This window comes from Lepisosteus platostomus, chromosome 20, assembly GCF_059453375.1.
Source record: "Lepisosteus platostomus isolate fLepPlt1 chromosome 20, fLepPlt1.hap1, whole genome shotgun sequence".
NCBI classification, from domain to species: Eukaryota; Metazoa; Chordata; class Actinopteri; order Semionotiformes; family Lepisosteidae; genus Lepisosteus; species Lepisosteus platostomus.
This window is the reverse complement of record NC_142630.1, coordinates 17,750,543-17,894,721: the sequence shown is the minus strand read 5'-3', so window position 1 is coordinate 17,894,721 and position 144,179 is coordinate 17,750,543. Positions and strand designations below refer to the sequence as shown.

General features: G+C 41.1%; 2 protein-coding genes and 1 long non-coding RNA gene across 8 annotated transcripts; 2 read left to right on the top strand and 1 right to left on the bottom strand.

Moving 5' to 3' along the window:
• Window positions 1–57,717: 57,717 nt before the first annotated feature.
• Window positions 57,718–60,368, bottom strand: LOC148644710 (uncharacterized). The gene is made up of 2 exons (XR_015928666.1): window positions 60,250–60,368; window positions 57,718–58,846 (listed from the first exon to the last, which is right to left on the bottom strand). It is a non-coding gene; the product is annotated as an uncharacterized LOC148644710 (long non-coding RNA).
• Window positions 60,369–60,467: 99 nt separating this feature from the next.
• On the top strand, window positions 60,468–104,003 carry fhod1 (formin homology 2 domain containing 1). 6 transcript variants are annotated; one of them, XM_088613797.1, is made up of 26 exons: window positions 60,468–60,673; window positions 63,546–63,652; window positions 64,807–64,871; window positions 74,167–74,234; window positions 75,531–75,636; window positions 76,012–76,106; window positions 76,682–76,793; window positions 79,957–80,051; window positions 80,520–80,663; window positions 81,578–81,975; window positions 87,996–88,103; window positions 89,631–89,720; window positions 90,259–90,282; window positions 91,894–91,947; window positions 93,290–93,468; window positions 94,700–94,801; window positions 96,311–97,260; window positions 97,622–97,777; window positions 98,805–98,987; window positions 100,320–100,439; window positions 100,645–100,806; window positions 101,009–101,199; window positions 101,465–101,657; window positions 102,082–102,241; window positions 102,550–102,726; window positions 103,746–104,003. In XM_088613797.1, exons 1-26 carry the CDS (start codon window positions 60,509–60,511, stop codon window positions 103,823–103,825), a joined length of 4,284 nt encoding a protein of 1,427 aa, XP_088469923.1. In that variant the 5' UTR covers window positions 60,468–60,508; the 3' UTR covers window positions 103,826–104,003. The 6 variants fall into 6 exon arrangements, with proteins under 6 accessions (XP_088469923.1, XP_088469926.1, XP_088469924.1 ...); XM_088613800.1 differs by lacking the exon at window positions 87,996–88,103; XM_088613798.1 differs by lacking the exon at window positions 90,259–90,282.
• Window positions 104,004–104,159: 156 nt separating this feature from the next.
• Window positions 104,160–137,367, top strand: slc9a5 (solute carrier family 9 member A5). Its single transcript, XM_088613804.1, has 16 exons — window positions 104,160–106,608; window positions 112,185–112,487; window positions 112,608–112,771; window positions 117,846–117,924; window positions 118,449–118,626; window positions 119,876–120,096; window positions 120,627–120,829; window positions 121,340–121,429; window positions 122,330–122,400; window positions 122,670–122,799; window positions 126,601–126,689; window positions 127,035–127,161; window positions 127,476–127,652; window positions 129,009–129,081; window positions 129,256–129,375; window positions 129,514–137,367. Exons 1-16 carry the CDS (start codon window positions 106,287–106,289, stop codon window positions 130,038–130,040), a joined length of 2,874 nt encoding a protein of 957 aa, XP_088469930.1. The 5' UTR covers window positions 104,160–106,286; the 3' UTR covers window positions 130,041–137,367.
• The last annotated feature ends 6,812 nt before the right edge of the window (window positions 137,368–144,179 follow it).

Sequence of the window (144,179 nt, the reverse complement as noted above, 5' to 3'; positions counted from 1 at the left end):
TTTCGGGCTGAAAAACACGTTTTGAAAAGTGTGCTGTTCCTGACCTATAAGTTACATGGGGTTGACCAAAGTTGCAGAAACATGTTTATTTCTGCTGAAAAACACGTTTTGACACTTTTTGCACACTGGGGTTAAGGGCTGACTCAGTGGGCTCTTCTGAACCAGGCAGTTACATTGGGATTCAACAGTCTCAAAAAACGCGTTTATTTCGGGCTGAAAAACACGTTTTGAAAAGTGTGCTGTTCCTGACCCATAAGTTACATGGGGATGACCAAAGTTGCAGAAACATGTTTATTTCTGCTGAAAAACACGTTTTGACTATTTCTGCACACTGGGGTTAAGGGCTGACTCAGTGGGCTCTTCTGAGCCAGGCAGTTACATTGGGATTCAACACTCTGAAAAAACGTGTTTATTTCGTGATGAAAAACACGTTTTGAAAAGTGTGCTGTTCCTGACCCATAAGTTAAATGGGGTTTACGAAAGTTGCAGAAACATGTTTATTTCTGCTGAAAAACACGTTTTGACACTTTTTGCACACTGGGGTAAAAGGCTGACTCAGTGGGCTCTTCTGAGCCAGACAGTTACATAGGGATTCAACAGTCTGAAAAAAGACGTTTATTTCGGGCTGAAAAACACGTTTTGAAAAGTGTGCTGTTCCTGACCTATAAGTTACATGGGGTTGACCAAAGTTGCAGAAACATGTTTATTTCTGCTGAAAAACACGTTTTGACACTTTTTGCACACTGGGATAAAAGGCTGACTCAGTGGGCTCTTCTGAGCCAGCCAGTTACATAGGCATTCAACAGTCTGAAAAAACGTGTTTATTTCAGGCTGAAAAACACGTTTTGAAAAGTGTGCAGTTCCTGACCCATAAGTTACATGGGGTTGACCAAAGTTGCAGAAACATGTTTATTTCTGCTGAAAAACACGTTTTGACTATTTCTGCACACTGGGGTTAAGGGCTGACTCAGTGGGCTCTTCTGAGCCAGGCAGTTACATTGGGATTCAACAGACTGAAAAAACACGTTTATTTCGGGCTGAAAAACACGTTTTGAAAAGTGTGCTGTTCCTGACCTATAAGTTACATGGGGTTGACCAAAGTTGCAGAAACATGTTTATTTCTGCTGAAAAACACGTTTTGACACTTTTTGCACAGTGGGGTAAAAGGCTGACTCAGTGGGCTCTTCTGAGCCAGGCAGTTACATACGGATTCAACAGTCTGAAAAAACGTGTTTATTTCGTGATGAAAAACACGTTTTGAAAAGTGTGCTGTTCCTGACCCATAAGTTACATGGGGTTGACCAAAGTTGCAGAAACATGTTTATTTCTGCTGAAAAACACGTTTTGACACTTTCTGCACACTGGGGTTAAGGGCTGACTCAGTGGGCTCTTCTGAGCCAGGCAGTTACATTGGGATTCAACAGTCTCAAAAAACGCGTTTATTTCGGGCTGAAAAACACGTTTTGAAAAGTGTGCTGTTCCTGACCCATAAGTTACATGGGGTTGACCAAAGTTGCAGAAACATGTTTATTTCTGCTGAAAAACACGTTTTGACTATTTCTGCACACTGGGGTTAAGGGCTGACTCAGTGGGCTCTTCTGAGCCAGGCAGTTACATTGGGATTCAACAGACTGAAAAAACACGTTTATTTCGGGCTGAAAAACACGTTTTGAAAAGTGTGCTGTTCCTGACCTATAAGTTACATGGGGTTGACCAAAGTTGCAGAAACATGTTTATTTCTGCTGAAAAACACGTTTTGACACTTTTTGCACAGTGGGGTAAAAGGCTGACTCAGTGGGCTCTTCTGAGCCAGGCAGTTACATACGGATTCAACAGTCTGAAAAAACGTGTTTATTTCGTGATGAAAAACACGTTTTGAAAAGTGTGCTGTTCCTGACCCATAAGTTACATGGGGTTGACCAAAGTTGCAGAAACATGTTTATTTCTGCTGAAAAACACGTTTTGACACTTTCTGCACACTGGGGTTAAGGGCTGACTCAGTGGGCTCTTCTGAGCCAGGCAGTTACATTGGGATTCAACAGTCTCAAAAAACGCGTTTATTTCGGGCTGAAAAACACGTTTTGAAAAGTGTGCTGTTCCTGACCTATAAGTTACATGAGGTTGACCAAAGTTGCAGAAACATGTTTATTTCTGCTGAAAAACACGTTTTGACACTTTTTGCACAGTGGGGTAAAAGGCTGACTCAGTGGGCTCTTCTGAGTAGGCAGTTACATACGGATTCAACAGTCTGAAAAAACGTGTTTATTTCGTGATGAAAAACACGTTTTGAAAAGTGTGCTGTTCCTGACCCATAAGTTACATGGGGTTGACCAAAGTTGCAGAAAAATGTTTATTTCTGCTGAAAAACACGTTTTGACACTTTCTGCACACTGGGGTTAAGGGCTGACTCAGTGGGCTCTTCTGAGCCAGGCAGTTACATTGGGATTCAACAGTCTCAAAAAACGCGTTTATTTCGGGCTGAAAAACACGTTTTGAAAAGTGTGCTGTTCCTGACCCATAAGTTACATGGGGTTGACCAAAGTTGCAGAAACATGTTTATTTCTGCTGAAAAACACGTTTTGACTATTTCTGCACACTGGGGTTAAGGGCTGACTCAGTGGGCTCTTCTGAGCCAGGCAGTTACATTGGGATTCAACAGTCTGAAAAAACACGTTTATTTCGGGCTGAAAAACACGTTTTGAAAAGTGTGCTGTTCCTGACCTATAAGTTACATGGGGTTGACCAAAGTTGCAGAAACATGTCTATTTCTGCTGAAAAACACGTTTTGACACTTTTTGCACACTGGGGTAAAAGGCTGACTCAGTGGGCTCTTCTGAGCCAGCCAGTTACATAGGGATTCAACAGTATGAAAAAACACGTTTATTTCGGGCTGAAAAACACGTTTTGAAAAGTGTGCTGTTCCTGACCTATAAGTTACATGGGGTTGACCAAAGTTGCAGAAACATGTTTATTTCTGCTGAAAAACACGTTTTGACACTTTTTGCACACTGGGGTAAAAGGCTGACTCAGTGGGCTGTACTGAGCCAGCCAGTTACATAGGGATTCAACAGTCTGAAAAAAGACGTTTATTTCGGGCTGAAAAACACGTTTTGAAAAGTGTGCTGCTCCTGACCTATAAGTTACATGGGGTTTACCAAAGTTGCAGAAACATGTTTATTTCTGCTGAAAAACACGTTTTGACACTTTTTGCACACTGGGGTAAAAGGCTGACTCAGTGGGCTCTTCTGAGCCAGCCAGTTACATAGGGATTCAACAGTCTGAAAAAACGTGTTTATTTGGGGCTGAAAAACACGTTTTGAAAAGTGTGCTGTTCCTGACCCATAAGTTACATGGGGTTGACCAAAGTTGCAGAAACATGTTTATTTCTGCTGAAAAACACGTATTGACTATTTCTGCACACTGGGGTTAAGGGCTGACTCAGTGGGCTCTTCTGAGCCAGGCAGTTACATTGGGATTCAACAGTCTGAAAAAACACGTTTATTTCGGGCTGAAAAACACTTTTTGAAAAGTGTGCTGTTCCTGACCTATAAGTTACATGGGGTTGACCAAAGTTGCAGAAACATGTTTATTTCTGCTGAAAAACACGTTTTGACAATTTCTGCTCACTGGGGTTAAGGGCTGACTCAGTGGGCTCTTCTGAGCCAGCCAGTTACATAGGGATTCAACAGTCTGAGAAAACGTGTTTATTTCGGGCTGAAAAACACGTTTTGAAAAGTGTGCTGTTCCTGACCCATAAGTTACATTGGGTTGACCAAAGTTGCAGAAACATGTTTATTTCTGCTGAAAAACACGTTTTGACTATTTCTGCACACTGGGGTTAAGGGCTGACTCAGTGGGCTCTTCTGAGCCAGGCAGTTACATTGGGATTCAACAGTCTGAAAAAACACGTTTATATCGGGCTGAAAAACACGTTTTGAAAAGTGTGCTGTTCCTGACCTATAAGTTACATGGGGTTGACCAAAGTTGCAGAAACATGTTTATTTCTGCTGAAAAACACGTTTTGACACTTTTTGCACACTGGGGTAAAAGGCTGACTCAGTGGGCTGTACTGAGCCAGCCAGTTACATAGGGATTCAACAGTCTGAAAAAAGACGTTTATTTCGGGCTGAAAAACACGTTTTGACTATTTCTGCACACTGGGGTTAAGGGCTGACTCAGTGGGCTCTTCTGAGCCAGGCAGTTACATTGGGATTCAACAGTCTGAAAAAACACGTTTATTTCGGGCTGAAAAACACGTTTTGAAAAGTGTGCTGTTCCTGACCTATAAGTTACATGGGGTTGACCAAAGTTGCAGAAACATGTTTATTTCTGCTGAAAAACACGTTTTGACACTTTTTGCACACTGGGATAAAAGGCTGACTCAGTGGGCTCTTCTGAGCCAGCCAGTTACATAGGGATTCAACAGTCTGAAAAAACGTGTTTATTTCGGGCTGAAAAACACGTTTTGAAAAGTGTGCTGTTCCTGACCCATAAGTTACATGGGGTTGACCAAAGTTGCAGAAACATGTTTATTTCTGCTGAAAAACACGTTTTGACTATTTCTGCACACTGGGGTTAAGGGCTGACTCAGTGGGCTCTTCTGAGCCAGGCAGTTATATTGGGATTCAACAGTCTGAAAAAACACGTTTATTTCGGGCTGAAAAACACGTTTTGAAAAGTGTGCTGTTCCTGACCTATAAGTTACATGGGGTTGACCAAAGTTGCAGAAACATGTTTATTTCTGCTGAAAAACACGTTTTGACACTTTTTGCACAGTGGGGTAAAAGGCTGACTCAGTGGGCTCTTCTGAGCCAGGCAGTTACATACGGATTCAACAGTCTGAAAAAACGTGTTTATTTCGTGATGAAAAACACATTTTGAAAAGTGTGCTGTTCCTGACCCATAAGTTACATGGGGTTGACCAAAGTTGCAGAAACATGTTTATTTCTGCTGAAAAACACGTTTTGACACTTTCTGCACACTGGGGTTAAGGGCTGACTCAGTGGGCTCTTCTGAGCCAGGCAGTTACATTGGGATTCAACAGTCTCAAAAAACGCGTTTATTTCGGTCTGAAAAACACGTTTTGAAAAGTGTGCTGTTCCTGACCCATAAGTTACATGGGGTTGACCAAAGTTGCAGAAACATGTTTATTTCTGCTGAAAAACACGTTTTGACTATTTCTGCACACTGGGGTTAAGGGCTGACTCAGTGGGCTCTTCTAAGCCAGGCAGTTACATTGGGATTCAACACTCTGAAAAAACACGTTTATTTCGGGCTGAAAAACACGTTTTGAAAAGTGTGCTGTTCCTGACCTATAAGTTACATGGGGTTGACCAAAGTTGCAGAAACATGTTTATTTCTGCTGAAAAACACGTTTTGACACTTTTTGCACACTGGGGTTAAGGGCTGACTCAGTGGGCTCTTCTGAACCAGGCAGTTACATTGGGATTCAACAGTCTCAAAAAACGCGTTTATTTCGGGCTGAAAAACACGTTTTGAAAAGTGTGCTGTTCCTGACCCATAAGTTACATGGGGATGACCAAAGTTGCAGAAACATGTTTATTTCTGCTGAAAAACACGTTTTGACTATTTCTGCACACTGGGGTTAAGGGCTGACTCAGTGGGCTCTTCTGAGCCAGGCAGTTACATTGGGATTCAACACTCTGAAAAAACGTGTTTATTTCGTGATGAAAAACACGTTTTGAAAAGTGTGCTGTTCCTGACCCATAAGTTAAATGGGGTTTACGAAAGTTGCAGAAACATGTTTATTTCTGCTGAAAAACACGTTTTGACACTTTTTGCACACTGGGGTAAAAGGCTGACTCAGTGGGCTCTTCTGAGCCAGACAGTTACATAGGGATTCAACAGTCTGAAAAAAGACGTTTATTTCGGGCTGAAAAACACGTTTTGAAAAGTGTGCTGTTCCTGACCTATAAGTTACATGGGGTTGACCAAAGTTGCAGAAACATGTTTATTTCTGCTGAAAAACACGTTTTGACACTTTTTGCACACTGGGATAAAAGGCTGACTCAGTGGGCTCTTCTGAGCCAGCCAGTTACATAGGCATTCAACAGTCTGAAAAAACGTGTTTATTTCAGGCTGAAAAACACGTTTTGAAAAGTGTGCAGTTCCTGACCCATAAGTTACATGGGGTTGACCAAAGTTGCAGAAACATGTTTATTTCTGCTGAAAAACACGTTTTGACTATTTCTGCACACTGGGGTTAAGGGCTGACTCAGTGGGCTCTTCTGAGCCAGGCAGTTACATTGGGATTCAACAGACTGAAAAAACACGTTTATTTCGGGCTGAAAAACACGTTTTGAAAAGTGTGCTGTTCCTGACCTATAAGTTACATGGGGTTGACCAAAGTTGCAGAAACATGTTTATTTCTGCTGAAAAACACGTTTTGACACTTTTTGCACAGTGGGGTAAAAGGCTGACTCAGTGGGCTCTTCTGAGCCAGGCAGTTACATACGGATTCAACAGTCTGAAAAAACGTGTTTATTTCGTGATGAAAAACACGTTTTGAAAAGTGTGCTGTTCCTGACCCATAAGTTACATGGGGTTGACCAAAGTTGCAGAAACATGTTTATTTCTGCTGAAAAACACGTTTTGACACTTTCTGCACACTGGGGTTAAGGGCTGACTCAGTGGGCTCTTCTGAGCCAGGCAGTTACATTGGGATTCAACAGTCTCAAAAAACGCGTTTATTTCGGGCTGAAAAACACGTTTTGAAAAGTGTGCTGTTCCTGACCCATAAGTTACATGGGGTTGACCAAAGTTGCAGAAACATGTTTATTTCTGCTGAAAAACACGTTTTGACTATTTCTGCACACTGGGGTTAAGGGCTGACTCAGTGGGCTCTTCTGAGCCAGGCAGTTACATTGGGATTCAACAGACTGAAAAAACACGTTTATTTCGGGCTGAAAAACACGTTTTGAAAAGTGTGCTGTTCCTGACCTATAAGTTACATGGGGTTGACCAAAGTTGCAGAAACATGTTTATTTCTGCTGAAAAACACGTTTTGACACTTTTTGCACAGTGGGGTAAAAGGCTGACTCAGTGGGCTCTTCTGAGCCAGGCAGTTACATACGGATTCAACAGTCTGAAAAAACGTGTTTATTTCGTGATGAAAAACACGTTTTGAAAAGTGTGCTGTTCCTGACCCATAAGTTACATGGGGTTGACCAAAGTTGCAGAAACATGTTTATTTCTGCTGAAAAACACGTTTTGACACTTTCTGCACACTGGGGTTAAGGGCTGACTCAGTGGGCTCTTCTGAGCCAGGCAGTTACATTGGGATTCAACAGTCTCAAAAAACGCGTTTATTTCGGGCTGAAAAACACGTTTTGAAAAGTGTGCTGTTCCTGACCTATAAGTTACATGAGGTTGACCAAAGTTGCAGAAACATGTTTATTTCTGCTGAAAAACACGTTTTGACACTTTTTGCACAGTGGGGTAAAAGGCTGACTCAGTGGGCTCTTCTGAGTAGGCAGTTACATACGGATTCAACAGTCTGAAAAAACGTGTTTATTTCGTGATGAAAAACACGTTTTGAAAAGTGTGCTGTTCCTGACCCATAAGTTACATGGGGTTGACCAAAGTTGCAGAAAAATGTTTATTTCTGCTGAAAAACACGTTTTGACACTTTCTGCACACTGGGGTTAAGGGCTGACTCAGTGGGCTCTTCTGAGCCAGGCAGTTACATTGGGATTCAACAGTCTCAAAAAACGCGTTTATTTCGGGCTGAAAAACACGTTTTGAAAAGTGTGCTGTTCCTGACCCATAAGTTACATGGGGTTGACCAAAGTTGCAGAAACATGTTTATTTCTGCTGAAAAACACGTTTTGACTATTTCTGCACACTGGGGTTAAGGGCTGACTCAGTGGGCTCTTCTGAGCCAGGCAGTTACATTGGGATTCAACAGTCTGAAAAAACACGTTTATTTCGGGCTGAAAAACACGTTTTGAAAAGTGTGCTGTTCCTGACCTATAAGTTACATGGGGTTGACCAAAGTTGCAGAAACATGTTTATTTCTGCTGAAAAACACGTTTTGACACTTTTTGCACAGTGGGGTAAAAGGCTGACTCAGTGGGCTCTTCTGAGCCAGGCAGTTACATACGGATTCAACAGTCTGAAAAAACGTGTTTATTTCGTGATGAAAAACACGTTTTGAAAAGTGTGCTGTTCCTGACCCATAAGTTACATGGGGTTGACCAAAGTTGCAGAAACATGTTTATTTCTGCTGAAAAACACGTTTTGACACTTTCTGCACACTGGGGTTAAGGGCTGACTCAGTGGGCTCTTCTGAGCCAGGCAGTTACATTGGGATTCAACAGTCTCAAAAAACGCGTTTATTTCGGTCTGAAAAACACGTTTTGAAAGTGTGCTGTTCCTAACCCATAAGTTACATGGGGTTGACCAAAGTTGCAGAAACATGTTTATTTCTGCTGAAAAACACGTTTTGACTATTTCTGCACACTGGGGTTAAGGGCTGACTCAGTGGGCTCTTCTGAGCCAAGCAGTTACATTGGGATTCAACACTCTGAAAAAACGTGTTTATTTCGTGATGAAAAACACGTTTTGAAAAGTGTGCTGTTCCTGACCCATAAGTTACATGGGGTTTACGAAAGTTGCAGAAACATGTTTATTTCTGCTGAAAAACACGTTTTGACACTTTTTGCACACTGGGGTAAAAGGCTGACTCAGTGGGCTCTTCTGAGCCAGCCAGTTACATAGGGATTCAACAGTCTGAAAAAAGACGTTTATTTCGGGCTGAAAAACACGTTTTGAAAAGTGTGCTGTTCCTGACCCATAAGTTACATGGGGTTGACCAAAGTTGCAGAAACATGTTTATTTCTGCTGAAAAACACGTTTTGACACTTTTTGCACACTGGGGTAAAAGGCTGACTCAGTGGGCTCTTCTGAGCCAGCCAGTTACATAGGCATTCAACAGTCTGAAAAAAGAAGTTTATTTCGGGCTGAAAAACACGTTTTGAAAAGTGTGCTGTTCCTGACCCATAAGTTACATGGGGTTGACCAAAGTTGCAGAAACATGTTTATTTCTGCTGAAAAACACGTTTTGACACTTTTTGCACACTGGGGTAAAAGGCTGACTCAGTGGGCTCTTCTGAGCCAGCCAGTTACATAGGGATTCAACAGTCTGAAAAAAGACGTTTATTTCGGGCTGAAAAACACGTTTTGAAAAGTGTGCTGTTCCTGACCCATAAGTTACATGGGGTTGACCAAAGTTGCAGAAACATATTTATTTCTGCTGAAAAACACGTTTTGACACTTTTTGCACACTGGGGTAAAAGGCTGACTCAGTGGGCTCTTCTGAGCCAGCCAGTTACATAGGCATTCAACAGTCTGAAAAAAGAAGTTTATTTCGGGCTGAAAAACACGTTTTGAAAAGTGTGCTGTTCCTGACCCATAAGTTACATGGGGTTGACCAAAGTTGCAGAAACATGTTTATTTCTGCTGAAAAACACGTTTTGACACTTTTTGCACACTGGGGTAAAAGGCTGACTCAGTGGGCTCTTCAGAGCAGGCCAGTTACATAGGGATTCAACAGTCTCAAAAAACGCGTTTATTTCGGGCTGAAAAACACGTTTTGAAAAGTGTGCTGTTCCTGACCCATAAGTTACATGGGGTTGATCAAAGTTGCAGAAACATGTTTATTTCTGCTGAAAAACACGTTTTGACACTTTCTGCACACTGGGGTTAAGGGCTGACTCAGTGGGCTCTTCTGAGCCAGGCAGTTACATTGGGATTCAACAGTCTCAAAAAACGCGTTTATTTCGGGCTGAAAAACATTTTTGAAAAGTGTGCTGTTCCTGACCCGTAAGTTATATGGGGTTGACCAAAGTTGCAGAAACATGTTTATTTCTGCTGAAAAACACGTTTTGACAATTTCTGCTCACTGGGGTTAAGGGCTGACTCAGTGGGCTCTTCTGAGCCAGCCAGTTACATAGGGATTCAACACTCTGAAAAAACACGTTTATTTCGGGCTGAAAAACACGTTTTGAAAAGTGTGCTGTTTCTGACCTATAAGTTACATGGGGTTGACCAAAGTTGCAGAAACATGTTTATTTCTGCTGAAAAACACGTTTTGACACTTTTTGCACACTGGGGTAAAAGGCTGACTCAGTGGGCTGTACTGAGCCAGCCAGTTACATAGGGATTCAACAGTCTGAAAAAAGACGTTTATTTCGGGCTGAAAAACACGTTTTGAAAAGTGTGCTGCTCCTGACCTATAAGTTACATGGGGTTTACCAACGTTGCAGAAACATGTTTATTTCTGCTGAAAAACACGTTTTGACACTTTTTGCACACTGGGGTAAAAGGCTGACTCAGTGGGCTCTTCTGAGCCAGCCAGTTACATAGGGATTCAACAGTCTGAAAAAAGACGTTTATTTCGGGCTGAAAAACACGTTTTGAAAAGTGTGCTGTTCCTGACCTATAAGTTACATGGGGTTGACCAAAGTTGCAGAAACATGTTTATTTCTGCTGAAAAACACGTTTTGACACTTTTTGCACACTGGGATAAAAGGCTGACTCAGTGGGCTCTTCTGAGCCAGCCAGTTACATAGGGATTCAACAGTCTGAAAAAACGTGTTTATTTCGGGCTGAAAAACACGTTTTGAAAGGTGTGCTGTTCCTGACCCATAAGTTACATGGGGTTGACCAAAGTTGCAGAAACATGTTTATTTCTGCTGAAAAACACGTTTTGACTATTTCTGCACACTGGGGTTAATGGCTGACTCAGTGGGCTCTTCTGAGCCAGGCAGTTACATTGGGATTCAACAGTCTGAAAAAACACGTTTATTTCGGGCTGAAAAACACGTTTTGAAAAGTGTGCTGTTCCTGACCTATAAGTTACATGGGGTTGACCAAAGTTGCAGAAGCATGTTTATTTCTGCTGAAAAACACGTTTTGACAATTTCTGCTCACTGGGGTTAAGGGCTGACTCAGTGGGCTCTTCTGAGCCAGCCAGTTACATAGGGATTCAACAGTCTGAGAAAACGTGTTTATTTCGGGCTGAAAAACACGTTTTGAAAAGTGTGCTGTTCCTGAACCATAAGTTACATTGGGTTGACCAAAGTTGCAGAAACATGTTTATTTCTGCTGAAAAACACGTTTTGACTATTTCTGCACACTGGGGTTAAGGGCTGACTCAGTGGGCTCTTCTGAGCCAGGCAGTTACATTGGGATTCAACAGTCTGAAAAAACACGTTTATTTCGGGCTGAAAAACACGTTTTGAAAAGTGTGCTGTTCCTGACCTATAAGTTACATGGGGTTGACCAAAGTTGCAGAAACATGTTTATTTCTGCTGAAAAACACGTTTTGACTCTTTTTGCACACTGGGGTAAAAGGCTGACTCAGTGGGCTCTTCTGAGCCAGCCAGTTACATAGGGATTCAACAGTCTGAAAAAAGACGTTTATTTCGGGCTGAAAAACACGTTTTGAAAAGTGTGCTGTTCCTGACCCATAAGTTACATGGGGTTGACCAAAGTTGCAGAAACATGTTTATTTCTGCTGAAAAACACGTTTTGACACTTTCTGCACACTGGGGTTAAGGGCTGACTCAGTGGGCTCTTCTGAGCCAGGCAGTTACATTGGGATTCAACAGTCTCAAAAAACGCGTTTATTTCGGGCTGAAAAACACGTTTTGAAAAGTGTGCTGTTCCTGACCCATAAGTTACATGGGGTTGACCAAAGTTGCAGAAACATGTTTATTTCTGCTGAAAAACACGTTTTGACTATTTCTGCACACTGGGGTTAAGGGCTGACTCAGTGGGCTCTTCTGAGCCAGGCAGTTACATTGGGATTCAACACTCTGAAAAAACGTGTTTATTTCGTGATGAAAAACACGTTTTGAAAAGTGTGCTGTTCCTGACCCATAAGTTACATGGGGTTTACGAAAGTTGCAGAAACATGTTTATTTCTGCTGAAAAAGACGTTTTGACACTTTTTGCACACTGGGGTAAAAGGCTGACTCAGTGGGCTCTTCTGAGCCAGCCAGTTACATAGGGATTCAACAGTCTCAAAAAACGCGTTTATTTCGGGCTGAAAAACACGTTTTGAAAAGTGTGCTGTTCCTGACCCATAAGTTACATGGGGTTGACCAAAGTTGCAGAAACATGTTTATTTCTGCTGAAAAACGCGTTTTGACACTTTCTGCACACTGGGGTTAAGGGCTGACTCAGTGGGCTCTTCTGAGCCAGGCAGTTACATTGGGATTCAACAGTCTCAAAAAACGCGTTTATTTCGGGCTGAAAAACACGTTTTGAAAAGTGTGCTGTTCCTGACCCGTAAGTTATATGGGGTTGACCAAAGTTGCAGAAACATGTTTATTTCTGCTGAAAAACACGTTTTGACAATTTCTGCTCACTGGGGTTAAGGGCTGACTCAGTGGGCTCTTCTGAGCCAGCCAGTTACATAGGGATTCAACAGTCTGAGAAAACGTGTTTATTTCGGGCTGAAAAACACGTTTTGAAAAGTGTGCTTTTCCTGACCCATAAGTTACATGGGGTTGACCAAAGTTGCAGAAACATGTTTATTTCTGCTGAAAAACACGTTTTGACACTTTTTGCACACTGGGGTAAAAGGCTGACTCAGTGGGCTCTTCAGAGCCAGCCAGTTACATAGGGATTCAACAGTCTCAAAAAACGCGTTTATTTCGGGCTGAAAAACACGTTTTGAAAAGTGTGCTGTTCCTCACACATAAGTTACATGGGGTTGACCAAAGTTGCAGAAACATGTTTATTTCTGCTGAAAAACACGTTTTGACACTTTCTGCACACTGGGGTTAAGGGCTGACTCAGTGGGCTCTTCTGAGCCAGGCAGTTACATTGGGATTCAACAGTCTCAAAAAACGCGTTTATTTCGGGCTGAAAAACATTTTTGAAAAGTGTGCTGTTCCTGACCCGTAAGTTATATGGGGTTGACCAAAGTTGCAGAAACATGTTTATTTCTGCTGAAAAACACGTTTTGACAATTTCTGCTCACTGGGGTTAAGGGCTGACTCAGTGGGCTCTTCTGAGCCAGACAGTTACATTGGGATTCAACAGTCTCAAAAAACGCGTTTATTTCGGGCTGAAAAACACGTTTTGAAAAGTGTGCTGTTCCTGACCCATAAGTTACATGGGGTTGACCAAAGTTGCAGAAACATGTTTATTTCTGCTGAAAAACACGTTTTGACTATTTCTGCACACTGGGGTTAAGGGCTGACTCAGTGGGCTCTTCTGAGCCAGGCAGTTACATTGGGATTCAACACTCTGAAAAAACGTGTTTATTTCGTGATGAAAAACACGTTTTGAAAAGTGTGCTGTTCCTGACCCATAAGTTACATGGGGTTTACGAAAGTTGCAGAAACATGTTTATTTCTGCTGAAAAACACGTTTTGACACTTTTTGCACACTGGGGTAAAAGGCTGACTCAGTGGGCTCTTCTGAGCCAGCCAGTTACATAGGGATTCAACAGTCTGAAAAAAGACGTTTATTTCGGGCTGAAAAACACGTTTTGAAAAGTGTGCTGTTCCTGACCCATAAGTTACATGGGGTTGACCAAAGTTGCAGAAACATGTTTATTTCTGCTGAAAAACACGTTTTGACACTTTTTGCACACTGGGATAAAAGGCTGACTCAGTGGGCTGTTCTGAGCCAGCCTGTTACATAGGGATTCAACACTCTGAAAAAACGTGTTTATTTCGGGCTGAAAAACACGTTTTGAAAAGTGTGCTGTTCCTGACCCATAAGTTACATGGGGTTGACCAAAGTTGCAGAAACATGTTTATTTCTGCTGAAAAACACGTTTTGACACTTTTTGCACACTGGGGTAAAAGGCTGACTCAGTGGGCTCTTCAGAGCCAGCCAGTTACATAGGGATTCAACAGTCTCAAAAAACGCGTTTATTTCGGGCTGAAAAACACGTTTTGAAAAGTGTGCTGTTCCTGACCCATAAGTTACATGGGGTTGACCAAAGTTGCAGAAACATGTTTATTTCTGCTGAAAAACACGTTTTGACACTTTCTGCACACTGGGGTAAAAGGCTGACTCAGTGGGCTCTTCTGAGCCAGGCAGTTACATTGGGATTCAACAGTCTCAAAAAACGCGTTTATTTCGGGCTGAAAAACACGTTTTGAAAAGTGTGCTGTTCCTGACCCATAAGTTACATGGGGTTGACCAAAGTTGCAGAAACATGTTTATTTCTGCTGAAAAACACGTTTTGACTATTTCTGCACACTGGGGTTAAGGGCTGACTCAGTGGGCTCTTCTGAGCCAGGCAGTTACATTGGGATTCAACACTCTGAAAAAACACGTTTATTTCGGGCTGAAAAACACGTTTTGAAAAGTGTGCTGTTCCTGACCCATAAGTTACATGGGGTTGACCAAAGTTGCAGAAACATGTTTATTTCTGCTGAAAAACGCGTTTTGACACTTTCTGCACACTGGGGTTAAGGGCTGACTCAGTGGGCTCTTCTGAGCCAGGCAGTTACATTGGGATTCAACAGTCTCAAAAAACGCGTTTATTTCGGGCTGAAAAACACGTTTTGAAAAGTGTGCTGTTCCTGACCCGTAAGTTATATGGGGTTGACCAAAGTTGCAGAAACATGTTTATTTCTGCTGAAAAACACGTTTTGACAATTTCTGCTCACTGGGGTTAAGGGCTGACTCAGTGGGCTCTTCTGAGCCAGCCAGTTACATAGGGATTCAACAGTCTGAGAAAACGTGTTTATTTCGGGCTGAAAAACACGTTTTGAAAAGTGTGCTTTTCCTGACCCATAAGTTACATGGGGTTGACCAAAGTTGCAGAAACATGTTTATTTCTGCTGAAAAACACGTTTTGACACTTTTTGCACACTGGGGTAAAAGGCTGACTCAGTGGGCTCTTCAGAGCCAGCCAGTTACATAGGGATTCAACAGTCTCAAAAAACGCGTTTATTTCGGGCTGAAAAACACGTTTTGAAAAGTGTGCTGTTCCTCACACATAAGTTACATGGGGTTGACCAAAGTTGCAGAAACATGTTTATTTCTGCTGAAAAACACGTTTTGACACTTTCTGCACACTGGGGTTAAGGGCTGACTCAGTGGGCTCTTCTGAGCCAGGCAGTTACATTGGGATTCAACAGTCTCAAAAAACGCGTTTATTTCGGGCTGAAAAACATTTTTGAAAAGTGTGCTGTTCCTGACCCGTAAGTTATATGGGGTTGACCAAAGTTGCAGAAACATGTTTATTTCTGCTGAAAAACACGTTTTGACAATTTCTGCTCACTGGGGTTAAGGGCTGACTCAGTGGGCTCTTCTGAGCCAGACAGTTACATTGGGATTCAACAGTCTCAAAAAACGCGTTTATTTCGGGCTGAAAAACACGTTTTGAAAAGTGTGCTGTTCCTGACCCATAAGTTACATGGGGTTGACCAAAGTTGCAGAAACATGTTTATTTCTGCTGAAAAACACGTTTTGACTATTTCTGCACACTGGGGTTAAGGGCTGACTCAGTGGGCTCTTCTGAGCCAGGCAGTTACATTGGGATTCAACACTCTGAAAAAACGTGTTTATTTCGTGATGAAAAACACGTTTTGAAAAGTGTGCTGTTCCTGACCCATAAGTTACATGGGGTTTACGAAAGTTGCAGAAACATGTTTATTTCTGCTGAAAAACACGTTTTGACACTTTTTGCACACTGGGGTAAAAGGCTGACTCAGTGGGCTCTTCTGAGCCAGCCAGTTACATAGGGATTCAACAGTCTGAAAAAAGACGTTTATTTCGGGCTGAAAAACACGTTTTGAAAAGTGTGCTGTTCCTGACCCATAAGTTACATGGGGTTGACCAAAGTTGCAGAAACATGTTTATTTCTGCTGAAAAACACGTTTTGACACTTTTTGCACACTGGGATAAAAGGCTGACTCAGTGGGCTGTTCTGAGCCAGCCTGTTACATAGGGATTCAACACTCTGAAAAAACGTGTTTATTTCGGGCTGAAAAACACGTTTTGAAAAGTGTGCTGTTCCTGACCCATAAGTTACATGGGGTTGACCAAAGTTGCAGAAACATGTTTATTTCTGCTGAAAAACACGTTTTGACACTTTTTGCACACTGGGGTAAAAGGCTGACTCAGTGGGCTCTTCAGAGCCAGCCAGTTACATAGGGATTCAACAGTCTCAAAAAACGCGTTTATTTCGGGCTGAAAAACACGTTTTGAAAAGTGTGCTGTTCCTGACCCATAAGTTACATGGGGTTGACCAAAGTTGCAGAAACATGTTTATTTCTGCTGAAAAACACGTTTTGACACTTTCTGCACACTGGGGTAAAAGGCTGACTCAGTGGGCTCTTCTGAGCCAGGCAGTTACATTGGGATTCAACAGTCTCAAAAAACGCGTTTATTTCGGGCTGAAAAACACGTTTTGAAAAGTGTGCTGTTCCTGACCCATAAGTTACATGGGGTTGACCAAAGTTGCAGAAACATGTTTATTTCTGCTGAAAAACACGTTTTGACTATTTCTGCACACTGGGGTTAAGGGCTGACTCAGTGGGCTCTTCTGAGCCAGGCAGTTACATTGGGATTCAACACTCTGAAAAAACACGTTTATTTCGGGCTGAAAAACACGTTTTGAAAAGTGTGCTGTTCCTGACCTATAAGTTACATGGGGTTGACCAAAGTTGCAGAAACATGTTTATTTCTGCTGAAAAACACGTTTTGACACTTTTTGCACACTGGGGTTAAGGGCTGACTCAGTGGGCTCTTCTGAGCCAGGCAGTTACATTGGGATTCAACAGTCTCAAAAAACGCGTTTATTTCGGGCTGAAAAACACGTTTTGAAAAGTGTGCTGTTCCTGACCCATAAGTTACATGGGGTTGACCAAAGTTGCAGAAACATGTTTATTTCTGCTGAAAAACACGTTTTGACTATTTCTGCACACTGGGGTTAAGGGCTGACTCAGTGGGCTCTTCTGAGCCAGGCAGTTACATTGGGATTCAACACTCTGAAAAAACGTGTTTATTTCGTGATGAAAAACACGTTTTGAAAAGTGTGCTGTTCCTGACCCATAAGTTACATGGGGTTGACCAAAGTTGCAGAAACATGTTTATTTCTGCTGAAAAACACGTTTTGACACTTTTTGCACACTGGGGTAAAAGGCTGACTCAGTGGGCTCTTCTGAGCCAGCCAGTTACATAGGGATTCAACAGTATGAAAAAACACGTTTATTTCGGGCTGAAAAACACGTTTTGAAAAGTGTGCTGTTCCTGACCTATAAGTTACATGGGGTTGACCAAAGTTGCAGAAACATGTTTATTTCTGCTGAAAAACACGTTTTGACACTTTTTGCACACTGGGATAAAAGGCTGACTCAGTGGGCTCTTCTGAGCCAGCCAGTTACATAGGGATTCAACAGTCTGAAAAAACGTGTTTATTTCGGGCTGAAAAACACGTTTTGAAAAGTGTGCTGTTCCTGACCCATAAGTTACATGGGGTTGACCAAAGTTGCAGAAACATGTTTATTTCTGCTGAAAAACACGTTTTGACTATTTCTGCACACTGGGGTTAAGGGCTGACTCAGTGGGCTCTTCTGAGCCAGGCAGTTACATTGGGATTCAACAGTCTGAAAAAACACGTTTATTTCGGGCTGAAAAACACGTTTTGAAAAGTGTGCTGTTCCTGACCTATAAGTTACATGGGGTTGACCAAAGTTGCAGAAACATGTTTATTTCTGCTGAAAAACACGTTTTGACAATTTCTGCTCACTGGGGTTAAGGGCTGACTCAGTGGGCTCTTCTGAGCCAGCCAGTTACATAGGGATTCAACAGTCTGAGAAAACGTGTTTATTTCGGGCTGAAAAACACGTTTTGAAAAGTGTGCTGTTCCTGACCCATAAGTTACATTGGGTTGACCAAAGTTGCAGAAACATGTTTATTTCTGCTGAAAAACACGTTTTGACTATTTCTGCACACTGGGGTTAAGGGCTGACTCAGTGGGCTCTTCTGAGCCAGGCAGTTACATTGGGATTCAACAGTCTGAATAAACACGTTTATTTCGGGCTGAAAAACACGTTTTGAAAAGTGTGCTGTTCCTGACCTATAAGTTACATGGGGTTGACCAAAGTTGCAGAAACATGTTTATTTCTGCTGAAAAACACGTTTTGACACTTTTTGCACACTGGGGTAAAAGGCTGACTCAGTGGGCTCTTCTGAGCCAGCCAGTTACATAGGGATTCAACAGTCTGAAAAAAGACGTTTATTTCGGGCAGAAAAACACGTTTTGAAAAGTGTGCTGTTCCTCACCCATAAGTTACATGGGGTTGACCAAAGTTGCAGAAACATGTTTATTTCTGCTGAAAAACACGTTTTGACACTTTTTGCACAGTGGGGTAAAAGGCTGACTCAGTGGGCTCTTCTGAGCCAGGCAGTTACATACGGATTCAACAGTCTGAAAAAACGTGTTTATTTCGTGATGAAAAACACGTTTTGAAAAGTGTGCTGTTCCTGACCCATAAGTTACATGGGGTTGACCAAAGTTGCAGAAACATGTTTATTTCTGCTGAAAAACACGTTTTGACACTTTCTGCACACTGGGGTTAAGGGCTGACTCAGTGGGCTCTTCTGAGCCAGGCAGTTACATTGGGATTCAACAGTCTCAAAAAACGCGTTTATTTCGGGCTGAAAAACACGTTTTGAAAAGTGTGCTGTTCCTGACCCATAAGTTACATGGGGTTGACCAAAGTTGCAGAAACATGTTTATTTCTGCTGAAAAACACGTTTTGACTATTTCTGCACACTGGGGTTAAGGGCTGACTCAGTGGGCTCTTCTGAGCCAGGCAGTTACATTGGGATTCAACACTCTGAAAAAACACGTTTATTTCGGGCTGAAAAACACGTTTTGAAAAGTGTGCTGTTCCTGACCTATAAGTTACATGGGGTTGACCAAAGTTGCAGAAACATGTTTATTTCTGCTGAAAAACACGTTTTGACACTTTTTGCACACTGGGGTTAAGGGCTGACTCAGTGGGCTCTTCTGAGCCAGGCAGTTACATTGGGATTCAACAGTCTCAAAAAACGCGTTTATTTCGGGCTGAAAAACACGTTTTGAAAAGTGTGCTGTTCCTGACCCATAAGTTACATGGGGTTGACCAAAGTTGCAGAAACATGTTTATTTCTGCTGAAAAACACGTTTTGACTATTTCTGCACACTGGGGTTAAGGGCTGACTCAGTGGGCTCTTCTGAGCCAGGCAGTTACATTGGGATTCAACACTCTGAAAAAACGTGTTTATTTCGTGATGAAAAACACGTTTTGAAAAGTGTGCTGTTCCTGACCCATAAGTTACATGGGGTTGACCAAAGTTGCAGAAACATGTTTATTTCTGCTGAAAAACACGTTTTGACACTTTTTGCACACTGGGGTAAAAGGCTGACTCAGTGGGCTCTTCTGAGCCAGCCAGTTACATAGGGATTCAACAGTATGAAAAAACACGTTTATTTCGGGCTGAAAAACACGTTTTGAAAAGTGTGCTGTTCCTGACCTATAAGTTACATGGGGTTGACCAAAGTTGCAGAAACATGTTTATTTCTGCTGAAAAACACGTTTTGACACTTTTTGCACACTGGGATAAAAGGCTGACTCAGTGGGCTCTTCTGAGCCAGCCAGTTACATAGGGATTCAACAGTCTGAAAAAACGTGTTTATTTCGGGCTGAAAAACACGTTTTGAAAAGTGTGCTGTTCCTGACCCATAAGTTACATGGGGTTGACCAAAGTTGCAGAAACATGTTTATTTCTGCTGAAAAACACGTTTTGACTATTTCTGCACACTGGGGTTAAGGGCTGACTCAGTGGGCTCTTCTGAGCCAGGCAGTTACATTGGGATTCAACAGTCTGAAAAAACACGTTTATTTCGGGCTGAAAAACACGTTTTGAAAAGTGTGCTGTTCCTGACCTATAAGTTACATGGGGTTGACCAAAGTTGCAGAAACATGTTTATTTCTGCTGAAAAACACGTTTTGACAATTTCTGCTCACTGGGGTTAAGGGCTGACTCAGTGGGCTCTTCTGAGCCAGCCAGTTACATAGGGATTCAACAGTCTGAGAAAACGTGTTTATTTCGGGCTGAAAAACACGTTTTGAAAAGTGTGCTGTTCCTGACCCATAAGTTACATTGGGTTGACCAAAGTTGCAGAAACATGTTTATTTCTGCTGAAAAACACGTTTTGACTATTTCTGCACACTGGGGTTAAGGGCTGACTCAGTGGGCTCTTCTGAGCCAGGCAGTTACATTGGGATTCAACAGTCTGAAAAAACACGTTTATTTCGGGCTGAAAAACACGTTTTGAAAAGTGTGCTGTTCCTGACCTATAAGTTACATGGGGTTGACCAAAGTTGCAGAAACATGTTTATTTCTGCTGAAAAACACGTTTTGACACTTTTTGCACACTGGGGTAAAAGGCTGACTCAGTGGGCTCTTCTGAGCCAGCCAGTTACATAGGGATTCAACAGTCTGAAAAAAGACGTTTATTTCGGGCAGAAAAACACGTTTTGAAAAGTGTGCTGTTCCTCACCCATAAGTTACATGGGGTTGACCAAAGTTGCAGAAACATGTTTATTTCTGCTGAAAAACACGTTTTGACACTTTTTGCACACTGGGGTTAAGGGCTGACTCAGTGGGCTCTTCTGAGCCAGGCAGTTACATTGGGATTCAACAGTCTCAAAAAACGCGTTTATTTCGGGCTGAAAAACACGTTTTGAAAAGTGTGCTGTTCCTGACCCATAAGTTACATGGGGTTGACCAAAGTTGCAGAAACATGTTTATTTCTGCTGAAAAACACGTTTTGACTATTTCTGCACACTGGGGTTAAGGGCTGACTCAGTGGGCTCTTCTGAGCCAGGCAGTTACATTGGGATTCAACACTCTGAAAAAACGTGTTTATTTCGTGATGAAAAACACGTTTTGAAAAGTGTGCTGTTCCTGACCCATAAGTTACATGGGGTTGACCAAAGTTGCAGAAACATGTTTATTTCTGCTGAAAAACACGTTTTGACACTTTTTGCACACTGGGGTAAAAGGCTGACTCAGTGGGCTCTTCTGAGCCAGCCAGTTACATAGGGATTCAACAGTATGAAAAAACACGTTTATTTCGGGCTGAAAAACACGTTTTGAAAAGTGTGCTGTTCCTGACCTATAAGTTACATGGGGTTGACCAAAGTTGCAGAAACATGTTTATTTCTGCTGAAAAACACGTTTTGACACTTTTTGCACACTGGGATAAAAGGCTGACTCAGTGGGCTCTTCTGAGCCAGCCAGTTACATAGGGATTCAACAGTCTGAAAAAACGTGTTTATTTCGGGCTGAAAAACACGTTTTGAAAAGTGTGCTGTTCCTGACCCATAAGTTACATGGGGTTGACCAAAGTTGCAGAAACATGTTTATTTCTGCTGAAAAACACGTTTTGACTATTTCTGCACACTGGGGTTAAGGGCTGACTCAGTGGGCTCTTCTGAGCCAGGCAGTTACATTGGGATTCAACAGTCTGAAAAAACACGTTTATTTCGGGCTGAAAAACACGTTTTGAAAAGTGTGCTGTTCCTGACCTATAAGTTACATGGGGTTGACCAAAGTTGCAGAAACATGTTTATTTCTGCTGAAAAACACGTTTTGACAATTTCTGCTCACTGGGGTTAAGGGCTGACTCAGTGGGCTCTTCTGAGCCAGCCAGTTACATAGGGATTCAACAGTCTGAGAAAACGTGTTTATTTCGGGCTGAAAAACACGTTTTGAAAAGTGTGCTGTTCCTGACCCATAAGTTACATTGGGTTGACCAAAGTTGCAGAAACATGTTTATTTCTGCTGAAAAACACGTTTTGACTATATCTGCACACTGGGGTTAAGGGCTGACTCAGTGGGCTCTTCTGAGCCAGGCAGTTACATTGGGATTCAACAGTCTGAAAAAACACGTTTATTTCGGGCTGAAAAACACGTTTTGAAAAGTGTGCTGTTCCTGACCTATAAGTTACATGGGGTTGACCAAAGTTGCAGAAACATGTTTATTTCTGCTGAAAAACACGTTTTGACACTTTTTGCACACTGGGGTAAAAGGCTGACTCAGTGGGCTCGTCTGAGCCAGGCAGTTACATAGGGATTCAACAGTCTGAAAAAAGACGTTTATTTCGGGCTGAAAAACACGTTTTGAAAAGTGTGCTGTTCCTGACCCATAAGTTACATGGGGTTGACCAAAGCTGCAGAAACATGTTTATTTCTGCTGAAAAACACGTTTTGACACTTTTTGCACACTGGGGTAAAAGGCTGACTCAGTGGGCTCTTCTGAGCCAGCCAGTTACATAGGGATTCAACAGTCTGAAAAAAGACGTCTATTTCGGGCTGAAAAACACGTTTTGAAAAGTGTGCTGTTCCTTACCTATAAGTTACATGGGGTTTACCAAAGTTGCAGAAACATGTTTATTTCTGCTGAAAAACACGTTTTGACACTGTTTGCACACTGGGATAAAAGGCTGACTCAATGGGCTGTTCTGAGCCAGCCTGTTACATAGGGATTGAACACTCTCAAAAAACGTGTTTATTTCGGGCTGAAAAACACGTTTTGAAAAGTGTGCTGTTCCTGACCCATAAGTTACATGGGGTTGACCAAAGTTGCAGAAACATGTTTATTTCTGCTGAAAAACACGTTTTGACACTTTCTGCACACTGGGGTTAAGGGCTGACTCAGTGGGCTCTTCTGAGCCAGGCAGTTACATTGGGATTCAACAGTCTCAAAAAACGCGTTTATTTCGGGCTGAAAAACACGTTTTGAAAAGTGTGCTGTTCCTGACCCATAAGTTACATGGGGTTGACCAAAGTTGCAGAAACATGTTTATTTCTGCTGAAAAACACGTTTTGACACTTTTTGCACACTGGGGTAAAAGGCTGACTCAGTGGGCTCTTCTGAGCCAGCCAGTTACATAGGGATTCAACAGTCTGAAAAAAGACGTTTATTTCGGGCTGAAAAACACGTTTTGAAAAGTGTGCTGTTCCTGACCTATAAGTTACATGGGGTTGACCAAAGTTGCAGAAACATGTTTATTTCTGCTGAAAAACACGTTTTGACACTTTTTGCACACTGGGATAAAAGGCTGACTCAGTGGGCTCTTCTGAGCCAGCCAGTTACATAGGGATTCAACAGTCTGAAAAAACGTGTTTATTTCAGGCTGAAAAACACGTTTTGAAAAGTGTGCAGTTCCTGACCCATAAGTTACATGGGGTTGACCAAAGCTGCAGAAACATGTTTATTTCTGCTGAAAAACACGTTTTGACTATTTCTGCACACTGGGGTTAAGGGCTGACTCAGTGGGCTCTTCTGAGCCAGGCAGTTACATTGGGATTCAACAGTCTGAAAAAACACGTTTATTTCGGGCTGAAAAACACGTTTTGAAAAGTGTGCTGTTCCTGACCTATAAGTTACATGGGGTTGACCAAAGTTGCAGAAACATGTTTATTTCTGCTGAAAAACACGTTTTGACAATTTCTGCTCACTGGGGTTAAGGGCTGACTCAGTGGGCTCTTCTGAGCCAGCCAGTTACATAGGGATTCAACAGTCTGAGAAAACGTGTTTATTTCGGGCTGAAAAACACGTTTTGAAAAGTGTGCTGTTCCTGACCCATAAGTTACATTGGGTTGACCAAAGTTGCAGAAACATGTTTATTTCTGCTGAAAAACACGTTTTGACTATATCTGCACACTGGGGTTAAGGGCTGACTCAGTGGGCTCTTCTGAGCCAGGCAGTTACATTGGGATTCAACAGTCTGAAAAAACACGTTTATTTCGGGCTGAAAAACACGTTTTGAAAAGTGTGCTGTTCCTGACCTATAAGTTACATGGGGTTGACCAAAGTTGCAGAAACATGTTTATTTCTGCTGAAAAACACGTTTTGACACTTTTTGCACACTGGGGTAAAAGGCTGACTCAGTGGGCTCGTCTGAGCCAGGCAGTTACATAGGGATTCAACAGTCTGAAAAAAGACGTTTATTTCGGGCTGAAAAACACGTTTTGAAAAGTGTGCTGTTCCTGACCCATAAGTTACATGGGGTTGACCAAAGCTGCAGAAACATGTTTATTTCTGCTGAAAAACACGTTTTGACACTTTTTGCACACTGGGGTAAAAGGCTGACTCAGTGGGCTCTTCTGAGCCAGCCAGTTACATAGGGATTCAACAGTCTGAAAAAAGACGTCTATTTCGGGCTGAAAAACACGTTTTGAAAAGTGTGCTGTTCCTTACCTATAAGTTACATGGGGTTTACCAAAGTTGCAGAAACATGTTTATTTCTGCTGAAAAACACGTTTTGACACTGTTTGCACACTGGGATAAAAGGCTGACTCAATGGGCTGTTCTGAGCCAGCCTGTTACATAGGGATTGAACACTCTCAAAAAACGTGTTTATTTCGGGCTGAAAAACACGTTTTGAAAAGTGTGCTGTTCCTGACCCATAAGTTACATGGGGTTGACCAAAGTTGCAGAAACATGTTTATTTCTGCTGAAAAACACGTTTTGACAATTTCTGCTCACTGGGGTTAAGGGCTGACTCAGTGGGCTCTTCTGAGCCAGGCAGTTACATTGGGATTCAACAGTCTCAAAAAACACGTTTATTTCGGGCTGAAAAACACGTTTTGAAAAGTGTGCTATTCCTGACCCATAAGTTACATGGGGTTGACCAAAGTTGCAGAAACATGTTTATTTCTGCTGAAAAACACGTTTTGACACTTTTTGCACACTGGGGTAAAAGGCTGACTCAGTGGGCTCTTCTGAGCCAGCCAGTTACATAGGGATTCAACAGTCTGAAAAAAGACGTTTATTTCGGGCTGAAAAACACGTTTTGAAAAGTGTGCTGTTCCTGACCTATAAGTTACATGGGGTTGACCAAAGTTGCAGAAACATGTTTATTTCTGCTGAAAAACACGTTTTGACACTTTTTGCACACTGGGATAAAAGGCTGACTCAGTGGGCTCTTCTGAGCCAGCCAGTTACATAGGGATTCAACAGTCTGAAAAAACGTGTTTATTTCAGGCTGAAAAACACGTTTTGAAAAGTGTGCAGTTCCTGACCCATAAGTTACATGGGGTTGACCAAAGCTGCAGAAACATGTTTATTTCTGCTGAAAAACACGTTTTGACACTTTTTGCACACTGGGGTAAAAGGCTGACTCAGTGGGCTCTTCTGAGCCAGCCAGTTACATAGGGATTCAACACTCTCAAAAAACGTGTTTATTTCGGGCTGAAAAACACGTTTTGAAAAGTGTGCTGTTCCTGACCCATAAGTTACATGGGGTTGACCAAAGTTGCAGAAACATGTTTATTTCTGCTGAAAAACACGTTTTGACACTTTCTGCACACTGGGGTTAAGGGCTGACTCAGTGGGCTCTTCTGAGCCAGGCAGTTACATTGGGATTCAACAGTCTCAAAAAACGCGTTTATTTCGGGCTGAAAAACACGTTTTGAAAAGTGTGCTGTTCCTGACCCATAAGTTACATGGGGTTGACCAAAGTTGCAGAAACATGTTTATTTCTGCTGAAAAACACGTTTTGACACTTTTTGCACACTGGGGTAAAAGGCTGACTCAGTGGGCTCTTCTGAGCCAGCCAGTTACATAGGGATTCAACACTCTGAAAAAACACGTTTATTTCGGGCTGAAAAACACGTTTTGAAAAGTGTGCTGTTCCTGACCTATAAGTTACATGGGGTTGACCAAAGTTGCAGAAACATGTTTATTTCTGCTGAAAAACACGTTTTGACAATTTCTGCTCACTGGGGTTAAGGGCTGACTCAGTGGGCTCTTCTGAGCCAGGCAGTTACATTGGGATTCAACAGTCTGAAAAAACACGTTTATTTCGGGCTGAAAAACACGTTTTGAAAAGTGTGCTGTTCCTGACCTATAAGTTACATGGGGTTGACCAAAGTTGCAGAAACATGTTTATTTCTGCTGAAAAACACGTTTTGACACTTTTTGCACACTGGGGTAAAAGGCTGACTCAGTGGGCTCTTCTGAGCCAGCCAGTTACATAGGGATTCAACAGTCTGAAAAAAGACGTTTATTTCGGGCTGAAAAACACGTTTTGAAAAGTGTGATGTTCCTGTCCCATAAGTTACATGGGGTTGACCAAAGTTGCAGAAACATGTTTATTTCTGCTGAAAAACACGTTTTGACACTTTTTGCACACTGGGGTAAAAGGCTGACTCAGTGGGCTCTTCTGAGCCAGGCAGTTACATACGGATTCAACAGTCTGAAAAAACGTGTTTATTTCGTGATGAAAAACACGTTTTGAAAAGTGTGCTTTTCCTGACCCATAAGTTACATGGGGTTGACCAAAGTTGCAGAAACATGTTTATTTCTGCTGAAAAACACGTTTTGACACTTTCTGCACACTGGGGTTAAGGGCTGACTCAGTGGGCTCTTCTGAGCCAGGCAATTACATTGGGATTCAACAGTCTCAAAAAACGCGTTTATTTCGGGCTGAAAAACACGTTTTGAAAAGTGTGCTCTTCCTGACCCATAAGTTACATGGGGTTGACCAAAGTTGCAGAAACATGTTTATTTCTGCTGAAAAACACGTTTTGACTATTTCTGCACACTGGGGTTAAGGGCTGACTCAGTGGGCTCTTCTGAGCCAGGCAGTTACATTGGGATTCAACACTCTGAAAAAACACGTTTATTTCGGGCTGAAAAACACGTTTTGAAAAGTGTGCTGTTCCTGACTTATAAGTTACATGGGGTTGACCAAAGTTGCAGAAACATGTTTATTTCTGCTGAAAAACACGTTTTGACACTTTTTGCACACTGGGGTAAAAGGCTGACTCAGTGGGCTCGTCTGAGCCAGGCAGTTACATACGGATTCAACAGTCTGAAAAAACGTGTTTATTTCGTGATGAAAAACACGTTTTGAAAAGTGTGCTGTTCCTGACCCATAAGTTACATGGGGTTGACCAAAGTTGCAGAAACATGTTTATTTCTGCTGAAAAACACGTTTTGACACTTTCTGCACACTGGGGTTAAGGGCTGACTCAGTGGGCTCTTCTGAGCCAGGCAGTTACATTGGGATTCAACAGTCTCAAAAAACGCGTTTATTTCGGGCTGAAAAACACGTTTTGAAAAGTGTGCTGTTCCTGACCCGTAAGTTACATGGGGTTGACCAAAGTTGCAGAAACATGTTTATTTCTGCTGAAAAACACGTTTTGACAATTTCTGCTCACTGGGGTTAAGGGCTGACTCAGTGGGCTCTTCTGAGCCAGCCAGTTACATAGGGATTCAACAGTCTCAAAAAACGCGTTTATTTCGGGCTGAAAAACACGTTTTGAAAAGTGTGCTGTTCCTGCCCCATAAGTTACATGGGGGTGACCAAAGTTGCAGAAACTGTAACGCTGCTCTGTAGAGGTGAAAAGGATCTGATGCAGATGCAGGAGTCGCAGGGTGGTAAGTAATCGTACTGAGCAAATCCAGGAGCTGAGTCATAGTCCGAAGGCGAAGGTAGGTCGAAATCCGGTAAATGCACTGGTGGCGAACAATCCAAAATGTGAGACAGAATCGTGGTCGAAACGAGGGCTGCAGGGTCAAATCCAAAACAGGCAAAGATAGCAAACAATCCATGGGGCGAGACGAGATCCGAAGTCCGAAGGCAAAAGGTGTAGGCAGAATTCCAGGAAGGCAAAAGGGGGGTAAGAACGCTAGGCAGAGCAACAAGTAGTGAACTCAATACCGAGCAACGGGAATCAGGTAAGAATGGTATAAATAACCCGGCGTGCCGCACGGTAGAGCAGTTGCAGGTGTGTTAACTTGTGCGGCGGCGCTTGTAAATAGTAATCCGATGCTGGTGCTGATTAGCTCGCTTACGTGTTGATCTCTGCTGGTTGGTGGTCGTGACAGTACCCCTCCCTTCACGGGCGGCTCCCCGAGACGGCCGATCAGGAGAGTCCCTGTGAAAGTCGGCGATTAGTGTAGGGTCCAAAATATCCTCCTCTGGAACCCAAGATCTCTCCTCGGCGCCAAAACCCTCCCAGTCGACTAAATACTGAAGGGTACCGCGGTTCCTTCTGGAGTCGATGATCTTGTGGACCGTATAAGCTGGGCGCCCCTGAATGCGACGAGGAGGTGGCGGGCAAAGTTGGGGAGCCGCAAGGGGCGAGCGGTAAACGGGTTTCAGGAGGGAGACATGGAAAGAGGGGTGGATTCTGAGGGTAGGGGGGAGAGCAAGGCGGAAGGTAACCGGGGTGATCCGGGAGAGAATCCGGAAGGGACCGATATATCTAGGCCCAAGCTTTTTGGAAGGCTGATGTAGAGGTAGGTTCCGTGTAGATAACCAAACAAACTGTCCTTTCCGAAAACGAGGGGCTGGTCTGCGGTGTCGGTTGGCGAATTTGGCGTGGCGCTGGGTTGACTTAATAAGAGCTGTCCTCGCCATTCTCCAGGTCCTTCGCAGTTTGGCAATATATTGTTGCACGGACGGCACTGCCGTGACTGGAGGTGTGACAGGGATGAGAGTGGGCTGATAACCTAATGAACAAAGGAAGGGATAGAGACCTGTGGAGGAGGAGGTAAGAGAATTGTGGGCATATTCTGCCCAGGGAACTAGTGATGACCAATCATCCTGTGAGCTGGAGGTGAAGGCTCTCAAAAAGGTCAGGAGGCTTTGGTTGGTCCTTTCCACCTGACCATTGGCCTCAGGATGATAACCAGAAGTCAAAGATACATGGGTCCCTAGAGTTTGACAGAAAGCCTTCCAAAAGGCCGAGATAAATTGAGGTCCCCTGTCCGAGACAACATCATCAGGCAAACCATGTATCCTAAAGACCTGTTGTACAAACAAAGATGCCATTTCCTGGGCTGTGGGCAATGCTGGGAGGGGGACAAAATGGGCTGCTTTGGAAAAGCGATCGGAGACCACCATGATTACCGTATGACCCTGACTGTTAGGAAGGTCCGTAATGAAGTCAACAGTTATGTGGGACCAAGGGCAGTGTGGGATTGGAAGGGGGTGAAGGAGGCCAGCCTTCCTAGAGTGCAGAGTCTTGCTCCTGGCACAGACCGGGCAAGCCCGGACGTACTCTGCTGCATCAGATCGCATGGAAGGCCACCAAAAGTCCCTGGTGAGGAGGTCCATAGTGCGTCTGCATCCAGGGTGGCCGGTGAACCGGGAATCATGTCCCCACTGCAAAACAGCAGAACGCAAGTTGTTCGGGACGAAAAAGCTTATCCGGGGGGCAGCACAGAGGAACTGTAGTTCCGTTGAGGGCACGCCTGACCTGATCTTCAATGGAGCAATGAATAGCTGCCACAATTCTGTTGGGAGAGATGATTGGTTCAGGCATGTAGTCCAGGTCTGGGGGGTCATGGAGCCGAGAGAGTGCATCAGCCCTCCCATTCTTGGAGCCAGGAGTGTAAGTGATAACAAAATTGAAACGAGAGAAGAAAAGTGACCAACGGGCCTGACGCGAGTTGAGGCACTTGGCAGATTGAATATAGGACAGGTTCTTATTCAATTCAATTCAATTCAATTCAACTTTATTGTCATTAAACTTACACAGGTGCATAGTATAATGAAAAGTGTTTCTCATTAGTCACTCAGGTGCAGTATATAAATAGGACAGAAGATAAGACAATAGACAGTTACACAATAGCAATAATAGTAACATGTAATAACATAACATAAATAACATGTAATCAAGTAATCGAAAACTGTGCAAAATTCCGCAAACAGAGAAAATTTAACAGGACAAAAACAGTGCAAGGTAATTCTTGGAACAGTGCAAAAAAAATAGTGTGGTTAAAAGTAGTATGGTTAATTAATATTAAATATTATTATGCCTGTTACAATTTTACTGGGCTATCGAGGGGACAGTACAATTTTGGCTTACGTGTGTGTGGTGGTGTAGGAGTACAGTGGTTGTGGGTACAGGAGGATGTTAGAAAAGATCATAATAAGGTGGAAGGGAGTGGGGGCATCACCAACTTGACAGCTCTGGGGAAGAAGCTATTTTGGAGTCTAGTTGTGTGCGACTGGAGTGACCGGAACCTTCTGCCAGATGGTATGGGAACAAACAAGTTATGACCGGGGTGAGTGGGGTCAGACATAATTTTGGTGGCTTTTTTCAGACTCCTGGTGTGGTATATTTCCTGGATGGATGGTAAGGCACTGCCGATGATGTGTTGGGCAGTTTTGACCACCCGCTGTAGTGCCTTACGGTCGGATGCGGTGCAGTTGCCGTACCAGACTGTGATGCAGCTGGTCAGTATGCTCTCCACCGTACATCTGTAGAAGTTGGTGAGGATCAGTGGGTGTAGGTGTATTTTCTTCAGCCTTCTCAGGAAGTACAGCCGCTGTTGTGCCTTCTTGATGAGACTGGAGGTGTTCAGTGTCCATGTAAGGTCCTTAGAGATGTGAACGCCTAGGAATTTGAAGTTATTCACCATCTCCACCGCAGACCCTTCTATGTAGATGGGGGAGTGAACTTTTCCTTGTCTTCTGAAGTCAACAATCAGCTCTTTGGTTTTGCTGATGTTGAGACATAGGTTGTTGGTTCGGCACCAGTCTGCGAGTTGTTTTATCTCCTCCCTGTAGGCAGTCTCATCGTTGTCAGTGATCAGGCCCACGACTGTGGTATCGTCAGCATACTTGGTGATGGTGTTTGTGCTGAACTTAGCAGTACAGTCGTGGGTGAACAGGGAGTAAAGCAGTGGGCTGAGCACACAGCCTTGAGGGGCACCGGTGTTAAGGGTGAGTGTGTTGGAGGTGAGGTTGCCAATCCTGACAGTCTGGGGTCTGCTGGTGAGGAAGTCTAGGATCCAGCTGCAGAGGGTTGTATCTAAACCTAGAGCCCTGAGTTTGGTAGAAAGTTTTATGGGTATGATGGTGTTAAATGCTGAGCTAAAGTCAATGAACAGCATTCTTGTATAGGTGTTCCTTTTATCCAGGTGGGTTAGTGTGGTGTGTAAAGCTATAGAGATTGCATCCTCTGTGGAGCGGTTTGTGCAATAGGCAAACTGGAGAGGATCCAGTGTTTTTGGAATACTGGCTTTAATGTGCGGAATAAGTAGTTTTTCAAAGCACTTCATTATGATGGGGGTGAGTGCAATAGGGCGGTAGTCGTTTAGGCATGTGGGGACTGATTTTTTCGGTACTGGCACGGTGGTGGTTGTCTTGAAGCAGCTAGGTACAGTGGCCTGGGCCAAGGACATGTTGAAGATGTCGGTACAGACATCAGCTATCTGCCAGGCACATGTTCTGAGTACCAGGCCAGGGATACCATCAGGTCCAGCAGCTTTATGTGTGTTCACTCTACTTAGTGATTTCCACACATCTAGCTTCGATAGTGTGGGGGGTGGGGTGGTAGGGGAGTCAGTGGTCCAGGTGGTTGGTTCAGGGTTTTGAGCTTCGAAGCGTGCATAGAAGGTGTTAAGCTTGTTTGGGAGAGAGGGGTCAGTAGCGCTTACAGGGCTTGTTTTGCTTTTGTAGTTTGTGATTGTATTTATGTCTTGCCACATGCGTCGTGGGTTAGTGTTGGTGTTGTAGTGGTGTTCTATCTGGGATTTGTACTGTTTTTTGGCAGATTTTATGCCAGCTCTTAATTCTTTCCTAGCCCCTCTCAGTTCTTCCTCATTACCAGATTTGAAGGCTGCATCACGGGCTTTGAGAAGGGAGTCTCATTGGTCTTCACGGACCATATCTCTTATGGTCCGTGATAATGACAAAGGGGTGATGAGCCCCCTCCAGCCAGTGTCTCCATTCCTCGAGGGCCAGCTTGATAGCTAGGAGTTCACGATTGCCCACATCATAGTTAACCTCGGCAGGAGAGAGCTTCTTGGAAAAGAAGGCACATGGATGAGGAAGGCGATCCTCTTCGAGGCGCTGGGAGAGGACTGCACCAACCCCATGAGCAGAGGCGTCAACTTCAACAATGAAAGGCCGGGAGGGATCCGGATGCCGTAAGAGAGGAGCGGAGCTGAAGAGTCGTTTCAAGCGCAGGAATGCCTGGTTAGCTTCCGGATTCCATTTACCCCGACTAGGTCGGTTGCGGGTCAGAACCGAGATGGGTGCCACAACGGAGCTAAAGTTCCGGATGAATCGCCTGTAGAAGTTGGCAAAACCTAGAAAGCGTTGGATTTGCTTTAAATTGCGAGGCACAGGCCAATCATTGATAGACGCGACCTTAGCTGAGTCCATCTCGACTCTAAGGGGAGAAATAATGTAGCCCAAAAAGTGAATCTTAGAAGCATGAAAAATGCATTTCTCAAGCTTGGCGTAGAGCTGGTTGTCGATGAGTCTGGACAAGACCTCCTGGACGTGATGGACATGTTCCTGAGGGTCGGAGGAAAAAATGAGGATGTCGTCCAAGTATACCAAAACGAATTTTCCAATAATGTCCCTAAAGATGTCATTTATGAAGGATTGGAAGACCGCCGGGGCATTAGCGAGTCCAAAAGGCATCACTTGATATTCATAGTGGCCGTGCGTGGTCATAAAGGCCGTCTTCCACTCATCCCCTTCACGGATCCTGATTAAATTATAAGCCCCCCGTAGATCTAGTTTTGAAAAGATGGACGCTCCACGTAGGGACTCCAGAGCGGCTGGGATTAAAGGCAAGGGGTAGGGATGTTTGACTGTAATGGAGTTCAGGCCTCTGTAGTCAATACACGGCCTCAAGGAGCCGTCCTTCTTCCCTATGAAGAAAAACCCAGCACAGGCTGGGGACGAGGAGGGACGAATAAAACCAGAATTCAGGGCCTCCTTGATATAATCCTGCAGGGCTTCATTCTCTGTCTGAGTGAGAGGGTAGATCCATCCTTTGGGTGGGAGTGTTCCTGGAAGCAAATCTATTGCACAGTCGTAAGTGCGGTGAGGGGGGAGCGATAGAGCTTTCTGTTTGTCAAAGGCTTGCTTCAAATGTGCATATTGGGGGGGGATAATAGAGTGCTCTTCCAAGGGGTTTACTGCAGCAGCAACCTTGAGTGGAGGATGACAACAGTTGTCACGACAGGCATGGCTCCAGGCAATGATCTCATTCTTGGCCCAGGAGATGTGGGGATCATGCTTCTTGAGCCAGGGAAGGCCCAGGATCACAGGGTAAGCAGGGGAGTCCAGGAGAAGGAGTGAAATGTCCTCCACGTGAGTGGCACCAACAGTAAGGGATAGGGGAATGGTCTGCCAGGAAATGCGTCCAGGAGCGATCGGTGACCCATCCAACGTTTGAATGCAGATAGGGGGTGAAAGCGGAGCAAGAGGAATATCCCACTTCTTAGCAAAAGAGGCATCCATAAAATTCCCAGCTGCCCCTGAATCCACCAAAACCGAAAGGGGAAGGTGCGTGTCCATCCAAGAAATCTCAGCTGGGAATAAAGGCCCTGAAGAGGATTGTGAAAAGACAGCACTACTGACTCTAACAGTAGGCAGTGGGGGAGCTCGAGGTGGATGTGGGGGTCAAGTAGCGAGTAGCGAGCAGGTGACCCGACGCAGAGCAGTACAGACACAGCCCCTCCAGACGGCGCCTTTCCTTTTCCTCCAAGGACAGGGGTGCATGTGGCAGGGTGGGCGCCAAGAGGGGAGGACCCATGGGGCGTACAGGTCTGCTTTCTGGGTGTCTCTCTGCTCTCCGCAGCCGGATGCGAGTGTCCAATTCAACTACCGCAGCGATAGCCGCTTCTAGAGACCAGGTGGGTAAAGGCGTGAGCACCAGGTGGTCCTTTAGATCCTCCGAGAGATCCTTAGAGAAGAGGCAAACCAAAGCTTCAGGGTTCCAGGCAGACTCCGTGGCGAGGTCTTGGAATTCAGCCACATAATCTTGCAGTGGTCTGTCGCCCTGACGAAGAGAGGAAAGCCGAAGGCAAGTCAAATCCGGGTTGCTTTGAGAAAAACGCGCCTGGAGACGGTTAGCAAAAAGCTGAAAGTCAGAGAACAGCTGATCTCCTCTAGCAAGCAATACTGCTGCCCAATCCAATGCTTTGCCTGTGAGCAAGGAAAGTGCGAATCCCATCTGCTCTCGAGAAGTAGAAAAACGCTCAGGCTGCAGCTGAAAAGCCAGGGAGCACTGGGCAATAAAGCCCCTGCAGCCTGCAGGATTGTCATCATACTTCTCCGGGAGGACAAATGGTAAGGTTGAGGAAGTGGTGGGCGGGGCCGCGGGGGTTGGAGCAGGTGTTTGTAAAAAAGGCAGCAGGAATCGGTACGGGAGCCGGCGAAACAGGGGAAGAAAAAAGCCAGGCGACCTGGTTAGTGAGCAGTTGGAGAGAAGATTGAAGCTGGGCTCGGTATTCTGTAACGCTGCTCTGTAGAGGTGAAAAGGATCCGATGCAGATGCAGGAGTCGCAGGGAGGTAAGTAAGCGTACTGAGCAAATCCAGGAGCTGAGTCGCAGTCCGAAGGCGAAGGTAGGTCGAAATCCGGTAAAGGCACTGGTGGCGAACAATCCAAAATGTGAGACAGAATCGTGGTCGAAAAGAGGGCTGCAGGGTCAAATCCAAAACAGGCAAAGATAGCAAACAATCCAAGGGGTGAGACGAGATCCGAAGTCCAAAGGCAAAGGGTGTAGGCAGAATTCCAGGAAGGCAAAAGGGGGGTAAGAACGCTAGGCAGAGCAACAAGTAGTGAACTCAATACCGAGCAACGGGAATCAGGTAAGAATGGTATAAATAACCCGGCATGCCGCACGGTAGAGCAGTTGCAGGTGTGTTAACTCGTGCGGCGGCGCTTGTTAATAGTAATCCGCTGCTGGTGCTGATTAACTCGCTTACGTGTTGATCTCTGCTGGCTGGTGGTCGTGACAGAAACATGTTTATTTCTGCTGAAAAACACGTTTTGACACTTTCTGCACACTGGGGTTAAGAGGTGAGTCAGTGAGCTCTTCTGAGCCTAGCAGATACATTGGGATTCAACAGTCTGAAAAAACGCGTTTATTTCGGGCTGAAAAACACGTTTTGAAAAGTCTGCTGTTCCTGCCCCATAAGTTACATGGGGGTGACCAAAGTTGCCAAAACGTGTTTATTTCTGCTGGAAAACACGTTTTGACAACTTCTGCACACTGGGGTTAAGGGCTGACTCAGTGGGCTCTTCTGAGCCAGGCAGTTACTTTGGGATTCCAAAGTTTGAAAAAGCGCGTTTATTTCGGCTGAAAACCACGTTTTGAAAAGTGTGCTGTTCCTGCCCCAAAAGTTACATGGGGGTGACCAACGTTGCCAAAACGTGTTTATTTCTGCTGAAAAACACGTTTTGACAACGTCTGCACACTGGGGTTAAGGGCTTACTCAGTGGGCTCTTCTGAGCCAGGCAGTTACTGTTACGCATTCCACTCGCGCCGCTCTTCCTTCTTGCATTCCCACGCGCACACCCTGTAAGACAAGCTCACGCCGCAAGTAAACGCCAATCACCTTTCTCTCCCGTCTCTATTTTAGTTCTCCCTTTTCCTCACTTCCCCGCTCACTATTACGGATTCTCTTCGAGCTCCCTAGTGCGCGGTTAACTCTTGCTTCCCTCTGGTTTTCGATCTCCTAGTCTGCCTTTCGTTTTCGGTTTCGTCTTGTGATTTGGATTGCTGCTTCCTCGTTTGTGCTTCCGTGTTCCGATCTTCTCGCCTGCTTCCTGGATTCGATTTTGCCTAGTGTTTTGGATTGTTGCTTCCTGCTTGTCTCTCTGTGTGCCGACTTACTCACCTGCCTCCTGGTTTTCGTTTTTGCCTAGCGTATCTGCTCAGTGTCATTCTCTAGTTTTGAGTCCTGCATAGGATCCTATTGCCCTAGCAGCCCTACCTAACAGTTACATTGGGATTCCAAAGTTTGAAAAAGCGCATTTATTTCGGCTGAAAAACACGTTTTGAAATGTGTGCTGTTCCTGCCCCATAAGTTACATGGGGGTGACCAAAGTTGCCAAAACGTGTTTATTTCTGCTGAAAAACACGTTTTGACAACGTCTGCACACTGGGGTTAAGGCTGACTCAGTGGGCTCTTCTGAGCCAGGCAGTTACATTGTGTAGCCAGGATTTGCAAAAACGTGTTTATCACGGCTGAAAACATGTTTTGACAACTTCTGCACAGTGGGGCTAATACTTTAAAGACTTTTAAGCACGTGGTGCGTGGAAATTTATTTCAAACTTTTGAAAAAGCTGTCGCGAATGTGTTATTAAAAATAAGCTGTGTCTTTTTACATTATTTTAAAACTTTAAGGCCAACACCGCGTGTTTAAAAATTTCTTTTCTGAGCAAACACATCATTTGTGTTTGTGTTGTGTGTTAATACTTTTAAAGTTTAAAACTTATAAGCTGATAAGTGAATACTTTTCGCTCTCGATAAAACACATGAGGCTTTGGGGAGTGGGGAGTATCAGATGTGATACCACAACCAATTGAAAAATGTCTTGTGTTATGTAGGCGTGGTTACACCCTTGGTTCATATTCTTAAATGCTCCGGCTTGACACTGGCGCAGCGTGTCCCTGGATCTCTCAGACATCACCCCGGTGTTGGTAGCTACAAAGATGACTTCTTTGTGTGGAGAAACATCAGGGTCCACTGCTCTACAAAGTGAAGAGGTAGGCTGCTAAAATATTTTTTCTAATCATGAAATTGTTGTTTCAATCGGCGCTTAGTGTATGTCATTTTAATATTTGGTCTTCTTTTTAGCAAAACCCGACCCCGCCCTCTGCAATGTGTGACAGCAGCTGTCGTGTGAGTTCAGATGGGGAACCTGGTAATGAAGAACTGCCTGGTGGTGGTGACGATACCTCACTTCAAATGGTAAATATTAACGAAAAACCCTAACACAAAAGAGGCGTTAAATGATAGATATTTTAGGTACAAAGCATGTCTATTTATTTTGTTAAGCCTTCCTTTTCTTTTTCCTTTAATAGAATAACGAAGAGGTCGACGCATCAATCTTCAAACTACCATCACGCCTGAATGTTTCGTGTCTATGCTTGTGTGTTCGTCCAAATGTTAATAAAGCTGATGCCCAACCAGGTTTAGCTAACGATGTCCCTAATGAGCCCGATGTTATGGCCCAGATTGTGAAAGCAGTAGTGTATTGCATCTTCAAACACTGTTTAAAGGGGGTTCTGATTGATGAATGCCCGGCCTGTTTGATTGACCATCCCGGCCAGTGGGGTCACACATGCCTGGCTGTCGGCTACCCAGATGGGTTTGAAGATGTGACGTTTGCCACATTAGAAATTTATAAGTCTCTCAGTTTAGCCCGAATTTTATCAGCTGTTCTGTATATCGCCAGGTGTCTGGGTTCATACACCATTACAAATGACACTGAGCGGGGCATAAAACGCTTGCTGAAAAACATAATGGACGACCGCTCGCCATACGAGCATGTACACACCATACTTGAACAGCTGGATGAAGAATTAGTAGATGTGAATTTTGATGAGTTGCAAAAGAAACAATATTCTTATTTTTACAGACGCAAAAAAAAAGATCTATGTAAAATGTGAATTACACGGTGTGTGAATACAGCTTTCACTATGTTTTACAGACCCGGGTGTGCCATCGTCCGAAGAATGAAGAATTTCGAATGTGTTACGTCTGAATTCTTACAAAGAGTGCTTTACACATTTCTCTCTACAAAGCTTGATATGAAAAACAAAGAGTCGAATGCTAATGTCCTTAAATTTGTTAAAGAGATAGATGCGTATGTCAAGAACATAAGTGAAATTATTGCGGATCTGATGTTTTCAGATCAGAAACAGAAGCCTGGGGGATTCTGCAGTGTGTATTCCAAAATACAGTGTGTTTTGCACAGAACCTGTTGTAACACCATCCCCCTGAGTACTCAGGCAAATTTTGCTCTGCTAGATTGGATCGCCCAGTGTTGTTTGTATGGTTTTAGACATGGGGAGCTGAAGGGGATTTTGAATGCTTTTTCAGATGCCTCAAAGTTTCTGAGCAATGTTGGGGTGGTGGTTAAGTGTACCAAACTAATTTTCCACACCAACATTTAATTGTTGATTGCAAACAGGAGCCGGTAACGCGTGCATACTGCGATGTTTCTGTGTTTGAAAACCTACTGTTGAAATAAAGCGGTTCACATTTCACATACTTGCAAACAGGAGTCTGTAACTTGTGTGAAAAGTGTGTACTGTGATGTTTCTGTGTTTGAAAACGTACTGCGGAAATAAAGTGGTACACATTTCACATGCTTGCAAACAGGAGTCTGTAACATTTGTGAAAAGTGTGTACTACAATGTTTCTGTGTTTGAAAACCTATTGATGAAATAAAGTGGTTCACATTTAACATGCTGTTTGTCCTACAAGTTCTTTCCGTGAGACTTTACGCAGTCAGTGTGTCTGTGTGCATAAAACCCATGATGTTTTTGAGACACGGCATGTGCATCGTATAAGCCGCCTGGCCGGACAACCACTCGGCCACCTGGGCGCAGCTGGCGCTGCTCACCCCCCGGGATCTTGCGGCCCTCACCAGACACCCCACGCCGCCTTAACACCCCGATTCCCAAGGTTTATAATAGAGCGCACTCAACCCCGCAGAAGACATGCTCCCCTTCCAAACCAATACACGCTTTCACACACATAAATTGAGGGATGTGGCAGCTGGGGCTTTTGGACCCTGAGGCTCCAGCCCGACCGGCAGGGGGAAGGCGGGAGTTCCGACCCTTAACGACACACCATTGGCTCCTGAGGGGGCGGGACATGCACCCATAACAACCCACCATTGGCTGGCATGGGGGCGGGACATCCACACACCGCGGACACCCATTGGCTGAAAAAGGGGGCGTGGTACCTGTCCCAAAAAAAATTATGAAAAGTGTCGCTTTATACTACTCATGTGCTAGCAAGAGTACTTGTATTGTATGTAAAGCAGATAAAAATGCAACAAATAAGATTCTTAGAAATATTTTACTGGATCAAGGTGCTGACAGACCATAGTTAACAAAGTGAGTATTATCATATGCTCTATGTACAGTATGCAAGTAAGGACCCCTGTGTTCTTTTGATGTGTTGCTTCACGATTATCTTCAGACTTTTCACTGTGAGAGGAACTGGCCTGTATTTGTTAAGCTCATTTGGCCTGACAGTTTTTAGGATGGCTATAACAGATTTCATCCATGGAGAAGGGTGGTTGTACTTTAATTTTATACTTTTATTCAAATAGTTTTCTAGAAGGAAACTTTTACTTAAAAACATATTTTTCACAAAGAAGTGTGGCTCAACTAACACATTTGAATACTTTCTACACCTGGGTTCTGGGTTCAGAAATTCCTTCTGTGGGTGATGTTCTAAGAGCTTTTGGCAGAGGTGAGCATCCTGTCAATTAAAAAAGATCATTTTAATGTCTTAATTATGGAGGAAATTAACATTCTAAGAGTTTGGAATAGAAGGAGATGTAAAGGAATGATAAATGAATAGAACGGAATGGTTTGTAATGAACAGACGTTTTCATCCTGGGTAGATGATGGGCTTACAGTATGTCCAGAAAAGGAAGAGCAGTGGAGAATGCACTGACAGGGAATTGTAGAGATGGGTGGATATTGGTAAAGTTACTGTATGCATACTGCTACTAAAAGGCTGAACAAGCTCATCAGGAGAGCAAGCTCTGTCATTGGGTCTGACCTGGACCCCTTGGAGGTAGTGGCTGAGAGGAGAATGATGTCCAAACTAGAGGCCATCATGGACAACTTCTCCCACCCCCTCTATGACAGGCTTGCAGAAATGAAGAGCACGTTCAGCAATAGACTGATTCATCCAGGGAGCGCTACAGGAGGTCATTCTTGCCTTCTGCTATAAGACTGTACAACGCATCCACCTTGCGTCTGGGCAGAGGCAACATCGACAGTGACCTGTTTCTGGACTGAACGCATCTACACATCTACTGCTACATCTGTTCTCTTTCTTTTTCTTTTTCTTTTTCCCGTTTACAACCGTTTTTGTGCAATATATGCCAGGGACCTGTGCAATACATTTATATCTATATTTATATCTATATCTATATTTACATTCATATGTGTGATACGATTTTTCTGTGTACTGTTCTGTTCTAGTTTGTTCTTTGTGTGTCCATTGTGAGTAACTCTTGTATTGTATTGTATGTATTGTACTATTATTATATAATTCGTTACACTGTGGCTGTGTTGTCTGTGTTAAGCTGCTGTTGCCTGCAATTTCCCTCACGGGATCAATAAAGTATCTATCTATCTAAATGTTTTCCATGTGGTACTTCCTTCTATACCCCAGGGAAACAACAAAAACTTTGTAGACCTCTATATAGTCTTTAAGACTACCATTGAACATCCAGATACCCAAATGGTATTGTAGATTTTCTTTTGTTGGGCATTATTTAAATTAATATTTAGAAGTATGAATAAATGTATTTGTTTTATTTAGAATTATGAATAAGTGTAACGCCTGTGCATCCATCTACTGTATTTTCTAACCACTTTATCCAATATAGGGTCATGGGGGAGCTGAAATCTGTCCTGGCAAGCAACAGGATCAATACAGGATTACTGGTCTGCATTCCAGTTCGTCACAGAGCACACACAGACACAAAAATACATGTGCAGTTTTCCCAGGAACCAATTAATCTACCAGTAGGTCTTGGGACTGTGGGAAGAAACCAGAGCTCCCAAGGGAAACTCATGCTTTACTTTACTCTTCTCCACTTCTACATCACCTAGTGTATCTGCAATGCCTGTATAAACCACAAGATGGAAGCAGGAAAACAGTAAAAGCAGATTATACAGTGTACAGTACGTTATACTACATGTTTTGTTTGTTTATAATGTAAAAATCAAGAGGTTCACATTGTAGTGTGCTCTCTGAAGGCACCAGTTCTGTAGGGTTTGGGCATTTACTGGGACAATTATTAATTGTAGCAGTAAATCACAAAATGATTCTTTTGATGTCCTTAGAATCCAACCATGCGATATAACTCAAACAACGCACACACACAGGTACTAATACACGAGGATACATTTATTAATACATAGAATATGCATATAAACCTAACAGATCTTATCGAGAGGGTTATCAGAATACAAAAGGTATATATTCAGTCAGTTACAAAGAGTTACATATATCAAGAGGACATACGTTCAGTATATCATTCATTTAGACCGTTTCGTAAATGAACTTGGTTACAACTTCTACATTAGATACTCAAAACAAGTACATAACTCTTAGGAATTAAATTGATATCAACTGGTTGGGATAACAATTGAATTCTCGAGCAGTAATGCAGTGAAGTTGAATACTCATCCAATCTCTGGGGATTCAGATCTCCTGCGGGCTCTCTGGCTCCGTGCCAGGCTGTGCTGTGCGGCTTGCGACGGTGTGCTGCTGATGCTCACTGACCGGCTAGTTAGTGTTGGCTTTAACTAGCAAAGTTTGCGCACAGGAGAAAAGATGACTGTGGGTCCCAGCAAGTCAGGAAGAGGACCGGTTCGTTCCTGATGAAGAGCTAGTTCTGAATAGTGATTCAGCTGTCCACAGTTCTGACCTGTTCACGAGGCCTGATGCTGATGCTAACCTCGGGTGGATCCTCTGGTTACTCTCTGGCAACCTCCGCTCTAGACTCTTAGAACAAATGAAAGTTCTGGCACTCGGACACACTGGCCGTTCCGTGGTTGTCCGGGCTGAGTCTCAGGATGGTCAGGAGGCGCGCTGCGAGAATGTCCTGCCCTTGGGAGCCTTCTGCTCCTGGGCCGTCCTGCCCTGGAATTCTCCTTTGAATTCCCATTAGAAAAGTCCACAGAATTCCACTGGAGCTCTGTGTTGCCTGTTTTTACCTGGAGGAACTTCAGCTCATTCATTGGCTGAAAGTTCCATGGGCATCAGAGTCCCACATGGGTTACTCGGCCCTACCAGTCCCTGATTGGTTGATCAAGGTGAGATATGAGTCACTTACTCCTGACACTTAGGAATGCAGTCCAGATGTCCATCTGGCACTCCCTAGACAGATAGGCACCAATGGATGACCATTGATCATGATAGCCAGGCTTAGCTAAGTGCATCCCCATTTGGGAGCTGTCCCTTATCAAAAGAAAACATCTTTAAATCAGCCTGCATGAATAGCTTCTCTGTGGCTGCACCACAGAGATGAAGGGAGAGATGAGGCCTCATCTGGGAAAGCACAGCAACACTTAATTCTGCCTTATTAATAAGCCTCACCGCTACAACATAAAAAATGAATCTTAGTTCCTGAAAGTGTGATATAAGAAAGAAAAAACAATACCCAGAACATTTCTTTAAAACAATTTTAAAAATTCCCTTAACTTTGAGCATCATGTTAAAGAGGTAAGCCGTACACACCTTCATCCCCAGCCTAATCTCTTATCATAAAAATCTTTGCAATCCTTGCTGTTCAAGGATTTTAAACATTTCCGTCAGATCACAACGTTTCGGCCGTGGAGCCTTCTTTAGGTGTGAGAGAGACAGGGCAGTAGGCAAAGGTAAAGTAGCGGGAGAACAAAGGTTGGGAGGGAGGAGGAGTGAGAGGCTGGAGCAGGGGACAGAAAGAGAGGCCAATCAAGAGGTGTGAAGTCAGAATGGGTGCAGAGAGGTGTGAAATGAAACTTCCAATGAATGGAGAAAATTTAAAAGAACAGTAGTCTGTCGTTAAGAGAAGGGAGAATGTATGATCCTAGCTGCAGAATTATTTTAGTTTCGGTGGTCTTTCTGATGTATGAGTTCGGAAAACCGTCTTTGAGAACACAGATGGAGAGATTAGAGTGGTGGTGGCCGACAGAGGTGAAATGAGAAACAATGGGCTTGGAGAGATCTTTAATCTTCACAGCCCTGACGTGTTCTCTGAAGCGGTCTCCGAGTCTCCTTCCTGTTTCTCCAATGTAGATGGCTGGGCATTTACTGCAAGAGATACAGTAAATAAGGTTGCTGGAGGTACAAGATGCTGTCTGGGTGATCCAGAATTGTCCTGAGGGGCCTTGAATGAGTGTGGTGGTGGATGTGTATTTGCAGGTGATACAGCAAGCTCTGTTGCAAGGGAAAGTGCCCGGTGTGGACATGCCTGGTGTGGATGGTTGTTGAGGGCGGTCAAGGAAGCTGTGAACAAGGAGGTTACGCAGATTAGGTGGTCAGCGACATGAGATGATAGGGCAATCAGAAAAGAGGGCCCCAATGGAGGGATCATCCTGTAGGATGGAAAAGTTGTGGTTAATGGTCCTGGGGATAGGGTGGTGTGTTAGGGTGGTAAGGAAGCACCAAAGGAATGCGGTTGTTACGGCAGGAGTTCCTGATCGGGTTGATGGTCCGGGGGGTGTTTTTGGCTCGGGCAAGGGCCCTGTCAATCACACTGCTGGGGTATCCTCTGTTGATGAAAAAGGAGTACATTTCGAGGGCTTGGTTCTCGAAGTCGATGTCGTCGCTGCATAATTGTCGTAGCCTAAGGAACTGTGAAAAAGGAAGAGAGTTTTTAGTGTGGTTGGGGTGAAATGAGCTGTACAGGAGGTAGCTGTGTGAATCTGTGGGTTTGTAATAAACTGAAGTGGACAGTCGGGGTTAGTTGATAGAGAAGTTGATGTCTAGAAACGGAAGAGTAGTTGAAGATATGGTAACCGTATATTTGAGGGACGGGTGGAAGTTGGTGAAATGGTGCAGGAAGAACTCAAGCTGATCGTTGGAGCATGTGGCGGCACAGACGCAGTCATCAATATATCGTTTGTAGAGGTCAGGGACATAGCCAGTGTAGGAAGCGAAGAAGCGTTCTTCTACCCAGCTGACAAAAATATTGGCATAGCTAGGTCCCATTCTGGTGCCCATGGCAACTCCACTGACCTGTTGGTAAAAAAGATTATTGAAAGAGAATGCGTTCAGTGTGAGGACCTATTCTCCAAGGCGTACCAGGGTGTGGGTGGGTGGATCAAGAACTGTGCGTTTGTCCAGTGTGTGCTTGAGGGCTGTAAGGCCGTCATTATGGGGAATGACGGTGTACAGAGATGTGATGTCCATGGAAAAATGTAGCATTCGGTACCCTGAAATTGGAAATCATTCAAAAGTTGGAGCTCGTGGTTGGTGTCTTTGATGTATGAGGGAAGATCTTCAACCAGCAGTCTCATGAGGCTGTCGAGAAAGGCTGAGATGTAAGTAGTTGGACAGTTACATGCTGATACGATGGGGCGTCCAGGGGTGTCCGGTTTGTGGATTTTGGGGAGGAGGTAAAATTTGAGATACCTGCGGATGTTCCATGATGAGCCGGTTCGCCTCCTGGGGGAGCTCATTACTGCTGATAAGAGAAATGGTGGATACCATTTCCTTTTGGTAGTCAGTGGTAGGGTCCTGTTGGAGAGGGAGGTAGGCAGAAGTGTCAGTTAGTTGTCTAGAGGCTTCAAAGAAATATAGATCCTTACGCCACACCACAACAGCGCCTCCTTTGTCCGCTGGTTTGATGACAATATCATCCCTGTTGCGGAGAGACTGGAGCGCCTGATTTTCTCCTTGGGTGAGGTTAGACCTATGTTTACTGGGTATAGAGAGTGCCTTGGGAGCTTGATTAGTGCATTGGTTGATGAAATAATCAACTGGTGGAAAACGGCCAGAGGTGGGAGTCCAACAGCTCTGTTTCGGATCCTTGTTCACAGCTCCCTTGACCACCCTCAACAACCATCCACACCGGGCACTTTCCCTTGCAACAGAGCTCGCTGTATCACCTGCAAGTACACATCCACCACCACACTCATTCAAGGCCCCTCAGGACAATTCCGGATCACCCAGACAGCATCTTGTACCTCCAGCAACCTTATTTACTGTATCTCTTGCAGTAAATGCCCAGCCATCTACATTGGAGAAACAGGAAGGAGACTCTGAGACCGTTTCAGAGAACACGTCAGGGCTGTGAAGATTAAAGATCTCTCCAAGCCCATTGTTTCTCATTTCACCGCTGTCGGCCACCACCACTCTAATCTCTCCATCTGTGTTCTCAAAGACGGTTTTCCGAACTCATACATCAGAAAGACCACCGAAACTAAAATAATTCTGCAGCTAGGATCACACATTCTCCCTTCTCTTAACGACAGACTACTGTTCTTTTAAATTTTCTCCATTCATTGGAAGTTTCATTTCCCACCTCTCTGCACCCATTCTGACTTCACACCTCTTGATTGGCCTCTCTTTCTGTCCCCTGCTCCCGCCTCTCACTCCTCCTCCCTCCCAACCTTTGTTCTCCCGCTACTTTACCTTTGCCTACTGCCCTGTCTCTCTCACACCTGAAGAAGGCTCCACGGCCAAAACATTGTGTTCTCTTTCTTCTTTTTTTCAGCATGGAATAAACCTATTACTTGTTCCTTTGCAGCCTATGCATGCTGACGCAGCTACCCACCTGAACTACTATTTCTGTCAGATATTGCACTGATTGGCATAAGATTAGAAAAGGAAGCAGATCCTAAAAAGAATTTGAATCTGAGTGAAACAAAAATAGAAAAAAATAATAGGAAAATAGAAAAAATAGAAAAGCATTTCAAAAATACATGTAATATGTGTTGGTTCTGAAATCATTTAAACCTACTGAAGTATACAATCTGTTTCATAAGAATCAAATCCTCCTGAAATGTGAGAACCATGAAAGACTATGAAATTTAAGCTCCACACTTGAGATACAGTCAATATTTCAACTGGACCCGTCATCACTCTTTCCTTTTAAACTCCATGATCCCTTTAGTTAATGTCAAACAAAGCAAGGTGCTCAAAGACTTGCCAGGGAACAGATGCTTGGTGGATAGATAGATACTTTATTGATCCCGTGAGGGAAATTGCAGTGCAACAGCAGCTTAACACAGACAACACAGCCACAGTGTAACAAATTATATAATAATAGTACAATACATACAATACAATACAAGAGTTACTCACAGTCCGGACACACAAAGAACAAACTAGAACAGAACAGTACACAGAAAAATCGTATCACACATATGAATATAAATATAGATATAAATATAGATATAAATGTATTGCACAGGTCCCTGGCATATATTGCACAAAAAACGGTTGTAAACGGGAAAAAGAAAAAGAAAGAGAACTGATGTAGCAGTAGATGTGTAGATGCGTTCAGTCCAGAAACAGGTCACTGTCGATGTTGCCTCTGCCCAGACGCAAGGTGGATGCGTTGTACAGTCTTATGGCAGAAGGCAAGAATGACCTCCTGTAGGATTCTTGCCTTCAGGGGGATTCATCTCCCTGTCGCACCGTGGATGAATCAGTCTATTGCTGAACGTGCTCTTCATTTCTGCAAGCCTGTCATAGAGGGGGTGGGAGATGTTGTCCATAATGGCCTCTAGTTTGGACATCATTCTCCTCTCATCCACTACCTCCAAGGGGTCCAGGTCAGACCCAATGACAGAGCTTGCTCTCCTGATGAGCTTGTTCAGCCTTTTAGAATCCACTGCTCTAATCCCAGAGCCCCAGCACACCACTGCGTAGAAAATGGCACTCGCTACCACCGACTGATAGAACATATGTAGCATCTTACTACACACATTGAAGGACCTGAGCCTCCTCAAGAAGTAAAGTCGGCTCTGTCCCTTCTTATAGATGGCCTCGATGTTCTTAGACCATTCCAATCTATCGTCGATGTGCACTCCAAGGTACTTGTATGAGTCCACCATCTCCACACCACTCCCATGGATGTAGACAGGAGTAGGTTTGACCTTTTTCCTCCTGAAATCTACCACCAGTTCCTTTGTCTTTGATAACAGGTTGCTGAGATGTCATCTGTCCTAGATGATCATTTTTCATGAGAACACCTAGATTAAGTGGGTCTTATTGGGGGCCAAGACCAGGAATCCACACAGCTGATTATGTCAAACAAGGAGACATGTTGGTCTTCTTTGTATCAATTACTTTTAATTACTAGCATGCATTTAGTCAAATTATATTCACTTCTCATGTTAGTTCTATTTTATGGTTTTCAAATGACAGTTGGTAACTCAACTTGCCAGCAGCCATGTCACCCTGAAACTCACAGCTGGCAACCCACTGAAGCTAAGCAGGTGTGAGCCTGTTCAGTACCTGGATATCAGACCTGCTAGGAAAAATTAAGGTTACTGCTGGAAGAGCTGTTAGTGGGGCCAGCAGGGGGTGCTCACCCTGAAGCCTGTGTGGGTCCTAATGCCTCACTATAGTGATCAATCGCATGAGACATAAAACCGAGGTCCTGACTCTCTGTGGACTTTAAAAATCCCAGGGCGTTGCTTGAAAAGAGTAGGGTTGTTACCCTGGCCAAAGTTCCCATTGACCTTTACCAATCTTGGCCTCTTAATAGTCCCCATCTATGAATTGGCTTTATCATTCTGTCCTCCCCACTGATAGCTGGTGTATGGGGAGCATTCTGGCACACTGTGGCTACCATTGCATCTTTCAGGCGGATGCTGCACATTGGTGGAGGGGAGTCCCCATTACCTATATAAGTGAAAGGAATTATTATTTGTTTATTACTATGTTGTGATCTGTCAAGAGAGGCTGTAGTTCCCTTTCTGTTCAATATAAAAGTGGTGAGCTAGTGAGTGTATAAGAGTACAAGTTTGAAATTTCATAGATTGAAGCTCCATCAACTAAAAAATACTTAACTAAGTCTCCTTCTTCATGACAAAGTTAAATTATTAATCTAAATTCAATTCAATTTATTTTTATATAGCGCCTTTCACAACAAGGTTGCTCCGAGGCACTTAACAATGCAAGTGACCATACATGGTGTGAATACAGAACAGAAAAGACCAGAAGACAATGGAGGAGAGGAACCAAAAACTCCTTAGTAAGGAGAATGATAACACTAGGGGTCCAAGGTCAACTGGCTGCCCAACCCCTGTGGGAATGCTAACAATACACAATTAAAAAATAATTAAATGAATGAGGGTATTAATCCATCCATCATGTCTTCTGTATGTCAGTACTCCATGCAGATCTCTGTAGACCAGCAAAATCCTCCTAAAAGATAGCTATATCTACAATGTCCCTCTTGGATCCATGGCAGTGATTCAGCATCCAACTCAGATAGTGCCCAGCCTGACATATGGGGAGGAGAATAGGATAGTTTGGTCAGAACAGATGTATCTACCTGGTGGGCCAACACAGAGACAAACAATGGCATGTACAGCAGCACCAGCAGCCCTGGGTACAGCAGGCTATAACGTAAGATGTGAAGTAATAGGTTTTCAATCTGGATTTGAATACTGAGACTTGGCATCCCAAACATGGGGTGGGGGAGTGTTCCATAAGCTAGAGGGCCCTTAACTAAAGGCTTTACCGTCAACTGTTTTTTATTAATGCACGGAATATGAAGAAGACCTGCATTCTGTAATCTAAGCGGGCAAAATGGATGGTTTAAATTAATAAGCTCCATTAGAGAGACAGGTGCCTGACCTCTTAGAGCATTCGATTTTGAAGTCCACCCTGTACCTGACAGGACGCTAATGAAGAGAGCTAAGTATGGGGGTTATATGGTCATACTTTCTGCTCCTATCAACAATTCTAGCTGTTGCATTCTGAATTCACTGTAAGGTGTTGAAAGAGTGGTAGGTGCTCCCTGATAGTAAGGCATCGCTGTAGTCTAAGCTGCTGTATACAAGAGCATGTATTAAATTCTGTGTGTCTTGAGTGGAGAGAAACTGCCTTAGTTTTGCAATATTTCTTAACAGTAGGAAGCATGTTTTTGGTACTGTTTTAACATGAGAGTTAAATGAGACCCTTGTGTCTAATATGATGCCTAGGTTACATGCTGAGTCTCTGAGGCACATTTTTAAATCCTCTGTTAAGTGCTGAAGTTATAGTAGTCCTATCAGTATTGTTGACTCCAAACAACAGAACCTCAGTTTTATCTGAGTTGAGTAACAAAAAGTTTTCACACATCCAAGTCTTTACATCATTAATGCAATTAACTAAAGCGATAATAGAAGAGTTGATGCTAGGTGTAAACGAAATGTATATTTGAGTGTCATCAGCATATGAATGAAATATTATGTTTTCGTATTATCTTACCTAGCAGCAGCATGTCCCAGCACTGATCCCTGTGGTACCCCAAATTGAACTGGTGACATTGACGAAGCAGTACAATTATTAGATATTTGAACATAATGAAAACAATTAGTTAAATATGAAGTAAACCACTTAAGAACATTTCCACATAAGCCAACCTCAAACTCAAGCCTGTGTAACAAAACAGAGTGGTCAACCATGTCAAAAGCAGCACTAAGATCTAGAAGCACAAGCACTGTTGCATTCCCCACGTCAGTAGCTAACAGAATACCGTTTACGACTCTTGTCTATGTAGTTTCAGTGCTGTGGCCTGGGCGAAAACCAAACTGGAATTTCTCAAGTATAATATTTGAATCCAGATACGATTGAAGTTGGGCCACAACTATTCTTTCAAGACAGATAGAAATGGGACATTTGAGACAGGCCTGTATTGTTCAGAACTTGTGGATCCAAATTTGGCTTCTTAAGGAGCGGTCTAACAACCGCTACCTTAAATTGATCAGGCACAATGCCTGATGCAAGGGATGTGTTAATTATACTAATTATAGTTCCTGCCAGTACTTTGAGGGAATCTTTGACTTGCTGAGTGGGGATGGGATCTAGGGGACAGGTGGTTGACTTTGTCTTAATAAGTAATTTCTTGAGTTCTTGTTCATTTATTAATTGGAAAAAAACTAAAGAGGTGCTCATATTGTTTCTGTATCAGACTGCAGCTTATTTGATTGTGTTTGAAGTCTGATGGTGTTAATTTTATCATTAAAGACGTTCATGAAATCGTCACTACTGAAGTTAGATGGTGCTATAGAATTGGTCTTATTTGTAAGATTAGCTATTGTCTTAAATAGGTTATTTTTATTGCTTTCTATAAGTTCAGAGTATTAAGCTGAATGAGCTCTATATAGGGCTTTCTTATATTGTTGTAGGCTATCAGTCCATGCCGACTTGAATACTTGCAAACCAGTAGACCTCCATTTTGCACTCTACTTTGTGGAACTCCTGTTTAAGGGATCATGTGTGATCATTATACCATGGAGAGTGTCTAGTGGTTTTGACTACCCTAGTCTTTAATGGGGCAATCATCAAGGGCCTGTCTGACCACTGTATTATACTGTAGTTATGTGTCATTTCGTCAACATTATTATGGAGAACCGACGTTGATGTGTTGTAATAGTCTTCTCATTGGCAGCTATCAAGGGCAGTCAAATCTCAAAAGTAAATAAAGAGTGGTAGGAAAAAGAGTTATTGATGGGATGGCCTAGTGCATGATGAATATCAGCTCTATGAGTGATAACTAAGTCTAGTGTTTGTGTGTTGGTCCTGTTATATGCTGATTACAACCTACAGAATCAAGAACAGACAATACATTTTTACTGAAGGTGTCTCTCTGTATATCCGTATGTATGTATGTCGCCTAATATTACAACTTGTCTAAATTAATAACTAAATCAGAGAGCAGTTCACCAAATTCGGCAAGAAACAATCCATATGGTCCTGGGGTCCTCACACTAAAAGAATGTATGTAGATGATTCAGGTGCTATTTTAAGAAGTATTGCTAATTTTTAATTAACTTCTCAGAGACTCACTGATGATGGTTGCTAGACCACATCCACACCCTGAGCAACGAGCGTTCTGTAAAAAAGCACAGCCATTAGGTGAGGCTTCAACTAAAGGATAGTATCAGTGGGTCTAAGCCAGGTTTCTGTTAGAAGGCACAGGTCAGAATTGGTGTCAAGCACCATATCATTAACCAGAACTGATTTTTTGCCTAGTGAGCGAATACTTAACAGTGAGCATTTTATGGTAGTTTCATGTTTTAACTGATTTAGGTTTACCAGTGGAATGAAGATTAATTGTCAACACAAGAGCCCCTAAAGGAACGTCTGAATTCTAATCTAGGTCTAGTGATAGTTGCAATACTCTTTCTATTTACACTCAAATCTGGTTCTGAATGTGATTGATGGGAGGTCTTGTGGTAGAGAACCTGGGTTGGTACAGGAGGTGAAATAGAGGTGGGAGTACAGACGGCACGCAATTTAAGATCACATGGCTGAGGCCTGGGTGGTGCTCTTAGCAGTCAAGCAAGCAATTTATCTGCTATATTTTGGGATAGAATTAATGATCCCCTCTTGTTAAGGTGGAGACCATACCATTTATAAAAGCCAGACCATTCCCCAAAAATGTCCCAATTATTAATAAATGTTATTCTATTAGATGTACACTAACTCTCTAACCAGCAATTTAGGGAGTATAGCCTAGTATAGGGTACGTCCCCTCTGTATAGGATTGGTAAGGGACCAGACACAATTAAATTCCGACATTTTCTTTGTGCTCTTTTGCAGATAGAAATGAAGTTGCTCTTTAAGACCTCGGATTGTTGGTACTTTATATCATTAGTTCCAGCGTGAACAACCAAGGTGGAGACTTCATTACTGGAAAATGTGTCTAGTTTCGCCTCAATGTCAGACAGAGACTGCTGCTTTGTGATGGTTATGAATTCTAACATTCCTGATTTTCGAGTCACCAATTATCTTATCCGCGCTGCCTAAAGCAGAGAACCTGTTGCTGAGTCGGATTGGTGACTGGTGTGCAGGGGTCTAGTCTTTGAGCTCTTAGACCTCTATCTGACTGTGACCCAGGGCTTGCATGTGGTCGCTGCTGGTGCCGGCGCTGGGAGGGACTGCAGCCAATTCTGAATTGCTCCGACTGGGCTGAATCTATCCATCCTCAATCTGTTTAATATCTAATAGTGTGGTAATGCGCCCCTACAAAACTTGAATTCTGTCCTCCAACTGTACTATAATTAAACATTTCTGGCATTTAAAATTATCTATATTGTTGATGGAACAGTCTACGCTGTACATGCTGCAGGACTCACAAAACACAGGAGTGCTGTTGGTGGGAGACATAATCACCACTCACCCTTTGTAAGATGTACTGTCGGAGATTGTCCTTATCCTGCCTAAGCCAGGTGGTTAGTCGTCTGGTTTTGTAGTTTGTTTTGCAGGGAGTAGCCGAATGCTTCATCTGAAATAAATCAATGACCTAGCCAAGGATAATATCTGCTTCAATTAATTTTAATACTGTTGCTTGCATTTAAAATGACAGCCTACAGAATTAATGTATATCTCTTAGTGTCACACCCTCTGCAGCCAGAGGGCGCCTCTACTCTGTCCTGTCCCTAGTTTCCGGTGCTTTGCTGTCCTTCTGGTGTCTCTCTCTCTGGGGCTATATATTTCTGGGTCACTGATTCTCCTTTGCTCTTCATTGACGTTCAGATGTCCTGAGACCCGCCTATCAGCAGGTCGCCCCACGTCCGCTGCCTGAGGTCATTGGTTTCTATGCGACCCCTGAACTGCTGAGCCCGGGCTAATCCCCGTTCTGCCGCTACGCATATGGGTCTTTTTCCGCTCTGCAGCCTCTCCACGGTTCGTCCCTTACGACATCCGTGACACTTAGAATGAGTCATTGCTTTGCTTAAAAAAAACACTAGAATATGGGTTCACTTAGTCAAAAAATGCACTTTAATATTAGGTCTGCACTGTGTTGGTTGAGGTTGCTGAAGGCAGGACAACTGGAAGCAGTTTTTTCCATTTTTTGTAATTGGACTTAACATGAGTTAGTACAACATTGGAAATCAGTAAGCTTTTGATTTTTTTTTCTAAGTGGAAAATGTTTTACTTACTTTATTAAAGGAACTGCACCAAAATGTCGACAGACAGAACTGAAGGGCTTAGTCCAGGGGTAAGTGCTTTTCATTTGGCCATATTACTGAAAATTTTTCACTGACTACGGGAACCCAGCAGGACCAAAGTAAAATCTAGGCCTTTTCTTTTTCCCAAACTGGAACATCTACCTGTCAAGGGTGACGTTAAGAGTACCTGGTTGGACCCTATGCAGCGCTGAGACTGTAGGCAGCTAGTATTTGGTATCCAAATCCCAAGGGCAAAAGGTGAACGTAGTAGTCGAGGTAGGAAAGCTAGGTCAGGTATCAAAAGAGTCAGGTCGTGAGTATCCAAATCCAAAACGCAAGAGAAAGTCAAAGCCGGAGAAAAAACAAGGTCGGTTAGCCAGAAATCAGGTCGATAATCGTAAAAGCGCACAAGAGAAAGCCAAAGGTTATTCTCAATAGTGAGTGGGGAGTGAGTGGAGTGAGAGGGTATAAATAGGGAAGAGCGTGAGGAATGACAATTGATTAATTAGTGCGCGGGTGTTGGCAGCGAGAGGTGCTCGTAGCAATGCGGTTCGTGACACTAACTCTTTTTAACAGTCTCTATTTGTTTTAGAACTAATATTTCTAATTCTTGGGAAGTTTTCATGATTTGTCTTTGACCTGTGTAGTGATGTAGAAACCTGAGCTTTATGTTTTGGAACTGATTTGACTGGCTAGCATGCCTAATTCTTCAGAAACTACTTTTAGATGAGCTGTCAAGTAAGGATTTTGGCAGTTTGTCAGGCAGGTTCACTGTAGGAATGTTAACGGGAACTGTGGAGCACAGCTGATCACGGTCTTCAGTATACTGTATGTTGGTGTCATTTTCACTCCTGACTTTGTAAGATCCAGGTCTAGTGTACTTACTCACAGGCCTTGGAATCCACACTATTGTGAACCCTGTGATGTTTCTGAAGTACAAAGCAGCATCGATTTCAAAAGACGTTTGCAGATCGTATATCATAGTAGTATTTGTGTTGGTATTGCTTCTTCCAAACTGCTCTGGTATCTGGTTTCTGAAGATCCAGCCTGATACGCAATGATTCTAAGAACAAATTGGCTGGTGTTTGTCAAGTTGTACAGTTTGAGCACAATACTGGAACAAGAACAGTGAAATTCTGTGTAATGTACCCCAACAATAGGAAGAGGAAAGTGGGTGTCAGAAGCGGGGACCGTCAAAATAGAACCCCAAAAACAACAACAGTCAGGGAGGAAGGAAGGAGAAAAACAAATCTCAGCTCAGTTCCACCAGACATGGTCCTTGGGAAAGGGAAGGGACAGAAGGAAACCACCGAAAAGCGGAGGCAGGTGCAAGCACAGACAGGAGAAGGGAAGAAAAGATCAGACTGCCACAGAGAGCAGTACTAGGAGGCACACAATAGCACAAGACATGCAACCAGTCTGAATCTTTCCCAGGGGAGATGTAAAAAAGGACAGAAGAAGCAACAAGCTACCACTGACTGTACTCTCCACACCTTTCCTCCAAGGCACCCTCCTCCATACTGAGCTCTACAGTCCCTTTTATAGCCCCTCCTCTTCTAAGGACCATCCCCTTTAAGGGACTCACTCACATTTTTGTTAACAGAGATGGGCAGATTGATCAAAATAAAGTATTTAGCCATCCCAAAATAACTTATAAATTTTAACAGAGTCATGCAACTGTGATATATTCACTTAAACAAAACAACTAACCTTACATCGGTTATTTATAGATGGCTCACCAGTAACCTTTCCCTTTAAGATCATTTGTGTGATACTACAAATAGGAAAGGTGACTGGTGGCCATCTTGATCAACACAAAACAATACAATACTCCAACGCTGGGGAAAAACACTGCAGTGATTTTTGGGAAACAACAAAAGGGTAAGTATCATTCACACTTCATTCGTATCACATACACTCTCTCAAACATACCAGAAGGGTAGGGGAAGTATTGGAGTATTTCACATTTCACAAATAATGAGCACTCTGTCACATGGCCCCTGCCCTTTATTCCCCATGGGCCTCCATGGCCTGAAAAGGGACCTACCTACCTCATCCTGGGAGACTCAAACCGGAGTAGAAACCTAGAGCACATGCAGCACAACATCCAGATTTACAGCTACCCAGGAGCAACATTCAGCAATGCAGCAGTGCTATTAGAAAGAATAGAATAGGAGAATAAGGAGGTGCAATAGGTCATCTTGTCATTCGGCATGAACAACATGGCCCAGAAGGTCAAGGAAACAGCCATCAAGCAACCAAAGGCCACATACAGGGAAGACAGGAGAACCTTTCCAGAGGTAGGGATTCATATCCCACTTAACTCCATGGAAAACCTCATTGCAGTCAGGAAGGACAATCTACACCAGATCAACACATTTATCAAATAAAACACACCCTGAATAGCAGTGTTTAAACTTCTGAGAACCAACAGCCCTAAACAACAAACCACTGACGGGAAATCAAGTACAGTAAACCTGTCAAAACCAGTAATTCCCAGAGCATAAGAAGACAGCCTATTAAACAGAGTGCTCTCCTTCATCCCAACAACCAGACACCAACAAAACCGGAATGCCAACCTGCTGGCAGATGTACAAGTATACCACAGGAGGGTGAAGCTTGCAGCCTTTCGAACACCATAAGGAAAAGGAATTTATTCCTCTTCTTGTGAAATCCATCTTGGAATCTAGAAAGTGGCAAATCCCAGAAAAAATACAAGAGCTCATACAAACGGATAATCTCCACGATACAAAACCTCCACACAGACCAGGTAGAAAAATAAGTCAACCTGAGAGCACTGGAATGAAGGGTCTTACAGAAAATCACAAACAATGACGGTCAACAAGCAAATCACAGATAAACAAAAGTAACTACCTTGCGGGAGCAGACAATCTGAGATCACATCTTCTACATCCTGCCAAAAATACAAAAGAACCCAGAGAGCTAGACAATACCACATGAAGTCCTGAGTGGACGACCCATTGTTTCAGACTGCAACAGTGAGACTTACAGGATAGCGGAATTCATTGACTTACACCTTAATTCAAATTCCACAAAGCACAGCAGCTACATCAGCGATAACTATGACTTTGTGGAGATAATCAAATCCATCACAATACAACCAACAACCACTCTAGACAATAGACAATCAACACCCTAAACACCAACATAGATACACAACAGGGTATACAATGACGAAGGTTAGGAGTTGAGTCGGTAGGCGAAGGCGTGGTCAAGTACAAGTGCTGGGGTCCAAAATCCGGGAAGGAGTCGAGAGTTCGTAACTACCAAATCGGGAGGCAAAGACGTAGTCGAAGCGAGGCGTTGAGTCGGAATACCGGTGCTCTAACAACTAGTAAAGCAGGGTAGGAAATGTACGACTACGCAGCTCAGGGAGGAGACCTCAATCGTGAGCGAGGAAGGGAAGACTAGTGAGGGTTTAAACAGCGCTGAGTAGATTGGTGTGTGGACGTTTAGGGAGAGAAGAGCTCGTGGGAATGTGGGAGCGCTTACATGCCCGTGTGCGATTAGTGACACAACCCAGGTCCTGAAATGAACCCAGGGGTCCAGTGCCATGAGGCAGCAATTCTTACACTGTGCCACCGAAGCACCCTTCTCAGGAAACACCTGAGAAAAACTATATCATTCCCATAACTCTGAATGCAGAAACATTTTAGCAGTCACTTCACAGCACATTCTTTCTTAACGTGTGATTATTACCAACACTTATCCTACACTAACGATTTTTTCACACTTTCATATGTATTCAAACCTTCAACAAAGTATTTTAAAAATTGCTTCAAACATGGCCACTGAAATTAGTCTGCAGCACAATAATAAACCTGTTCTCAATGGCAATGAACCCAAACTAACAGCAGCTGCTGTCTTGAGGTTAATTAAGCGTGGGACTAACTGAAACCACCTCTTCACATGGTTTTAAGAAACTTTAGTAGCATATTAAGTGCAACACTGGGTTACATTAGAATGTCCTGAATATAGTGGTAATTATATCCTCACTATGTCTTGAATTTATGCATCCACACTTTGAAAAATTATTTAAATTAAAATTTCTTCTCAATCACACCACATTTTTGTTGTAAGGATATACAGTAAAACTCACATAACAAGCATTTTCGTTGTAAGGATAGTAAGAAGTGTGTGTATTGTTGATTGTGGTCATTTTATTAAATTATTTTAGAAATAGGCGTTAAGAAAATGAGACAGAATAATAGAAGCAGATTAGGCCTTTATTCTCTGGTGGAGCTCTGGCTAAAACATAATAAGTGAGGATAGCTGAATATTTAGCAATAGCCAAAACTAAAGGACCCAGTTACACAACCTAAAATGATCACTACTGACGGAACAAGGCATCTCAGAGAGAAGAAGCTGACTCACAGACCTACTCCAACAAAAATCAAAAACCTAAACTCATTATAATAATAATTAATAATTGCTTACACTTATATAGCGCTTTTCTGGACACTCCACTCAAAGCGCTTTACAGGTAATGGGGACTCCCCTCCACCACCACCAATGTGCAGCATCCACCTGGATGATGCGACGGCAGCCATAGTGCGCCAGAACGCTCACCACACATCAGCTATCAGTGGGGGAGGAGAGCAGAGTAATGTAGCCAATTCACAGAGGGGGATTATTAGGAGGCCATGATTAGTAAGGGCCAATTGGAAATTTGGCCAGGACACCGGGGTTACACCCCTACTCTTTTCGAGAAGCGCCCTGGGATTTTTAATGACCACAGAGAGTCAGGACCTCGGTTTTACGTCTCATCTGAAGGACGGCGCCTGTTTACAGTATAGTGTCCCCGTCACTATACTGGGGCATTAGGACCCACATGGACCGCAGGGTGAGCGCCCCCCACTGGCCCCACTAACACCTCTTCCAGCAGCAACCTTAGTTTTTCCCAGGAGGTCTCCCATCCAGGTACTGACCAGGCTCACACCTGCTTAGCTTCAGTGGGTTGCCAGTTGTGAGTTGCAGGGTGATATGGCTGTTATATGGTATATTTTATACCATATAATATACCATTATATGGTATAAAAGAGCGTAGTAGAAATAATGCAATTAAAAACAATCTCAACTTTAGTGATTTCAATTTCAGTAGCTAACACAATCATCAAACACAAACTAACCACACAAGTACTACTCTTAGCATGCAGGAACCCTCCAGACCTGCAGAAATGTAGAACTTTGTTCACTATGGGCTACAAGACTTGAGCTTCTTGGGAGTGCAGAGAAATCAACACTGGAAAGACAGGAAGAGGAAAGAAGTGGATTTTAAAATTCCAAGCAGGACTGAAACGTTTGGACTTCTGTGTAGTGAGCTGAATTAGGAGCTCCAGTTTCCCAGTTTTGCAAGAAATACCACTTGTAGCAAGAAGACCAGTGCATCTTCACTTCCCTGCAGGCCCACCCGTTATAGAGAAAACAGGAGGAAATTAAGCCCCTAACATAACTGTGGTACTACAACAACTGCTCGTTATATTCTTACAAGGGCCTATACTGGAAATGTTTCTGTTTTGCACAGAATATCATCTGAAAAGGTCTGTTTTCTACGCACATTTACGATAAGTGAACACTAGGTGGCAGTGCAGGATAAAATGAGCAGGAAGAGCACTGAAACACGCTATATAAAAATAATAACAATTATTATTATTATAATTGCTTACACTTATATAGCGCTTTTCTGGACACTCCACTCAAATCGCTTTACAGGTAATGGGGAATCCCCTCTACCACCACCAATGTGCAGCATCCACCTGGATGATGCTACAGCAGCCGTAGTGCGCCAGAATGCTCACCACACATCAGCTATTAGTGGGGAGGAGAGCAGAGTGATGAAGCCAATTCATAGATGGGGATTATTAGGAGGCCATGATTGGTAAGGGCCAATGGGAAATTTGGCCAGGATGCCAGGGTTACACCCCTACTCTTTTCGAGAAATGCCGTGGGATTTTTTAATAACCACAGAGAGTCAGGACCTCGGTTTTACGTCTCATCCGAAGGACAGCGCCTGTTTACAGTATAGTGTCCCCGTCACTATACTGGGGCAGTAGGACCCACACCTCTTCCAGAAGCAACCTTAGTTTTTCCCAGGAGGTCTTCTATCCAGGTACTGACAAGGCTCACAACTGCTTAGCTTCAGTGGGTTGCCAGTTGTGAGTTGCAGGGTGATATGGCTGCTTGTCCTGTAAAATAATTATTGGGTTTCTGAATAATGACAATCAATTTACTGTTCTAATAACTTGTTCATTCAAGATTTTAAAATATAATTCAGTGTTTATCCTAGTCTTTTTAATAGCAGCTCATTTTTTTAAACAGAATCTGTCCCCTCTCTGAATAACAGGGTCGCTTCAGGTCATTCTTGCCTTCTACCATAAGACTGTACAACTCATCCATTGTGTGTCTGGGCAGGGGCAACATTGATATTGACCTGTTTTTGGACTAAACATTAAACTCTCTGCTTACATCTGTTTTTCTGTTTACAACTGTTTTTTGTGCAATATATGCTAGGGACTTGTGCAATACATTTTTTATATTTATAATGTGCAATACAACTTTTTGTGTACTGTTCTGTTTTTTGTATATTCTGTACTGTGAGAAACGTTTTTTAGTGCACTTCTCACTGACTGTACTGACAGTATTGTATGTATTGTATTTTTGTATTATTTCGTTACACTGTGCTGTGTTGACTGTGCTAAGCTGCTGTTGCACTGCAATTTCCCTCACGGGATCAATAAAGTTTCTATCTATTTAGAGAGTCATGGAATGCGGACAGGGAAAGAATACAAAAAGATAAAGACCAGATCAATAGAAATGCAGACAAATCTGTAAAATAAGCCAGCATCTTCCTTCCCCTGAAACTCCCATTTCATTTACAGGAAAGTCAGGGGAAAGAAATCCTACACTTAAGTAGCATTCTGGTCAAGAACTTAATCTGGATAAATCAGGTCTCAATCTACAGTGCTCTCCTTAAATGATCAAAGTGCATAGTGTTAGCAGTCCATCAGAATTATTCAGATTTCCAAAATTAATGCAGTCTTATACCATTAAATTAGTAATGTATGTGTGAAGTAGATTTTAACTTTCCTCAAAGCTAAATTTGGCGAACTTTTTACTTCGTTTGTTACAACACGCACTTGACTAGTAATGTTTATATTAATAAAATATTTTCGAGCAATCAGGTTAGAGTGAAAGAAACAGAAAACATCTACTTCAATTCACGTAAAGGACTTACAATAAACTACAAACATACTTTAAAAAGGATAACAGACCTCGAGAGAGTGAAAGGTATTTAACATGCTAGAAATTTAAACACCTTTCCGCGCCCTGATGGTATTCTACCAATTGTATTTCAGGAAACGAGATCACATTTATTGGTAATTAACGAAACACCTTCGGCAGTCTCTCGAAATGCTAGAAAAGCACGAAGTACTTTCTTTCTCGGTAAAACCCGAAGGATTACTGTCTATGGTCATGGACGATTAATGTTACAGTACGTGTAAATTAAGCACACCTTGGGAGATCGATAACAGGGTCCTCTTATATCTCACATATTCAATTTTATTTTCTACAGAGAAGAAATCACAACCTGAAGAAGATCACCAATTGCTTAGGAGGTGGCGCCGCCGGCTGCGAGGAAGCAGTTGCTGCTCTGCTCTCGGTGCAGCTTCCTGGAACGTCACACATGGGTGGGAGCTGCCTTTCCAGTTGTGTCACTCTCGTCCGGGGAATTCTTGTCCTGCCTGATCGCTGCTTGGACAGTCTCTCCTGCTTTACCAATGGATGTGTAATACAGTATATTACCGCAGAAGCATTTACACTCAGTTTCAACTGATTTGGACCAAACTATGGCGACAGTAATTTGCCGAGTCCAGTACCTGGACGACATAGACCCCTTCGTTAGCACAAACTTCCCTGAGCCAAGGAGACCGCCGCCTTACACTTTTTACGAAAATATATCTTTGATTGAGCAAGTTGCCGGGGTGCATAAACTGTTAGAAGCTCCTCAAAAAGTAAGTTTTTCTTTATTTTTTATGTCTTTTGCAGCATGTTGTTCTATATCCTGAATTACTGTTTTTGCATATAAGAATGTAAGACGCAGTTTAGTAAAAGTTATTTTTTTCTATGAGAAAGTAGACCGGCTCCTTGTGCCCAACCTCAGTCCATGTCATTTGGAGCTGAGCTCTAAATCTCCATTGCTAAACGAGAATTGTTTTGCTTTTGTTTTAATTATTTCAGTGCTCAGGTATTGAATTTTAGAAATACTGTATCCTTGTTTAAGAATACTGTTTCCGATAATGTCAGTGTACCGAACTTTAAGGAGCATTTCCTAAACGCGTACACGTATTTTTTATTGATTTAATAAATAACGAATTTGTGAAAGATATGTGAGAATGACTTTACCAAACACTTTTTTTTAGTTTTGGAGTGGCCTAACGGTTAGATTTCAGCTAAGACAAACTAAGGCAATTCTGAAACTCAGGAATTGGCAAAGATTTGATACCAATTGCAAAACTTATTTGACCTTTTTAGAGCTGACCTCAAATTTGAAAATAGACTTTAAATAGAAAACAGAAGTCTGTCGGCACGTGATTAAACATTTGTCTACGAAATAAGACACTGGGAGGTGTGTACCAGGATCAGGGTTTGGAACCACTGCTATAGGATTTACTGTAACCTTACATTTTTCACTTTTAAAAGCTTTTTTTTAATGTTTTGTTACACATTATCGCATTTTTCCATTCAATTACTAAAAAAAGTGACGATTCCTGAAGAAGAAATATTAAGTGTTGGGGGTGTCCTGCATATACTGTATGCAGTCGGTCCCTCCCAGTTCAACTGTGTTGTAATCAGCTGTGTTAAATTACCTGACAGCAGTGGTTCCTAACCCTCTCCTAGTACAAACCTAATTAAAGTGTCCATTGCTTTTTATTTCTTTTTATTGTCATTTTTTTTCCCGAGAAGGAAACAATGTAAATGAAGGTGGTAAGAACTGTGGTGCATGATGCACTTTGCAAAGAATGTTTCAGCACATGAAAGGCACAGTCGTTTTTTCTGGCTTTAATGACATTTAACGATGCATCTGCTCAACGAAAACCAGAGGGGACATGTTGTAAGAATGTTATAACAATGTCATAATGTAAAGGAACAGGAAGAGGTAAATTCCAGGCTTTATATCCCCAGACTTTCTCTCTCCCTCACACCTGACAGCTCAACAGCAAAATGTGTTGTTTCTTTTTACTTTTCAGCCTGATATAAACTATTACCTGTTCTTTCACAGCCCACATTCTCAAGCAGCTCCCAGCTCAAACCTTGTCATAATGTAGGGTTGTTAAAATATTCAGTCCATTAGTCTAGCCATCTCTTACCATTTCCAGATTAACTGTCAGTTTGCATTACCAATTAAAACTCACTTTAGTGTAATGAGTAGTTGGGGACCACCTGTTGCTTTCACACTTTAATAGCTATGGCTGCTTACGCAATGGGACATTTAAAGCCCTTCAAATGATTCAGAGCTGCTGGCATTTAACGGACAAATCCCTGATGTGGTAAAAATACACCAGAATGTATTTTGTGCATCAGTATTGCTAATTGTAAGGTGGTGAAATTCTGAGGCCATCAAATTGTGAATATTAATAATCTGTGCCACCTGACAGGTACTTTAGAGCTGGAGAGCAAGAACTCATAAGATTTATAATTTGATCTAGTGGCGATCGACATTTGCACATTAGGTTAAGGGGGGAAAATATTAATAATGAAATATTAAAAATGTTAAGGGTGATAATTTTATTAAGATTGTAGGTTACGTGATATGGTAAATGGATAGCACTGAGGTTTATCTGAGATTTAGGTAGCAGTTAGATAACTGTTAGATAATTGTTTTAGTTCAGACATCATATCGTAAGAAATGTTACAAATATAGCATAAGTCACTATTGTTATTAGATCAAGTTTCATTTTGATTTAAGGTGGGTGGTGTAAACACCAGATAAGGCTGGTTCTACAACTCTTCACTGGGGAGGAGGAGAATAGTGACATTTTTAAAATAGGTCCTAATATTTATGTGGTAAAGACAAATTAAATTCAATGAGTTAATACATACAGCACAGCATTCTTTCAGCTCATAAAGGAATTCATCATGTTCACAAATAGAACTTTTCAGTAGCACGCCAAATTGTTAATAACCTCTGGATTTTTATATGCAGGCAGGACATGCATTGTATTGTTTTTTTATGCTCAAGGCAGGTGAATGTGTAACAATTGGAATGACTCATTACATTGTGTAAAAGTCTCCACAGAACAGTTTTGTACAATGCTTTTCAATAGTATATTATTATGCAAATGAGCAAGTAAAGGTTTATTCCACGCTGAAAAGTGAAGAAAGGTTTCGGCTGTGTTGCTTTTCTTCGTGTTTTTCATTCAACATGTTCTTCACACAGGTCACACCTGAAGAAGGCTACACAGCTGAAATGTTGATTCTTTTCTTCTCTTTTCAGCATGTAATTAAAACCTTTACTTGTTCCTTTGCAGCCTATGCATGCTGACACAGCTCCCTACTTGAACTACTTCAACATATTATTATAAACAATAATCCAATTGATTGTACATACAATAAATACAAATGTGATGTGTTTGTGAGTGCCGTTGCACTCTGATCTTTTACCAAGTGCCAAAATAAATTTGACCCTGACAAGTATTCTGTTTATTGCATATTACACAATTTTATTTTTTGGTCAGTTTTTATTCTGTATATTTCATGTTCTTGTTTTGTTTGCTAATTGGCGAACCACACATTATTCCTCACAGTAGCATGTCAAGAGTGTTGGAGTTACATTGTTGAAAACACATTGTTTAATATTAATTGATGATTTGTTTTTTACCACAGTTGGAAGACTGCGCCCTGCAGTTGGCTCCAAGTGGGAACTATCTGGACCTGGAGTTATCCCTGGCAGAGCAGCGTGATGATCTGCAGCAGTTTTATGAAGACATCAGGTAAGTTGCTAAGGCGACTGACATTTTTTGTTTGTGTTCCGTAAGTGGATAGTGAACTAAAATAACATTTAAAAATATTTTAAGTTGGACAAAAGCTTGCAGAAAATTTCTTATTTTCTTGCTTTATCTCAAACAAATTGGATTCTGGAATATGTCATTTCCACTCTGCTGGGTTTTCCTCCCAATCTTTGCAACATTTTAGCACACAACAAAATTACCTTATAGTGTTCTATACAAGCACTGATGTTTTATCACTTCTAGCTATAGCACCCTATGGAACAGCAGTGATTCAGATGCACCAAATTTCTCTGTCCATGTATTGACTTTTAAAATTGCATGAGTTTGCTGATATAGTGAGCGTCAAATGCATATGTAAAGAGCCTTCCTGAAACAGTTCTAGATTGTTTGATGAATAATGAGAGGAAAGATGCCTGTGGTCTTTTACTTGGCCCAACAATGCCAGTCCTTGTAAATATGAATGATTCTATTATGATTTACAAAGATCTACTGAACAACTAAGGCTTTTTTCACCATGTATGTTTTCTCTGTACATTTCCATAGCATACAGTATTTCTATCTTGCTTAGCAAATCATATGCAAAGCAGGCAGTTTCCATATGAATTGGTCAGTTTTTTGGCAACAGAGAATTAACGCTTCCAATCTGGAAAGGGCAGCAACAGCTTGGCTGCATTACATACTGTAACTTTCACGTGATTTTGAGTGCCTTTCTGAAGATGAGTTCTTACAGTTGGGATAAAGTTCTGTTAACACTGTGCTCATTGCTTAGAGGAGAAAGAAAATCACTCACTAACTGTCAGGTCATATTGAGTTTTCGGTTCTGGTAGTGCTTGCAATGTTGATATTTTTGCAGACCTCTAGAACCCAATTAATAAAACAGATTTTTTCTTATGCAAAATTCACAATTGCTGAATTACTGATTTATTAGAATTATATTTAATAGCATGGTTGATGTTTTATGCTGATGTTATCAGATGAGATGAGCACAACATCATGGTTAAAAAAATTATATTATTGACTTGTGAATTTTTAGTTTTTAATTACATATTTGTATGTTTCCAAATAAAATCAGACTTATTTCTGATCTGCAAGTATTTTTTTTTTCAAATTAATGGTATTTTTCTCTGTTTTTACAGCAAAGGGAAAAAGCCAATTCTTATTCTGAGGACCCAGTTGTCTGTTCGGGTTCACTCCATACTAGGTAAATGCTTTGAATTTTAGCTTCTTATATACAGAATAATTAATTACAGAATCAATTAATATAATAAAATCTTAAGCCTTCCAAAATGCAATGATTTTTTTTTTTATTTTGTAACTATCTGTTACAGCATTAACAGGAAAAATATCTGTCCTATGCAGATTAAGCCTCATTTAATAATAGCTCTTTTTTTTATTTAAATCAATCATGTACAAGAAAGCTCCTTTTTCAGTGTGGGCAATAAGCATTAAGTTTGTTGAATTATTCAGTTTCTTCTAACATTCCAAACATCATCTAGAGAAGTGAAACCTATATAAGAACTGTAAATAAAATGCTGAAATTTAAGTGTTGTAACCATGTTGGAATTTTGAAATGCATTCACATGCTTTTATTATTCATTTATGATATTCAAATGTCATTAAGGTGAAGATAATGAAATGTGTCATGTTTTTTATCCAAGGGTTGTATTGTCTCCTTTTGGGGAAAAAAAAACAGATTGACATCAACTACAATAAAGCAAAGTCCAGCAGCAGTAAGAATAGAGCTCACTTATCACCTGAATGTCAGAAGGAAACTTTACGTCAGTTTGTGTTTAAAGCTCTGATTGGTCTTTCCAATATTGGTAATCAGCAACCTCTATTAAATAACCCAGTTTTGAAAATGTGAACGTCACCATATGTTTTTTTATGTTTATAATACAAAAAGCTTAAGCTTTAAGTCAACAATGTAATTGAAATGATTAAAATACATGGCTCTTGTACAACTCATTCTAATGTTTACTTTTTGTTTATATCTTAGATTTTATAAAAGCGGATATATAAAAAATAGAAACTCACAAAAAAAGGAAACCTAGGGCAAATCCTGTCACAGTTTTTGTACTAGGGAAATGTGATCTAGCAGTGATAAGGAACTGTTTCGGTAAGTGAATGCAGCAGCTCAGTGTGGAGGAAGAATTTTGTCAGGAAACAGATATTGGCTGCAGTTAGACTTGCAAAAATATCTATACTTTAATCAGTTCACCACAGTACTGTCCAGTTTACTTACAGTGCCGTGTACAATGTGGGAGTAACAAGCTGTGAAAATATTAAGATATTTCACATGGCAAATTCCCATCTGAAATCACTGTTAGCATAGATAATCTACACTTTGGATTAAGACACCTCAATCAATTCTAGTGTACTTACTCCAAGCAAACAAAGCTCATAATATATTTTTGTCCATTTGTTATATTTGAAATCAGTTCCTGTACAAAACAGTTACAGTATGTAACATTTACAGTTTAACTTTCAGAATTCTGGTTAATTGTCAGACTAGCTTGAGTTTTTCCCATAACACCAGTTTGTTCTGAAGATGTAAACAGACTCGCACTAGTGGCAAACTTCCAGGGCACATGCTACTGCCTGAGTAGACTTGGAGAAGGAGATGCAGGAAGGAGATGATTCAGATGTAGTAGCCTGGAGTGCTTTCCGACTTGCAGGAGGCAGGGCTGCATTACTTTGTTCTTTTAACGTCTTGATTAGTGACACAGTATCCTGTTTTTCTTTTGCTTACAAAAGTGTTATGTCAGGATCTGCTTTTTGGAATTTGATATACTTCCATTTTGGAATCTACTTTATCTACAGCTGCACGTTACTGTACCAAGTAGAAAATTTGTGTTTGTTTGACTTTGGAAAATATCTCATATCTGTTTTAAATGCCTTTTATACCCAGATTTATTTGGTTTTGTTTTATTACTTAGTATACCAACTGATTAGTTTAAAATACCTTTTTTAAATCAGTGTTTTTTTAACTGTTGCCACAATTAAGATGTGACCAGTTTGTGTATGTGTTCTTTAATTTGCATTCTCCGCATTACCTTTAGAGTCCCTTAGTCACCTTAGTTCTGGGAGTTTTATACAAAGTTTTGTTAAAGCTGTTTTTACTTTAGGAAACATTTGGATGAGACCTTTCTCAGCGAGCAACCAAGCCAAGCTAGATCTGAAAATGTGAAAAGTCAAAAATGTCTTTCTCTCATTTATAACATTTACTTTGGTCATCAAGGGTTTAGGAAGCACTTTGTGAGTACTGAGTTTGAGTATTAACTCTAATTTGTGACTTTTACATTAATCATATAGTCATGTATTCTCTTAGCATACCCGCTGTTTACAAACATTAAAGCAGAAATCTAGAGTTTTTTTAATCATGCTTACAGTATACCATTTATAACGGTAGTAGTAAATCTGTTTTTTTTTTTTTTTGCTCTTGGTTGCAGTATTGTATCATGTTTATAAGCTTTCTATTACTCTTCCAACATAAGCTCAGGTTCATGAGAGCTGAAGGGTTCCTGTCACAGACTTTGTTTATCACAAAATGATTTCACTTTTTCACTTTTGTTTGTACTGAGCACTACTGCTGTTAATAATCCATCTCGGACTAAAAATATTCCTTGCTTCTCTCAGCGCGTTGCTCTTGTAATCCAGTTGTTCAGAGCCACATTTCTCTTCCCATTTAATGTAATATGGATGTTTGTTTCTATGAAGTATCTTGGTGTGCTGTTATTTAATTTTCTGTCTCAATAGTGAAAACCCAGTGGTAACCTATTAATTATTTGCAGAACACTCTCCTCTCATTTTTTTTGTAATCACACATTTCAAGTCCTTTATTGAAGATCTTTGCAGTCAGCCAACATGGAAAACATCCCCTCTGCTGCTCTTGCCTGCTCATTAGATTTGCCACTGTTATTTCAGGATTGGACCAGTTATGGAAAATAGCTTCTTTTTCACCAGCATAATGCAGTCTTTCCATTTTCTTTCTACAATGTTGGGGAAAAAATGTTTCATGATATAAACGGTCTTAAAAGGAAACATGAATTGCTTGTGAGTATGGGATCATTACATACTTGAAACTACACCCAAACAGAGACCTGCATACAAGTGTACCATAGAGTACAAACAAGATCTAGAGCGAGTTATAGGAATCTGACACATCTAAAAGTTATTCAGTATATATTTTTTAATTTTCACAGCTGTCAGTATTTCTGTTCCCAGTGTTAAGTAGAAGACCTCTTAGCAAGTGTTGGCAGGCTTTCATTAATGGATTTTTTTTATACATAGTTTAACCAATGGTGAAGTGTGACTATTACATAACTTTCCTTATGTTCGCTTTTACTTACATTTTTAAATTGAGCAGAACATATTAAAATGATCATTTTTATACCATATATATACTATTTAATAATATTTGTATTTATTATACACATGTATTAATTGTTTTTATAAATTGTAAAAGTATATTTAGAAACCACTCATCAGGAAAATTTGTCATTTCATGACAATTACAGTGCAAGTTCAAAAATTACTCAGTACAGAACAAAAGGGGACAAATGTTTAAATATTCTTAGATTTTGGGAACAAAGGAAAACTAAAAAAATAGCAGGTAAGCCATCATCTATAAGCTACATCCCTTCCAGTTTAGCTCTAAATACTAATGAGACAGTCTTGTCTTTATAGCAGCCTTTGCAGATGGAAGCAGCAGTCTTGAATCTTCTACATTTCCACAGCACAACAATTGTCCTCAAAACCCTTAGAATCTATATTATTTCTTCAGTGTTTATGTAAATATAAAATACATTTTTGAGCATAGAAACGTGATTGTTCAGCAATTTTGACTTTCGCCATATTTTTTAAAAAGTGACATTTTCTCCTGTCCTGATGGATGTTTTAATATTAAAGTAGCTGTGTAATATTAAAATTACTGCAGAGGGCTAATGGGCAGTTTCACATCCTCAGACATCACTGCTGTTGTGTTAGATTTCTGGTGTCCTGCACTGGTGTTGCATAATATTTATAGAACAGTAATGATTAAAATAGTACTTTTCAACATCTGCTGAAAGTACTTGTGAGTACTGTATAGATTATCCACATGTGATGACTTTCCATGCTGTGGTTTATGACAGTTGGCTGTTGTTTAACCTTGTGTGGCAGGTACATTCTTATTGTACTCCATTAATAGTCCTGCTTTTCATATCCTCTCATTTTAACCCCATGGTATACATTTTGAAAGCACACTCCTAATGTCATGCAATATCTCTCTGCTGAAAGTCACAATCCAAGCTTAGCCCTGTGAAACTGATCTTCATTCCTGACCGCGTGTGCAGCAGTACTTCATCTATCTGTGGGCAATGACTCACAGCCCTCAGCACATGGGGTTAAGTGGTTTCACTCTGGACATTCAAGATTGTTATATAGGAGTTTTCCGATTAATTATAGAGTGGGCATTGGATGTTAAAGTTGAGCTCATCACAAGGGTTTGGAATGAAAATTACTGTCAATTGCTTGTCTTCTGAGCGCTGTAAATACTGGTATCTAGACAGCCTTCTCAGACCTTCTCCACACCCTCTGTGCACAGCTGTGCCCCCCATGTTGCAGCCTTTTGGTTTCTCACAGTGTCCAGGATTCCACATCTACTGTACATGGCCTGGCGGTCCTTTCTCCAAGTTCTGTTTTTGTCAGTAATATCTAAGTAATCTGTAGTCTGTCTAGTACATAGGTTAAAAGTGGTTATTATTGAAGTTCAAGCTTTGTAATAGTTTGTGAAAAGAATGTACTGTACTTGCCATCATAGATTATATTTTTTTAGAGTGCTATAAAGGTTATAAATAGAGAAACCCTATCATTAGGACTTTTACCTGTGAAAGAAACAGCAGGCTTCAAGTTTAAGTTATTAGCATTCTGGACTCAAGCATATAAAATTTGATGCTCTCAAAATAGGTGATTTCACAGACTCTAGTTAGTGACAGGCCTAGACTTCCTACCTTAATTCAAATGAATACCAAGTATAGTACCTATGGCCCCGGCTAGCTCTGTTGGTAGAGCATGAGACTCTAATCTCAGGGTAGTGGGTTCGTGTCTCACGTCGGGCACCAGGTCCTCCATGCTGGAGCTTGGACACAAGGCTGACAACCCTGTCCCGTAAAAAACTGATACCCCTACATGCCGGAAAGCATAAGGGGCAAACATCCATAGTACCCATGACGACACTAGTTAAGTATTTTTTTGTGTGAAAACACTTGCCTGTTTAGAGGACTTTAGATACCAAAGGTCATGAGAACTTTTTAGGAATAATTGTTTAAAGATCTTTTCAAAGCTAATAATGTTACGTTGTTGAGTACACAGTGTTGCGTTGGAGTGATAGTCAATAAGCTGTGCATGGTGTTGACTTTCTAACAATTACATCTTATGAAACATTTGTCTCATTTATGACATTATTATATAATTGTGTAAGGAGTCACATTTATCACAAGAAGACACAGAAGCAGATGCTTTTATTTTACTGTAAAGGTTTTGTGTATGCTTTTGCCTACAAAATAAGCAGCCAAGGTGGGGAAGCTGGGGCTATGAACTGTAAGATACAGCAAAGTCATGAACTGATAATCCTAGGGAGTCTGTACATTTTTAGGATCAGACTGTAGCTGTTCTGGTGCTCCTGGGAGTAATTAAGATTACTGGCAGCATGTGCAAGAATGTGTTCTGCAGTACCAACTACGTTAATGGTGCAATTCAGTGTATTTTGTAGATGACCTTATATGGACCTGGAGATTTTGGTTTCCCTGGGTAAGAGCAGTTATTAACTAAATCTCCAAAGCAGACCATGTGAAGGATACTGTACCTGATTTAATCACCTCCAGTACTGCACTCCTATTTTCCCTGTATTCTACTTCCTGAAAGCCCATCCCCCTGTCTTGCCCTGGGAATTGAATTATTTTAGTTTGGTTGTTTGTTGCATTGCCTGAGGGTCCCACCCACTGAACTTTTACAAGCAGCTTTAGTGAATGTTCTCTGTAAGAGATAATTGAAAATTGGTTAACTTTAGACGTTAGGTGGTAGTTAGGATTTAAATTCACAATATATTGGTGACGAAAGTGTGATTAAACATGAAAGCTAATAAGAATGTTGGGAAACTCCAATCATCCTGTCTTTTGTTAACTAAGAAAATATGGTTCCCATTGTTTTAATAACTTCAGAAATAATGTCCTGCTCAGTATTAGCCTTTCGTCCTCTGTACAAGTACAGTAGTGCTGCTTTAGAAATACAATATAGCTCTGGGTGTTATAGGGTTTCATAAAGAACATAAAGTGTGTTTCATAAGTATGTGTTATACAATGGCACATGTCTTCATATTTAATCAAATTTGTTCTGTATTCTGAAATGAGGCTTAGAAAAAAGCATGTTAATGTTAGAACCAGTCTTTCTTGTTTGTACTTCTATCCCCTTATCACCAGTCCTGAGCCAGTGCAGGGGATTAACTTTAATCTTTAATTGCTGGCCTGAAGCAATCAGTATTATCTAGCATGTAGGTCTTTCTCTCAAACTAGTCTAAGATAATTGGTCATACTTTTCTGTGTCAACATTGGATTTTAGAGTTACAATACAAATCTAGTCCGCATTTATGAAGTGGTTCAAGTCAGAGGTGTATATAAAGTCTTTTTATAAATTAGCATACAAACTTGTTTTTAAACTGAAAATCAACTGACAAATTCCCATTTACAGTGACAATCTGGAAAGTGCCCATTACATAATAGGGTGTTTTTTACTGGCGCACATTGCCCATTGGTACAACAGCAGTACTGCTCTCTGTTTGAAAATACAACCAGATCCATCACTACAACTCCACTACTATGGTTTATGAGGATGATTTGTAGAATGTGGATTACGAACAGTAAATCCTGTGCTTCTTGTGTTTACACTTGAGAAGGCTCTTAAGCAACATTTTACTTCTGACTTTTAACCTTTGTACTATGCTCTGTGATATAATTAAGCCTTTAATTAAGAAGTTGTTTTCAGCAAATTAAGTGGCTTTGTGTTACCCTCACACTTTTTGAGACCCATGTAACTCTAGCTTCAAATGATGGTAATCATTTGGATTTTATTTAGAACACCTCAGGAGTAACTAATGGTGATTATCATCTGTTTCAGAAAAGTAACTTTTTTATTCTATATAGAGTAATTGTACAACCTCAGAAGTTATGGGAAGCCATGTTTTCAAAGGAACTGCAAAGAAAAGTTGGATATGAGTGTAGATTTACACTTTTTTTTGCATTCTTTGACTAATGTAATAATACAGTTAAAAGTTTGAGATTATGCCACCTAAAATCTGCTTTGTTAGACAATGGTGATTTATAACTGGCAACTTTTAAGAAATAGTTGGACAAAACTCTAGTTTTGTTTAGCTACTAAATTGCTAAATGATCAAGATGAGCTGAATGGACTCCACTCATTTACAATTTTTATCTTCTTTTTAATACTTTTGGATTTCATACTATTTCTTCATTTAGAAACCCAATTTCAAAATACTTTAAATTGGCAAGTTGGGGAGATGAGTCTACAGAACTTTTAAAACATAGTTGAATATGGTGCTGTCCCATCATTTTGTTTTGCACTCTGGGAATATGTGTCATAGCATATCTTGTATTGCTGAGTTGTGATAAAATCCAGATAAAATTGTAAAATTAGAGTCAGAGGGGTGTACTCTGGAACGAGAGAATAAAGTCAAGTGCAAATACTAAGTCATTACAGCCATTAACTGTTTAGGACAGAGGCTGCATGAGTGCTGAGGGCAGAACCTGAGTTGACTTCACAGAGAGTTTACTGGAGAATTGTTGCCCCAATATAGCCCTTCATGTTCAAGCTCACTGGCTCACCATCATGTTTAAACATGATTTCAGAACTTTAAAGGGTTTCTTTCTTCCCCATCACCTACCATTAACCTGTAATGCCAGAAAAATAAAAACTGTACACAGATATTTAAAATACACAGTACTACTACAGTATAATATACAATGATATACTTGAACTAATCCAATTAGAGTTTTTTGTTTGTTATTTAGGAAGTTAAGCTCTGTGCTAAAGTCAGTGTGTGTACTGTGAGAAATACACGTAAAATATAAATTAAGTCTGTACAGTGGCAGGAACCAAAGATAGCAATGTCTTTGTTCTATCAGCATGAGGCAGCTTCTACAGCAGACTTGCCCACATGGCTGTCGCTGACTCTCACAGGCTTCCTTCCTCTTGCAAGAGCTCACGATGAAAGGGAAAGGAGCACAGGACTTGCATGAGGAAAAGAGGGACACTGGTCACGCTTAAAGGAGGCTTTTTCAAGACATTCAATTCAGCAATTCAGTTTTTAAAATGTTTCAGATAAATTCATATTGTCATATAATAAAGGGCTGGGTGTGGTATGCATTTTTATAACTTCAATTTATACATTATAGATGCTGTATAAGAAGTAAATGTGTAAACTGAGAATTAAAAGGTTGATTAAAAAATATAGATGTGATGAAAATCCATTTTGTGTGAAATGGAATGCATCTAAGTACAGTGTTGCTAAAGTTATGCAAAGCAGTCAAAAAGCTCTGTAAACTAGAAAAGACTATAATAACGATAATGTAAAAGTATCTGCAATGATACCACTTTAGTGTGGTAAATACTGGAAAGGTAATACCTTAAGACAAGTATGAAGATCAAGTCTCAGCTAGTCAAATATAATTCATGTTTCAGTGGGAGTAGACGCAAAACTGACAGAGATCCACAATACAGGTACTATTTGTAATTAAGGTGGTCAAGACAGAAAGCCCAGACTATCCAGAAGTGGCATTGAGTTGTTCCAGGTATGTTCTGTACATGATAGGACAATGAATTAAAGCACTTGATGACTCTTCAGCCAGTATTTCTGGGCTGCTACACATCCATTGACATCTTTTATCAGTACTGTATCCTGTTCTAAAAGTACTGTAACACTAATATCTGTACTTCCAGTGAAGCAGATACCAACCACACTGATGGATTATTGTATATTGCTAAGAAAACCAGCATTGAGATAACTGACATCACTGTAACCCTCTTCAAGTAAAAATGTTTGCATGTGAGATGCAAATTTTAAGTACAGCAAACACTTTTGTGTGTGAGAAAAGTACAATTATTTATGAACAGTACTGTTTAATTCTAAATTTATTTTACTTTAACCATTCAAGCTTAACATTTGTAGGGATTTTCATAAAACTCAGGCATTTCAGCAGTTATTTTCAGTAGAGTTTTAATCCATTCCAAACATCTGACAACATTAACAAATCGGAGCTTCAATCAACAAGTTTTTCCATTCAGTTTTGTGTATATATGTACATATAGTTATATGTACATATGTACATATGTACATCTTGGGTTCATTAGAAATAAAAGGAAGTGGTCTTTCTGCCATTTCATTCCTGTGCTGCTTTGTGAGGCTTTCTAGCAATTAAACATTTTTCCTTCTTTTTTTTTTTTAGAAAAATTATACAACTCTCAAGGACCAGAGCTGAGGAGGTCCCTCTTCTCTCTGAAACAGTTATTTCAGGTAAGAAAATGAGTTCTATAAAACAATTCTCTTCTGTATAAAATGTCTCGAACAAGCTATTATCTGGGAATTTGGTTACCTACATTTCACACTACATACAACTCTACAACATAGATTTAGATACCCACCACGATATGCAAGATATATAATTATCTCTCTTGGATTTTTAATGTCTCAATTTTCTTTTATTAACCTATACCTTATATTCATAGTCAAGCATAGGAAGTGAAGTGATATATGATCTATTAATTGATAATTTAATGCACCCTAGCTTTTTTCATAAACTGACCTATCAGAATTATTTAATCATGCCGGGTGTTGTATCTGAGGTGGGTTGTGGTACAGCTTCTGAATTGAAAAACCTTAATGATAGAGAATTTGTCACTCACAAATTCTGAACATTTTAGTTATACCCTCTCTTAAAAATGCTCAGGATATGTAACATTTAACATTTAACATTCAGTACAAAATTATAAATTAATGGATAAAATCCTTAGCAATGAATAATTTGCTAATAATTTGTTGAAGTTAATACCTTTCTAATAGCTCTACACAACAAAATAAATATATCGCTTTATTTTGGGGCCCTCTTGTTGGTACTAGTGATGGGCTGTCTCGTTCCTGTGCATTGCGGTGTTTGTGTGCGGTAATCTTTTGGATAAATCTTTGTCAGTGTCAATCTGCTCAGTGGAGGTGAAAGCTTTGATACGAAATACGAAATTTTCATCTTTGGTTTGATTTTGAGAAAGGGACTTCTTTAAAGGCAAACAAAAGTGTTGATTTCGAACATCTTAAACTGTACCACAATAATCCTAAATACTGTTTTGTTCTATCAAAGTACTGATAATAAGTTAGTGAAAATACTGTTGAGTTCTACTGTAACTACCGATCGTATGCCAATAGTGTTTTCTCTTCCTATTGAATAATGTTCTTTGATTTAACAATGTTTTGTAGTGCTGCCTCAACTGACTTGAACTTTGTTGTAATAACCTCAGATGGCTACAGAAGGAGTAAATTAAAAAGTAATTCTATGCTGCAAATGTCTCACTGTAGTCAACATTGAGACTGGTTTTGTCAGCCTTGGCAGGGAGGGTGAATAGCAGCAAATAGTACAGCCTTGCAGGTGTGGGCTTTTGAGAACAGTGCCAACAGGAAGGGCTGCTTCTCGTGCTCAGTTGAGCCCTAGTTGGAAACTATGAAACACATTTATGCTTGTCTGTGGATATTGTTTTCTGATGTCATATGAAAAACAAAACAAAATGTTTTATTAAACACTAATGACAGTCTCTCTTCTAGGATGACAAAGACTTGGTGCCAGAGTTTGTCAGCTCTGAGGGGTTAACCTGCTTCATTAAAGTTGGTACTGAGGCAGACCACAACTACCAAAACTACATTCTGAGAGGTATGGGCTTCCAAGGACTCTGTGCAGGTGTGGGACAATCCAGGACAGTGTCCCTGGAGAATAAACTGATTTTTTTGTTATATTATTTCAATATCCCCTTGTTAGCATAAATAAGGGAACATCTTGAGATAAAGCCTGTGCTTTGTTTTCTCTATGTGCTTTACAGAGGAAACTAATCCATAGTGGAAATGTTGCTTATCATTCAAATTCCACACATTTATTGAAGCATTTACAATAAAGAGAGTGTAATGCTTGATTAAAAGATTGTTGGTCATTAAGTAAAGAAAGCTGCTGATTAATAAGTCTTCAACAGACTAAATAAAATAAGCCTTTTTATGTATCTTGTGTATTTTTAAGTATTTTGTGTCTCGACAGCTCTCAGTCAGATAATGCTCTTCGTTGATGGAATGAATGGAATTATAAACCATAATGAAACTGTCCAGTGGCTTTACACACTTACGGGTAGTGTGGTGAGTATACTGAAGCCACTGACCATGCACAGTGGCACTAAAGTTACTGCATACACGGTTTCATCCCCTGAAATCAGAAGGGAATCGAGTGGAATGACATTAGAGCTGTGCAGGGGTAGACCTGTATTAAAAATGAAAAACTAGGACAATGGTGGCAGTGAATGAGGGTTTGTACTGGGTCATGTTATGATTGTGATATATTGTGATTTCCTGGTAGATACATAGAAGATGGCAATGTAGTTTCATGTTTTTCTTATGTTTTGCTTTTGATTGAAAGTAATCTGATGGATAAAAAAAACAACTATTTTTGTTTGTTCTTTGATATCCTACAATGTGCAAACATTTATTAAGACTACGCTATTCAATTGTACAGAGGGGGTCCCTTGGGTGTGCAAATAATGTTTTAGAAATTGCCAAAGTCTGTCTATTTTTAGCTTGGCACTAAGTTGATGTGGTTTGTGTTGAGTGTTTAATGACCCCTGCTGGAAAGCGAGTGTTATTGTCTTTCCATTTATACTGGAAGTCTTGAAAACACTGGATTATTCAGATATTGCGCTATTTCTCTCTTTTATCAGTCTCGCCTGGTGGTGAAAACTGCTCTCAAGCTTCTGATTGTATTTGTGGAATACAAAGAGTCCAATGCCCAGCTTTTCATTCAGGCTGTCAATACTGCAGACAGCAGTGGAGGTAAGCCCCACTCAATGCTGTGTGATACCAGCTGATAGAGGATCAGCCAAACAGAAATCCTTCTCTTAGGGTCTTTCATGTTGGGAAAATACTTTAGATTTAAAATATTCTGCATCCTATAATGTATGGTTTTGACGTTACCTAAAAAATGTTGCTTTATAAGGACTATACAGCTATGCTATACTGGCAGTTGAAGAAGGCTAAGATATGTCCCCAGATCCTCACTAACTTTTACAGATGCACTACAGAAAGCATACTGACAGGTTACATCACTGTGTGGTATTGCAAATGCAGTATTGCTGACTGCAAAGCCCTATAGCGGGTGGTGAAAACTGCCCAGTCCATTACTGGGGTTGCTCTCCCATCCATCCAGGACATTTAGAGTATGACAGATGGTGCTTGAGAAAAGCTCTAAGCATCATCAAAGACTTCCCACACCCCAGTTACAGACTGTTTGACCCTCTATCATCTGGAAAATGGTACCGGAGCATCTGGGCCCAGACTGCCAGACTCGGTGACAGTTTTTACCCTCGCACTATCAAACTATTAAACTCCCAGCCTCTCTCGTCCACAATCTGAACCCTTGCTGTGCCTTCTCTCTTTATCAAAACTCAAACACACATTCAAATCTACCTCTACCTCACGTCAAGAAGTTCACTCCCCATAATTTTCAATCCTTTATTTCAATCTGTTGATGTACAGTATGATTTTGCAGAACTGATGTTGGTTTAATAATAATAAAAATAATTGCTTACATAGCGCTTTTCTGGACACTCCACTCAAAGCGCTTTACAGGTAATGGGGATTTCCTTCTACCACTAATGTGCAGCATCCACCTGGATGATGCGACGGCAGCCATAGTGTGCCAGAATGCTCACCACACACCAGCTATCAGGGGGGAGGAGAGCAGAGTAATGAAGCCAATTCATGGATGGGGATTATTAGGAGGCCATGATTGGTAAGGGCCAATGGGAAATTTTTGGCCAGGACGCCAGGATTACACCCATACTCTTTTCGAGAAACACCTTGGGATTTTTAATGACCACAGAGAGTCAGGACCTCGGTTTTACGTCTCATCCGAAGGACGGCGCCTGTTTACAGTATAGTGTCCCTATCACTATACTGGGGCATTAGGACCCACATGGAATGCAGGGTGAGCGCCCCCTGCTGGCCCCACTTACACCTCTTCCAGCAGCAACCTTAGTTTTTCCCAGGAGGTCTCCCATCCAGGTACTGACCAGGCTCACACCTGCTTAGCTTCAGTGGGTTGCCAGTCGTGAGTTGCACGGTGATATGGCTGCTAACATATGGTATAACTAAATGCTATTTAGCTAGCTCTCAGACGGTAAGTAGTACAAAAAACAACAATACAATTGTATAAGAAAGAAAGACAGACAGAGACAACAATGTGCAAAACAACAACAGAGTAGGGGTGTAACCCCGGCGTCCTGGCCAAAAATTTCCCATTGGCCCTTACCAATCATGGCCTCCTAATAATCCCCATCTATGAATTTACTCTGCTCTCCTCCCCACTGATAGCTGATGTGCCTGACCTCTGAGAGCCTAGTAAGTAAGTACAATGATTTTGAAGTCTGCCCTGTACCTGTCAGGAAGCCGGTGAAGAGAGCTAAATATGGGTGTTATATGGTCGTACTTTCTGCTCCTAGTAACAATTCTAGCTGCTGCATTCTGAATTCTCTGATAGTAGGGCATTGCAGTAGTCTAACCTGCTGTATACAAGAGTATGTATTAATTTCTCTGTGTCTTGAGTGGAGAGAAACAGCCTTAGTTTTGCAATATTTCTTAACTGTAGAAAGTATGTTTTCGATATTGTTTTAACATGAGAGTTAAACAAGAGCCTTGTGTATAATATGATGCCTAGGTTACATGCTGAGTCTTTGAGGCAAATTTTTAAATCCTCTGAGTTAAGTGCTGAAGTTATAGTAGTCCTATCAGTATTGTTGCCTCCAAACAACAGAACCAACAGAGTTGAGAGACAAAGTTTTCACACATCCAAGTCTTTACATCATTAATGCAATTAACTAAAGTGATAATAGAAGAGTTTGTCACTAGGTGTAAACAAAATGTATATTTGAGTGTCATCAGCATATGAATGAAAGTTAATATTATGTTTTTGTATTATCCTACCTAGCGGCAGCATGTAGAGAGAGAACAATATTGGTCAAGCACTGATCCCTGTGGTACCCCAAACTGAACTGGTGACATTGACGAAGTGGTACAATTATTAGATATTTGAGCATAATGAAAATGATTTAGTTAAATATAGTAGAAGTAAACCGCTTAAGGATGGTTCCACATAAGCATACCTCAAACTCAGCTATTGTCTTAAATAGGTAGAGAGGGTTATTTGTATTGATTTCTATAAGTTCAGAATAGTAAGCTGAATGAGCTCTATATAGGGCTTTCTTATGTTGTTGTAGGCTATCAGTCCATGCCGACTTGAATACTTGCAAACCAGTAGACCTCCATTTTGCACTCTACTTTGTGGAACTCCTGTTTAAGGGATCATGCTTGATCATTATACCATGGAGAGTATCTAGTGGTTTTGACTATCTTAGTCTTTAATGGGGCAATTTCATCAACGGCCTGTCTGACCACTGTATTATAGTTATGTGTGATTTCGTGAACATTATTACTGGAGATGAAGCTAGCATTGTTCATATCCACATAATGCATTCCTTTTTTTTACATAAGCACAGAGAATTCTTTCCAATAAATTAAAATGGATTTCTGCTACCAGGCAGAAATTGTGTTCTTGTTGAACAGCTTCACACCTCACTTAATCTAATATCTGTTTGTGCATATACAGTTTTAAGAATCTGAATAACTTGGTTATTTTAACTCAAATGTATGTACAGTTAATACCACTTCCCTAAATGTTTTGTTGGAGATCTTGCATATGAAGTGTATGATGTTTTGATGCTTATTTTAACAGTATTGTATTTTTGAGATTGCTTCTATCTAAAATCTATATATACTAAAAATCTTAAAACACAAAGTGTTATTCTGTAACGTGAAATCCAAGAGCAAGCTGGAGTCTGCAAAAAGATGAATTCCTAATGCAAGAAATTGTATATGGCTAATAAAGTGATCTTATCTTATTCTGTACCTCACTTGATATAAGATCATATGTGTTTTCCAGATGCCAAGCCTTGGTCCTACTTGATGGAGATCTTGGAGGAGAAGAATGGAGCAGACAGCGAGCTTCTTGTGTTCACAATGTCCCTCATCAACAAGGTGCTCTCAGTGTTTAGTTTTAGTTGTTGTCTTTACAAGAGGGCAAACAACACACATTTTCTCCTGTTGAGAAATCCTGCAGTTAAAAACAATTGTTTACTGTATTGAAGAATGCGGTGCAGTGATGTAACTTGCTTCTTCCCAGTGATTTCCTGGTCCACAGATTGGCCTGACCCTTACTTTCTATCCATTGTTTTTTAAATGTTTTAACTAGGGTTTGGATAGTGTCACTTACTGTCACTTTTACTAAAACAGTTTATTATAAGCATGGTACTGTAATTGATCTTATAACGCAAAAATGTACGTTTTCATCAGTGGTTATAGGATAGGTTTTTGAAAATTTGAATGTTTAACCAGTTTTTCCAGCTTTACAAAAATCATGTGTAGTTTTAAATTAGACATTGATCATTGACCACAAATGACTCTACACAACTCTTATTATCCCTCTCTCCTGTGGTCTTGTGTTAGATCTTAGCAGCCCTCCCAGATCAAGACTCTTTCTATGATGTTACGGACTGTCTGGAACAGCAGGGCATGGAGAGAATCATGCAGAAGCACATCAACAGCAAAGGCACAGACCCAGACTTAAAAAACCAATTTGCTATATATGAGGTAGGACTCAGTGTCTGCTCTAATTTGACTGTTATACTTTTACAACCAACTGAGTTACTGAGGTTTTAGACAGTATACATACATAATTATGTGTATGATAACATACAGTTTAATTGGCGCTATTCCATACACACTATTTGCCATAATCCTATTAGATATTTTTGTAAATGAGGTTGACAGATTTTGTAACAGATCTCATTCTTTTATTCATGAGGGCTGATTGGCATTAATGTTGTTGATTTTGCATTAAAACTGATGTCAGCAGTTTTTTACAAATAATGTTTAGACACCTGAATTCCTCTGCTAGTTGATGTTTGTTTCAAAGTATTTATCATACTTTCATTTTATGAAGTATATGGAATGGTAGTCTGTTCTCTTGTGTGATTAGATGAATGGAAAAGAGATTTCCTTGGTTGTTGGTGTCAGGTTGTTCACTATGGGTAAGTCAGCGGTTTGCTGTGTGACCATGGCCGTGAGTCAGAGCAGGGTACTGTGCATAACCATGGTGATGAGTTGGAAAAATTTGCTTTGTCACCATGGTGATGCATCACAGCAGTTTTTTCAGACACAAATAAGCTCATTATAATAATGTCTAATATATTTTAGTTTGTCATTTTAGGGCACTGTACAGTATGTATGTGATCATATAGTAACTGAAGCACGCATTACTGTGTGGTACACTGATACATGAAAGAGTGCTGTTTTTTTTAGAAACGTCCTTTCTCAGAGTGTTAATATTGCAGAGACATTATTATTAATTTCCATTGATTCATTATTTTAAGCCATCCTTTTTGTGTAGTTAATGTTTATTTTCTTTTTGGTGAACAACTGACTTGTTAGGCAGAGTCTCCTGAATTCAAAGTGTCTACAAACTGATGTGCTTGTCTGAAAGTGTGTGTGTTCTGGGTGCTCAGAATGCCCTGCGGTATGAGGACGGCGAGCTGGATGAAGCTTCTCCACACATACGAAAGGACCGGCGGAAACTGGCCCCAAGTGCGGAGGAGGGCCGGAAGAGCCGAAGGGCATCTGGCCAGAACTTGCCAGAGCTGTTGGCAGCTCCCAGCAGCCCCACCTCCTCTGATTTTTGCAGCCCAGCCACCAAGAGGCCAAGCCCTGACCAGACATGTGCCCTGATTGTGCCTCCGTCCTTCAAACACCCCAAGCACACAACCACCACAGAGGGGACCCACAGTCCTAACAGTGCCTTAGACTCTGAATCCCAGAGCTTTTCCCCTGTGCTGTGCCCAGTGTCTGGCAATGGGATTGCAACATCTTCCCCAGACACAGAACAGCTGAGTCCACACCCTGGCCCGTAAGTACTTACACTTCAATGCTGCATTCACTGCAGAAAAATCCTCTTCTTTAATCACAGAAAGGCCAAACATATGCAATAGTGTTTAATTCTTATTTATATATTTTTATTAATATATTTACTTTTTTTCACTTAAGCAAAATGTTTTCTCAGAGTATTCCAAAAGGCTTTTGTCATTTTTGTTTTAATAGTTGAAGCAGTGGAACAAATTACATTTTCCTTCCTTAAACTTTTACACAATGGCATGAAGATGTAGAATAGCTGTCACTTCTTGTTAAACTATCACATTCATCACAATAACGTCACAATAGTCACAATCAGATATTTTTGGCATTTTAAAGCTGAAACTTCCAACACCAAAATAAACCACTTTCATGCCATTAAAACTTATAAAGTCAAGTTTTAAAAGAGCAATATTACAAACATCTCTTTGTGTATTATTTCATAGATCTCTAAGGTACTTCATTCTTTGATTGTTCTACTGCTGTTTGTCTTCTGTGTTTTTTACTGTTGATATAGATATTCGTCAATGAGCAGAAAAAAAAGACATTTCAGAACAATGTGAAGAAAGCACTAAGAAGTCCTAGGAATATTCTTCTCTTTTAAAATTGAAAGTTGATTTATCTTCAACTATTTAAATATATTAATTTTGGAAAATATTTTTGATAAAGGACACTTTCTCAGTTTCCTGAATCTGCTGAACTGGGAGACTGAGCTTAAAGAATGACCCAGGATAGAACTGAACCCTCTGAGATGGCATTTTCAGAAAAAAAGCAGAGAGAGGAAGAGTGTGTGTAGTAATGTCTGATATCGAGGAGTACTCTTTGGATGAGCATTTAAGATAGCAGGCAAAATTGATTTCCTCGATGTGTACTGCTTAAAAACATTTACTGTAGCTGATTGTGGTTCACACAAATTTGTATTTATTATTAGCGTTACTATTTAACATTGCATTGCAGGGTTGAGCCTATTTGCACAAAGTTTGCACTTTGTAAGATGTTTATTGGCTCAGTGTGTGAGAAAGTGCAGTGCACCTCTTGATAAATATAAAGAAAAAAAACAGTATAAAACCAATGATGAGTTCATTAAGCAATGAAATATATTTCCAACATAAGGAATTAATTATCCTGAATTAATAATTCAATAGGATCAACCAAGATGAAAAATCTATTATATTATAATAGATTATATTTCCTCAAATTAAAAGAAACAATTATTGACACCCCTGTTTTTAGTACTTGGTGGAGCCTCCCTTGGCAAGGATAATGGCAGTAAGTCTTTACCTGTAATGCTTTATCAGGTTGTTGAACACATTGGGAGGGATCCTAGACCATTCCTCAATGCAGAACCTTTCCAGATCCTTGAGGTTTGTTGTTGTGCTCTTAAGGACAGCCCTCATTAGCTCAGACCACAGGCTTTCAATAGGGTTCAAGTCAGGGCACAGACGGCCATGGCAAAAAAGAATTCATGATGCCATCGATCTTAACAAGGCAGCAAAACAGCCCCAGAGCAGATACCACACCATATTTTACAGTAGGTGATTCTCTTTTTGGTATATTCATCCCTCTTCTTACGCCAAGCATACCTGTGATGACTGTGGCCAAAATGTTCAATTTTAGTCTCATCTGACCACAGCGGCAGCTGCCAGTCAAAGTGCCAATAGTGTTTGGCAAACTTCAGGCTCTTCAATTTGTTCCTCCACAACAGTAGTGGCTTTCTTTTGGCAACCCTTCCAAATAAATTGTTTCCATGGAGGTGTCATCTAATAGTCGTTTTTGAGATGGGATGACCCCATGATGCGACAAATCCTTGTATTTCTTTAACTGAAACCTGTGGATTTTGTTTGCCATGCTCACCATCCTTCTCACTTTGCGTGGGGACAAGATGGGCTTGCATCCTCTTCCTGGAAAATTATTTTTAATTATTGTTCTGACAGCTGATATTGTTATTTTTAAGGTTTTACTTATTTCATGTACCCATTATTTGCTTTGTAAAGATCACCAGTGGTCTGCCTAATTTCTGTTAGTTTTTTTACCTTCCCCATGCTGATGGATGACAAAAGATTTTTCTGTTTGTGTTTAGTCATTTTTAAACCCTAGGGAAACAGGAAGTTGCTAAATTAGGTAATAGAACCCATATCTCCCTGCAATTCACAACTGGCAGCCTACAGAAGCTAAGCAGGTGTGAGTCCGATCAGTACCTGGATGCGAGACCTCCTGGGAAAAACTGAGGTTGTTGCTGGAAGAGGTGTTAGTGGGGCCAGTTGGAGGCGCTCACCCTGTGGTGTGTGTGGGTCCTAATGCTCCAGTATAGTGACGGGGGACGCTATGCTGTAAAAAGGCTCTGTCTCGAAAAGATTTGAGGTGTTAGCCCGGCATCCTAGTCAAAATCCCCATTGTCCATTACCAATCATGACCTCCTAATAATCCGCATCTATGAATTGGCTCCATCACTCTGCTCTCCTCCCCACTGAGAGCTGGTGTGTGGTGAGCATCCTGGCGCACTATGGCTGCCGTTGCATCATCCAGGTGGGGCTCCACACTGGTGGTGGTGGAGGGGAGTCACCATTACCTGTAAAGTGCTTTGAGTGGAGTGTCCAGAAAAGCACTATATAAGTGTAAGCAATTATTATTATTAATTGTTGAGGTACACACATTAGTTCCTTAAGACAAAATTGAACTCAAACAAGTATAAATGTATTATGATTTCAGATGTGTTTGTCTTTGAATGGATATTGAAGGGTGCCAATAATTTAGGCACATATGTTTTTTTAGATAAAACAGCATTACTTGTTTACAATTGAACAGTGAAATTAAAAAGATTTAGAAAAAAGGGACACATATTCCCCTAACACATGAGTATTAAATATCTGTCATTATCGATTGTGGTTTATTTTATTATGACTTTTTTCTTTATATTTACCAAGGGGTGCCAAGTCCTCTGTAGGATAATTGCAGGTGTTTGTAATCTAAACCATGTTCCTGTTGAGATCAGAGTAAGGTTCTGGGCTGTTTAAGCTTTTAATACAGTCCTCACTTTGCTCTGAAAAGTATTTACTGTGAAAATCTTTTTCTGCACATTACACTTGGACAGAATGTTAATATTTTATCAGCATCTCTGCCTCTGTCATATTTATATTTTTTTGTTTTGATAAAGGAGAGTTCTGAATTATTTTGTTTTGCTACTGATTTACATAGCAGCAGCATTACAGAAGTCGCTAAGTATAGTCTCTAGGTTTATCGACAAGACTACTTTCAGTAAGTGTTTGGTAATGTTTTCAATGCCTGGAACAACAGAAGCCCTTGTATTTCTGCCTATGACTAATATGACTAATGTTGATATTCTGCTGAACACCCGAAAATGCTCACTAAGGCACAAAAGTATACATCAAAGACTGTGGGCAGGCAGAACCACTGCTGTGTGCACGTATGAGAGAAACAAATCAAGAAGGACAAGGGTATTTTATGTCATTTTCCATATGTGGTAAAAATCTGTCTACAGTTGCATTTGTTTTATTACATAAAAACCGGCTGTGTACACAGCTGGACCCAGGGTTTTAAAGTCAATGAATTACTGTATAAAGTCCAATAATACAATACAAAATTGTTAAATGTGTTTAATTTACTATTAAAATAATGAGATTTTACATAATTTACATTGCATAATTTATTTATTACATAATTTATAAGACTGAAGTAGAACCGTAGTACAGTATATTAAACTTCACATCACATTCTGGAAGAATATTTCAAGTAAATCTCGTTGCAACGCTTTTTAAAAAAGTAAACATTTTCTTACTTAATAAACGTACAGTATACAGTTTGTACAAAGAAATTTGTGCATCATATGTTGCATAGTTGTATTTTACTGAGCATTACAAAGAGCTACAATTTGTAAATGTAACTCTTTGTAGATTGTTCTCAAATTTTAGATGATCCACTTCTTAATGACGATGAATAAGGGTCATACTAGTCATGTTCTATGTAACGCTGTGACACTTTAAAGCTGTGGTCCCTGAGGCATCAGTGTTTCCATGAGTAAGTTAGTGACACTCCTTTGGACTCTGCTTCATTTGGGATCAAAAACCAAGGGCTTGTTCTTGGTGACTCAGCAGGGAAAGTTACTGATGCTTAGTTTAAATCTTAGTCTTGCATGACTAAAAGTGTCTGCTGTTTAACGTATTTTGCTTTACTCATCTAGAATGCTTTGTCGTATATGAAGCCAAGTCCTGCCCTTGGGCTGAGATGAGCGGCATACAGTTGAGGTATAATCGACCTCATTGTGTAAGGTTAGAGTCTCAGTGGTGAGTCTGTCTTCAGCTAGAAATCAGTGTGTCATGCACAGTGCAATTTCCCAGATGTTTCCTATGTCTTATAATGACATTAGAGGTAAGAATAGGTGTCTTCGTGTAGAGATAAACTCAACATTGCTCTATACTCCTCTGCATAGTGTGGAAAATGCTATAAGTGCTACAGTATCTCTGCCCAGGGGCCCTTCTTTACTGTTTTTGCTACGTTTCTGGGGATTTTCTTTTATGCAAAAACAGTCATTCTGACCGTCATGTTAAAATCTTGTACAACTCTTGGATCCTTAGTTCTTCAGCCCACCCACAGTATCATAAACTACATAACGTAAATGGATGAAACTTACAAAGTGTTTTTCCACTAACTTCTTTTTCAAATACTTTGTAGCACTTTAAAAGATATGTCAGAGTGGTTTTATTTCAAATTTGTTTAATGGAAAATAAGCCTTGAAAAATGAATTACTGTGCTAAATGAGTCTACTGTATGTAGCACTTGTCCTACGTAATTTACACATCAATGTAGCACATTTTTGTATAAATCGTGTCAAACTTCTCCATGTCCCCTTGATCAATGTCTGAACTGGCAAAAGGGGCTCAAGTTAATCTTAGAGTAAAACACAATTCCAGTTACATTTCGGCCCAGTTTTTGGGAGACCAGTAGCTTGCAGAGGAAGTCAAATGTCTTTAGTGTGACTGTTAGGTCAGCGTGATATTTTACCCTTTTTATATACTTGTGTGCTTTCATCAAATTTTGTATTTTTTTATTCATTCAAAATTGGTATATTAATTTATTTTACTTATTATTTATAGTTGAAATGCCAAATTATTTGAACCTGGATATTCTATTTATTATAAGATTGAAACTATTCTGACTCATAATTATGAAAGTGCAGATTTATCTGTGTGTTTGCCTCTTTGACTAGTACATACCTTTCTAAGAATAGCTTGTGAAAATTAAAACATTTTATTCTTTTGACAGACCTGTGGTATTCCATGAGGAAAAATTGTTCTTGGAAGCCTCACTTTATTCTCTATTTAAACTGACAAAAAATGTCTCCAAAACGGTTGTGCACACGTATCTGAGTTGCCCAGAATCTGGGCTCCAGCAATCAAAACATATTTCTGCTCAGGCTCATTTTCTGTAGTGTGGGCTGGCATCAACAGTATAAAAAAAAACAAAAGCTACCATAAAATAATTCATCAATGACCAAAAATGAAAAACACTGCATAATTTCTTTATTTGGCCTTGAATCTCTGCCTGTTGCTTTGCTTGCTTTTTGTTGTTCTCTGCTTTGTGATTTTACACCTGAATATTCAGGAATGGATTAAAGATAGCTTGTTGTAGTCTATAACTGAATTCAATGCCTTGTTCTATTCAGGCCACCTTATAATAGTGCTGGATCTTCACTTAGATTATAGATCTGAGGCCCACTATAGTTCTATCGGAAAGTGCTCTGATGCTTATGTCTACCAATGAAGGTTTTATGTTCCATAATCTGCCATTTCTGGTAACAGTGCTATCCTTGTGTACTTCTTGTTTAAGGTTTCCTTATTTCTGGGTCTGGGTGTATTTCTAACCTTATTTTTACAGTCATGCACTAAAGGGCGTTGAATTCTCCTATTTGCTAACTTTCTCTCACTAACAGCCATCCCCCTTCACTGACATCACTGCTTCATCATGCAGATAATTTTTTCACACTCCTGGTCCTTTCACTAGGGGGCGCTCTTTCGTCAGTCATTATGTGTCACCTGTGGGAATTTCTAGAAGGTCAAAGTTTTCTAGCAGTGGGTCCATAGCAGAAGAGCCTTCTCCATCATCCTCAAGGTGTGTATGGATGTCTTTCCATCTCCATTCCCCTGTAACGTCAACTGGGTGAGCTTCTCATTTCTATTAGGAGTACACAAGGGTAAAACAAGGTACATGAATAAAATCTTGTAATGAGAAAATTTACTTAAGCCAGGCCTTTAGCAAAAAGACTTTTGTTAAATAATTGACTATGCCTAAAACAGGACTTGGGATATGGGCTCCTTATGTAATGTTAGATGTCCCTTTTGTGAGCAAGCTACTGGAGTTGCAGAAGCAGACCATAGGAACAGACACATTCTTCCCAGTTTGATGTAAAGGTTGTTATTTGACAAGTTTAAGCTATTGCATTTACTTCAGTTTCCATTTGTAATTGTAGCAGTGTATTTGAAATAACCTTGCTGAATGTTAGATGTTTGGAAAAACATTAATTTTCCATTATGTAAATCAGGACAAAGAATTGAAAGAATATAGTGAAATCTAGAAGACAATTTGAGAGAGAAACTGATTAATGTTGCTACCACAATATATTTTTTAACATATAAGATTGTAAGATTGGTTCTTTTAGACCGTTAAGAGGATTTTGTAGTGAAGGAGCTATTTTAACGTTATCATAATATTAACAAATAACATTTAAGATTAACATATAAGAAGAACTATAATTGAGTTATACTCACTGTATGAGCAGAACCGTTTCAGTCCTTTTCAAAGACTAGAAGTGTCATCAATGTCGTATATCTTTATTCATGGTTCTGTTCAGGTTTTCCAAGTTTCAGTAAACCAAAGCATTGTTTCCCCTCAGAGGAAATTAACCAGATTGCCATTGTAAAACTAAATTATGGTATTGCTTTTGGATAAGACACTCTCTTCTGAAGAGTCCTTACTGTACAGTATGTGCAAATGACTTGTAATTCTGGACAGCTGAGCTGGCACAGGATGGCACTGGGGTGTTTTGGCACTGTAGAAATTGCTAGGAAAACTCCAGCAGAAGCCTGGTCTCTTCCTAGTCCCAGAGTGCTTCCTAGTCTCCTGTCGTCAGAACTCATGTAATCCTTCTAATTGTGTAAATCTGTACATAGATTTGCAATCAAACTGATGTAATTATCTCCATGTTCATGTGGCAGAACATCTGTGAAATGTAATACATACTGTATGAATGCATAGATGAATGCTTTGATTTGGAGCATTTGTAAGCTATCATTTTTACTTTTTTCTATAAAAATATGACTGAATATATTTACATTTGTAAAGGAGATTGGTAAAGAACAGATTTGAAATTTGTCCTTTTATCATCTTTAAAAAGTTGTCTGAGCTAATTGTGTTCCATGCTGAGTCTGGGAGCTGTTTGGCACTGGCAGTGAAAGACAGCCTCTGTGTTTTAGTAACAACAAATGGGTCAGAGGAGAGCAGAGCTGGTGGAGAGAGCTGACAGGAAACGGTTTTGTCTGGAGACTTTTAAGGACTCTGGATGGAGATTTCCGCAGATTTTTGTTAGACTTGTACTTCGTCACTGCGTTGGCTCCAGCTGAGTTTTTATACTGTTTTCAGCATCGCTCCTGCAAACTCATCTGTCCCTGAGAACAAGTCCCAGGCTGTCCCAGAGAAGGAGAACCGAAGTGAAGGCAGAGGATTTTTCAAGTAAGTAGCTGAATCTCTGATGCCTGTCAGGTGCAATTCTACTGCACTGTTAAGTTTATTTTTATTCGACTAATGTGTAGTACATATTTTGACACTCAATATATGGCTAAAATAAAAATCTTCATTTCTTTTCTTGTTTTAATTAGACTTTTCATTGATATATGTATTTAAACTGATCTTAACAATTGCCAAGTGGTTTACAGGGAAAATGGATTTTCAGCAGTGCCTGCAGTTTCCAATTTTAGTACCTGTTTCACCACTGATGTGAAACCGAGGTTGTATATTAACATCTAATATTGTATATTAGATGTTGTATATTAACAAAATAATTTCTATTTTGATCTGACACCTTTAATGTGTCTGTTCTTTGGTGCTCCTCATCTATGCTTTTTCTTACAAATGTCCTGGACATCTGTTTTATTTACATTTTCTTCTTTCTTTCTTTTCCCTTATAATGTTTGGCTCAAATCCTAATCTCTTTCCTTGCTGTTCTGCAATCCAACATTCCTGTCTGCTTCAAACCCCTTTCCTTTTACAGACTACATGGAACTGACTCTGTTTGGTAAGTAGTAACAGCACGGCCAAGGAATGTAGTTCTGTAAGGTATCATTACTTTGAAATAATCTGAAACTTTGTAATTGAAAGAGACATGAAAGAGTTTGTTCATAGAGTGCTAAAATGTAATTAACTTGTAATGCTGTAAAAGATAAAGATAAAGGAGGAATGAAATGTGTTTTTTTTAATCACAGTTAAATTGCATCTGAAACAAATCATTTGTGTTTTTATTTCTGATGTGTTTTTCATAAAGAATACTTACCAGTTCTAAATACAATTGTCTACAAGTAAAATGCAAATGGGAATAATGTTCCTTTGCCAGTGTAGAGATAATTGCAGGATTGTCTGCCTCAATTGGAGTGGATCAGAAATTATTATTTAGTTAGAATTTTTTTTTTTAATTGTAGGATAAGTTCAAGGATTTCTTGAACTGCTTAATTTTTTTTATAGGCTTTCATCCCTTGTAGAGCTATCACATTAGTCACATTATTTCATTTTCAGAAATCCTTATCTTTCCAATCAGCATTTTAGTATAATTACAATATTTAGTGCTGCTGGGGTCTTGACCACCTTCTCTAGAGATAGCCATCTGAAACCTTGAGTAAGGAAACTCCGAGGTCTGATCCAGTCTGTACGGAGGCTGTCCCACTGCTGTGCTGTAGTTCTTCTCCCAGTCCTTTTTCAGCTTCCTTTCCCAATGTTTCTCACCAGGAGATATACTGTATGCAAAGAACTGGATAAAGATACAATGCATACTCGATGTACTGCACAGTTGTTAAGAATGTTAAATAACAAGCAGCCAGCAGCCATATCACCCTGCAACTCACAACTGGCAACCCACTGAAGCTAAGCAGGTGTGAGCCTGGTCAGTACCTGGATGGGAGACCTCCTGGGAAAAACTAAGGTTGCTGCTGGAAGAGGTGTTAGTGGGGCCAGCGGGGGGCGCTCACCCTGCGGTCCATGTGGGTCCTAATGCCCCAGTATAGTGACGGGGACACTATACTGTAAACAGGCGCCGTCCTTCGGATGAGACGTAAAACCGAGGTCCTGACTCTCTGTGGTCATTAAAAATCCCAGGGCGCTTCTCGAAAAGAGTAGGGGTGTAACCCCGGTGTCCTGGCCAAATTTCCAATTGGCCCTTACTAATCATGGCCTCCTTATAATCCCCCTCTATGAATTGGCTACATTACTCTGCTCTCCTCCCCACTGATAGCTGATGTGTGGTGAGCGTTCTGGCGCACTATGGCTGCCGTCGCATCATCCAGGTGGATGCTGCACATTGGTGGTGGTGGAGGGGAGTCCCCATTACCTGTAAAGCGCTTTGAGTGGAGTGTCCAGAAAAGCGCTATATAAGTGTAAGCAATTATTATTATTATTATTATTATTATTATTATTATTATTATTATTAATAATAATAATAATAATAATAATAATAATAAGATTGACCCAAGTTAAAACAAAATACAGAGTCCTTTCAGTTGATCATAAAATAGACAATAATACCACAAAACATTTGAATATTTTGAAGCATTTTTAAAGTGCAGTGAAACATTGAATAATCTCTAATGAAAGCAATATTGGTGACCTTTTGTGTTTAAAATGACATGTTTTTCCCCAGGCCAGAGGAGGTTTATAATGTAAATTTGGACAAACCTGTCCTAAGAAAGCTTGAGTAAGTACAGAACTGGAGTGTAAAGGTGGTTGTTGATTTTTCTCTGCATGAAGCTATCCAGGATCAGTGGGGTGTGATGCCATTGTGTGAAAATATGGAGTAACATCAGGTTTTACCCAGTAAAAAGCATTTGCCATTCATCAGTTCTTTGCTGTATAAATTAAATGTGTATAAGAATAAAAAATTTAAATTACTCGGATTCAAATTTGTATTTTAATGACCTCAAAAAGAGAATATAAATTTCTAAATTTGCATTGTTAATGTATAACACTATACAGTATATGCAGCTTACAGATTGTCCTCATTGTTTACCCTCGCAGAAATAAACACTTCATTTCTGTTATGGTATTTGAAGAAATGCATTGGAATTATGTGGACAGGCTAACTGAGAGATGGTGAAGTGCTGTTTTGAAACTTTTATGTGGGTAAAAACAGGCTTCATTCAGAGAACCCACACCTCAGCAAGGACAGAGCGTCCCAGCCCAGCTGCTCTCAGTGCAGATTTGGAGAGAATCCTCCTGCCTCAGTTACCTTGGCTTGTTTGCGTGAAGTGATCTGGCTGAAGGGTTTAACAAGGCTTTTGGTGGTGGGGATCGATCTCTGGCAGCGTGTGAAGTGTTTGCTAATGCTGGAATTGTTAATCATTGCTTGTACGGGTGGGGTGTATTTTTTGTTCCACAAGTTTTTCAATGCTCTTTTAAAGGGTACTCATGGAAAGATCATGATAAAACTCTTAGAAATAGCAGTGGATGTAAGTTTCAGTGATGGCTGGAAAGTTTTTTATTTGTGATTTTATGCAGTACAGTATATATAGTAGTATATACAGTGCTCCACATGGACTTGTGTCTTTTCATTTTCTCCAAGTTTAGCTTCAGCTGAATATTCATTTATCTCTTTCGTACTTTCTGTACAAAATAAAGACACATGCAATACTCATCACTCCTTAAACGAGCACTTTACTTACGAGCAATCACTAAAACAAGCGATACATCTACATACGTACTGTTATAGGAGTTTTCATCCCTGCTGATACAAGCTCCAGATATGTTGCTGTCTTAACTATCTGAACAGATATTGTAAGGTTATTATACTAGTTATGGTCTAGAGTAATATTTTGAATGCAATTTTTTTTAAAATATTGATTCAGGTATTTTAACATTTCATGCAAATAAATGTTTCAATTTAATTATGAGTACTATAAATTTGTCTGGAGAGACTCTAACTCATCCTTGAAAGAGCATTAATAGCATTGAACACAAGAGGAGTGGGCTGTTAAGTTTCCATGTACAGTACCATCAAAGTTCAGGTGCAGTGATCTGTGCTTTGTCACAAACTTTTGCAGAGGGAATTTCTTGCGAAACCTGGCTGCGACCCACTGGGAAAAGAGGACAAAAGTATTGTCCTCCTTCAAAACCAGGCAAGAGGAGCCAGTGTCCCAGGAAGAGTGGCATTCTCCGGATGTTGTGGTCACGTCTCCCAGGGGTTCTGGCTTGGGGGTTGGCTCAACCTCTTGCTCTGCAGGTACAGCACATGCCCCTCTGACAAACACAACCTTTTTAGCATTAATTTTAACTCAAGATCCTCTGCTGCACACTTGAGAAATTTAGAGTGTGATTCGTATCCTTCTCAAACAACTAAGAACAGATTTGCATTTATGAATTAAAATACATTGCTTGAGTGAATATAGTTTTAAAATGAAAACAAATGTTGTAGCTTTTAAGTATTATAAATAACTTCTATCTGCCTACAGCTACCTGTTTGGTTTATGTAACTGAACTCCTGTTCATTAACAGCAATGAGTGACATTCTGAGCTGAGATTAGCAATGAGATCAGAATTTCTCAAGAGGTTTTCCGATGTTCTTGTGAATCATGAAACCAAACAGTGATTATTGCAACCAAGTGAGTAAATTTAGTGAATGAAGCAATGAAGCTGTGATAGAAGAACAGTTTTGGCAGAGAACCGAGAAGTTACAGAAAACATTTACTCATTGATGGAAAATATGCTTATGGATACAACAGGTGATGATTATGATCATCTTGTATCTACAACTGCAGCTTCCGAAGCCCTCTAACTACTGAATTTTTTATAAAACAATTTAAAGCAATAATACAAAAACAGTGTAGGTCATGAGCAGTCCTGTCAGTAATCCCATTATGCACTACTGGGTCTGTTAGCTGAGTGTTTTCCTTAGAGCTCAAAAGTTGTAGGTGGGCTTTATGAAGACTAACGAAATATGGTACTATATTAATTTTCTTCCTAGTGCAGTATGAAAGAATAACTTTGTAGCTCTCCATTTTACAACTAGAAAAACATTTAAAAGTAGAAATATTAAGTGAAGGAATGGAACCGGAAATTTTATGGCTTTTTTGTTTTAATAGATGCTTTTGGTTTCACTTAACTGTACGAGTGGTTCACACATCAGAAACCCTCTTTGAAAGGCAGGTGACAGTTTAACTCCAAGTTCCATACCTTTGTAACATATCTGTTTTGGCCATCAAATTTAAGGGAGGCTAAATCACAAAAATCCCCATTACCAAATATTCAGGTGTTGGAGACTACAGAGACCAAAGCTCTTTTTTCTGAAAGTGGCTGAAAATCAAGTGTTGAGTTAAAGGTGTACACGTTATGAGCAAAGCAGTTTAGTTGCAGTGGCAATCAGATACTTGTAGAGTATCTGTGTCAGAGTGAGCTACTAGTACAGGCAGATCTATGTATTCTTAGAGAGTTCATGTGCCATGTTTGTCCTGTAGGGGGTGAACAGCAGGACGAGAGGGTGAGCCAGAGAGAACCCAGCTCCTCCTCCGGTGCTCTGGACCAGCCTGGAGATAGACAGGTGGCACAGAATGAGCAAGGCAAGCGATTTGATCTTCTTCCCTACTATTCATTGTTCTGTCCCTTTCATTTCAGTGTTTCTCAAATACCATTCCATTCCTTTTGTTTTTCCTGGACAACTTTCAAAACTATTCACGATAAACAAGATTAGCTCCTCTTTTTCTAAATCCATGTTTGTGTAATGACCCAAACTTTTTTTATTTCAGAGGAATATGTGACTGAACAATTTCATCTGAAGCAAAAATTATTTTTTTTAATATCATTTGGTTTAAGGAAATATTAAAATAAAGTTTGGTAAATGGACAGGCTTTGTACTGCTTCTTATATTTTCATTTTCTTTCCAGTTTTAAACTCTTCATCCTGATATTTGAGTAATCGATTTTATAATGAAGAAGGTAAAATGAAATTGTATAGTAAGGATGTATTGTTTTAGAAAATGAGAAATGTACTGCACAAACATTGTATTAAAATGAATCTCAGATCAGACATGCAGCCCTCTATGTGGAGAACACGTGGATTTGGTGGATCTCCTCACTCTCCAGGTTTAGAAGGAGTGAGTTGCTTTGCTTAAATCGCTTGTTTGAGGTGTTGACGTAAAAGTGCCTTGAGAGATCCACTACAATCTGTAACACAGCTTCCTCTGATTTGGAAGGATTTCTGTTTAATGAAGAAAAAGCTATTTTACTCAAAACCCATTATTACCTTTTCACTTTCAGATTAATTAGACATTTAGTTATACAAAATCTTAAAATGTAAAGATCAAAAGCCTAGAAATGTAAAATCTTTTAAAAGGTTCTATGCTGATTTTAAAAACTAATTTTACATGCAGTGAATAATCTTAATCAAGTCTTCTATTTGTTTTCATTTGGGGGCTCAAGTCAGATTGATAAAAATCTCATGTTTTTGTGGATGGCAGCCAGATAAAGTCACCAACTACACCCTTGCCTGGAGGTAGAAAAATTACAGTAATTATACAGCAAGCATGTAAATTGTTTAGAGTAGGAGGTCAAAAAATGAAACATCTCAAATTGCTTAGAGATTAGTTCACTCTGCAGCGAAGCGAGTAGCTAGTTGCTACCTTTTTAAAAGAGATGGTGGCTTGTGGAAACACTGAGGTTTATCACCATGTTGGACATTTAACAGGCAAGTACATTCTATTTTGATTAATTCTGTCATTTTTGTCAGGTGTGTCTATGTGGAAGAGTTGACAAGCCTGGTTCCAGTTGTAGAATGGCTTGATGCTAATCATTGTTAGTTTAAAAATGTCTTGAAATATGAAAGCCATTACACTGTTTAATGTATAAATCCTACATACAAGATATATTAAACCTGTAAGAAACTCAGTAACTCATACTTGTCAGTTTCCTGCATCTGAAAAAAGTCAGATTGAAGTTGAAGTTTACCACAAAAGTAAATGAGCTTCAAAATCCATTAAAATGATTTAAGGCTTTTAAAATAATGTAAGAGTTTGTTATATATAAGGTACTACAGCAATATTCTTTGATTAGTTTTTCACCTTCCTGACCTAGGAGGAACTGTCCAGCGGCAGAGTAGCCTGGAACAGCACAGCACCCTCTCCAGTGACACAAAGTTCATGCTGGACATGCTGTTTTCCAAGAACAAGGGTGACGCAATGGTTCCCCAAGAGTTAGAGAACCATGTGGATGAAGAAGAGGAGAAGAAAGGTGGTGAGGAGGGCAGCATTCAGGGGAACCAGCTGCTCTCTAGCATTGAGAGCCTGGTCAACCGCCTTTCCTGCCAGGAATCTCAGCCCCAGCCAGACAGCCAGCGCAGGGCTGAACTAGAGGGGATGGGGGCTGCTGCAAGGGCAGCAAGGGAGCACTTTGCTGAGGAACCACAGCACAGGAAGTTGCGTGCGCAGTACAGCATCGATGCAGAAATCCACTCCAGGAGCCTGGAGAAGACCCAGATGACCCCACTGTCTCGGGATGGTGAGGTAGCTTGGGACCGACTGGAGACAGGCACCAGAGAGCTGAAGATCAAGGACCTGGACTTTTCTGACCTGCTAGAGGAGGAGGACATTGATGTTCTGGAAATGGACAACTTTAAAAGCAGCTTGCCCAGTGGGGGCTCCGGGCTTCCGCTACCTCCTCCACCCCCGCCTCCATCTAGCAATTCTGGAGCTCCACCACCTCCCCCACTCCCTCCAGGTGGTCCTGGCCTCTGCCCTCCTCCCCCTCCACCTCCACCCCCACCAGGGGACCCTTCTGCCCTGCCTCTCCCTCCACCCCCTCCTGGCCACCCCCCTGCACTCCCCTCACAGCCCTCTGAATCTGCCTTTTCCAAGAAGAGGAAAACGGTGAAGCTCTTCTGGAAGGAGCTCAAGCAGCCGGACACCCCCAGGAAGTGCAAATTTGGGCGAGGGACAGTGTGGGCCTCCCTGGATAAAGTGATGGTGGACACAGCAAAGCTAGAGCACCTGTTCGAGTCTAAAGCCAAAGAACTGCCTACAGTCAAGGTATTCCCTAGCAGTGCTTGCTAAATCAGCCTGCCAGCTGGCTAGGAAAGGTGTGATAAGAGAACAGGAAAAATGAATGGTAACTTGAAGTAGAACATAATTATTCAATAAAATCTAAAACACTTCTGCCAACACTGCTGCTGAGTACTTTTGGTTGTTACTTGCTTATTTAATTATTTTATTACATATTATTGTACAACCAAAGAACAAATTGAAATTTAAGTAATCTTTATATTTATTAAACTAGATATTTTGTGCATGTCTATGTAATGTTGAAAGTACAATTGGAAAGTGTTAAGATTGATGTTCATCTGTGCTGATGTTGTGAAACTCATCAGATGTGCCTTTTCTTTGGTTTCAGAAAGGAGGTGAAGGAAAGAAAACTGAGATACTTGTGCTTGACCCCAAGAGAAGCAATGCAATTAACATTGGAATGACAGTGTTACCCCCAAAACACATCATTAAAACTGCCATTCTGAACTTTGATGAATTTGCAATTAACAAGGAAGGCATTGAGGTAGGAGTAATGCTATTTTGCAATCGGCTTACAACCCTGTCGTTACTCTGTGATTGAATACTGCTCTCTACATTCCACTTTGAATAAGATGTCTGTCCTTTATTTTTTATTAAGATGAAGCAGGCGTATATCTGAAGTAAAAGTTCAGTTTGGTTTTGGTGATTTTGAGAAAGTTACCATCAAAAATGAGTGCAGCCTGGAAATGGCAGTGAACAAGATGTCAAATTCATTATTTAAACCCAGTTTTGTCTTTCCTATTTGTTATTGTTTATTACTTATTAATTTTTAAGAATGAGTTTCAAATTTTTGAGTGAAAAATTATTAGATTAATTTCATGGTGTAGTGTTGTAGAAACTCATTCAAATCTGTGAGTGTCACTAATGACTTTGATTACTAATAAACTCTTTAACCATTTATGGTTAAAAATCAATTCTGTCGGGACTGCAGTGTCATGTCAGACACTGGACTGTAGAACCAAGGTGAACACTGGACAGAGGTTCTCTCCCAAAAAGTTGTTTGCCTTGAATTTGCTACATTCAACATGCACACTCAGAAAAGTTCTCTTTTGTGTATAAAAGCTGCTCGTTTATTTTTCATTTCTTATTTTATATTGAAACATTACGTCTTTACTTGTAGCTGAATCATTATTCTATGACTTTATCTCACTCATTTGAAAAATCTGTAAAATTGATAATTGTGAATATTTAATAAACATATATGGACACCTTGTTTAAAACAATAATTTGATAACCTAATAATATCAGAATATTAGAACACAGTTGGTGGAAGACCTGTCTGGACTTCAAGGTCCCACTGCTCATAAGTATTGTTGTACAACAATGAAATATTTTATTTTCCTATCAAAGCTTTTTCACAGGAAATGAGCCCTTAATGTTTTACACAAAAAAAAATTAAGACCATGAAGTGTTAAAGACCACTTAAGTTGCTCATCAGAGACAATGTTGGCAGACCAAAGTGACGTCAGTATTACACATAATCCCAATATTCTTGAACTGACTGTTCATAGAAAATCCTGACCATGACTCCTACGGATGAGGAAAAGCAGAAGATTCAAGAGGCGCAGCTGGCCAATCCGGACATGCCTCTGGGGACTGCAGAACAGTTCCTTCTCACACTCTCGTCCATCAGCGGCCTGACGTCCAGGCTGCAGCTCTGGGCCTTCAAGCTCAACTATGAAGCCCTGGAAAAGGTCAGCGATAGTTAGGACTTTCCCTCTGACGGAGAAGGAGCTTCCTTACATATTTTTGCTGCTGCATCTGTGCTAGTCTTCATAAAAGCACAAGAAAAGCTACAAATGAGAGGTGGCCATTTAGCTCACTTGACTTCTAGTAGTTGGTACATGTTTCAGTGTTGATTGTGAACAAATTTAAGGAGATGACTTTGCCATTCTTTTAGGATTTTGAAGACTGGTTGGATTGGTTTGAAGAAGGATTGGTTTCCCTCGTAATGTTCTCTGTTGGAAACTGAGAGGATGCAATTGTTTCAGCCTGTCAGTGTTCAAAATGTTTTTAACCCACAAAAATATTTGGTTGCTCTTTTCTCCACTCATTCCAAAGTAACTATTTTTGCAGAGCTTAATAATAATTACACAGTTGTCTAAAGGAGGTCTTACTGCTGCATCAAATTTTTTAACATAACATGAATCAAATTCTGTACTTTTAACTACTGTATATCCTATTTTTTTTCATTTCTTATTGTTTATCAACAGTGTCTAAAAGATGTAAATACTGTTGACATAAACAAATTCTTTATAAGTACCTCCTTTCAGCTCATTGTTTACACTTGTTTTTTTTCTTTTTATGGCTGGGAACTACAAAGCATTAATCCAGTCAGTGGATATTATCCCAGTCCTGACTGGTGAATCCATTTTCTTATAAACCTATAAATAACATCTTTTTCTTCCTTAAGTACAATTGAGATACAATTTGTTTCTTAAGGGATTCTAGGGCTTTTATCTTATTTGTGTATGCTTTACATTTGCTACAGTATATTTATAATAACACTTATTTACTCATCATGGGGCCTGTTGTTGATTTCATCCTGGGTAAACAATGACTGCAATGAGTAAATATAACAAGTTCTCCATCTCAATGCTGTATGTATTGACATTTAGACATTACAGGTAAAATGTATGGGATTAAATTGGGTTAAATTTGAAAAAATACTTTCAATCAACTAGATACTTTCCACTGTAAAGTTTACTGTATAAAATAAATTGACAGTAAATGTCTGTTAGTGTTCATTAGATTTTCAGAGATTTTTTTAACTCTGATAGATTTAAAGGCATTGTTTCAAACCTGTTTTCCTAAGTGTAATATCATTCACTAATCAACATCAACAACAGATGGAGTTGTTGAGATATTATCAATTTACTGTATATATGAAGTGAGATCTTTCACTTGATAAAATCTGGTGTCATGTCATAAAAACTAGTATGTCAATTACGTTTTCTACATATCTGTTTCATTATTATTAATTCTGTACCTATATGGTTGATTCCTGTTTGGGGTTTGTGTTCTAGGAGATTGCAGAGCCCCTGTTTGATCTGAAACTGGGAATGGAGCAGCTGGCAAAGAACATAACCTTCAAACACATCCTCGCTACACTTCTGGCCATTGGAAACTTTCTGAACAGTTCAAGTGTAAGATTTGTTCCTGTACTGAATACATTAACAACAGTTTATGACTGAAACCTTAGCTCAGCTTGAGACACTACTGGTCTGTGAAATATAATGATGGGGTATCTTATACTACTAAAAAAAAGTTTTTAAAATAGGCCTGAACATATTTGGTGCTTCAGTAATTCACAGAAATGGTGTATACTGACCTGTTTGATTTTTCTTGAAGGCAAAGGGCTTTGAGCTGAGTTACCTGGAGAAGGTGTCAGAGGTTAAAGACACAGTGCACAGACAGTCTCTTCTGCACCACACATGCAATTTTGTAGTGGAGAACTTTCCTGACACGTCTGACTTGTATTCAGAAATTGCAGCCATTACACGATCAGCCAAAGTGAGTATTATCAATACTATTATAAATACTAACCTGAAAGCAGAAACTATCATTTTTTTCCCTTTGTAAACATTTCATGGTATAATTAGCCACAAATATTGTAATACTTTTAAACTGATTTTCCATCTGTGGTTCTGTGGTTTCCATCTAAGCTTCGGATGCAGCTACATCTTGATGTTGAGATTTTGATGTTTTTCTCTAGGTTGATTTTGACCAACTGTCAGAGAACCTGTTGCAGCTAGAGAGGAAGTGCAAGGCATCATGGGATAACCTTAAGGTGATTGCGAAGCATGAGACCAAGGCTGTGCTGAAGAACAAGATGACAGAGTTCCTAAAGGACTGCACTGAAAGGATCATCATCCTAAAGGTTGTTCACAGACGGATCATTAACAGGTGTGAACTGCCATGCATCTGTGAAAAAAGGCTGGTGGCAGGATTTTTGTTTGCTAATGGCACAAAATGGTAACTGAGATTATTACAAGTTTAAGGTATTTTGTCATTCTTTGTTCTGAAGATAAAATACAAGTACTATACAGTCAAAACTTTACCTATATGACAAAGAAGGAAATTTTGTTCCTGGGCTAATTGTACAGAACTGTTCTACTAAACTTGAGTGTTCAGTTGGTGTATAAAGGTAGGCATGAACTAATTCCCACAGGTTCCACTCCTTCTTGCTGTACCTGGGCCAGCCCTCTAACTCTGTTCGGGACATCAAGGTCACCCAGTTCTGCAGGATCATCAGCGAGTTTTCCCTGGAGTACCGCACCAGTAGGGAGAGGGTGCTGCAGCAGAAACGGAAACGAGCAGCGTATCGTGAGAGGAATAAGACGCGTGGCAAATTGATCACAGAGGTTAGAGCAAGGCCGCAGCAGATTGGGCTTCTAGAAACTGGGGCATTCCTGCTTAATATGGTTGTGGTGGTGGGGAATCCCCATTACCTGTAAAGCGCTTTGAGTGGAGTGTCCAGAAAAGTGCTATATAAGTGTAAGCTATTATTATTATTATTATTATTATTATTATTATTATTGTTCACTTGCAGGGTACTTTCTGCAAATAGTTCATGTTTATTAAATTAATATCAATTTTACACTAAAAAGTATAATCTATTTACTGAATCTACTTGAAGGACAATGTGTGAGAATAAAGATTTCTTTGCTGCTGATTTAATCACCAGTTGAACATTTCTGAGAATGTGAAAATGAGCATTGTCCCAGGTGCTGCCAGCTGTTACAGCTGGCCCTGGGGACTGGGTGATGTGATGATGCTGTGTTTCAGACCGAGAAGTTCTCGGGCGCAGCCAGTGCCCAGCAGAACAGCGCAGTGCCGGCATCCCAGGCAGCAGAGCCAGACCAGGCAGGCGAGGAGCACGAGAACATGAAGAACCTGCTGACCACCAGCAATGACAGTGGGATGCGCCGGACCCGGGCAACAAGGAGTAAGAGCGCCATCTGGTGCTTGAGGCTGAGATGCTAATCCAGATTTGCCTAAACTAACCTCTTTGTTGTTGTTGTTCATAGCTAAAACACTTACCTTCCAAGAACCAGAATCATTAAGTGACTTCTTACTAAAGACAAATAATATCAAAATAATTTTAACTTTTAACAACAGTGGTTGCAGATTTTTAAGACTTTGAAAGAGTCTATAATTCTAAAATATATTCTCCAAACGACAGATATGTGATTAGGTAGATTGAGATTCAGTGAAAACAAATGTTTAGATATTTTTTTTTCTGTTTTTAATGAGGTCTAGGAACGGTCAGTGCATCGAGTATCACAATAACAAAAGAGGACAGTCCAGGTTCGCAAGATGATGCAACAGATGAAATTATGGATCGCTTAGTGAAGTCTGTAACGCAAAACCCCAGTGAGAGGCCATCAACTCCCAAAACACGCAAAAGGTCCCGTGCCAACAGGAAATCCTGTGAGTATGAAGTGCTGCTTGTTGACAGAGCAGCCTCAAACATCTGCATCTCTCAGGCTGGCAACACAGTCACTCAAAGACACACACCTTTCACTTCACTCACACTCAGCACACTTCTGCTTACAATACTATAAACGGTACCATTAAGGAAAAGGACAGATCACGTGTTGTCAAGTCATGTACAGGAAGTAGTACATTATACTGTAAGCTCATTCATAATGTAAACAGATATTAGGTATATAATAAAATGTGCTTTAGTGAATGTGAATCCAAACTTTTCTGTTTATTGTTCCTGACAGGAAGCATTACTTACTGTATAATGGGAAGCTTTAGTCATAGAAACAGACTAGAGAACAATACTACTACTTCATAAAGACTTCAGCTCTTAATGCTTATTACTTTTTTTTTAATTCTTCTGGTTCTGAGCACTATATTTTCATAAGTCCAGTTATATTTTAAAGTCTAATTTATTCGGTAAGGCCAAAGTCCATAGCTTAAGGTCAGAACAGTAGTGCCCACAGATTTGAACCTACAGTCTAGCTGTTATGAGTCTAAAGACCCTAACCACACGGCTGCCTTCAGTTCATATCCACATGATCTTCAGCATGTGTGTACCCTTTAGCTACCACATTCTCCAATTTTTTGTAATTATGGGAGTGTTTCCTTCCTGTGTGGTGTGCAGCAGATAAGGTATGGAAGATCAGAGGAACAGTAGCTTTCAGTAGGCCAGTCTAACTTTGCAGCTTTACTCAGAACATTAATTATGGTAAGACATAAACAGTTAGTCCCCTGGTACCTGTTGACATCAGTTACAATACATTGGAGCTACAGTTTACAACTTTGAGTTTGCAGACTTATTTATTTCTCCACAGTATACACTGTTTTAGCTGTTCTGTGTGCAGTTACCTGAATTTAATTCCTACCGGTGTGAATTGTAACCCTTTGATAAAATGATCTGACCTGTGGCTTTTCTGCTAGGGGGTTGTGACAGTGCCCTGATTATTGTGTTCTGTCCCCAGTGCGGAGGACTCTGAAGAGTGGACTGTCCCCGGATATGGCCCAGGCTCTTGGGCTGAGCCAGCCCACCGAGGATCTGTGAGACCAGCAGAGCACAGAGTCAAAAGAGAAATAAGACAAACTCACTTTGAAATGCTGAGGGTTTGAGAACATGTTTAATAATGTTCTGAGCATTAGGCAACTTAAAAGACCCAACAAACATGCTAGAAGGACAAAGAACCAATAACCTTTGTGAATTTAATAAACCTTGAAGACCTAAAGTAGTGTAGTGTCTTTAATACTGAAACTGGTCTTTTTCAGCATCATGTCCTTATTGAATCTAAACATGTTATCAATAAATAACCATCACATGGCAGAACCTACAGTAAAAGGCTTTGAAGATTTACTATTTTACTATATAAATAGGATAAAGTGTTTTAATTGTAAAAACGTTTTCAGATGCTAACCTGTTGTATAAGTTATAAGCTCTTTGAGAAGCCACCTTTAAAGGCACTATATAAAATAACGTTTTATTATTATTATTATTATTATTATTATTATTATTATTATTATTAGTTGCCTGAATATTTTGTAAACATAAGAAAAGATGGTTTTGTAAAGTATGTTTACTGAATTTGATTCCTGAATATTTTATTTTGTAATTTTGGTATTGTTTAGAAGTAGTTCTCAGGATCCTGGTTCAGTTACTGATATTTTTGCTATTTAGTGAATGTCTTTTTAGCAGTCCATCTAGTTTTGTAGTACTCCTAAATTGAAACTGTCTCTAAAAGTTATTTAAACCCTTAAGCTTCTCTTAATGGAGGATGTATGAAGACATATAAACTAGATCACATTCAAATCAGATTCTCCCACCATCTTGAATCTGCAGCCCGTTTTTACTTTTTTTCAGCATGTTACAGTATGTTGTTGGTTAGTTTAGCACTGTGCTTCCATTTTTATCAGTTAGATCTTAATATTCAGTTACATACAAGACAGTGGTGAAGATCACTTATATCAACTATCACAACATTTTTGGGAAGATGTCAATGGCACATCACTGGACCATAATGGTATTTAACAAGTCAGAATTGGCCAAATGTATTCCTGTGATCAGCACCATCAACACTCAAGAAATTGTCTGTAAACTTTATTCTGATCTAGTTTATATGGCATCCATTAAGTCAGTCTGGAATCTTACTGGACTAAATTTATTGTCTGAAACCATTAGACACATGAAGTTCTACATGTTACAAAAAGCTTTAAAATGCTGAGATGACATGGATTTAATATCATAGTAGTACACATATTGTGAAGAAATACATCCATAATATGGATATCACTTTTTGCACTGGGAGTCTTAGGTGTGCAAATGTGAAGTTTGTGTAGCAATTATTTACCTGCTTATGATATTTACATATCTCATGTGTAGTTCTAAAGTTGTGAAATTATTAAATTCATCCTTTTTTAATACTTGTTCACACATGAGTCTATTTGAGAATCCCCAAATTACTCATAGTGGCATATTAACAGAAAGATGCTGTTTTTGTTTTCTATGTCTTTTGTATATATTAAATACTATAACCAAATTTAAAAATTGTTTTATCTTCTGAATGCAATTGTCTAACCTTTCTCCTTGCAATTTCTCAATGCAAGACCAGGGACTTGATTGCTTTATGATACACTGAAAATACTGTATTTGGTGTTTACAGTTTTATAGTACTTTTCATCCTATGGGATCCACAAGTGTTGCACATGTAGGAGAGCACACAGATCATCCATCCCCAACTTCGGCCCAACCTGGGAGACGCACAGCAGCCATTCTGCACCAGCAGCCCCACCAGGGCAAAACACAGCGTCCATTCTGCACCAGCAGCCCCACCTGGGAGACACACAGCAGTCACTCTGCACCAGCAACTCTCATCCCCTGTCTGGATCCTTTCACAGAGATTAAAAGACTCCTCCTCTATGAAGACAGAAGCTATCAGAGAAGTCCTCAACCTTTTTCTACTATCTTATTTTCCCTATCCTCAAATCCTTGCTCTTTCATTCCCGCAGTAAGCTGAAATGGCTCCCACAACGGAAATGATGCGCTTTTGAGGTTGTCCTTTTTAGTAAAACTAAAGTTTTGGATTGTAAATTCAACTGTATTTAGTTCATATTTAGTTGTAAAAGACTGAAATAGCGCATGCGTGTACAATTTTTATTTTTACATTTTTTTAATATGGTTCTAGAGTGTAAGAGTAAGAAACACGACCATCACGATGGGCATCTTACTCACAACCTCGAATACACTCGCACCTGAAAACGTGTTGCGCCAGTGTTACCAAGGGCCACAACTCCGTTGCTCTGCGCCTTTAAACAGCTGTTCTCGCTTTCGCGGAGGGGGGCAGTCACGTGCGAATATACGCCAGAGGTTTTCCTCGGTACCGTGGCAGGAGGTTGTGCCGCAACCGGGTCTGGAATAGGAAGCTAGTTCCCAGGCCGACAGCGTTTCATTTTACATTTAATATTTACCAGGCATCTGTAGGCAGGATGGTGTTCTGCCATTGAGTGAGCTGGTTAAGATGCTGAGCTGCGCAGCGTACCTGCTTGTAACGGCAGCCACGGAGACTCTGAGTGACCTTTACGTGGCTGAGGCTTCGGTTATTCCTGAGCCGGCTTATGGTCTTTCTTCTGTGTCCACCCCCATTCCCATTGGGGACCCTGCCAATACCGGGGCTACCGCTGTGCTGCCAGATGGGAAGACAGTCGAACCCTGTGACACAGGTGCCGGTTCTCACACGGCGACGATGACCGAGTTTGAGATTGTCAAATGGGAATGGAGCTACGTCCAGGCACCCTACCTTACAGTTATCTGGATTATGATTGCCAGTTTTGCAAAAATACGTAAGTAGCCAATTTGCATATTTTAAAAGGGATACCAGTACGATTTTATATATATATAGTTTTTAAGGTTTCTGTCGTGTTCCTATAAAGTCTTCAGTCTCTGAGCAGCGTTTAAATGTGCACTACATAGGTGTTTTTAGCATAGAGACAAATTTGTAATTGAGCGCCGCTTAATGAAAATGGAATCTGAGTAGAAACAATATCAATACATGTTGTGTAGAAAAAAATTATGAATTGCCTCAAATAATTTTGAAACCGTTAGGTAAGTTTAACTTTTCCCCTTTTTCTCAGAAATGGCAAAGACATTCGTTCATTTCCACAGGAATGTTCAGAACATCCTCAGTTTTGTTCGTCTTAATATTTTATTAAAACGCAGGTATTTCCGCTATCTTGATCCTAGCAGTGTTCGCCACTTCTGTTGCTCATAATTAGTCATATAAGCGATCCGGTCCACCGCTGTATATTATTTTCCACGCAGAGGCGTGAGGAACAATTTGTTACTGCTCCGGCCAAGTGGGAAGATTGAGATGTGTACATGATGCACTGTAGCATGTTTGTGTTCACATCTTGGAAATGGGAATGTTTTGTCAGGATCACGATTTTTCCTCCGCTGTATCTGCGATAATGAAAAGGACAGTTTGAGGAATATTGAAATATTAATTTATCTGACCTTGCACTCTGGTGCGTCTCAGTAGATTTGCATTTTTCTTTGTGTCGATGAGGTCCAGTTATTTACAGGACACTATTTTTTACATTTGTTTTTTTTAAGTGAAATATTCTCATGTTTCAGGAATAGATTTTAGTCTTCCTTTTTACAGCCACGTGCAATTGTAAACCCAAACTGTATAAAAAAGAGATATCCCTGGAAACAGCCCAGATAACTGCTTTTAAAATTCCTCCTTTGAATGTGCTTGTTTGCGGTCTTGGACACAGACAGAAAAGCACGTTGCAAGTGGAGTTGGAGAGTTGTTGCTATTTCAAGGGATTGCAGTGGATGAATATTTTTTTAGACTTAACTGGTAACCATAGGAACTGGATAGACATGTTGGCTCTATGTATAGACAGAATGTTTTAGAAATCTTGTTCAAAATATCTATTATAGTGTATGCAGTTAACATGAGCAAGATTTACAGGTTTCTGCTGAAATATTGCAGCACAACTTTCTGATTTCTCACAGAAGTAAATCAATAAGTGAAATCTATACGGTATAGAAATACTACTTAAAAGTTAACTTGGTTTCCAAGAAGAAGCTTGCAGCACTGCCTGTGGGAGGAAAGCTACTAGTGCGCAGAGTGAGGAGAACAAACAGCCGTTCCAGAGAAAGAATCTGATGTGTGCTCAGCACTTCATCCTGGCTGTTTTTAAAGGCAAGAATGGTCACTGCAATCTGTCAGAAAACCAGTGAGGAGTCTGTGGTAATTTAATTATTGAATGCCTGAAGCTGCATTAAGTCGTGAACATCCTTAGACCTGTATGCTTGAAAAGCATACAGACTCCTGTCCTTTTCTAAATGTAGAAAGTAGAAAATGTCAAAGGCAGATGGTCTGCAGAGTCTGGTGTTTGTAGCTTCTGGTATTTCTGGATCCCTCCATAGTGTCTCTTCATGTGTGTTGGCCTTGGTTTAGGATCATGTGTGCAGTTACAGTACTTCACATAAGGCCAGAGGGATAAACCCAGTGTTACTCATGCTCTTGAACTCCGAAATCTCCTCCCTTTCTTCCGCTAAGCACACTGCACACAGAACACAGTGCAGTTCTTCATAACACTCACTTTTGAAAGGCAATAATATAAAGATCAGGTGTCTGGTTTACAAAGTGGAATATGTTCTTTAGAAATCAAGGAAGAAACACAGTGGTTATGCTATGACAACCACTTGTTCCCTGAAGAATCACTTGTAAAATTGCACTGTACTGTATATTATATTTTCAAAGTTTTGTATTTTTATCTTCTTGTGTTTTGCACTATTGTGTCTCTGCCTTTGACGGTTATATTTGATTTGTGGGCAGCATCTGGGAACATGAAAGTTTTAGCAATGCACTTGCATGTAAATGCTTGATGAAGGCTTTATTTTGTTTTCTCCATTTTTTTTCTCACCTTTAGAAAACTTCAGTTTGGTTTTGCAATGATTCCAAATGATCCTCCCATGAAGACCATTCGTGTTAATTAAATAGGCTAATCTGATGTTCATAAAGAGACTGAATTGTATTGTTTATATCTTGGTTTGATGGTGTTTCTGTTATCCAGCACTGTCTGCCTGTAGACCAGGTCACCCAACACCAGACCCAACCAATCACTAATCAGCTTTCTCAGCTGCAGGGAAGTTATTAGTGTTCTCTTTTGAGGAAAGGACTATATAGCTTTTCTATTTTAAAATTAACAGCATGTATTTCTACTCCTCAGAAAGTCTTAAAACTGGGTTGCTGTCTTAGGCATGTTCCTTTCAGATACTGGGTGCATGAAAGAAAAACTATCTTGAATATGTTTTTAGGCATCTGACATGCAATGATATTCCATTGAACAACCAGAAGGGGTGCCTACAACATTTTCCTGTAGGCCATTATCTTCTATCAGAAACCTGAAGTGAGAATTAGCACAGTACATCATTAAATATTCACTGTTCACAAGTTTCCCTGCTGAGTGAAGGTGGGAGTAGGTCAGAACCAGGCTAGTCCACCTGCCTACTGCTGGTCCAGGATCCGGTGCGCTCTGACATCGAGGTTTTTCCTTCTGCTAGGGAAGAAAAGAGCAAAGTGCCTTGGCTCTGACGCAGTTAAGCCAGGAAGGGTTAAACCCTGTTCTACAGATATCTCTGGTTCAAGCCCGGGTTCTGTGCTGTGTCTAGCAGAACACAGTTGGCTTCTGGGTTTGGTGAGACCTTTGTTGGTTCTCTTGGCGTTTAGTGAAGCTGGGGCTCTTGGTAGCTGCTGGGTGCCTGCAGGCTTGCAGTAATGCCAGCCTGAGGAGAGGAGCTCCGGTAATGTCGTATTTGATGCACTTCTTATGTCCAGGTCTGTCAAAGAGAATGTGTTCCAGTCCTTAGCTTGGCTGGGAATGAAAAATAACTTAATTTCACATTTATTTCTAAAGAGAAATTATTGGAATTTCTGTGTTTGAACAAGATGCTTTGGATTTCAGCTTTGTTACGAAAGTGGAAGAGTCCTGCTGTACTGTATAAGACTATTTATAAATACTGTAGTGAATAATGGAATTTGAATCGATACAGTGTCTGTATCATTCTGGAATCTTCAGCTTATTGAGATAAATTGGTGGCTGTAATTTATTTTCTGTCTGTCCAGAAATTGACATGCTGTATTTCTTTACAGATTTTCTGAAGAGGTGACTAATAATGCTTAACTACATAGTGGGTTTGTTGTATTTTATGTCTAAAGGCTTTCAACCTTCCCTGTAGGTACACTGAAATCAGCTCTCAGATGAATAAAAGTGTTAAAGAAAGTATGTATCTGAGTCACCTCACCTTCTCTTCTCACCTCAATAAGGTCTTCCTGACGCTGCACTTTGTCCCCTTTGAAATTAATTGTATTAACTTTTTTTGCCCTATAGGGAATTTGTCTTCCACATCAAGAGCTCATTAACATACTGTATAACAAATACGACAAGAATTCAACACAGCAACAGTACAATACTATTATTAATACCAACATTCAACACCATCACTCAATCAGAACTCTTCCAATACCATAAGATTAAAAAAACAGTCATTTTGCAGATAATCTCTTTTAATGCATAACTTACGACTCCTTTTTTTGTTTTTGTAGTACATCTGTGTACTTAGCACAGAGCAATATGTACCACCTTAGTTTCTCATTTACATTTCTGGCACTCTTGCTGGTTAATTGGCAGTGTAATATCTATTTTTAGCATTGCTAAAGCTGTGTCTTTACAAGCAGTAGTAGATATTTATTAAAAATAGAACATGACATCAGAAAAGCCACAGATGAGAGGTGGCTATGGGTCACTTTGTGCTCTTTTTGTTCTACAGGAGAACTGGGAACAGCTCCCCTCCTGCTAGGAGCCTCCCAGTCCCACCACACCACCTGCCTGGCAGGGGACAGTCCAGCAGCATAGCCAGTCAAACCTAACCTGCGTGGGGTTTGGTGACAGGAGAAACTACAGTAGAGAGCCTGGATCACACGATCATGGGGAGAACATGCAAACACCACACAAAATGGGAGAAGACACTGTTAGTCAGTGTGCTGCCCCCAAATCCAGTCATTCATTAAAATGATAAAATAGTTGAGAAATTTCTTAATGTGAAGAAAAAATATTTTCACAACCTATTTTAATGTGGGAGTGCATCTAAATTGTAGTAATGGATTAATCATAGCCAAGTCTTATTTTCAGATGCATTTTGAGAATTACTAGGAGCCCTAATGGTGGAATTAGTTCATAGTTTTATGTGGTCAGGTCGTGTACTGTATGCTGGAGGAGAAGAGCAGAGTTTGTCTTGGCGTGATCCGGTGACCCCAGACTGTGACGGAGGGAAACTCACAGCAGTCTGCAGGCAGCCAGGGCACTTAATGATAACAGTTTCCAAAAATATGTCTCACATCAGCCTCTTTAGAACATGATAACAGCTTTTTATATTTTGTTTTTCATTAACCTTTAAATTGGAACTTGGCCTCACAGAAATTAATTTTTCATTTATTTCATTATATGAGAGGCGAGAGCTGCTTTGTTTTTTAAAGGAATGGGATAAAGAAGCTAGTCAGGCTGATGTTTGACCTACGTTTGAAAAAACTTCATATTTAAAATTATCTTTATTATTATTATATATTTAAAATTATGTAAGATCTATAAATTGAGGCAAAAAATGTGTAATCTATCAAAGTCATTCGTTTCCTGTGTGGCATTTGAACAGAGACTTGGCAAATGAAATCCAACATTGAATAGTGCACAGTAATCCATATCGTTAGTACTATAGGAACATGCACTAAACAGATGACATGGGTGCGTCTGAGCAACAGGATGTTACGCACGGATGAGATCTGGATATTTATGTAGTTTCTTCTACATCCTCGTTAATACAATGTGGGGAAGAAATAAAAAAGCAAACAATGCACAGGCGTAGAGCAAAAAATGTAGAATGTAGACCCAGGGACTTTATTCTCAAACATTACCGTGCACTAGTTAAGACCTCATTTTGAAGTGTTGTGTTCAGTTATGGTCAACATATCACAGAAAGATGTTATAGCCTTCGAGTTCAAAGAAGAGCAACAAGAATGATTCCTGGTCTCAGGGGACTGTTGTGTAGGGAGAGGGAGCTGGATGTTTTTGATCCAAATATACAAATTCCTAATGGGTATAGATTCCCAGGGGACTGTTTCCCACTTAGTAATGAAATAAGGACACATGGTCACAATTAGAGACTCAAGAGAAATTCATTTAGCCGAGGGAATAAGAGACACTATCCAATATCTGAAACAGCTGGTTGAGACCCACTCTGGGCTCCTATAAGAAATGGCTGGATGAACGTTCAGATTTTTTGCTGCTAAACTACCAGGCTAGATGGGCTTATTGCCCCCCTCTCATCTGGGCCCTGTCTTGTGTCTCTGCAGTGTTCCACTTGTCCCACAGTGTGACCCGCGTCGTGCCCGAGAGCTGCCTGCTCATCCTGCTGGGACTGGGACTTGGGGGCATTGTGCTGGCCGCCACGAAGAAGCCAGAGTACCAGCTTCACCCCGAGCTGTTCTTTCTCTTCCTGTTGCCTCCCATCGTGCTCGACTCCGGCTACTTCATGCCCAGCAGGCTCTTCTTTGACAACATCGGCACCATCTTAATGTACGCAGTGATCGGCACGCTGTGGAACTCCTTCAGCACAGGCCTCTGCCTTTGGGGTGTCAAAGGAGCTGGGCTGATGGGTGAGTCAAGTCACACTCACATCTGGTCAGAATTAATTCATTTCAATACCCTGTACGTCTGTGTGACGAGGAAACATTTATTTAGATTTTTTATCCCTTTTCCTCTGATGAAATTTGTAGATTGTAATGTAAATGCTGGGCTGATGGACTTCCTGCTGTTCGGGAGCCTGATCTCGGCAGTGGACCCTGTGGCGGTGTTGGCTGTGTTTGAGGAGGTCCATGTCAATGAGACGCTCTTCATCATTGTGTTTGGGGAGTCTCTGCTCAATGATGCCGTCACTGTGGTAAGAGATCCTGCAGGTGCAATGTGCCTTTATTCTCCATCCCCCTTTAAGACATGATATTTTGTTGTTACTGTTAAGGTTTCGTATTTAAACTATACTGGATATACAGTTTAGTTTACAGGCAGCTGAGGTTGATGGGAAAAATGTATGTTCTGCCTAGTGTTTCAGTTTAGAATGATAATTCCCTTTGTAGCTAAGGTGTAAAATAAAAATAATTGATGGCTTGCTATCCATTAATAAGGTCCATTAATTAATTTTTTTTATATCACTATACCCCTTAAGGTGGATGCATACACTGTTAGCATACATATGTGTTTACTTATATTTCTTTATTTGTTATCCCGTCCTCGTGAGTTACACAGTGTCGGAGTCACCGCAAGTGAAATGTGTGGCATGGGTGAAGAAAAGTACTCCTGAATTCACAGTGTTTATGGTTCTGGATCTGAAGACAATCTGAATAGGCTAGAAACTTGAGTTTCAAGTCTCAACATAGAGTCGAAACCCAGACAGATGTCCCAATGACATCTTGGTTTGGAGTTGCCTGACCAACCACTTGAAATATACCTTGGACTGTCTTCTATAAAAGAGCTTGTGAGGGGTGCAGTGCAGTTGGGGCTACCTTTTCAAATGTGTACAAATAGTTTGGGGGTTCAGATAATTGTGTAGTGCAACACTTGTAGAGTACAGAATGTTTGAATAACCACAGGGAGTTGTATCTTTGTAAGATGCAACTGTCCTACCGGGTGTTAGTAGATGCTAGTGCAGGTTCACATGTTTAGTTCAGAGTCTTTCCTTTTTTTGTTAATTTTTGTTTCAACTGTAATAAAGATGGGACTTCTCCTGCACCTCCTGTCTAGTGTCCAAGTCAGCAAGATTTTCCTGTGTGAGGATCCTCAGAAGGCTGTCCCGAGGCAGGGATCTGAGGGATCAGCATGAATGAAATCTGAAAATGTTTTATGCATTTCAGTTTTACTTAATTATCTTCTGTAATCTGTTTTTGTTGGTTATACATTAGAGCAAACAGACAGTGTACATTCTGATAATTAAAACATAACATGTTGTGAGGTTGTATTAGTTACTGGGTGACAGTGGTATTTTTTGTTATTACTGATTTGATTTTAAGCGATTTTAAGTGTTTGACTTCAGAATATTATAAATCATATTAATCTAAAAAATAGTATCACTCTTTTTATTGTTTTTGCTTTTTTAAATTGTTTTCTTCATTACTCCATTGGAAAAAAGAAATACAGGGAGCAGTTCCCACAGAGCAGCTGACTGCAGGCTTCCAGACTTCCTCACAGTGCCTAAGGGGAGACATTTTCACCATCTGTGCAAGTGACTGGCTAATGCAGGCTTTAATAGTCAAATGCAGTTGTGTAAATAAAAACTACATTTTTGCTGATGAGCTTTAACACGATGACCAAAAGTGGGAAAGAAATGTAGCGTTTTGAACTTCAGAACAGAGAGAAATGGCAGTGTGAATAGCAGGTGAATTCATACATACTGATGTACCAGGAGCTGGAGTTCTAGATACTAACCTCAAACCATTATTAACAGGAAGATATAAAATTGGTGCAATTACACTTATTAGAAGCTGAGCCTCAGCTGAGCATTGTGAGGAATATGCAATTATCTCCTTGGAAACTGTGCAGAGTCCAAGTGGGATTGTGCAGAATACATCAACTGGACTAGAGCTTTCATAAGGAAACATTCATTATTATCAGCTGTCTTAATATGAATGATAAATACTGCATAGCATTAAGAGGTCTGTAATGGCATTATAATTTCTAGATTGCAAGTTTCAAGTTTCGTAAAGCAGCTCTGGCTTGTTTGGTGTTAGCTCCTGGTGTTGCTGCAATGGCATATACAGTACATCTACTATACATTCATCAATTAGTGCCATCAGATATGTGGCTGAAGGTCTGCTTGCATAGTGTGTGAGCCCCCTGTGGTGGCCTGGGACTCCTGCACCGCTGGGGTGGCTCTCTGAGCTCAGAACTCTAGAAAATATTAGATTATTAATTTTTATGTACAAATAAAATCAACACAGTGGTCTTTTCCAGGATCAACTAGAAAACGTGGGCCAGAGGCACATGTAAAAACTAAGAGGATAAGAGACGTGCTCCACCTACTTCTCTCACATCATTGAAAATCACCAAAACAACCCCAGACATCTTTTCTCCACCATCAACAGACTGCTAAAGCCAAACTGCCCTACCACATTACCTGCCTCATCACAACTTTGCAACACATTCTTAGATTTCTTTAGTTCTAAGATTGACAACATCTGGCATCACATTCTCTCCACTACGCATATCAATTCCATACCTCCTCCCTCCTCATCCAACTTCTCTGATTCCCTTCTCTCCAGCTTCTCTCTTCTTGACTCAGCATCCCTCAATAAACTAGTTACATGCATGAAACCCACCACATCTATTTTAGATCCCATTCCCACCACTTTATTTCAGTCCTGTTTCTCTTCTCTCTGTCCCATTGTCCTCAATATTATACATGAATCCATGAGCACTGGCATTGTACCAATGGTCCTCAAATCTGCTGCCATTACCCCCGTGCCAAAAAAGCCTAACATGGCTCTCAACAATCTGAGCAATTTTTGCCCCATCTCCAACTTACCCTTTCTCGCTAAAATTCTAAAACGTGCTGTCATACTTCACTTACGTAACCACCTCATGACAACCTTTTCGAAACCCCTTCAGTCTGGCTTCCGTCAGCTTCACAGCACAGAAACTGCCCTGGTCAAAGTAACTAACGATCTTCTAATAGCTTCTGATTCTGGTTTTCTTTCTATACTCATCCTTCTTGATCTCAGTGCTGCTTTTGACACTGTTGACCATAACATCTTACTTTCTCGTCTTGAGACTGTGTTTGGAGTTTCTGACACTGCTCTCAAATGGTTCAAATCTTACCTCACTGATCGCTGTCACTTTGTCTCTCTCAATGGGTACAGGTCTGAAATTGGTCTTGTTAAGTCTGGTGTTCCTCAGGGCTCAATACTGGGCCCCTTGCTCTTCAGCATTTACATTTTTCCACTTGGTCACCTTTTAAGATCACATGACCTCAGCTTTCATTTTTACGCTGATGATACTCAAATATACATCCATACCAAACCTGACACTGATTTGGCTGTCTCTATTCTATGTAATTTGCTTCTCTGACATAAAAATTTGGATGACTCAAAACTTCCTTCATCTTAACTGTGACAAGACCAAAGTCATGCTTATTGGCACCCCCCCCCCATCAACTTCGTAAAGCCAGTCCTGTAACCCTATCTGTAGATGGTTCTGTACTTGAGCTTCAATCAAAATTGAAAAACCTTGGGGTTATATTCGAATCTGGCTTAACATTCGACCCACATGTGCAGCATACTGTCAAAACATCTTTTGCTATGCTATCACTAACTGTGGCTGAAAAGCTGATCAACACATTTGTGTTCTCTCGAATTGACTACTGTAATGCTCTACGCGCTGGGGTATCTAAATCTACTCTGAACAAACTGCAGTATGTCCAAAATTCAGCAGCCAGAATCCTGACCAGGTCTAGTGCAAGTGTTCACATTACTCCTATCCTGGAGTCCTTGCACTGGCTTCCGGTCAAATTCCGTGTAGACTTTAAAATCCTCATGGTCACCTATAAGGCTCTGCGTGGCTTGGCACCTCAGTACCTGTCTGAACTATTATCCCCCTACTCCCCACCTCGCAACCTTTGCTCTTCTATTACTGCTCTCCCTACTGTCCTCCAAGCACGTCTACATTGTATGGGTGACAGGGCCTTCTCCTGTTATGCCCCCAAGCTCTGGAACTCTCTCCGCAAGGATATCAGAGAGTCACCTTCTCTAAACTCCTTCAAATCCAGACTCAAAACCCTCTTCTTTAGAAAAGCCTTAACTTAACTGGTTTCATTCTTCACCCCTCTGCTTTTCTTAGTTCCACCATCCACGGTCTCCTCTTTATATTGTAATTGTGTTTTATCTTGTGTATTCTTCTTATTTATTGTTGTTGTCATCCTGTAAAGCGCTTTGAGAAGCCACCTTTAAAGGCGCTATATAAAATAAAGTTTATTATTACTATTATAAACACTGGGAAGAGGTGACATAAAAAGTTATATCAGGATTGGGCTATCCAAGATTGCGGTGCCATTCTTCTATAAACACCTGGAGGAGATCCTTGGATTAAAAAGATATTACATTTTAAATTAGAAGAATGGTATGAAAGGCCTCTTCTAATTTGTAACATTTCTTAACCTCTTTCTGAGCGAGCTTGTCATTGCTCGCTTGGTTTCATCTAGAGGATTATATATTTATGTCTCAGGTTTATGTCGAAGATTTGAATGTCCCAGCTCTTCCAATATTTTTTTCAGATGTTTTCAATCATTTGAAGAGTACTTGTAATCAAACTTTTCAAAAATAAAAATAAATAATAATTAAAAATAATTCCTTACACTTATATAGTGCTTTTCTGGACACTCCACTCAAAGTGCTTTACAGGTAATGGGGATCCCCTCCACCACCACCAGTGTGCAGCCCCACCTGGATAATGCAACAGCAGCCAGACTGCATCAGTACGCTCACCACACACCAGCTCTCAGTGGGGAGGGGAACAGAGTGACAAAGCCAAAGTGACAAAGCCAGTTCAGAGATTGGGATTATTAGGAGGCCATGATTGGTAAGGGCCAATGGGAAATTTGGCCAGGACATGGGTGTAACACCCCTACTCTTTTCAGGAAACACCCTGGAATTTTTAATAACCACAGAGAGTCAGGACCTAGGTTTTATATCGCATTTGAAGGACGGCGCCTTTTTTACTTTGTAGTGTCCCTCTCACTATACTGGCTCATTTGGACCCACAAAGACCACAGGGTGAGAGCTCCCTACTGATCCCACTGACACCTCTTCCAGCAGCAACCTTAGCTTTCCCAGGAGGTCTCTCATCCACGCACTGACCCGGATCACACCTGCTGAGCTTCAGTGGGCTGCCAGTTTCTGAGTTGCAGGGGGATATAGCTGCTGATGTAAGCTTAAAGCTAAATAGTAAGCTTTTTGTATTTTTTCCCTGAGGTACTGTACAAGGTTTTCAACTCTTTTGTTGAGATGGGAACAGATCGGGTGCGCCCTGTGGATTATGTGAAAGGAGTTGGTAAGTAGTTATCTTTGTTGTGGAGTTAAAATACTTTTTATTATTAAATGTTCAAATAGATTATTGAAAGTACTGGCACTTTCTTACAAATTGTAGCTCTTTATCTCCGAAGTGAATTGAGGTGAGTGGCCCCATTTTTTCACAAGGCAAGATGCCTTGAGCAGAGGAAAAAGGGCTGAGCTATTTTACTCATTGTGATGCTCAGTTGCGTTGATACTGTAAAAAGCATCAGCAATAAAGCCAGTCACAAGCATGTGATTTCATGCCCATACTCACTTTTGTTTGGAATTGTTTATTATTTAAATTTTAATTTATTTAAAGCTAAATGGTACAAGACAGTGTTATCTGTGAACCTGTTTGAGTAGCTTTGATATGTAGCAGAGTTGAAAATGTTTCTTATGCCTGCAATTTTAAGGCAGTGATTAGTTTTTATCCAGTATCTTCAGGTGTCCTGTTTGTTGACCTGCTGCTATAAATGCCTGAGGAATTACAATCCGCATCTCTCTCTCTTTCTTCACATCCAGCCTCCTTCTTTGTGGTGAGCCTCGGGGGTACTGTGATTGGTCTGATCTTTGCCTTTGTGCTGGCGCTCATCACACGCTTCACCAAGCGAGTGCGCATCATCGAGCCTCTGTTTGTCTTCCTGCTGGTGTACCTGGCCTACCTAACGGCCGAGATGGTCTCCCTGTCCTCTATACTGGCGTGAGTGTCCGACCCAGAGGGTCATGGCTCTGTAAGTCTGAGAAATGATGGATTCTAACAGTCTGGACTCTCACCTGCATCCACTTGAACCTCCGGGAGCACAGGACAGAATAAAGAACAAACAAGTGCACATTATTCAACCTATTTGAGGGAGAATTCCTATATTTGATCCTTTTCAGCAGTAGGCATTGCTGTCTTAAGTCAGCATAACATGGAGATTTTCAAACATGACTCATTAAAACCATTTATAGCATCTCGGTTTAGCACTGAGGGTGTAAAGATCATATTACATTGTCAGCAGGATATAGTAAATTCTATTAATAATACAGAAGGCGTCTGTATGTTTTGGGAATCATTGCCAAACACATTAGATATAGCAGATATACTGGCTTGTTAGAACATAAAGAAAATATTTTTTTCTTTAAAAACCTATAAATAAGAATATTTATATTCCATTCATTTACCCTGAAACTGGCAATTTGTCTTAAAGATATGTCTAAAATTAAGATAAGAAATGTCATTAAAGATTTGCTGCATTTATTACAGTTTTCTGGTGATATTAAATCAGCCATTAAAAACCCACACAGCCACCTCCGCAGGGCTGTGTGTCATTCTGCCTGTTTGGTACACTCTCCCCTTCTCTGTGCATCCTGATTGATCCTCCTTATTCCACTGGACTTGCCTCTCATTATGCACACAGCTGAAACAAGGATAGAAACTTTTTTGTATAGAACTGTACAAGTGTTCCTATCATTATTAATGTAACTACTTTGTAGTTCTGTCCATCTTATTTATGGTGTGCCGATATTGTATATTGCTTTTGTTCTTTAACATACCAAAAATGGTAATTCCAGTTCTTAGAAAGGATATTGTTAAATATTTTTGTTTGGGTACTGCAGCTGGAGCAAATGAGACTGGTGTTGTCTTTAGTGCTCTCTTCTGATCATCAGGAGTTTAGCAATTGTATAAATTTAATTAAATCACCTTGTTACTGGTGCTTAATTTTAGATAAAATAGTTCTTCAGTCTGGAAAAAAACTGTTCACAGTGGATTCAAATATTAAGAGTTTTTAATAGAAGGAAATTAATACAAAAAAGTCAAATTAATATTTTCTATCCATTTTAAAAATGCAGTTACAGGGTGAGTGAGTCTTCGTGGTTAATTCTGACAAGGCAGCTGCAAATTAGTTTTTTCCAGACATTCCCACCCTGTTACATGCTGCTGCTGAGGTACTCTGTACATTTTGCAGGATGACATTCTGTGGGATATGCTGCAAGAAATATGTGGAAGCCAACATTTCGCAGAAGTCCCGCACCACGGTCAAGTACACCATGAAGACTCTTGCCAGCATCGCGGAGACCATCATCTTCATCTTCCTTGGCATCTCGGCTGTGGACAGCTCCAAGTGGGCATGGGACACTGGCCTGGTGCTCTCCACACTGTTCTTCATCTTTGTCCTGAGAGCCATAGGTGAACAGCATTCTCCCTGCCCACACTCTACCTGCTGCTGGTTACATTTCTACCCCAAGAGAAATGCACTGGAGAAATATCTGCTGGTCAGATTCCTCTCTAGACTGGAAATGCACTGTGTCTCATTAGAAGTGTCACAACATTTCAGGCAGTACAGCTGCCATCAGCCTTAGCAGAGTAATGTTTGTGTACACAGATCCACCCAGGGCTCCGGAAATAAAGTTCTTGATTTGGTTTTTGCATGAACTATGCTTGTTGGGGGAAATACAACTGGATTTATTGAAGACCTGTTTAATAAGACACTATGAAATTAATACACATTTTTAGATAGTTTTAACAAAAGATTAAAATACTGAGTGGTACTGTTCCATCGTGCTGAGACAAAGTGCAGTGTTAACTCAAAGAGCCACTGGTGTTAGTAACTAGCTGTCAAGAATCAAAGGAACAATGGTGATGTATATTGTTTGAGTTTGAGAGGGAAGCAATCTGCCATTTGTTAATGTGTAATTTGTGTATGTGTGTCTCCCGAGGTGTTGTTTTTCAGACCTGGGTATTGAATCAGTTCAGACTCTGCCCCCTAGATAAGATCGATCAGGTGGTGATGTCATACGGTGGCCTCAGAGGTGCAGTGGCTTTTGCGCTGGTGATTTTACTCAATGAAACCAAGGTGAAGGCAAAGGACTACTTTGTGGCAACAACCATTATTGTAGTTTTCTTCACAGTGATTATTCAGGTAAGTGTTCTATTTTTCTACTAGCAAAACAGCACTCTTTCAAAAAACTGTCCTGTCCTAAATTTTATATTCTCTGTATTGTAACATATTAAAATTTGTTAAAATACAAAACATTTTCCAGTAGTAGCAACAGAACAGACTTTAACATCAAATATCCGCAAAGAGCAGAATGTCTGGCAATGTTCAGCTGTCTTTAATGAAGAAAGCCTGCAATTCTGCAGGAAAACATTTTTAAACCCCATTTTTATGGCTGCTTCTCAGCAGCACAGTGACAAAGAGCCTGTTATTGTGTTGAATGCAAGGAGTGATGGGATCTGTAATTGCACTGCCTGCTGTGTCAAAACAGAGGCCAAGGCATTTGTATCCATGGGGTGCTGCCCAGGTGCTCAGTGCAATTCAGCACTAGAGACCACTTCAATAGTGGGAAGACCCATCTCTACGTTAAAAGCCACAATTCCTCAATCTAAGTATCCGTTTTTTAATGGCAATTGTTTTGATCTGTCTTCCCAGGGCCTGACCATTAAGCCCCTTGTGAAGTGGCTGAAAGTGAAGCGCAGCAGCCAGCACAAACCCACTCTGAATGAGGAGATTCACGACAGGGTGGGTGACCTGTGCCACAGAGCAGATGCCAATGAATGAAAATGAAATGATTTTTTTTTCTTATCATAATTTTTATAGATTATATTGTACCTGACAATTTAAGTGTTTGAGGTTTAGTTGGATCTCCTCTGCAGGTTTCAAGTTCTTTCAAGTTGAATCAATTTGACATCAAAGACACATGGATTGTTTTGATGCCCTGAGAAAAAAGTGCTTTTGTTTGTTGTCTGCCCTTCACATCTCCTCTAACAGAAACCGCCAACTAGAATAGATGAAAAGATTGTTTCTTTCATCAACTCATCAGGCAAACCCACCTGTACTCTAAGAACCACAGTCCCTCCCCACTTGCAGAGGCGTGATGTTACAGAGAGTGGTTTCGAGAAGGATCTCAGTGATATCTGAGAGGCACTCTGCACAACCTTTTATCTGCCAAGACAACACCTGCTCAACCGTCCCCAGAGTATGCAGATCCCCTTTTGGCTTTGTTAGCCAGCTTCAGGCTGGTGGAAGACTGTCGTTCTTGGCTGCGAGGGATACCCAGTGGGTGAGCCTGACCTGCTCTCCTGCCTGCTGGAGGGGCTCCTGTGCAGTCCACTCTCAGCTTGGCCCTCCGGGTTTGGCTTTTTCCCTGAGTCCCTGCAGTGCTGTGGAAGCACTACAGCTGCTCCAGAGATTGGAATTGACTGTTGCCATGGTCACTCTTCCTAAGGCAATAGGGAAAAAAATATGAAACTATGAAGATTGGAATCCCAGTGTATAACTTTATTACACACTAAAACATTTTTGAAAATGATGTAAAGATCACTTTTGTTTCAGGAAGGAATGTGATCCTTTAATGAGATCCAAAATATGTTCCTGTGGTGACAGTGTGTTAACCAGACTTTCTGCTTGCTCGCTCTCCAGGCCTTTGACCACATTCTGGCAGCTGTGGAAGACATCTCTGGTCTCCATGGTTACCACCACTGGAGAGACAAGTGAGTCTGCCTAACAGATGAACTGTGGACTGTATCCCACTGATCTGATCATTCTTCACCTGGGCAGCTTCTTAAATATTCTATCAAATTGATTTATACTATAACTTTTAGCAGGAGAAGTGGATATACAAAAGGAAGACAGCATAATGAATATCATTCTTGGGAGGGGTAAATTGTATGTGTCTGAGAAATACTACAAAATATATTATACATTTACAGATTTTTAAAATTGTTTTCTGATTCTTTTTACCCTCAAATTCTCAATCTAGGTGGGAGCACTTTGACAAGCAGTACCTGAGCCAGGTGCTCATGCGGAAATCTGCCTATCGCATCAAAGATGATATCTGGGATATGTATCAGAAACTGAACGTCAGAGATGCCATCAGCTTTGTTGACCAAGTAAGAATTTCTGTTTTTATGTGTGAAGTGTTTTAGGATTAATATAGCACCCTAAACAAAAGTTGTCAGATTGCTTACGACCTTAAACTGAAGGTGGATTTGGTAGGTGCACATTACTAAAAACCTGCTGAGTCCCTGAAACTACAAACATACTATCAGAATGTCCAGTTACAAATGCAGGATAATGTTATTTGTAATTATACAAAATATGTTAAATTTGTATTATGCACTAATAAGACCCAATTTAGAATGTTATGCAAAACTGGAGTCACCATGTTAAAAGAACACTACTCTGAAATCAGTCCAGTGCAAAGCAACCTGATACATCCCCAAGCTTAAAGCAATTTCCAAAACTGACAGGCTAAAGAAAGTGAATCTCACCAGTAAAATGGGACACAATTCATGTACTGTATATATATCCTGAAATGCATTGACAAAGTCAACCCAGAAATATCGCCCTGCAACTCACAACTGGCAACCCACTGAAGCTAAGCAGGTGTGAGCCTGGTCAGTACCTGGATGGGAGACCTCCTGGGAAAAACTAAGGTTGCAGCTGGAAGAGGTGTTAGTGGGGCCAGCGGGGGGCGCTCACCCTGCGGTCCATGTGGGTCCTAATGCCCCAGTATAGTGACGGGGACACTATACTGTAAACAGGCGCCGTCCTTCGGATGAGACGTAAAACCGAGGTCCTGACTCTCTGTGGTCATTAAAAATCCCAGGGCGCTTCTCGAAAAGAGTAGGGGTGTAACCTGGTCCTGGCCAAATTTCCAATTGGCCCTTACTAATCATGGCCTCCTAATAATCCCCCTCTATGAATTGGCTACATTACTCTGCTCTCCTCCCCACTGATAGCTGATGTGTGGTGAGCGTTCTGGCGCACTATGGCTGCCGTCGCATCATCCAGGTGGATGCTGCACATTGGTGGTGGTGGAGGGGAGTCCCCATTACCTGTAAAGCGCTTTGAGTGGAGTGTCCAGAAAAGCGCTATATAAGTGTAAGCAATTATTATTATTAATAAACAGTGAAATATGACCCACAGGACACAAGAGGAAACTACAATGAAGTGCATTTAAAAATAAGAACAGGATTTTTTACACAAAGAGTTGTGGGTGTCTGGAGCAAGCCATGTTGTCCTAGCTTCTGTCAAGCAAACAGCTGGATAAGATCCATAGATAATTGATCAGTTAGCTACTTGCCAATTAACTAGGCTAGATGGGGTCATTTGTAACCATTCTTATGTTTCTTTACAAGATGTAATTCTGCTTCTTTCCATGTGGTGGTGCAATTGACCAAGTTATTGTCTAAGTAAGCCAGTGCACTGCACAAGTAGAGAGTGTGTGTTTCAGAATCTAAGCCTGTTCACCCTACTGGTTTCAGCATGGCAGCACTGGATACTGCCAAGAGATAGCTAATGCTCCTTTTATTCACAGCTTTATATATAGTACTTTTTACTGTAGCATCACATTGTACATCGCATATTTGCATTGCCTGATTAGAAAAAGCTAAGTTTAATTTGGACGATCATACCACTTTATGCCACTTTTATGGCATAAATAAATGACAATGTAACAGTATAAGTGATTATAATACAAAAGAATAAGAAGAACAGAACAATTTGAAAAGATAAACTTGTCTTCTGATTTATTCCATGCTCTGTTGTATGTTTTCCTGGGTTGTGCAGCAGGCTGTTATTATCAGCTCTGGAGAGTAGCTCATCCACCCTTCCTTTGCACCTGGATTGCACCCCTGCAGATAACTGTCATTACTGGAGCAGGCAGGGTGTAATTGCATACAGCAGTGCATTCAGAATATGGCATAGATTACACAGATGCTGAAATGTTGATGTCTGCTTTGGGATAATTAGCCGTCTTCTGCCAGCCTTTTTCATGTAAATACTCCTCAAACAATAGTGCCTGATGGGCTTTCTGAGTGCAGATCTTATGCAAAGCTTGTTTGCTCTGTGAAGGCAGATACTGTAGAAAGGCATATATGAAAAACATTCACAAAGGAAAACTATCTGGAATACGACAAGTAAGAGAATGATGGATACTTTTCTAAGCTGTAAATCTTGGACAGGAATTCTCACATTCAGATCAGGAAAACAAACTAAATGTAAGATGGGACACAGGCTGGATGAAGTTGTCTATGAAAAGACTTACATTGATACATCATTTCCATTATCTAGATAATGTGGGGAACAAATAACAAAGGCAGCTAACAACATGTCAGCATCTGTAAGTAAAAGCATTGGGTTAAAATCATTGTTGCATTAAAATTGTTCAAAACACTACAACAACATACTTTCTACTGTAGTATACAATTTTGATCAATGTGATACAAAAATACACGCAAATGCAACCTAAGAGGAAGGATATTAAAATGAGTCCAGGAACATTTTTACGCATAGAGTTGTAGGAGTATGGACAAGATACTTGGCTGTGTTGGATAAGTTAAGAGGCTGACTTCTTTCAAGACATTCCTGAATGAGATACTGGAATCTAACAGCTACAAGCAAACCCCAAAAAGATGGATGGGTCAAATGCTCTCATGTTGTTTGAAAACGTCATGTTCTTCTGAGCCAAAGCACAGGGTTTCCCTAGCTGGCAGTGGCTGTTCACTGACTGGAGGCTCTTCTGAGGTCCAGGCACAAGGAATCTCAAATGGATAGGAAAACAGTTTCCAGCCACATCCATCCCAAATCATTAGCAACACACTGCACAAAACAAGGTTAAAAGTAGTAGACCTAGAGATTTTAAGCCCTTTATAACTTCATAAAAAATCTCCACTGCTCTTTTTTTCAAACATGTTCCTTGACCCTTTGTGCCCACTCAATTTCTAAGGCAATTACAGATGCCATTCCCTCCTTATTAGATTTAGTGAAACATTTTGGTGATGCTTACAAAAATGCCTAATTTCAGAGGGGTGAGATTTCCCCTGAGAATTAATTAGCTCCAGGGCAGGACTGGGTTGCCATTACAATATCAAAGTTTAAGATAAAAAGATAAAGACTTAATCCCGGAGGAAAAAATATGCAGTTTGCTTTAAGTAATTTTTAGTCAAATTCATACTAGTGATAACTATTACTAGAATATAAGATTCATTTGAGCTTTTATTTTCTGATAAAAAGAATCTGTGCTTTAGTGATGTCCTAATAGAATATTTTTCAGGTCTTTGAACAATGGAGAGAATGGTGCTAGAACACAATTAAAGTTTTGACTACTTCTAAGCTCTTTCTTTTTCTATTTGATAGTTTGTAATCCTGCTGCCATACACTGTGATGTAGGACAGAGTTGTTTCTAAATCCTAGAAAAAGTGAAATTTCCTCTGCCCTTGAGCCACACCACAGAACTTCCCGGTGCTGAGCTGGACAGCTAATATTAGTACAGGGACTCAATCTTCCAAATCAACCAGTCCCTGAGGCCACCCATCAACTCAACAAAGGAAATGGCAAGGTGTTACATTGTTCTCAAATGAAAGAATGGTAAAAAATGTTTATATAAATAAAGGATTAACTGCCAATTTAATTTGAACTTTCACACTTAAAACTGGAGAGGAAATTGTATTTTTCAGTAAAATGGATAGATGTACAATAGTAGTTTTAATGAGTTTGTTTATAGAAAACTGCACATACTGTAGCTCTCAGTTGCATGTCATAAATTGGACTTATGACAGATTTGTTGTCAAATGTCTTTTCAGTGTTAAGGACCTCCATGAAAAGAACGCAATTGTACCTCAGACTCCGACACTCACTGAGTGTGGGTGGGACGCTTTGTTAATGTTCAGTTCTGCTATTTTTTCCAGGGTGGTCACGTTCTCTCATCTGCCAAGCTGGTCCTGCCGTCCATGCCCAGCAGAACCTCCTTCTCCGAGAACTCCGTCACTAACCTGCTGTGAGCTGCCGTCTCAAGGCCAGGACACTTCGCACAGGCTGCTGCTTCCTTAAATAGGAGCCGGTGGCTTTATGAGCTTATGATATTAGTATATACTGTTAGTATATGATATATTCGTATTTATGATATTAGTAAGTATATTGAATGGGTCATTTATAGTAGTTGTTCTTGAAAAGATTAATTGAAAGATGAATTTTCCTTGAAAAGGAAAAGATTTGAAGGCTGTAATGCATTTCGTAGTCTATTGTGCAGTTATTAACAGTGCTTTAGGACCTCCTCCTGTCTCAGAGGGATTCCTGGGCAGGAAAGGTGTTAAAGCATCATGTGGGCTTGTGTTTACCCCAGGCGTGAGAATGGCAGTGGTGTGTGCCTGGACCTGCAGGTGATCGACACAGTGAGGAGTGTGCGAGACCGAGAGGACACTGTGATGCATCATGTCCTGACTGGCAACCTGTACAAGCCTCGCCGAAGGGTAATGCGGCCGCCGCAGCCCATGCAGTTCCCTCAGCACACCACGCCCTAAAGTTCAATTTCACTCATACAGAATGCTGGACACAAAAAACGCTGGACAAACAAACTTTCATTCTGATAAAAGCAGGCCGAGCAAGAAACTGTACTACAGTAACAGTACAGTACCTCCAGCCAAGCAGGATTTCATTTTTCTAGAAAGCAATTCAGAGGTGGGGGAGGTGATGTCGTAAGCTGCATAATGAGGCTATCCTGTGGGACCTGTGAAATCTGGTGTCTATAGCTGCTCTGATGTGTGATGTGGTGTGTGTTTCCCAGTATCAGGCGAACTATAGCCGTCACTTCATGAGTGCTGGTGAGCAGGAGCGGCAGGATCACGAGGTGTTCCAGAGGAACATGCGCCGCCGCCTGGAGTCCTTCAAGTCCACCAAGCACCACTCCTACCAGGGCAAGGCCAAGTCCCGGTACAAGAAGGAGCACCACGCCCAGAAAAAGGCACATCCTCTATTCCTCTCTCTCCCTCACAGCCTCTATTCCTCTCTCTCTCACAGCTTCTATTCACACATCCTCTATTCCTCTCTCTCCCTCACAGCCTCTATTCCTCTCTCTCTCACAGCTTCTATTCCTCTCTCCCTCACAGCCTCTGTCACTCACAGCCTCTATTCCTCACTTCCTCTCTCCCTTGCCGCCTCTATTCCTCACTCCCTCTCTCCCTCATAGCCTCTATTCCTCTCTCTCCCTCACAGCCTCAATCCCTCTCCCCCTCACAGCCTCTATTCCTCTCTTTCTCACAGCCACTATTCTTCTCTCCCTCACTGCCTCTCTTCCTCACAGCCTCTATTCTTCTCTCCCTGATAACCTCTCTCCCTCACAGCCTGTGTCGCTCACAGCCTCTATTCCTCTCTTCCTCACTGCCTCTCTTCTCACAGCCTCTATTCCTCACTCCCTCACTGTCACGCCCTCTACATCTAGAGGGCGCTCCTTTTCTGTCTTGTTCTTAGTTTCCCTGTGCTTTACTTGTTCTTCAGGTGTGTCTTGTTGTCTGGGGCTATATATTTCTGAGTCTCCCTTTCCTCTTTGTTCGGCATTGGGATCGGTTGTCGAGAGGCTCGCCTCACCAGGTAGCCCCATGTCCGCTACCTGACCTGTGGGCCGAACCCCTGCGTTTGCTCCGTTCCTACTGGTTTTCATAGGTCTTCCCGTCTAGCCGGTCTCTCTCCACGGCTAGCCTCCAGCTTCTGTGACACTCACAGCCTCACTCCCTCTCTCCCTCGCCACCTCTATTTCTCACTCCCTCTCTCCCTCGCCACCTCTATTCTTCACTCCCTCTCTCCGCCGCAGCCTCTATTCCTCACACCCTTTCTCCCTCGCCACCTCTTTTCCTCACTCCCTCTCTCCCCCGCAGCCTCTATTCCTCACTCTTTCTCTCCCTTGCCGCCTCTATTCCTCACTCCCTCTCTCCCTTGCCGCCTCTATTCCTCACTCCCTCTCTCCCTTGCCGCCTCTATTCCTCACTCCCTCTCTCCCCCGCAGCCTCTATTCCTCACTCTTTCTCTCCCTTGCCGCCTCTATTCCTCACTCCCTCTCTCCCTTGCCGCCTCTATTCCTCACTCCCTCTCTCCCTGCAGCCTCTCTGTCTCACTGCCTCACAGTCTCAGACATAAAGACATGAAAATGTTTTTTTTTTAAAGAAAACTCAGGGTTTACTTAGTTAACTCTTAACAAAAGATGACATTTACCAAACTAAAGAGGATATTACAATTCTAAATGTGTTTCTGAATTTTTTCTACCAAAAGCATCTTCCTCATTCGTCAGAAGAGTGGTGTTGTATTATCTGTGCTTTGCTTACAGCCCAAGTGCGCTGATGTGGGTGAGCTGGTTCCAAATGGTAAACCAAGAAGAAATGTGAGTTGGCAGGACACAGGTGAGACAGCACCATTGTCAGGTTAGGGCAGGAATTTAGCAGCACCAGTAGTGCAACTTGTCGCTTAACAAATGGAAACGGCTTTTAATATTTTAAACTGATTCCAGTATTCCTTGCTTTGCAAACAGAAACAGATTAACATGAACTGTAGATAGAACTTTCTGTTGCTTGCAGTTCCTGTTGTTGTGACAGTAGACTCTGAAGATGACAAATCTGAAACTGAGAAGGAGGATGAGGGCATCACCTTTGTGGCCCGCACCGCAGACGAGGTTTTGCAGGAGATAAAGTCATCAGGTAAATGATCATTAATGTGGATCCTCCAGTGATTACATATTTAAGTGTTAAAAAATGCCTGTGTGGTTCCTGTAAGTACCTTTCTCTGCCTTCTTTATCTTTTTTTTTTAATTCAGCCCTTGCCTGTTCTTCCTCCAGGTGGCCAGGATGTGTGTCATAGTCCCTTCACCATACCGCCATCCCCCACCTGCGCTGAGAGACAGCTGCCTTGGAAGGGAGACCAGGGCAGCCTTCCCGTGTGCGTTTCTCTGGAGACCACCAAGATCGTGCCCATTGATTTGCAGCAGGCCTGGAACCAGAGCATCTCCTCTCTGGAAAGCCTGGCTTCTCCTCCAGTAGCAGCGGAGTCTCAGAGCCACTGTCGGGCACCCCGTTGCAGACAGGAGCAGCGGGGCTCCCCCTCAGCCCGCGGGGCCCGTGGCCAGGGCTTCCTCTTCCAGTTCCCAGACTGGGCAGCGGGGCAAAGTGGAGAGGAGGACAGCAGTCAGCCCGTGCAGCAGCAGGAGATGCAGCCCCTCATGTCAACGGGGAGAGCACCCAAGCCCGTGTCCCCCCCAAGCTGTGCGACGGGCAGGTGGCCCCCCCGCATCTCCCTGCTGAAGAGCCTGGTGTCGGTCCCCCCCTCAGCCAGTGAGCCACGCAGCAGAAAGCCCACCCAGCTGTAGGCATGTAACACACGTCTCCTTTTCCTAGATCACTATTGAGGTTTCCTCCCTGAGCTCAGTACTTGTACTTTCCCAGCCTTTTTTCCCTAAAAATATTATTAACTTACTTTCCCGGCATTTTGACTCTTCATTCACGTCCTCGCCTACAACTTCGCCTACTGTTTTGGTACTTCGCCTCCTCTGAACCTTCCTGGCTTTTGACCCCAAGCTCTCGTCTTTGACTACGACCTCGCCTCCCGCTTTTGTACCTTGCCCTCTCGGAACCTTCCTGTCTTTTGACCTCCTAGCTTTCGTCCAAGACCACGTCTTTGTCCCTCGATTTGGCACCGAACCACATTTACCAGAATAGCCATGCACCGGGTCCTATTGTTCCTTCTGTTGCCTGGTGCTACATGACAGAATAGGGAGCCAAAATGGACTTTGCGAGCTCTAACAACCCTTCGGCGCTGCTGGCCCAGAATTCCCCAGCACTGGATCAGCTAAATGCAACCGTTCAGCAACTGGTTAACTTAGTCTCCGGATCCGCTCCCCAGCCTCTCGTCTCCCACCCACCACCATGCCGCCTCCAGTTTCTGCTGCCTCTCCCAGTCCCCTGCCACCTCCCACCCCGGACAGGTTCGACGGCAGTCCAAATATGTGCCAGGCTTACCTGACTCAGTGCTCGATGGCCTATAACCTCCGTCCGGACTGTTTTCCCACGGACCGGGAAAGGATCGTCTTTATGGTCGCCTACCTCTCTGGCCGGGCACTGGAATGGGCTGCAGGCCTTCTCGCCAGGAATGCTCCTGAAGCGTCGGACCTTACTCATTTCCAGTCTCTGCTGACACTTCGGACAGGTCCAGTCTCCGTACTTCGCCGCCTCTCGCCTTTCAGCATTATCGCAAGGTGCACGATCCACAAGGAATATGTGATGGACTTTCGGGTCCTGGCCTCCCAGATTGCTTGGAATCAGGAAGCTCTCATTCACCAATTCCGTAGGGGACTGTCCGAGGAGCTGAAAGACCACCTGGCTCTTCTCCCCTTCCACACGCCTACACTGGAGAGCTTTGTCTCCTTGGTCACGGAGATCGACGTTCACCTGCAACATCGTAGGAGCGAACTTCTCCCACCCTGCCCTGCCTCCAGCCGGACTTCTCCTGTCCCCTCATCGGCTTCTCCACCTACTCCTTCCCCCTCTAGTCTTACTCCTGAAGAACGGAACCACTGACTCTCTGAGGGGCGCTGTCTCTATTGCGGGGCTTCCAACTATCTCAGATCTTCCTGTCCAGTACGACCCCCTCGCACCGCCCACCCCACTGCTAAGGTCAGTATCCTCTCACTCAACCCTTGTGCTTCTGGGCTCTCCATCCCTGCGACCCTTTCCTGGGGCGGGACTCTGGAGTCTCTTCTGGCTTTGGTTCACTCAGGTGCCGCAGGGAACTTTCTAGACTCCGGACTCGCCACCTCCCTGAAGATTCCCCTGCTGCCTGTCTCCCCATCCGCATCCAGTCCATTGACGGCTCCTCTCTCTCCCCAGGATTGGTGGAATGGCAGACGATCCCCCTCTCTCTGCATATTGGAGCCAATCACCTGGAAGTGATTCAGCTTCTCCTCCTCCAGTCTCTGTCACTCCCACTCATACTCGGTTACCCCTGGTTACAGTTACACAATCCCTGCATTTCCTGTACCCAGAGTGAACTCACAGCCTGGGGATCCTGCTGCCTAACCCACTGTTGTCAGCTCCCCATGAAACTTTCTGTTGCCCAGATCTTTAACGTCACTTCCTCCACTATCCCCCCCCCCCCCCTTACGCCAACCTTCACATTGCTTTTAGTAAACGTAGGGCCCTTTCTCTCTCCCCTCATCCTCCTTACGATTGTGCCATCGATTTACTCCCTGGTGCTTTACCACCTAGAGGGTGTTTATCCCCTCTTGTGAGATGAATCCAAGGCTTTGGAAATGTACATCCAGGACTCCCTGAAGTCAGGCTTTATCCATCCTTCCTCCTCGTCTGCCTGTGCCAGTTTTTTTTTTGTAGCCAAGAAGGATGGCTCTTTAAGATTGTGCATTGATTACCGTGGTCTCAACGAAGTCACGGTCAAGAATCGCTACCCTTTGCCTCTCATTCTTGCAGCTTTGGAGTCCCTCCAGGGCACAACAATTTTTTCAAAACTCGACCTTCGCTGCTCATATAACCTCGTCCGCATCTGCAAGGGGGATGAATTGAAGACGGCTTTTATCACCACTCACTGGCATTATGAATACCAGGTCATGCCCTTTGATTTTGCTAACGCTCCGGCGATCTTTCAGAATTTTATGAATGACATTTTCCAGGACATTATACACAAATACGCACTTGTCTATTTGGATTACATTTTAATTTATTCCAGTAGCCCACAGGAACACGTCATTCATGTCAGGGAGATTCTAACTCGCCTCATCAGCAACAGACTCAATGCCAAGCTGGAGAAATGCACTTTCCAAGTTTCAAAAATACGATTCTTGGGTTATATCATCTCCCCTCTTGGTATTGAGATGGACTCCTCTAAGACGGCTGCCATAGGGCACTGGCCAACCCCCCGGAACTTGAAGCAGGTCCAACGCTTTCTGGGGTTCTCCACTTTCTTCCACCGTTTCTTAAAGGACTTCAGCTCAGTCGCCGCTCCTATCTCCGCCCTCACTCATAAGGGTCCCACTCTGGGCAAATGGACCAACGAGGCAGACCGTGCCTTCCTGCGCCTGAAACTCCTCTTTACCATGACTCCTCTCCTCCGTCACCCAGACCCCTCTTTGCCTGGAAGTCGATGCCTCGGCTCATGGGGTTGGGGCTGTTCTTTCCCAGCGCCATGGGGACAGGAGTCCCCTTAGGACACCCCTTTGCCTTCTTCTCAAGGAGACTCTCGCCAGCAGAGACTAACTACGATGTTGGAGACAGGGAGCTTCTTGCCATCAAGCTCCCTCTTGAGGAGTTGAGGCATTGGCTGGAGGGAGCCCAACATCTATTTACCATTCTCACAGATCACAAGAACCTGTCCTATATCCAGTCAGCACGATGCCTAAATCATGCTAGGCAGGTGGTCCCTGTTTTTCACCCATTTCTGCTTCTTCATCACCTACACTCCTGGTTCACAGAATGTCAAGGCCGACGCCATCTTCCGTCTCCATGACCCCAAGGAGCTCGAGCACCCCCCTGAACCCATCATTCCCTCTCACCAGATCTTCGCTGCCGTCCAATCTGACATTGAGCACCTCGTCCAACACGCACTCAAGGACCACCCCGTACCCCCTACATGCCCTACGGACAAACTTTTTGTGACTGATCGGGTCTGCTCTGATGTCCTATTATGGGGACATGACTCGCGGGTCATCCTGGCATCAGACGCACTCTGGAATTAATCTCTGGGGACTTCTGGTGGTCCCAGGGTGGATGTCTCAGAGTACGTTCGAGCTTGCCCCACTTGTGCTTGGATCAAGACAGCCCGTCATCAGAAGGCTGGCCCCCTCCAACCCCCCCGGTACCCGGATGGCCATGGCCTCACACCTCTTTGGACTTTCTCACGGACTTTCCCAGGAGCCAGGGCAACACCGTGATCATGGTAATTGTTGACAGATTTTCTAAATCTGCCCATTTTGTTCCCTTCCCTCCTTGCCTTCTACTCCGGAAATGGCCGATCTTTTTGTCCAGCAGGTCTTTAGGCTCCATGGCATTCCTGAGGACATCGTGTCTGACAGAGACCCGTAATTCGTGTCCCGCTTCAGGAAGGCCTTTTGCTGGGCCCTGGGCACTACTGTCTCACTCACCTCTGCCTACCATCCCGAAGCCAACGGCCAGACCGAAAGACTGAACCAGGACCTTCTCACGTACTTACAGCCATACCTCTTGGCCACCCAGGATGACTGGACCTCGCTACCCCCATGGGCCGAATACGCTCATAACTCCCTTTACTCCTCCGCCACTGGCATGTCTCCCTTTCTCTGCTCCCTTGGTTACCAGCCTTCACTCCTCCGGAAGCCTATTCCTGATTCCAACTTACCCTCTGTCCAACAATACATTTCTTCCCTCAAGAAGCTCTGGAAGATGGCCTGGCTTGCCCTCCTGAAAGCCACTCACCACTATAAGACCTTCATGGATCGGCACAGAAAACCTTTTCCCAGACTTCGGAGAGGGCAATTTGTCTGGCTCTCCACCCAGAACATCCCTCTCTGCCAACCCCCTCGCAAGCTGGGTCCCCGATTTATTGGCCCCTTCAGGGTCATTTCACAAATTACTCTGGTCACTTACCACCTCGCTCTCCCCCCCACCCTTCGGATCCACCCTACATTTCACGTCTCGCTTCTCAAACCCTACCACAGGTCACGCCTCTCCAGACCGCAACCTCGCCCACCCCCACCCTGCTCCATCGCTGGATCCACTACCTTTACTGTCAACAAGCTTCTGGAGTCTCCCTGGCATGGGGGTTTATGGCAATATCTGGTCAACTGGGAGGGATATGGACCTGAAGAGAGATCCTGGGTCTCCCCAAAAGACATCCTTGACAAGGCCCTCATTGTGGACTTACATCGCTCTCCTCCTCTAGCTATGGGACAGGGGGGTACTGTCACGAATCACACGCAGGCATGCAAGGGCTCCCGCATTTCCACAAGCTCTACTCTCCCTAAATGCCCATGCACCAATTAACTCATCACTACTTAAACCCTCAAACGTCTTCTTTTCCTAGCTCACTATTGAGGTTTCCTTCCTGAGCTCAGTACTCGTACATTCCCAGCCTTTTTCCCCTAAAGATTACTACTCTCCCAGCATTTCGACTCTTCCCTCACGTCCTCGACTACGACCTCACCTCCTGCTTTTGTACTTTGCCCTCTTGGAACCTTCCTGGCTTTTGACCTCCTAGCTTTCGTCCAAGACCACGTCTTTGTCCCTCAATTTGGCACCGAACCACATTTACCAGAATAGCCACGCACTGGGTCCTACCTTCTGTTGCCTGGTGCTATGTGACAGTATATACTTGAATAGAGCACTTTAAACCCAAGAACTTTTTTTTTCTACCTGCAAAAGAAATCCATAGACTGTTGTTTCAGGGGTAGTTTTCCCAAAAGCGTTACTCAAACGTATTCAGGTGTCTACATCTTCGGAGCAGCCAATAGAAACATTTGCTTTAATGGAGTACTCCTATTACTCAATGGGGATTTTTATGCATTTATTTCAAGATTGTACACTGTAGATGTACATTGTAATGACAACTTTTCTAGTTTCAGATTTTTTCAGTATAGTCTTGAACCTGTTTTAATGCTCTAAAGTTGGATTTTAGTATCCTTTAATATCGAGTAAAAATAATTCTAAAAACCAAAGTCATTCTACATAAACAATATACTGTTCTGTGGTTCTGTAATGAAACAATTAGCTTGCTCTTTTCTTACTTCAGAAAAGTTTAATGAATTTGCCATACATATAATTGTACAGTAGAAAGCTATGGAATTTTAAGAAGAGTCTAGTCTATTCTCATATAGGACTGTCTAAAGAAAATTTACAAAAGTTATAGTTCAACATGTTTCAATTATTGCAATTAGTATAAGATGTGCTGCTGAGTTTGTTGGTTTTAAAAAAGATAAAGTACTTACAGCTTCAGTGTAATTTAATGAAAATTCCCTGTTTATGACAACTGACTGACTTCCTTTAGTGTCCCAGATGGGAAATTTATATTGCAGGCTACACAATATATTTAACACAATATGAACCTGTTTACAAATAAAAAAACATATATGCATGAGATAAGAAAAACACATTAGCATCTTAATTAATCCTCACAATTTAGAAAAAAACAAATTTGCATAATCGGTGTGAGACAGATTCAGTAAATTAAAAGTAAAATATACAGTCACTTAAAAAATAAATTAATGGCTGCAGCTATGCATTTCCTTAACTTAGACCACCATTCTGGTACATCTTGCACTAAAGTCATTATCAATTCCTGCAAGAGCATTTAAGCCACCATTTATTTATTTTTAAAAATAAACACCATTTTGTAAAAAGGTGCCTTTTCAATTGCTTCAGTGCCTAATCATGTTGAACTTCTAACCAATGTTTGCAATTTTATTTACAAGATTATACTTTTAATGCTTTTACCCTGCTCCCATAAAAAAGCTGCACCAGCCAGATATGTAATGCCATCAGTTCTTTTTAAAGTTGACAACTCAGGTTCCAGCTTAAAACCCAGTACAACATCAAATAAACTGTTAGCCATAATACACACAGATATTCATGTGCCTTTTTTAAAATGACAAGTAAATAGGCATGTTCACTATAATCAAGAGTTTAAATATGTATTGGATAAACTGGAATATTCCAAGGCATTGCAATTTTTTGCATTTGATAACTGAGAACCACAATAGATACAACCGATGCTTAAAAACAAATGCAATGATCATATAATAGTATACCTTGTTTCTGAGTTTAAAATGTAATTCAGAAGTAGCTTATACTAATTGGTAAGTACGATCTATTTAATTTAAATTAAACATGCTGCAGCAGATAAAACCCATTGAGGATCTGTGATATAATACACCTCTTCATCTCTTTTGCTTTCCCTTAGATGGGCTAAAAGACCAGCAGGCGCAGACAGGGCACTTTCTCTCCATCTCTAGGGGACACACTCAACATTTATGTGCAAATGTGCCATTTCCTACAAAGTAACCTACCTTCTGTAATGCAAGCCAGTATAACCCCCGAGCAGCTGCTTATGAAATCATTAGAAACGTTTCATGGCAGAAGCAATGGGTCTAAATTTGTAGGCAAGGAAGGTGGTTGTCTTCTCCAAAGTGTGGTGTTAGCATCTGTGAATGTATTTTTTAATCATTGGGAGTTACTTTTTTGAAGTAGCTGAAATGTTCAGTAACTACCAACGTTTTTATATCTTTAAAAATAGACATAAATAATCTGGTTAGAAAAATGCATGTCATCTATTTTAATCATTTGTTTTTTAATCATTTGACTTGTTTTGATTGATTTGCAAGTAATTTGCACAATTTCTGCAATAAACTATTTAATCAACTTGGCTGGTACAGTAAGAAAATAACAGTTAAATGATAAAATCTTCTCAGATATTCAAAGTGGTCTTGATCAGTAACTGGTTGTGTATTTTTTTAATATTGTGATTTCTGTTTATTGTAAGTCTTTTCATATATTTAAATATATTCATATATTTAAAGTCTTTTCATATGTTTAAACACTTCCTTAGTTCCAATTTTTCCCATTTTAAGTTTTGTTTACAATGTTTGAAATATAATATTTTGTCTGTGAAAGGTATGAATTCAAAATTATTTTGTTGAAAATAAAACAACATTAAATACATGGTTGACTTTTTTGTTTAGCAAGGAGTTTTTTCAGGAACCTTTAAAGCAGGACACTCTATCATTACAGTTTACTAACCTGAATCAAGAATCAAGATGGAGGCCCACAAACTTGACTCAACAACGGTTTTATTTCACCCAACAAATGTTTTTGCTCATCTTAACCAAATGGCCTCCAACCTTCATGGCCTCCATGTTAAAAAACAGCCGAGGGGCAATCTAATTTGATCAGATTGTAAAATCTACAAACATTCATGCAAAAGCATTTGAATTGCTTAAGAGCAACTGATATATTCTGTACTGGATATCACAGAAATAGTTTACTTGAGTTTAGTTTATGAAATAGTCTCTATCTGTCTTCCCTTGGTCAAAACAAAATATTTATCTTCAAGACATTACAGTGCATCTGAAATCAAGATGAGACCCTTTAACATGTTATTTTGCATAAATACTAAATGCATTTGACCCTGCATAGCAGCAGATAATGCTGATCTGGAATCAGTTCAGAGTACAGCAACCAAATACATTACTGGGTTTAAGGGAGTGTTTTACAGTGACACACTGAAGGAACTTAATCTCTTTAATCTCCAACAAAAGACCTCGGATGTACTGGCTTCTGTCTATCTCTGGATTTAAGGAGTTGACCTGATAAACTGCTAAATGTCACTTTAAGTCCAAAAAGCATCGCTTTGTAAGGTAACAATTCATTATTTATTTTAAGTGTAGCTGAAGACCACGTGTTCATTTTTCACACTCGGCACCTTCTCCACAGAAATTCAAAAAGTGCCGTTAGTTCAGATTTAACGGTATATATAACGATCCGATAATCTGAGACTCAGAGTGCAGATGGAAAGGAAAATTAATTTACCGAGTATCAATTTAAAAAGTGACAGTAGTTCAAAGGACTACCGAAAATTACTGAGAATTACTGACATTTTTATCAATAACCACACGCACCGCGCCAAGCGCCTTGACTGATATGATTAACGGCCGGTAGGTCCAATTGTTTGGGAACCCGAGTCCGGCGTCCAACCAATCAAGAAAGAGAAGAGGTGTGTTCTGGAGTCGTCAGCAGGCGCCGCCATCTGAATTCGTAAAAGTGCGCCATCTGTGTACAGCAGGACAGGTAGGCTAGTCCCTTTGAATGTAATTAAGCTCAAGACTAGTCGTTCATCTTTAGGACAGTTTAGATAACTTATCTTTCGCAGTCACTAGTTTCTCCGTCGAGTGCACAGACTTTGAAAAAGGTGTGTTATCGTTTGGTGTTTCCAGCTGGCCAAAAATTTTATTAAAACTGCATCATTTTTATTTTTTTAAACTGTGTAATACATGGGCGAAAATATTGGATATCCTAATTACGGATCGAAATGACTCCGTGCAGGTTAAATAGATTGGGAATGGGAATCGATAAGTAACGGGAGGCCAGGTGCCTACCCTTTCCTCTGCGGTGCGGCGGTACACTTGTACAGTTGGTTTTTGGCCTCTTATTTAATAATTGCGTTCCGTTTCTTACTTCTGTTAATTTTTTATTTAATAATTGCTTAATCAGAAAATGATTTAGAGCAAGGTTATTCCATTTCAAAGCAACCGAAATGCAAGGGAGTCCCTGCCTCTAGATTCTGATTTTGCTGATATAATGTGGGATTGTGTTTGTACTGTCTTGTGTAGTGGAGGACCTTTGAGGTGACACATGACTGATTTGTAAGCTCAGCGATGATTTGCTCAAATACGTTAAACCTTTTGTGTGTTTGAGGGGGCCGACAGGGTTGTCATCTATTATTTTCTTAAGTGATTTTGAAACGGAATATGGATGTGCCACCGTCTTTGTCCCCTTACAAAAATAAAAGATTTCAATATAAACGAAAATGTAGGTCACCTGTAGACTATTTTCTTAACGGTGGAAGGCTTATTATTTAAACACTGATTTTCAGTCTTTAAGTGTTACTGTACTTTACAGTTGCTTAGATGCTTAGATGTTCTCAGAATTCCATACGCAGCTTTGTTGCTGTCTACCTTCTTTGCTATTTAATTGATTAAAAAGCCTTCTTGTGAAGGTATTGCCAATAACCACAGTGATACTTCTTGTGGGACACGGACATTAAGTTGAGGCTTAGAAGGACTTAATGGTAAGATCTTTGACATGGAAATACCCTCTGCACAATTCTAATAAAAGGCAAATAAGCAATTTGTTATTTTGGATTCTATAATGCACCATTTGTTTGCTATTTATTAGTTCACAATGTGTGAATTCATAATTGGCACCCTGGTAAGAGTACAGGGCATTTCCTTGATTGAAGCAAAGGAGTAAAACATTAGTTAAGGGTTCAGTAACCTTTAATGATTAGGTAGTCAGCTAGGGTGAAAATGGGCTCTCTGAAGGTCCTGCACAGCGACCGATTGGGCAGCTGCTGGCTGGTTTGCGGTGAAGCATGTGGGAGATACATTGCTTCAACATTGGGCAGTAACTCTCCTGCCTGTCACTGCAGAGCTTGCAAGGTGCTAAATGATGGATTGCTTCCTCAGCGGGTGTGTCACTGCCATGTTTCCAAGTCTCATTCACTCCCAAGTTGATGCTCCAGAGCCAGGTTTAAAAAATCCTCTTCAAAATAGGATTGAAAATGCAGCCACGTTTAGCAAGATTTGTGAAATACTAGTTAGTACTCTTTTCTCCAGGTGCTCCGTTTTCTTCTCGCAGTCCAAAGTCATGCCTGTAGGTCAACTGGTTTCTGGGAAAATTCACCCTAATGTGAGTGCGCATGTCTGTATGCCCTGCGGTAGACTGATGTTCTGTCCAAGGTGCATCTCGCCTCGTTGAGATAGGCTCCAGCTCCATTATTGCCATAATTTCTTTTGAAACCAAAAATACTACTAAGTTTCAAAGTTCTGATAGTTCAGGAGAGAGTTTTTTATGTTGTCTGTCGGTACTGTACAACAGGTACAACAGCAGGTGGTCATAGAGAGATTTACACTCTGTTCGGTCACAATATTGTTGTCATTGCTTGTGTCTAACTACATTCTACCTAGTTCAGGACGTATCTTCAATTTCTTCACTGCTCAAAGTCCATCAAAATAACCAAATTTAATCTTTTAATATGAAAAAAACTTTTGGGTTAACTTAGAAGCAGTGCTGTTGAAAAGTTAATTTATGTGATGATCTGCTATGAAATTAGAGTATTCAAAACAGAGTGTATAGTCTAATGTGTGTAATGGTTGATTTTCAGTAGTACTGCACATTTTAAACAATATAAATCTACATGCAACCTACTTTCTTTTGACTTCTCGATTGCTAAGTTTTTATTTTTAGAACCATTTCAAATTTAAATGTCTAAACCTCCTGTTGTTATTTCTGTGATGTTTTTTTGCTTTGGTGTTGAAGCCTGTACTTCCTTATTTTCCCCGGGCAGGCACAGAGGTCATGCGTGACCTGAGGTGCACAGATGCAACTGATGATTCTAAGTTTGTGGAGCTGTTATAAGAAGTTATTGGCAATTATAAATTGACAGCACAGTTGCGACCGTGTAGCCTGACCTTGTCAGATTGCTGAAGCTGCGCTACAATTTGTCTGATCAGTATTTTGATAGAAAATCAGGTTGCAGCAGTAAGTGATGTTAGTTGACCAGAAGGTGGTGCTCTGTGGTGGCTAGGGATGTTCTCTTTTAGAGGAGCTGTTAACTCAAGTTCCCAACTGCTTGGTCAGATTATGCCATGGGCCGTGAACCTTGGTCTTCTGGCTAAATTTCACTTTGATCTTGAATGTTTCTTACTTCAAGATGTAATCAGGTGCATTTCACTGTAAGGGGTAGTGTTGATATCCTGCTGTAAATTGCTATGGAACTTAAGGCAATGTAGGAATTATTACATGTATTTTAAAATGATTTGTATTACAAAATGGTCTAGACAGTCTTGTGCTGAGGCAGTCCAGAGTGAAGCTGCATTTGCAGATTGCCAGTGATCAGTGATCTAGTTTATATTTTCACTGCCTCTTTGTCTTGGAAATATGAGTTGCAGAGTGATGTAATGACATCAGTTTGTGTCAGTACTGTGCCTCCAAGTCTCTGAGCTGTGCTGTAAATTTCACACCTTGTCACTGTGTGCCCTGAATGGGCCGAATGCACAGTGCAGCTTGTCCCAGCAGAGCTCAGAATGCCTCTTCTGCAGATCTGCATGAACGCTGTGTAAGAAAGAGGTATGGTCATACAGTATAAGCTAGCATAGTTTCCGTTATTACATGTTTTTAAACTGGTATGTGGTCTGCAGTGTGTTTTTTCCCCATGTAAATGTTTTCTCTAATTAGCCAAGCGGTGACGAGGCGCTCGTGCTGGGGGGCACAGGCCTTGCTTGGGGAGGCTGCAGTAGTCCTGCCAGGACTCTCCCTTCAGCAGCAATGTTCCAGGTCTCCACGCTGCTGAGATAAAGCCCCACTACCAGCCATCCTGAACTCCACTCACAGTCGCAGCAAAATAGTAAAACTCAACAGCTCAGATTTTTCTCATGCCACTGGGCTTGTTTAGTTCATGAGGAACCTAATTTAAATATTTGGAAAAATACTTTGGAACATCACCTCAGTCTGAAAGAATTACCTACTAACTACCAAATGGCCTTTTCTTGCTTGGAACCCTTTTACAGTATGTTCTTATGTTCTGAAGTACTTTGCTTAATTTTTTTATACTTTATTATAACAGTTAGGAGAGAATTAAGCAAAATGTTATGCACGCCTTGTTAGGACTAGCTCTCTGTATTCCTGCATCTTTGTCCTTCTGTTATTTTTTATATAATTTAGATCGAACATCTCATGTCTGACAGAAGGGTTTTTCTTTACAGTGATCATTTCTTTGTTTCACAGCTTGTTATACTAATGATTACATTGGCTACAAGGGTGCTGTTCAAGTCTCTGTAAATTAATTTGACTATGTTCAAACACAGTAAGAGCTAGCAGATATCATATGGAAACAATCTAAGTCTTGTTCACCATTGACAATCTTGGTGTCATATTGCACACATATTGTGTCTGGCAGCACTTGTTGTTTGAAAACGCTTTACAAAGCCAGGGCCAAAGTTTCTGTTATTAGAAGTACTTATTTTGTTTCCCTTAGGATGCATGTTTCTTGGCACAACTGAATCAGAAATGTGGCTTGGCTATGCGAAGTGTCAGGCTCTCACAGACGTGTACTGTAGGTCTGAGAGTCTGACAGAGAAGCAGAAAACATTTTGTAACGAGGGAAAGGGGGACCTGATATGGGTTTGAAAAGCATGACAGAATGATCCAATTATAACTCCAAAAAAAGGAACATTATTTAGTTTGTTAGCATGTGCTGTTGGTATAATTCAACAAGGCTCAGTTACCAGCTCTTGATTAATCTGAGCTGGTCTGTAATTTCCAATATCTACTGTACCTCAAGGGAAAGTGCTGCCCTCATTCTGATTAAATCCTACTGATATGCCTGTTGTGTTGCATTCTCATGTCTGTTTTTTTCTTTGTTTTCTTTTAATTTACAGTTCTGTATTTTCACTTTTTTTGAGAGAGGGGAGGGTGGTGACAGCCGCAGGCTCCGCTGGAGGAAGGCATGCCTTCAGTTTCTGTCCACTGCCTGAGACAAGAAGAATAGTGACCTTAGAGTTTACCAGCTGCTCACCTCTCCCATTACTCTGACACAATTTTAGAAACCTTCACTTTTGCTAAAGTCTTTTTCAGTCTTGGAAAGTGTGTATCATTAGTAATTTATTTTGAGATACTTTGCGAAGCATTTTAATTTGTTTAGGCTTTTTAACAGAAGCTTTTCTGGCACTCTAATGGTTGAAAGCACGGCTGTTTATTCTGTAGTAATGCCCTGCTCAGTCTAGATTGAGAGGGGATGCTCACCCATGTGCATGCTGCTGTGCCCACAAAACAGTGGGAATTGCTCCCTGGAGTGGAAAGCCAGCTCACATTCTTAGTTGAAGATTAGAGCTGCCACCGGCTCCACATTAGAGAGCTCTATTTGGGTATGGGTGAGATAGCAAACCAGAGACTGGTAATTTTCCATCTAAATACAGCTCCATCAGTAGTCTGGTATCATGGTAATCAGGACAAAGAGTGAAGATGGACTTTTAAAGCTCTAAGGGCTTTTATTTTGGAGAGCTTGTTGTATCCATGTGAAAAAGTATTAGCAGAGCAACACTTCCTCACTCAAATGTCATCACATATTTAATTATAATCTCTCCTCTGTATTCTTCTTTGTTTATCTTTAAATGAGCAGCATGAATATGTAACTTTTGAGTACTATTGAACAGTAATAAGTTCTTGGTGGATACACTTTGTATTGTGTTGGACACCAAAATAATGTTTCAAAATGTTCTCTGAACACCTGAATTAATATATATACTGTATAGGGTACTGCAAAATATAAAATAATTCTTCCTTGTGTATTAAAGAACTGGAACAGTGCAAGTTGATTTTTATCTTTGGGTTATTATTGTGGAAGAGTTAATAACAGGGAATAGCTGGTGTCAGAGAGCAGGTGCTCTTTCCCACTGTATATTTATTGTGGGAATGAAAAGATTCCCCCAGAGAGCAGCTGTGAGGAGAAGTGTCTTGATGATGGTTTAGACATCTATACTCCTGATTCCATCTCTGAACCCTTCAAGCCTCTCATTACAGCAGGGAAGAAATACAAAAACTGCATATCCGTTTGGGAGTGGCTTTCTTTTTACTGCAGACGCTGAGTGAACATTCTATCCAAGGCACTTTGGAGAGCATTGGAAAAAACCTTTGAGCGATATCCTCCTGTGCCAGTTTCTGAGAGGATAATTGGGGGAACTGTGCCAAGAAATGTT

Excerpts from the sequence above, each read along its gene's own strand:
- fhod1 (XM_088613797.1), top strand. The coding sequence starts at position 60,509 with ATGGCGACAGTAATTTGCCGAGTCCAGTACCTGGACGACATAGACCCC. Across the intron at positions 60,674-63,545 it reads TGTTAGAAGCTCCTCAAAAA|TTGGAAGACTGCGCCCTGCA; the intron begins GTAAGTTTTTCT and ends TTTTTACCACAG. Across the intron at positions 80,052-80,519 it reads CAATGTCCCTCATCAACAAG|ATCTTAGCAGCCCTCCCAGA; the intron begins GTGCTCTCAGTG and ends GTCTTGTGTTAG.
- slc9a5 (XM_088613804.1), top strand. The coding sequence starts at position 106,287 with ATGCTGAGCTGCGCAGCGTACCTGCTTGTAACGGCAGCCACGGAGACT. Across the intron at positions 106,609-112,184 it reads TGCCAGTTTTGCAAAAATAC|TGTTCCACTTGTCCCACAGT; the intron begins GTAAGTAGCCAA and ends GTGTCTCTGCAG. Across the intron at positions 112,488-112,607 it reads CAAAGGAGCTGGGCTGATGG|ATTGTAATGTAAATGCTGGG; the intron begins GTGAGTCAAGTC and ends TGAAATTTGTAG.